Source organism: Ovis canadensis, chromosome 5 (genome assembly GCF_042477335.2).
Source record: "Ovis canadensis isolate MfBH-ARS-UI-01 breed Bighorn chromosome 5, ARS-UI_OviCan_v2, whole genome shotgun sequence".
NCBI lineage: Eukaryota > Metazoa > Chordata > Mammalia > Artiodactyla > Bovidae > Ovis > Ovis canadensis.
The window spans coordinates 44318888-44463066 of NC_091249.1; the positions used below are offsets into that span (position 1 = coordinate 44318888).

Below are 144179 nucleotides of genomic sequence, written 5' to 3' on the forward strand. Positions count from 1 at the left end.
TTATAACCATCATTAGTAGCTCAACCCTTTCAATAAGCTCCCTTTGAACTAAAAAGTCATACCAAAGTCTGTCAAGAACCTTACTATTAAGGTGAAACTATCGATGATTAAAATTTTATTGTCTGCCCCCCGCCAAATCCTTACAATGGTAACAGACTATAGAAACAGCCATGTTTTATGAACAGGAGTCTTCAGTGACAGAGCTTCCCAGGTGGCGCTAGTGGTAAAGAACTCACCTGCCAGTGCAGGAGATGTAAGAGACGCGGGTTCGATCCCTGGGTGGGGAAGACACCCTGAAGGCGGGCACGGCAACCCACTCCAGTATTCTTGCCTAGAAAATCCCTTGAACAGAGGAGCCTGGCAAGCTACAATCTGTAGGTTTGCAAAGAGTCGGACCTGACTGAAGCAACTGAGCATGGTGACAGGAAAGCAAGGTCCTTCCCAAGGGCTCAGGTTTATATACAAGTTTTCTCGTTCCTCCGATGCTACCCTGACTCCTCCTATTCTTGTTTGCATGAGAACAATGAGACCATAGATAATTGAAATTAGTTCTGCCTTAATGACTCGATGGGCGTGAGTCTGAGTGAACTCCGGGAGTTGGTGATGGACAGGGAGGCCCGGTGTGCTGCGATTCATGGGGTCGCAAAGAGTCAGACACGACTGAGCGAATCAACTGAACTGAACTGAACTGAACGGTGGGTTAACAAGCTGAACAACTTGAGATGCCCACACTAGGTGAGAGAAGAGCCTCTATCGCCACCTGCTGGGCTCCATGGTTTGTATCAGCCTACCCAGTCCCACCACTTAGTCCCTGATAACAAATCTCTAGCTTCTGGCTTCTTTTCCATATGCCCTCTGACGTTTGTCAATCTCTCTGTTTCAGTTTGGATGGAACATTGTTATGAAAAATAAATAAAAACTTCAGCTTTCAGCATCAACTACTCTTTCAGTTCAGTTCAGTCGCTCAGTCGCGTCGGACTCATTGCGACCCCATGAATTGCAGCACGCCAGGCCTCCCTGTCCATCACCAACTCCCAGAGTTCACTCAGACTCATGTCCATCGAGTCGGTGATGCAAGGATAATAACTAACCACGTTTCCACAGCACTCAGTTTCTTCCAAGAGCTTTTCATTAAATCTAACTGAAAACACTTCCCAGGATGCAATTTAAAGGGATTATTAACTACATGCCTTGATTAGCCTCTGCATATAAGATAAATAAGCAGGGTGAGCTGGAATCAGGATTGCCGGGAGAAATATCAATAACCTCAGATATGCAGATGACACCACCCTTATGGCAGAAAGGGAAGAGGAACTAAAAAGCCTCTTGATCAAAGTGAAAGAGGAGAGTGAAAAAGTTGGCTTAAAGCTCAACATTCAGAAAACGAAGATCATGGCATCTGGTCCCATCACTTCATGGCAAATAGATGGGAAAACAGTGGAGGCAGCGTCAGACTTTATCGTTTTGGGCTCCAAAATCATTGCAGATGGTGATTGCAGCCATGAAATTAAAAGATGCTTACTCCTTGGAAGGAAAGTTATGACCAACCTAGATAGCATATTCAAAAGCAGAGACATTACTTTGCTGACTAAGGTCCGTCTAGTCAAGGCTATGGTTTTTCCAGTGGTCATGTATGGATGTAGGAGTTGGACTGTGAAGAAGGCTGAGTGCCAAAGAATTGATGCTTTTGACCTGTGGTGTTGGAGAAGACTCTTGAGAGTCCCTTGGACTGCAGGAGATCCAACCAATCCATTCTGAAGGAGATCAGCCCTGGGATTTCTTTGGAAGAAATGATGCTAAAGCTGAAACTCCAGTACTTTGGCCACCTCATGAGAAGAGTTGACTCATTGGAAAAGACTCTGATGCTGGGAGGGATTGGGAGCAGGAGGAAAAGGGGACAACAGAGGATGAGATGGCTGGATGGTATCACTGACTTGATGGACATGAGTCTGAGTGAACTTTGGGAGTTGGTGATGTACAGGGAGGCCTGGTGTGCTGCAGTTCATGGGGTCGCAAAGAGTCGGACATGACTGATCAACTGAACTGAACTGAACTGATTAGCCTTGGTTGGTAGAATGAATAAATTAGCTGAATAAAAATAATTTTCTTCTTGTGAATATCCTCATTTTACAAGGTGGGTATTGCTGAAGGTTTTGGTTTCCTGAAAAATATAGTGAGCTGTTACAGTGCTTTTCCAGTTGTATATTGATTTGTAATGATGTTTGGCATTTAATTTCATACAGCTTTGTGTTTTAGCTATCTGATTATAGAGAAACTATTGATGTGGACGTCTTCAGGGTCTAAATCTAAACTTTTTTTTCTGGAGCGTTTAAGAGAATAAATGTTTCAATTTAATCAGATAGATTTAAGAAAAGAACAAAAGTTCCCAGTATTTAGAAATTTTCTGAGCGTGATCTTTTGCTGTCCCCAAATTCTCCATTCCTTATGTATTCACTGCCACTCAGAGTTATCTGTAAATACATGGTTGGGAAAATGAAGATGCCAAGGCATTCACAAATTAGTAGAAAAGACGCAAAATGATTGTTACTGCTGAAACAAATTAGCAAGAGTGGGTGAATGGAATTCAGGACTGAAGATTTATAATTTTTAAACACAAACTATATAGTGTTCCTGAATGGAAAGAGTCCATATTGTAAAAATTCTAATTCTTCCTAAAAATTTTATTAATTTGGTTCAATACAGATCAATATTCTAGCAGAATTATTTGTTATTTGACATGCTTGATTCTAGAATTCATCTAAAAAAATAGGTAAGAAAAGTCAATTAAAAAATACCTTTTCCATATAATATAAATATGTACTCTAAAGATAAAGCATGTAAAACATGTGATAATGTTTCAGAGATAGGAAAACAGATCAACAGAACACTAATCTGTTTGATATGTGAAAACTTCAGCGAAGAAAAAAAAGTTAGATCTTGACTATGCACCATATGTGCGTATGTGACTGGTGAAGCAAGTAAAGTCTGACGCTATAAAAACCAGTGTTGTATAGGAACCCAAAATGTTAGGTCCATGAATCAAGCTAAATTGGAAGTGGTCATACAGGATATGGCAAGAGTGAACATCAACATTTTAGGAATCAGTGAACTAAAATGGACTGGAACAGGCGAATTTAACTCAGGTATATATACTACTGTAGGCAAGAACCCCTTAGAAGAAATGGAGCCCTCATAGTCTACAAGAGTTCAAAATGCAGCACATGGGTGCAATCTCAAAAAAGACAGAATGCTCTTTGTTTCTAAGGCAAACTATTCAACATCACAGTGATCCAGGTCTATGCCCTGACCAGTAATGCTGAAGAAGCTGAACAGTTCTATAAAGACCTACAAAACCTTCTAGAACTAACACCCCCAAAAGATGTCCTTTTCATCATAGGGGATGGGAATGCAAAAGTAGAAAGTCAAGAGATACCTGGAGTAACAGGCAAGTTTGGCCTTGAAGTACAAAATGAAGCAGGGCAAAGGCTAACAGAGTTTTGCCAAGAGAACCCACTGGTCATAGCAAACACCCTCTTCCAACAACACAAGAGAAGGCTCTATACATGGACAACACTGGATGGTCAACACTGAAATCAGATTGATTATATTCTTTGCAGTCAAAGATGGAGAAACTCTATGTAGTCAGCAATAACAAGATAAGGAGCTGACTATGGCTCAGATCATGAACTCTCTATTGCAAAATGCAGACTCAAATTGAAGAAAGCAGGGAAAACCACTGGACCATTCAGGTATGACCTAAATCAAATCCCTTATGATTATACAGTGGAAGTGACAAATAGATTCAAGGGACTAGATCTGACAGAGTGCCTGAAGAACTATGGACGGAGGTTTGCAATATTGTACAGGAGGTAGTGATCAAAACCATCCCCCAAAAGAAGAAATACAAAAAGGTAAAATGGAGGTCTAAGGAAAGTAGCTGAGGAAAGAAGAGAAGCTAAAGGCAAAGGAGAAAAAGAAAGATACACCCATCTGAATGCAGAGTTCCAAAGACAGCAAGGAGAGGTAAGAAAGCCTTCCTAAGAGATCAGCGCAAAGAAACAGAGGAAAACAATAAAATGGGAAAGACTAGAGATCTCTTCAAGAAAATTAGAGATAGCAAGGGAACATTTCATGTAAAGATGGGTACAATAAAGGACAGAAACGGTATGGACCTAACAGAAGAAAAAGATATTATAAAGAGGCAGCAAGAAAATACAAAAGAATGATACAGAAAAGATCTTAATGACCCAGATAACCACGATGGTGTGATCACTCACCTAGAGCCAGACATTTTGGAGTGTGAAGTCAAGTGGGCCTTAGGAAACATCGTTACAAACAAAGCTAGTGAAGGTGATAGAATTCCAGCTGAGCTGTTTCAAATCCTAAAAGATACTGCTGTTTAAGTGCACACTCAATGTGCCAGCAAATTTGGAAAACTTAGCAGTAGCCACAGGACTGGAAAAGGTCAGTTTTCATTCCAATCCCCAAAAAAGGCAATGCCAAAGAAAGCTCAAACTACTGCACAATTGCACTCATCTCACACACTAGTAAAGTAATGCTCAAAATTCTCCAACCCAGGCTCCAACAGTACATGAACCAAAAACTTCCAGATGTACAAGCTGGATTTAGAAAAGGCAGAGGAACTAGAGATCAAATTGCCAACATCCACTGGATCATAGAAAAGGCAGGAGAATTCCAGAAAAACATCTATTTCTGTTTCATTGACTATGCTAAAGCCTTTGACTGTGTGGATCATAATAAACTGTGGAAAATTCATCAAGAGATGGGAATACCAGACCACCTTACCTGCCTTGTGAGAAACCTGTATGCAGGTCAACAAGCAACAGTTACAACCAGACATGGATCAATAGACTGGTTCCAAATTGGGAAAGGAGTACATCAGGGTATATATTGTCACCTTGCTAATTTAACTTATATGCAGAGTACATCATGTGAAATGCTGGACTGCATGAAGCATAAGCTGGAATCAAGATTGCAGGGATAACATCAGATATGCAGATGACACCACCCTTATGGCAGAAAGTGTGAGGAACTGAAGAGCCTTTTGATGAAGCTGAAAGAAGAGAGTGAAAAAGTTGGCTTAAAATTCAACATTCAAAAAACTAAGATCATGGCATCTGGTCCCATCATTTCATGGCAAATAGATGGGGAAATAATGGAAACAGTGAGAGACTTTACTTTCTTGGGCTCCACAATCACTGCAGATTGTTGCTGCAGCCATGAAAATAAAAGTGCTTGCTCCTTGGAAGAAAAGCTATGACCGATCTAGGCAGCATGTTAAAAAGCAGAGACATTACTTTGCCGACAAAAATCTGTCTTGTCAAAGCTATGGTTCTTTCCAGTAGTCATGTATGGATGTGAGAGTTGGACTATAAAGAAAGATGAGCACCAAAGAATTGATGCTTTTGAACTGTGGTGTTGGAGAAGACTCTTGAGAGTCCCTTGGATTGCAAGGAGATCCAACCAGTCCATCCTAAAGGAAATCAGTCCTGAATATTCAATGGAAGGACTGATGCTGAAGCTGAAGCTCTAATACTTTGGCCACCTGATGTGAAGAACTGACTCACTGGAAAAGACCCCGATGCTGGGAAAGATTGAAGGCAGGAGGAAAAGGGGACGACAGAGGATGAGATGGTTGGATAGCATCACCGACTCAATGGACATGAGTTTGAGCAAGCTCTGGGAGTTGGTGATGGATAGGTGAGCCTGGCATACTGTAGTCCATTGGGTCGCAAGGAGTTGGACACAACTGAGAGACTGAACTGAACCGATGCAACATACAGCTATAAAATTTCAGAGGAATTAAAGGCTAAATGTAGAAACTGGAAATTGTTGGAAGAAATGTAAGAAGCCATAGAGTCTTGGCAACGGAAAAGGCTCTTGAAATTACACATCATACTCAGAAAATGTAAGTGAGCAGGACCCTGTGGGGCCTTCCCAGAACAAAAAGCCCACCTACCACCTCTGTTCCATGCCCTCTGCCTGCCTTTTTTGTCTGCAGAAAAATGTTAGTCGAAGGATACATTTAATCATAGAAGCAAGAACATGCAGAAAGTAAAACTGTCAAACAAGACCCTTAATAAAAGTTGAGCCGTTAAACAAAGTCAAGGACCTTTAGTTCCTTCTCAAGATCTACAGATAACATCCTGACCCAGGGGTCCTTGAACTGTTTTGCAGATCCTGAAACCTTCACCAAGTGGAAGAAGTTAACTTTATGCTGCCCACAAGCATGTAGACCCCAGACCAGTTAGAACCAGAAGCTTGATGATGTTGACTCTCAATTGCCTCACCACCAACCAGTGAAAAGAATGTCCATGAGCTGATCACACACCCCACAATACCCTCCCTCACCCTGTCTTAAAAACCTTTCCCTGAAAGCCTCTAGTGAGTTCAGGTCTATTAAACACTAGTTGCCCTGGACTCCTTGTTTGATACCCTCCAATAAACTCTGCACTTTTCTTCACTACAGCCCACTGTCAGTACATTGGCCTCACTGTACTTGTGCAAATGGACCCAGGTTTGGTTTGGATTTAATAATATAAGCACGCAGGAAAGGTCTAACCTACTTCACCACACTCAGATGTTTAACTGGCTCTCAGGCTCCTAAAAAGACATCTTTCCTCCAGATACAGCATTGCCTACAGTGGGATTTAAGGAAAGTCCACAAATCTCACTTACTGCACACCTTATGCTACAGGCTAGCAAGGAAACAACTGTGTGCCAAGTACACCCAAACCTAAGTAAGGCCCCGCATGCTCTAAGTAGACCCACTTTCCAGACCCACAGAACAAGAGGGGCTCCCAAAACAGTAACTTCAGACACCCCAACTTCATTAGAACTGTGGCCCATCTCTCCCCAAAAGATCACTAGCACTAATCTCATTGGGAATTACACCCCTGTTTACTTTCAACACCACCAGAAATTCAAGCTTCCCAGGGCATCAGGGAAAACTCAGCCACAGGCAGATCCCTAGTCTTACTTAATCCAAACTTCCACATCCTCCCCCACACCTCCAGCTGTACAAGTTACAGAGCCTAATGTGAAAAGAAAATGGGGATTCCTGTTCAAAAATTAGTAAGAATTTCCTGTTGGTAACAAGGCATTAAATTAAGCCTAAGTGTTAGTCACTAGTTGTGTTTAACTCTTTGAGACGCCATGGACTGTAGCCTGCCAGGCTCCTCTGTTCATGAAATTCTCCAGGCAAAGATACTGGATTGGGTAGCCATTTCCTCCTCCAGACGATCTTCTTGATCCCAGGGATTGAACCTGGGTCTCCTGCCCTACGGGTGGATTCTTTAACATCTTAGCCACTAGGGAAGCATGTAGCTGCTAAGTCGCTTCCGTCGTGTCCGACTCTGTGCAACCCCATAGATGGCAGCCCACCAGGCTCCCCGGTCCCTGGGATTCTCCAGGCAAAAACACTGGAGTGGGTTGCCATTGCCTTCTCCAATGCAGGAAAGTGAAAAGTGAAAGTGAAGTCGCTCAGCCATGTCCGACTCTTAGCGACCCCATGGACTGCAGCCTACCAGGCTCCTCCGCCCATGGGATTTTCCAGGCAAGAGTACTGGAGTGGGGTGCCATTGCCTTCTCCGAGGGAAGCATGGGGGCCTTCTAAGTGTTGGGCTCCACATGATATATAGCCTGTGTTCCTTATTCCAAACACCTTCTGTATTGCCTAATACTGTTATCAGCAATTTATCTGTATTTACCTGTAGCCCCAAATTTCCTCTCTAAACATTCAAAAGAACTTGCTTATTCTAACTAAATCTAGGCTGTCCCCTGAGGACACTGTCAGGCCCTCATGTCCCGCATACAAGTGCTGGGGGTGGGGTACCTGTCATCTGCACTCACTACTGCTTTTGCTTTTTAGAACTTCCTCTTCCTTCTTCAAAAATCCATTTCTTTCAATCCCACGTCATCCATCTATACCACCTGGGTATCTATGAAACTCCCCCTTATCCAGACAGATGCTCAAGAAACGTGTGTTGAGAAAGTTCATACATGACTTGTACAATCATTTGAAAAAAATAAACTGGGTAGAATACAAATTCGACTTGCCAGCTGCATAGTCAGAATCTATATACTTTAAGCAAAGTGCCTCTTTGGCCCGAATCACTAACGGTGTGTAGATATTTGCATTCTATATTCTAAATTTTGTCAGAAAATAGACCAAAACATAGCCTGTTAGGTATCTATAGCCTAAATATCAATGATTGTTCCTTTAAGAAGCTGGGAGGGAGAGGAGATGAAGGAGTCATGTGATAGGACTTCACGGATAAATTCATGTTTCTTGTCAGAGATTGCTGCTAGGATAAACAGAAAGCCGGACCCTGTCCCTGCCATGTGGTGCTCGGGTCTGCGCGGTGAGGGCGCTTCTGCTCATGGCTTCCCAATGCTGCCCTCTTCTGGCAGAGCGTGCTCACTGCTAGAGCTGTGCGAGATGAGGCCCCTCAGGGACAGAAGGGGAACTGGGAGCCAGAGACACTGATACTGCGAGAGAAACAAAGGGGGGAAACGGCAAGGTGGGAAAACAGGAAAGGCAGATCTATACCCCTCCTCGCCTTTGTGTTCACTCGCCTCCTCTTTCCTCTGTATATCATCTTGTCCAGTGCCCTCCTGAACAAAAACAGACAGATGGTACATTTCTTCTGGTTTGCTTTGACAGGGAAGCCAGGCATAGTGCGGAGCACGGGGTCACAAAGAGCCAGACACAGCTTGGTGACCGAACAGCAACAAGAACCTCAAGTTGCGGGTTGGGAAGAATGAACCCATGGCCATCCTGGTCTCTGCCTTGTCATCACCCCTCACATTTCTTGCACAAAATCCCTGCCCCTCGTGCGCACTCACCTCTTCCTCTGACTTGCTGTCCACTCTTGGTCTTCTAGAGAACCCCCAGGCACCGCAGGTCTGCTCTTGAACCCACCCACCACACTGGCCTGCCACGTTTGCCCATCTATAAATAAGGTCTCCATCTAACCCTCCGTGCAAATGGTTCACCACCTTCTGGATCTGGGTTCTTCATCTCTGGAAAATACCCCATTGGAGACAGAAGTTGGGCTGGAAGCATGTTAAAAAAAAAAAAAAAAAGAAAGAAAGAAAAAGAGAAATAGCCGCTTTATCCAGAACACATTACTCAACCACGAACTTTGATAACTTCTTTTATGATCAGTCCCACAGTCTAAAGGCTCTTTGTCTTCCCCATGGTCACAATCCCTATCAACATAAAGGATCTAAGGGCATTGTAAATCAACTATACTCCAATATAAAATAAAAAATGTTGAAAACATAAAAGATTTAGAACTTTCACCCGTGTTTCACTTGGAAAATGCTGATATTAGTATTACACAGAGTGTGTATCACTGAGGTCACTTACACCTGGAGGTGACCACCACAGGCTCAGGCCGACAGCCAAAGGGCTATAGCCAAAGGGACGCAAGCGTTAGCACGTCTGTGCTGTCCTAGGTTGCTCAGTTGTGTCCAGCTCTTTGTGACCGCATGGATAAAAGCCTGCCAGACTCCTCTACCCACAGGAATCAACAGAGGGCATACTGGTGTCTGGAAAACAGATTAAGGCAAAGTAACATGCCTTATCAAGTTATCAGGAAGATCCTGTGGCCACACCCCAGGCAGTGACAAAGAAAACTAATTAGGGTAGAAAACAAACAAACATATCCAACTCTACCATTCTCGGAGTAGACCACAGTTTGGGAGCTTCTTCCCTGGGGTGTCCTTTAGTGCCCCCAGCTGCCTCCACTTGTTCATCCTTCCAGCTCTGAATCCTCTCTGCTGTGAGGTCTTCATAATGATGCCTGTCCTCCCATCTGCTTCGGCTGCAGGAGTCAGAGCCTGTGTACCTCCCGTCACTGTACCATGCAGTCTTTCACGTTGTTTGCTGATGCTATGTGCTGTGCTTAGTTGCTCAGTCATGTCCGACTCTTTGCAACCCCATGAACTGCAGCCCGCCAGGCTCCTCTGTCCGCAGGGATTCTCCAAGCAAGAATACTGGAGTGGGTTGCCATGCCTTCCTCCAGGGGATCTTCCCAACCAAGGGATCACACCCAGGTCTCCCGCATTGCAGGAGGATTCTTTACCATCTGAGCTACCAGGGAAGCCCAAGAATACTGGAGTGGGTAGCCTATCCCTTCTCCAGGGGAAATTCTCGACCCAGGAATTGAACCAGGGTCTCCCGCACTGCAGGCAGATTCTTTACCAGCTAAGCTATCCAGGAATCCCTTGCTGATGCTATATTGAAGCATACTTAACCATATACCCATGTTCCCTGGCCTTTTGGGGTTGCTTGCCCCTTTGCTACCTGAATAACCAGGCTCTGAAGTCACTATTAAATGATGTCAGGCATCCCAGCCCTCTTCTCTGGTGATTTTAGTGTTAAAGGAGACTACACACCTGTCTTGGCTGTTGCTTGCCATCTGTGGCTCCTTACTGCTCCCTGGATGCTACTTGAGGCTTCATGGTTGTCCATGTGTAGACACTGGCTCCTCTTTTACTTCACAACTCTACCCAGCACCCCAGCACAGCTGAGGTGAGACAAAGTGAAGCCTTCAAGATAACATACAGAATTAGACTGCAGGAAAGGGACATTTCAAATTCAGCAGCAGTGATCACTGCACCTAAGTCCCCCAGCCTTGTCTCCATGTAGGGTGACCCCTACCTGCAGTCTGGCAGAGGGGTTGCTATGGTTCAGAACTCCCAACAGGTGGGAGTTCCTTTCAACCTAGTTTTGAGCCCCAAATTCCAATTTGTTTCTTTTTGTCAAGGAGAATGAAAAATCAGAGTACTCAATAATACTTCAAGTTTGAGTTCTGTCCACCGTAAAAATGGCATTCACATGCTTTAGCAAAATTTTCTTTGCCCCAACTACCCATATGAGACTAATCTTTTCATATCAAGAGTGCCTTTTAAATTGTTTTCTCAAATATTAAAAAAAAAACAATATTTTCTTCAAATATTAAATGATGCTGCTATTTCTGGTCTGTGAAAATGGCTATAATGTTTTAAGTTTTATCTTTTTTTTTTTTTTGGCCTTATTTACCAACCTTGTCTGCCTTGATGGTAAGAACAACTTCTTGTCGTGCAATTTCAGCCCAAATACTGTCAGTTTCCCACAAGAGGGAATGTGGTTCCCTAACAAGAAGCCAGGAAGAGATTTATGCTTGAGCTCATGACAGAAACTCCTAATTACTCCCCCCCAGTCCTGGTCACTCTTCCTCCTGCTGTGCAGTGAGAACGCAGTGTCCAGACCTCCTCGCACTTAGATGCAGCCATGTGGCTGAGATTCAGATGATGAGGATTTCTTCCAGGCTGATTGGGTAACTCCTTTCTCCTTATGTGCGTGTTTGCAGGTTAAGTTGCTTCACTCATGCCAACTCTTTGCAACCCTATGGACCTGCCAGGCTCCTCTGTCCCTGGAACTCTCCGGGCAAGAATAATGGAGTGGATTGCCATGCCCTCCTCTAGGGGATCTTCCCTACCCAGGGATTGAACTAGGGTCCCTTATGTTTCCTGCATTGGTAGGCAGGTTCTGCACCACCTGGGAAGCCCCTTTCTCGCCATGGCTGAGCTGAAAAGAGAGGACTTCCCACTGCGACTTGTATGTCACATGTTGAAAGTGGCAGAGATTTCATCAGCCTGGGATCCTGAATGATGTCATGAAGGAGGGACACCCCATTAAACTGCTCACTTGCCCAGGGCTTTTTGCAAAGCAAGAAATAAACTTGTCTTATTACAGCTGCTAGAATATTTTGGTCTGTTTGTTACAGCACTTAGCCTACCTTAATACCAGCTGTAAGCAGAAATCTAATTAGAGGTGCCTCTACTCAGATGTGGAGTTAACAGAGGTCTGTGTGGTTGGGAAGGGTCATTATGGGTCAAGGAGCAGCCCGCCCAATCCCCATGCCCTTTTGACTTCCATTCCAACATTTTGTCTAAAATTTCACCACATGGATTTCATTACTTTGGATAAAGACACACTTCTAGGAAATGTCTTTTAAAATAACCATGTCATCTGAAGGAGACAGCACATTAAACCATCAGCCGCCGTGAATCCCTTAGTGTGGATGACTTTCTCAAGTTTCTTTCCAGTGAAATACCTGGTGAAAAGTCGAGAAGGGGCTACGGGAGAGGAATGTGGAAGGGTAGACTGGGAGAAATGGAGGGGTATCTGGAGGGTGGAGCACCTGGGTTTCTTTTCTCTAGGAGAAACAGAAGTCTCGGCAGTCGTGGGTGGAAGATTAGACAGTAAGATCCAGGAGAAAACTTGAAAGGATTAGGAGGAAAGAGTTCAAGATGTTCCAAGATAGGACATGAAGGCACTTAAGGCAAACATCTTGCTTGACAATTTGCCTGATGCCGGTCCTCGAATCAGGTACTTAGAGCACATTTCTTTGACGGTTCAGCCTGCTCTTAAGATCTGCCCATGGCCTCTCAGAAAAGTCCCAGTAAAGATCATAAGAGAATGTTGAGATTTAAGCCATACCTGCACTTTTAGCATTCGAACATTTTGACTGTTCTTCAGTTAGTACCTTATTTAGAGATTCCCGTAACTATAAACTTCTATCATTTCAGATTATACAATTATTTTCTTTTCATGTTCATGGAAAGGACGAGGTCATAGGGTCATTGGCATGAAAAGTCAGTTGCCAAATAATTCAACTGCATTTGTCCATTTATTATTTTTTGAACAAGTGTGTACATATACCAGAGTCACTTATGATTTAAAATATTAACAGAACATTAAAAATTGGCATCCAGACTTTGAGCATGTTGTGAAATAGCTGTGTATTTCAGGAGTGACAAATCTTGGAGCCAGTTTTCGCTGGGCTCTCTGACCCTACTGGCTTTGGTTACAGTGCCCTCTCACTAATGCAAGTAGTGGAGATGGCCAGTGTCCCATATGAATTTAAGGACTCTACTTCTCAATAGGAGGTTTGGCCTTTTAATCCACATACAGTAACACCTTGTTTTAGTGTGCTTCGCCTATTTTACTTCTCAGATATTGCCTTTTTGTTTTGTTGTGCAAGTTAAGAGCCTGTGTCAAGCAAGGCTATTGCTGCCATCTTTCCAACAGCGTTTGCTCACTTTGTGTCTCTGTGTCGTGTTTTGGTAATTTTTGCAATATTTCAAACCTTTAAAAATTATTATTATATTTGTTATAGTGATCTGTGGCCAGTGATCTTTGATGTTTTTATTGTAATTGTTTTGGCATTTGGGTATTTTAAAAATACCGAACACGTACATTGCTTTTTTAGATATACTACAACTGTACACTTATAGACTACAATGTAAACAAATTTTTCTATGCATAAAAAAACAAAAAAATTCTATAATGTGCTTTATTGTGATAGTCACTTTATTGTGGTGGTCTGGAACCAAATGCACAATATCTCTGCAGTCTCCCTTCAGATGTTTCTATTAGCTGTCTGTTGCTGCCATTATAGATTACAAACAATGTATTCAGCCGCACACATTTATTTTCTTACATTTTTGTAGGTCAGATGTTCCACCCTGGACTCACCAGATAAAAACACATTGTTGGTGGGGCTGTGTTTCTTGCTGAAGGCTCCAGGGGAGAAAGTGTCCCCTTGCTCATTCAGGTTGTTGGCAGAATCCAGTTCCTGTGGTTATAGGACGGAGGTTCCAGTTTCTTTGCTGGCTGCCTGCTGGGGCTACCCTTAACTTGGAGAAGCTTCTCTCTGGTCACTGCACATAGCTCCCCACATCTCAGAACAGGCCACAGGGTACGGGATACTTCTTATGCTGTCATCTCTTATCCTCTTTCTTTCTTATCCTACTATTAATGACATGATAATATTGGGCCCATCCAGATAATCCGAGATACTCTCCCCATGACGACGTGCATAACCTTAACTACATCTGCAAAGGTAACATAGCGTGTAAGGTAGTATATTCTTAAGTTTGGAGGACTAGGGGCCAACATCTTTGGGGCCATTACTTTGCTGAAAACATACTCAGTTAAGTATCACCTGAAAAACATTGGTCTATAGCTGATGAGTGTGAATCAATGATGGGACCTAGCCCTCATGATGTCTAGGCCAGGTTTCACTTGTTCACTGTAGTTGCTTTATAGCCATGTGGGTTTAATCTCATATTTCCAGAAGTAGAATTAAAAGGCATCAGAGGCACTCTGGAATCTTGTGTTCCCAGCACCTCTCCCCATCACATATCCAAAAGAACAGTAGTTGAAACAAAGACCATTCGGATTCAATCTTAGCAGGTTTTCAGCTCAGTGTACCTGGGTGTGGAGGATAGAAGACTTCATTATACTTTTCCCTGCAAGTGTTATCTATTGAATATTTTCATAACAAAAACTTAAAATAACTAAGCATAAAACGGTACCCTCCTATGCTAAATTAGCAGTGCTTTTCCTGGTGTAATTCTCTCTGCCCAGTTTGACCCCCGCTGGAACCTCACCTGCTCCTCATATGTGCTGCTTCTTCCAAGTGCAGGAAAACCTCATTTCCATCTCTGGCCACAGTACTCACAGAGAGCGGGCAGGGCCAGCAGAAACAGGCACGGCCTCTCATGTGGGCCAGACAGAGAGTCAGGAGGGAAGTAATAAATGATAAAGGAGGGTGGACCATCGCCAGAGCAAGGGAAGGGCCCCCTCAGGGTTGAGGAAGGAAAGGGCTGAACTTCCTGTCCTGGCCTGGTATGGGATTAAAGCCATATGAGTTGGTTTAGATGGGGTGTAAAGAAGAAACACTGCTAATGTCAGAAGCAGAGAAGTCCGGAGAAACCAAGTGCCGTTTTCAGGCTTTTAGGAGAAGGAAGACTTTGGATATTTGCCCTCTTTCCCTTGCCTGCTCACAAATGGGTCTGCCTGTCAGTCACAGCTTCTTTTTCTGAGACTCAGGCCAATATTCCCCAGGCTGATGTCATCTGGGGGCTTCCTTGGAGATACTGGGACCCCACTGGGAAATACTTCCAAGGTTGCCTGAAGAGGAGGTCCCACAATGGAGCTCTAACAGATCTCCATGTTTACTCACTGGAGGATCATAGCCTCCTCCAAACCCCTTATTAGGACAGGCTTGTTCCATCTCCAGGGTTCCCTTCTGATAATACATGCCCTGCACCACTAATGTGGGTTCAATGTGCAAGTAAGCATCAAGAAATCTTGGAATTCTTCCCATAATCTCAACTAGAGGGGAATTCAATTAGAGATTGTGCCACACCAGTTGCCAGAGCTGAAAGGGAACTGTGTTGTTACTGATGTCCAGAATACCATTACATCCCAGCATCCCAGACCAATAACTGCCTGAGCCAGTGTAAGAGCTCCAAGGACCTTCATCTAGTATCTGCTCTTCATCAGCAAGGAGACTGTCTATGGGAACCATTTCAAGGTTCAAATTCACAGCTCACGGATGTGCCAACCATTGTTAAAGAGATCATTTCTCTTTGAGTGCAAGTATCTGCACAGCTGTCAATGAGTTGAGGGAAGGGCAGATGGCAAAGAGCAGATGAACTCTTTCCCAGTGATGGCGAGACTTCAATGTGACTTGGTGAAAGACGGGAACCCTTGGATTGATGTCAACTTTCTCCACATTTAATACCCTGCAACATTTGCAGGGCAGCTCAGGTGGAGCAGGTGGAAACCCCTCGGTCAGCACTTTAATGTTCCTCAAGCTTTTCCTTGCGGGAGTAGTGCCTCCTATAAGAGCTCATTTCTTTCAACCACTTCAAGAACTCAGATTTAATAATCCCTACAGATGAGGTAGTTTTGTTTTTCCCAAGCTTTGAAAGCAAAGGGCCCAAGAACCTTTATGACCCCAATGGCCATTCATTTTAAAGTTGAGGCCAGAACTCTTCCTTTATTTCCCTTACCATCTGACTTCTGAACATTATTAGTAGAACGCAGAAGTGGCTTTTGGAATACAATGCAATTCAAACTATACTCTGAATTCGGCAAACTGTTTTCACCTCGGTTTAAGATAAATCCAGACTAGCAGCTGAACTGCAAACATCCTAATTCCCTTAGTTCCTAAACATTGTACAAAACTTTCTCCATGTATCAGATCATTTGTGTTGGAACAGTCAGTCTCATTAATGGCGGCATGCGGCACACAAATGGCAATGGATGAGATTTTGGGTTTGCAAGTCTAGCAGTCTCAAGTCTGCTTCCTGACTCCAACCCCTTAACTCAAGCTCAGTGTGACCTTGAGTTGGCTATTTTAGTCCAAGTATCAGTTTTCTCATGTGTAAAATAAGGATTATATCTATTTGAAGGATTGCTGTGAGATTTATATAAAGTGATATACAGAAAGCACTAGACACATTGCCTGATCCACAGTACATGCTCTACATATTAGATGTTATTGTCATTTTTGTTAACAAAATAAAAGAACTAAAGCATCAACTACAAGTCATTGAAGGGTCTCTTTTACAAGATGTTAATCTTTTGGGGGATATCTAAAAGACTTAAAAAAATAGTTTATCTCTTGCTTCCTTCAGAATAGGCAGGAATAACAGAAAAATTAGCACAATTTTCCTAATCTAGCCTTTTACAATAGGCAGATGTATGACCAAATTATTAGGTCAAATGAATTTGCTTGTATAATTTGGAATTCACTGCGCTGTTTAAGGTCATGAATGCAAGGTTTGCAGGAACCTGGTGGATCCGGAATGGCCCTGAAATTCAGCCATTAAATGAACAAAGAGATCAAGCAAAACTGCTGGGAGTCCAGGCAAGGCAGCACTGCCCGGGGGAGCAGAATTTCCTGGGCAGAGCCCCTCCCTGGCACTGGCCTCCTCCCAGGAGAGCCCCGCCTCTCTAAATACACATTCAAGGACTCAAATCCAGAGCAGCTGCACAAGCCACTTTCTGTGTATGGACCCTGGGTGGAGAGGCACGGAACTTGCTGGCAGGCTTTTTAGACCTCAACAATAAAGCACCTATGAGGCCCGAGGAGGGCAGAGGAAAGGAATTCTCGCTGGACTTCTTCGCTAGGTGGAGGGAGCCGGTTTCCACAAGGTGATGAATCACACCCAGCGATCTCCCAGCATACGAGGCTGGTGTTGATCCTGAATCTTCCTTGTAGCATTTCTCACCGAGGGAGTAAGAGTACTATACGGTTCTGGTGTTTTAAGCCCTTAGCTCTTTTTTGATATATCTCTCCTGTTGAACAGTTTTGTACAGAAAAGAATTCCAGTCACTGAGTCGATTAGAAAACATTTCCCTGGATCAGAAAAAGCAGGGAGGGGCACGTTACTTCAGAAAGCACAGGGATGGGAGGGAAGCCAGTTTTTCTCGGGACTGAAGAGTTGCCTGAAGTCACCCACCACTAAAATAATAGTCCTAAGCGGTGAGGTTCAGAATCTTGTTCGGGGAAAACAGACCAGATGAAAAAATGGCAACAGCTGGCTCGGAGATTTCCTGGAGATGAAAATGCCAGCTCTGAAGAGGCGCGGCCACGTGTCATTCTGTCCGAGCACCGTTTCTCATGAGAGGCCCGCGGCGTGTCTGGGCACACGCACGCAGCTGCTTGTTAAGAGCGGTGACACAGCGGTCAAGGCAGGCCACCAGAGCACTGAGCTGGGCGTCCTGTGCTCATGGCCTTTGGTCAATTCCAGTTCTTCTTCCCCAACTCCACCCCCACTTTTACTCCTTTCCACCATAACCCAACTCCTTCCCAGGGATTTAATGCCTCTAACTCTTTCGTAGGGAGAAAGGGCTTTACTTGGCGACTTTTGGTTTACAGGATCGTTGGTGAACAATCAGTCTGTCTGGCAGGAAGGTACGCCCACAAATATTACAGGGAACCAACTGGCTCTGGGCGCTTGTCCAAGCAGCTTCGTTTAAGGCATCGAGATCATAGAAACCCTTGGCTGAAAAGTTAAAGAAAAACAGAGGGCAAAAAAATAAAAAAAGAACAAAGAAAGAAAAGAAAAAGAAAATGGGAAAATGGATCAGTTTTCATTCTGGAGAACCATACTCTCCTTTTTATGGAAAGTATTTTCAGGAAATACCTGTTGACTGAGGCTTTTAAACAAATTATATTACTTTTGCCAAAAAAAAAAAAAGTGCTGCTCAGTCTTTTAAGGGCTGAGAACTGTTAGCTCTGAATCAGAGGTTTTTCAGTCCTTGAATTTTGAAAAGGGGAAGACATTGTTTTATGTGTTGTGATATGCATTCTTCACTAATTATTAACATCTTTGTTTATGCATTATTATCTTGCAAATATAACTTTTGGCTTTCTTTCAGTTGACTCCATAAGCTTTCAAAAGAAAAAGAACATGTCTCTATCTTCCTCTTCTGTAATCTTTCAGAATGTTTTTTGAGGCCACAACTGACAGTGAGAGTGAATTTAAGACAAATTATATCCCCAAAATTTATCATTTCTTTATGGCCATAAAGTCAGAGATTCTTTAAGTAATTAAAGTGAAGAATGCAAACAGGATAGTTAAGCTGACAAAAAGAAGTGTCCTTAAGAAAGCAACAAAGACAGCTGAGAGATGTAAAATCTCCATTGACAGAGCATAGGAAAAAGGGCATATGGGTTTATTTTAGAGAAACAGTGTGGGATTTAACTTTAATAAAACTTATTTAAATAGAATGGCTTTGGTACACTAAATTGACTATGTCTTAGAATTTCCCCAAAAAAGCACCCCCTCAAATGTAGCCAGGCACTCAAAAATATATCACATAGCTTTTAAAAAATTAATTTCACAGCATATATTTTTTTCATTAAAGCCCAGGCAATTCTCATATGATTTTTGTATCTAGTGGTTCATAAAAATGTAGCCAATGTTAGATTCTTTAACAAGTCTACTAATGTTCTTTTTCTTTTTATCCTCCATGGGAAATTAAACTCTAGCACAATAGAACCATCTAGTATTTCTCCCTTGGATAAAGGAAGTGTCACTATATATGCAGGATATGAATGTATATTTTGAGTGCTTTAAACCAGTTAAAAAAAGAATGGTACTGACTTTCTCCTTACTCATGAGTTTTAATATGGGCTCAAAAATTCCCAAGTATTCATGGAGAGTTGAAGATGAGTCATTACATTTCTAAAAGTTTTAGTGCCTTTACTTTGGAGTGGGAATTCTCTTCACCCAGAGAGGAAGGGCACCCTCAGAAAGAACAGCTACATGGAGCCAAGAGGAAATTGCAATTATAGGAAAGTGCAATTATAGGACCTGGCTTTTCCATTTGTAGCCAATCAAGAGATTGGTGAACTCCCCCAGGGCTTTCAAACCAGTAGTTTCTCTTCTCTCCTATAATTGTGATAACTCTGCTCAAGCAGAGAAAGTGATAGAGATCAGGAGTGAAGGAAACAGATTTTTTATCAGTTGAGAAATGATGGGAAGCAAGTCTCAAAGAGGTAAACAATCTCTTTGTGAGCAAATGCTCTAATTTCAATAGATAGATATTTTCATCTCGAGCTCTTTTCCGAGCATGCAGAGTTCTCCTTTTGGCAAGGACTTTGAGTAGTTGAGTTCTGGTAGCCTAGAACTTTATCACGACAATCTAGATTCCACTCTGGGAGCTATTAGAAAACTCTCTTTGGGTCACATGTCTAACGAGTGCTCTGAGATAATTGGTGTAAATGGCTTCCAAGGTACCTTCTGGATATGTAAATCTATGATTCTCTTACATAAAGATAATCAATTAACTGAATGATACTTCTCTTAAAACCAAGAATGGTTTTCCTTTGAGAGGAATCATGGGATCAACTGATAAAATGACAATGGTAGGCGATGACTAAGTCTGAGCTGGCATGGCAAATTCTCTGAACTTCTTCATTCTCACCCTGAATAAGTAAGTATAGGGCTCTGTAATGAGGCCCCACATGACAGTTTATGAAGTTCAGGTTTCATATGGCCTGTGCAGTGCTTTACAAAGTATTCACTGCAAAATTTTAAAAATCTGGACATTTCATATAGAAGTCAAGATTTCCAATTTCTTTTGTATTATTGAAAGATACATCACAGTGAAGTTAAGGCTAAGTTTCTTAAGAATAACACCAGCTGGAATTGGGTAGCAGCCGTGTCCTTTGGAGAGAGGCAGTGCTCTCAGTTCCCCATGATTCCCACCTTCCCCTTTTCCACACATGGACAAATGTGCTCAATTGTGGAATCTGACCAGTGGACCTTGTAAGCATTTCACTTTGGAACCCCTGATCTTTGAACACTAAAACACATTCATATTTGAAACCATGTTTCTAGATGTCCCCAGAGGTTAAGCTTCTCATTTTTACAGTATTGTGTTTGATAATATATGAATATAACTTTTGGGAAATAGAGCAGTTTTTAGTGAGTCCCTCTCCTTGCGCAGTTTGCCAGGATATAGCGTCTTTGTGTCTCAGCATCTGAAAACAACACTTTGGTCAGGCATTTCGGAACTGTTTTTTCTATTGGCCACTGTTTTGTGGCCAAGACAGTAAATGTTGCTGATGTCAGTTGCTTGAGCAAGTAATAAAAGAATAGCTCTGCTCTTTTAAGTTTAGAGAGAAAAGTCTTCCGTTATACAATCAAGTCTTTTAAAACTTACCAGTAATGGTCCTGACTTCTGGTTTCTTTGGTTCTGGTCTCCTTAGCTCTTTAGGCAACAAGTTGTTTTCATTGTGCCATTTTTTCAGACATTGTGGCTCATGAATGGCAATCGATTTTGTTCCATATTCACGACCACAAATATAGCAAACAACTGTTGGTGGGCGTCTTATCATTGTTGGCTGCAAGTAATACAAAATGCCTGTTAGCAGGTTTTGAAATTATACCTTTACATTATACTACATTTAAATTAGCTAGAAAAATCAATACATTTTTAAAAATCTAAACATTTTGGTGAGATTAACCTTTTTAGCAGTTGAGATAAAAATATACTGTCTGAGTGATTGAGGTGGGGGTGAAGATGTTGCTTTGGGAGGAGAATAGGAAATGAAGAACTAGCCAGAATTTTACATATTGGTACTTTATAAAAGGTATTTTCTCATTGAATAAATACTGATTAATTGTCTTCTGACTATTCTCCATGCTGGGAGAACACAAAGATAAATCAGGTATGAATCGTCTTCTCAGTACATCAATATGCCTGAGAAATAAAGTAATAAATGTCCTTACAGGCACAGAGAGACTTTTTAACAGACACTGTTGTAGCCTCTCTCTCATTCCTTTATGTAAAATGCTTCTGCTGCACCTGTGATTCTCTGCCTTTTTTGATCTGGCACAGACTTCACGTAGAGACAGGACAACTAATCAATTACAGATGGGAGATGGTGGATAAAGACCCAGCTTGCCCACTTAGGCTGTTTCCTCCAGAAGTCCTCAGTGGGACTGCACCACAGTTACTCATTAACACACTTCCTTCTCTTCCCTGTTTCTTCTTTCATTACTTGACTGGGGTTTCTGGGATCACCTGCCCTCTTAACCTTTGTTTCTGGAAGAGCCAAATCTAAGGAAGATTTACGTATGTAACCCAATAGGGAGTTTCTGCTTCTGTCTAGGATATAGAACATTACAAGAAACACTTCTCCCACCTCAACAATGAAAACAAATCAGAAATTTTTGAGCCATTGGATACTCAAAATTTCAAGGTAAACTAATGAACCAAAAAACACTGCCTCAGTTTAAGGGTGGATCAGCAGAAACAAAACAAAACCTCCCACACTCCAACTTTACAGGAATTAGAAACAACAGTCGGTCTGCCACAGAAATAAGGGCAGGACAGCTGTATGAGCTCTTCTGATGTGCAGCATCCAGGTACCATCTATATTAACTTTCCCACCCACTGGGTCTTACACCTAGCAATGGGGTGACAGTACAACACCAGAGAGAGGCAGGAGCATTGAGAGAAACCCTCACCAATTCGGGAACATAGGGCTGCCTAACTGTGATGGTAAAGCTAGAGAATTAGGCCATGTACTAATCCTAGATAAAAGCATACTATACAGATATATCAAAAAAGACATATAGGTGACACATATGTGTGTGTATTTTTGTACATATATATGACAAAATTGCTTTGGACCATGGCCTCTGTAAAGGAAAATAATAAAAGAATATGGAATTTATATTCTCTTTAGTATAAAGTCAGAGTAAACAAGAACACAAATTATAGGGACTAAAATTGGAAATAGATTGTCATAGAATTCTTAGATATTTTTCTTAATTTTTTAAACATAGAATGTAACGTGCTAAAGATGCATGTTTTAGTGTCTATGCAACTGCTGCTGCTGCTAAGTCGCTTTAGTCGTGTCCGACTCTGTGCGACCCCATAGACGGCAGCCCATCAGGCTCCCCTGTCCCTGGGATTCTCCAGGCAAGAACACTGGAGTGGGTCGCCATTTCCTTCTCCAGTGCATGAAAGTGAAAAGCGAAAGTGAACTCGCTCGGTCGTGTCCAACTCTTTGTGACCCCATGGACTGCAGCCTACCAGGTTCCTCCACCCGTGGGATTTAATAACCACTAAAGTACAAAATCATGCTAAGAGGCATAAGTAAAAAAGTCAATGAGAAGAGAGAATTTTTTTTTTAAGGATTAATGGGTTAACCATGATCCAAACAAAGATAAGAAGAGAGGAACAGAGGATCTAAAAATAAAAAAAAAAAAGGAAAGAAAAATGGCAGAAAGAACAAACATGATTAAAACTCCAAAGTGGTAGATTTTATTCTCTCTCTATATATATACATACACACATACATATATCAATAACTGGGGTAAATATAAATGGATCAAAGGACATAGGTAAAAGGCATGGGTTGACCGACAAGATAAAACACAGCAACACTCGATTATATGTTGTTTATGAGAAACATATTTTATAAACATAAAGACACAAACAGATTCCAAGTAAAAGGAAGGGAAATTTTTTCATATAAACACTAAGCCAATGAAAATAGTATGACTATATTATTAAAATGCATTAAACTCAGAGTTGGGAAATGTTGGAAATCTTCTTCCAGTTGTGAAGATCAGGAAAAGCTTTAAGGAGGTAGCATCTGAAGAATGAGCAAAATTTAGATCATAAGGACTGGGAAGGGGCTTCCCTAGTGGTACAGCATATAGGGGTCTGCCTACCAAAGCAAGGGATACAGGTTTGAACTCTGGTCCAGGAAGATTCCACATGCTGTGAAGCAGCGAGGCTCACGTGCCACATGTACTGAGTCTGTGCTCTGGAGCCCATGAGCTGCAACTACTGAGCGCTTATGCTGCAACAGTGGAGCCTGCGTGCCTAAAGCCTATGCTCCACAGCAAGAAAAGGGTCGGCAACAAGGACCCTGTACACTGCAGCAGAGAGTAGCCGCAGCTCGCCACAACTAGAGAAAGCCTGGGCAGCAACAAGGAGCCAGTGCAACCAAAAATAAATAAATACAAGTTGAAAAGACTGGAAAGGATGGAGAAAACTTTTGGATCCATGCATGAGCAAAGCCCCATGGACAGGAATCTGGAGGTGATTACAGAGAATTGTGAATAATTCAGTTTGCCTGATCCTCAGTCTAGCACTGAGAACTAGAACCAAACAAGTAGGCTACAGCCATGCTGTGAACAACTTTGAATGCTATGCGAAGATCTGGATTTCGTTTTGTAAGTGATAGGAAGCAGAGAGGCAGGGAAATAGCCTGTAACTTCAATTCAGGAAAGTTTGTGTGGCTGTAAAGTGTCTCAGAGAACGAGCAGGGCAGCATATCTATGAGAGCTTGAGCATTCATTGCTCTGTGAAGTGAAAGTTGCTCAGTCATGTCTGACTCTTTGTGACCCCATGGAATACTCCATGGAATTCTCCAGGCCAGAATACTGGCTTGGGTAGCCTGTTTGCTTCTTCAGGGGATCTCCCCAACCCAGGGATTGAACCCAGGTCTCCCGCATTGCAGGTGGATTCTTTACCAACTGATCCACCAGGGAAGCCCAAGTAAATCATGGGTCCAAGAAAACACCAATGTTTTAGTCTAGATGATAGGCAAGATGGTGATGTCAGTTACAGAAAGGGAGAAATTGGAAAAGACAGGTTGGGGAAGGAGAGAAAAGAGATTCTGTCTTGGAACTGTTGAGTTTGACATATTAGTGGAATTTAAACACGAATAAGCCCAGCCAAAATAAGAAACAGAAGCCTATACTTCGGGATTAGTGGGATTCAGAGCTTTTTGCACAGAGAAGAGGTTTAAAACCATAAAAATTCCAGAAGAGGAATATGTAGAGAGTAAGTAGAGAAAAATTCCTGGGAGAATATCTACAATAAGGAGATTGAGCAGGGGAAATTGAAGCCTAAAGAGATAAAGGTTCAAGTTCAAAGTTAAAGAAACAAGGCTTGGAGACAAAAGACTCCATTCACAATTCTGGAAACACTTCTGGTTCCAGAAAGTTGGTATTATTGAATCTGTCAAGTGCTCCAGGAGGTAATGGGTGGTTGAGGAAGGCAGTTAAATGTGGTGGCCAGTAGGTTATGAGCCAGTGACTTTTGATAATTTAGTTCCAATGGGGTGATAAAGAATAAAAACTAAACTGTTAGGAGTTAAAGATTAGGTCAAGAAGAAAAGCACATGTTCAAAAGGTTTGCAGAAAAGATATTTGAGAAAGAAGTAGAGTTAAAGATCAGCTTTGTCGTTGTTGCTGTTGTTAGGATAGGAGTATTTGGAGAGGAGAGCAAGAAACTGTGGTCCTAAGAGAAAAGAGATAATCAACAGAAAAAGCCTCTGAAGAGGTAGGAGGAGATGGGATCAAGGGTGTGGAGATGGGAAAGGGAAAAAGGAAGAAAAATAAAATAGATGGATTTAGAGAAAGGTTATTGTAGAGAAGGGAGGCACTGGTGGAGCTAATATAAAATGAATGTAGTCTTCTAAGTATGAGGCGAAGTAATCTTCAGAGATTCCAATCCTGGGAAATAGGACAGTGAAAAATGCTGGGAATTAAGCACTGTGGGAAATGTTATAGTGACTCAGTTAGGGAAGAATACTCACTGAATAATGGAAAAGGCCCAGTTAAGTTGAGTTGCAAGAAATTTCGGTGAAATTAAATGACTTTTTGCAATCTTTCTCAAGAAGCCCTGGGTGGCATGAAAGCAGAACCAAATTAAGTTGGTGGTGTGGTCTCCATTGGGGAAATAAAATATGGTAAAGTGTGTGCGTGTTTTAGAATCAGCTTGCTTTTAACAAGACTGTTGGGGGTTACACCTGCAGTGGAAAAAGCACAGGGCGAGGTCAGCATCAGAAGGAAACACGTTTATATTTCTGGATGCCCGAGCAGAAATAACAGATTTGAGATGGGTAAATCTGCAGTGAGTACAGACCAAGCGAAATGGACAGTGGAGTTACTTCCTGGATGATCCGAGTCGTTAAGAAAGCACATTTTTGAGGAAAAATATTTTTATTTTATCTTTCTATACTGACCTATGTGAATATACTATGTTCATCAAAATAATAAAATAGTTCTTTATCTTTCCCTCTTATTGGCCATGTAGCAAAGCCTAACACTTGAAAAGTGACTTTAAAAATATTAGGGGAATTCAAGACCTAAGAGAAAGAATAAAGCAGAAAAAACAGCCAAAACTTCCTTACTATTTGTATATATTTACTTGAAAGACAAATGCAGGTTTTTTAACTTTCAAAATGAGAGTTATTCTTTTGACTTTGAGAATAATGAATTTATTAAAATTACATATGTAAAGTACGAACCTTAACCAAGCATGTAAGCAAAATAAATGGTATGGGTCATAAACGAAGACATTCATGTCACATTGTCATAAGATTTCTCCTGGTAGGAAAAATTAAAAGAAAACAGGCAGACACAGAGGCTAGAAGACATGCACAAAATAACTTACAGGGATGTGGGAGAAAATTAATACCATAACAAGGCTAAGATGTCCTGTATTGTATTTTCCAAAGCCTGCCCCATGCTCTATATTTGTAGTTGAACTGCAGTTGAACTTGCAACATACTCCGTATTCTTAAGTTTCGAGCGTTTTACTCTTAAAGCCATGCTCCAGGGAAGTGCAAGCAACCCAGACACACAGCTGAAGAGAAAAATCCATCCCCATGGGTCTGAATGGAGATAAGAGAACCTCTTACGGTTCATTAATTTCACAACTGTCAGTCTGAAATTTCAGAGAAAGCTGAAAAATCAGCTTGTGGTTACTGCCGCTGCCCTATTTGCCAAGATTTTACTCTTCAACCTCTTTATACTTTCAGACAGAAGTCGATGTGTGGGGGATTGAGAAGAGAGGAAGAAGAGACCAAATTACAGGTGGAAAGAGTAGAGGCCCCTTCTTGGCTAGTGTGCTACTGTGACTGGCATAGCTGAGCGAGGCAAGGGTGTGGGAAGGTGCGCCCAGGGGGCTTGTATACATGGGTACTGCCAGGGCCAGCCAACTCTAGGAAGTGTAATGAAAGGGGGGAGTGTGGCAAAGAGGAAGCCAAGCTGTCTAAATTTTCTGCAGAACAAAGGCTTAGATTAACAGTTTTCCTGTGAACATCGTATTTTGGGGATAAGGCATGATTTTTTAAAAAGTTAATCTCTGAATCGACCTGAATCGGTGAATCTGCTATGAACTGTTTTAGGGGGGGCAACTACTGATAAACGCCCCTGCACAGCAAGTTTATTAGGGCTCACTGCATTTTGTTCTTCTTGTTTCAGTGTCCTGGGAAAGTCTATTTAGGTTGGATGTAGCCAGAGGCAATTGAACACTTCAGGGGAAGTTTTCATATGTGTATATTTCTTTCAACTAACTTTCATATGTTTTTAATCATTTTGCTGGCCACTATTGGAATTATTATTCTATTTTCCATGCAGCATTTTTTTTTTCTCTTTAGTTAATGTCTTTTCTCTGTCGGGAATGCCTCATGTTCCATCTTTTAAGCCAAGACTATGCAATGCAAAGGGAAGTGGACATTTAACAGCTTTCCTCCTGATCAGTGTAGATGACCTGTCATCCATCCATTTGTTTTTAGTTTGCAATATCACCGTTGAGTCAAAAGGGAAAGAATAAGGATCTAGAAGAGAGCGGTTTAGTGGATAACCTTGAGAGGTGTTGATAGAAGAGGAATGGACGTAGTTCCAGAAAACCTAGACTAGAATACCTATTCCAAATCATTTCAAATAGTTTTCAATGACCTCCCTAAGTGTTCAGGCAGAAAGAAAACCACAGTGAACCACACAACTAAATAGCTAATAGAGCTTATAAAAGGACATATGATAACTGGTCAGAAGGAAAAAATAGTCCTAACATTAAATAGTATTGCATGAACCTTAATGAAAGAGATATTAAAAACTGAAGCAGAAGTTATTATTGAGGATTTCCAGGTGGCACAGTGGTAAAGAGTCCGTCTGCCAATGCAGGAGATGCAAGCGATGCTGGTTTGATCCCTGGGTTGGGAAGACCCCTTGGGGTAGGAAATGGCAACCCACTCTAGTATTCTCACCTGGGAAATTCCATGGACAGAGGAGCCTGGCGGGCTACAGTCCAGGGGGTTGCAAAGAGTTGGACATGACTGAGTATACAGCACACACACAAATGTATTACTAGCAGTTTTACAGAGGATCAGAAACGCTCTACACTTGGTCATTTCTTATATTAATCACACAGTAAATACTAAGTAGTAATAAGTGAAATTATAGTTGTGTGGTGTTATTTATAGGAAAGTTAGGAGAACGTTCCCCAATGATGTAACTTGGGGGAGATTTGTTGTGAAATATCAATTAGTAACATATATGGAGCCATTAGCCCCTTTGAAAATCTAGTGGTGGAATGGCCATCTCCCCAGAAATCGTACATGCATGGAGAACCATGGATATGACTTAGAATGACAGGTGGACTCCCTAAAGCGCATCCATTAGTCCCATGAAGGGAACTGTCGGGCCTTTAGTCAGAGCCAAACTTTCCCTTTCAAATAGATGCTCCTTTGTGCAAGGCATCATTTGGCGCCATTTAAATGCCTCAAAAAGTACTGAGTGGAAGCCTGCAAGAACTTGCGAAATATACCACCTCTGGCTTTAGGAAGATCTTAAGTTCTGCTTTGTGTAAAACAGTCCCTAATGTACCCGTTGTCTTGACTAATATTAACAGTGTCCTCTTTTTACTCTCTGAAATGTCCCTGTTTGGTCAATAAACTACACAGACACTTTGGAAAAACATCAATTCATAAAATATAAGCAATCAAGAGATGAAACCAAAACAGCAAAAATAAACGTAGAAATATTGAAACTGTGAAACCATGTGGAGAAATATGAATTTATAAGACTGGCAGTGAATCCATTTAAACACAGAACTAAGGTAAAATGACTATAGAAATTATGGTTAGAAAAGAGAATAGAAAAGCAACATGTCTTGACAATAATACCTTACAAAAATTGATGAGGGAGGGAGAGGTGAAAGGAGGCTAATGATACTAGATTCTCTGACTTTCATGGCAAACAGTCAATTAAATCAGTGTAACATTAAAATATGGAGTGAAAACTGAAAACAAATTCTTTAATAATTTATCTTTGTTTTTTAATGTTGGTGGGTCCTTTAAAAACTAACACTCTTTTAGTGAAGAAAGATTTTTCTGAAGTTCAGCAATGAACTTCAGCCAAATGAAGTTTCATTTGGCTCTTATTGTTGAATTCAAGTAAAATTACATATAGTATCTTCATCAATAATAACTTTGATAAGATGATCTCACTTCAATGAAAATATGCATGTCAATATGTTACTTACATAGAGAGATGTCTGGAATGATATTCACTAAGGTCAACCTAAATTGTGGGTAATTTTTATGCTAATTTTATACTTTTATAACAGCTTGAATTTTTATAATGAACTTGTGTCATTTTTATAATAATAATAAAACAATAAAAAATATCAACTTCAGAGTCAAAACTTAGGCAGAGTTTAGGTAATAAAATCAGTTCTAAAAGGAAAAATCAAGTGGAGTCCAAATTACTTTCTGAAATGACTGATGAGGATGATATTTAAGGTGTTGTATATAATACAGTTTAGTAATAGAACCAATTAGTAATTGACATTAAAATTAACATTAGGAATGAATACAGCTTTGCATAGAATAAAATCAATATACAATGCAAAATAAAAATATTGACTATCTTAATTCACATTATTCCAATAATGCATCTTATTTTGTCAATCGTTTATAGTTGAATATATTAGTTAAATGCTTGCATGATGCAACTTAACTGAAATCCTAGAATTCAGTTACAAAGGCCTGGAGAAATAATCTGAACACAAGATTTAGCACAAGTCTGTTTCTACCATAACATAAGACAGCTCTTCCTGATAGTTTTATTGTATTCAGACTTGTTTCCCTGGCTTGCTTGCATTCACCAAAGAATGAATTCACAAATAACTGGATGAGACTTGTAGGGTATGAGCCATCTTACGTTGAAAAGTGGCAGCCAAAAAGTTGGTTTGGGGGATGCATGGGCTGAACCATTCCTTGGGGCCTATGTTGCTGGCTGTGGCTGGACTGAGAAATCATTGTCTAACATTCAGCCTCCCAAATGCTTCCCCACCCTGTGCCTCTAAAAGGTCACAGGTATAATTATCTACCTGCTACCGGGGAACAAAGGAAGCTTCCCACATTTGCACATTGGAAGGCTGCAGTTAGCTGGATTTATTTGCTGTCATTGAAGTATCTGGCTTGCTGGTTTGGGAGAGGCTATTTTAGTGGGGCTGGGCCAAAGCAGCCATATCGAAATGTAGAGATGTCTTTATTACCAAATATGTATGTAAATAAAATGCCTGGCTCTTTCCCCCAAGTGACACGTTTCACACATTACTTAGAAACAAATACTACTGCAAGTTTAATGGTCCTTTTTCCCCCTTTTAGATTGCATGATAACATCCCTGTAACAACACAGCCTCATGCCCTGTGTTCATTTGTGGACACTGATTAACCGGAGTCAAAAAGAGATCAGGGAAACTAGAAGTGTGGGAATGTCCTGAAAAGGAAACAGTCCTTGTGCCCTGAACCACCACTTTGAGTCAAATAGGAAAAAGTGCCCCACCTTAAGACACTCTCAAACCATCTTAGTTGTGATCATTAATCTGTAATGAGGCAAATCACTAGATATAATATTTTAAAGTGGTGACCATGGGAAAGCACACACAGGACAATCCTTGCCCTCCTGTCTCAGGACATGGCCTAGAATCGGCCCTGTCTGTTGGTGTGCACTTTGTATCTCTGATGGAGTGTGACTGGTCATGAGCACCGTATGGTCACTTCTGCACACATCTGGGTTGAATCATAGACATATCAACTTCATGAAAGCCAATAAAGCAATTGTTCTAAATATTGATATTGAAGTTGCACTGTGAGCTGAAAGAAACCAGAGACCTCTGCTGGAAACACGGAGGAGACTCAGTCAGCAGATGAGACTGCCACTAGCTGGAAATGCGCTGGGAGGAAAGGGCCGCAACTCAGGAGGGGGTTCAAGTGTAGCCCAGACGCTGCTGTTCAGGAAGAACACTGATTACAGGCCAGGAGCCAGGCACTGTGCTAGGGACAGAATTAGAACTAGCCGTAACGGTGGGAATGATTGCACTTAAATTCACCACTTTTATTTGGGAAATATTTTTAATGTTTTTCCTAAGCTCTTTGCCTGAGGCAGTAAGTCAGGTTGACAGACCCCTAACTGGGGTGCACAGAGCCCATTCCCCTTGAAATTAGTCAAGAAACAAGGGAATAAAGGGACTTGCTGTGTGGAGCAAGCCTTCTTGACCTCTCTGCCCATTGATATGTTTGAACTCACACTGATTAGTTCTGATGATTGTTCTCCAGATGGGAACCTCTCTAGGATCCTGGACTTTATTGTGGTCCTTAAAAATTTTAGAAGCTTTGGATCCCAGATATCTGACCCACAAGAAAGGCCTCACTGTTCTAGAGTCTCCCATAGGTGACCCAGATGGTGTTTGGCAGCTGGCGTGAGTTACCCTCAGCCCTGGCATGAAGCCTGTGTGCCTGGTCCCTGGGCTCAACTACTACACAACTCTGTGGGTCATGTCATGGGTCCTTTGTGACCAGGCTGTCCTCTTTACAGCATCTCACCCAGGCTACACCATAGAACTACCTCCTCTCTGCTTCATATTCTGGATTTCAGACTGTAGACTGATGGACTCAGCACAATTTCAGCCAGTGGACATTCATGTTTTATTTGACTGGCATGATGCTCTTAGAAGTTTCAAATGTGAATATCCCTAGGTGGGACTTACTGTCATGGATACTGTACTCTCCACCACTCCCTATGGCCCTACATGCAGCTGCCAAACCCCAAAAGCATATGAGCCTGTGACTGAGCAGCCTACTTTTCCCACTCTCTCTTCAACTTTGTTGCTGTTCACTCACTCAGTCGTGTCCAGCTCTTTGTGACCCCATGGACTGCAGCACGCCAGGCTTCCCTGTCGTTCACCCATCTCCAGGGTGTGCTCAAACTCATGTCCATTGAGTCAGTGATGCCATCCAACCATCTCAGCCTCTGTCGCCCCATTCTCCTCCTGCCTTCAGTCTTTCCCAGCACCAGAGTCTTTTCCAATGAGTCGGCTCTTTGCATCAGGTGGCCAGAGTATTGGAGCTTTAGCTTCAGCATCAGTCCTTTCAGTGAATATTCAGGGTGCCCCACTTATCTCAACAAAAGGTATTTGCTTATATTTAATTTCTAAGAAATGAGCTAAACTTAGTTAATTTGCATGAATGTGCCAGTGGCTAGACATGGGTTGCTTCGTGTCTAGAAGATCTTTGCATTTCAGCTGGGATTTCCTATGGAATCAGTGCTTTGAGTCAAAGGAATGAACCTGTGGCTCTGGAATTTAAGAAGCAGGGCAGGCACTTTAGAAAACAAGTAGGCAGCAATATATTAGTGATTGTCACACTGAAGTGTCCCTGCTCTCTTTGATTATAAGCATGTAGGCAATTTGAACAGAACTTGACAGGAGTCTAGAAACCTATCCTTAGGCAAAAGAAGCCCCTCTATGAAGGGAGGAGAGTCCAAGAGCACAAGAGCACCCAGTAACTGTGCACAACACTCAAATCATTTGCTTGCTGGAGGATTTTTTGCTTCCCTCACTTCTAGCTGGAACCCAGGTTGTCTAAAGCAGGGACCACCCTGCCAAGGCCTGAGGGAATCATTCTGTGACTGTGTAGCTTTTGAATGGGTGTCATTCCATTCACAGTGTTCCTCTTTCTGCTTGACAAAATGAACATAAAGAATTTGGGCCATAGCTTCTGTTTTCGATTTTCCACACTCCTTATCCCTTCTATGAGGCCAAATAATTGAAATGTTTGTGGTGAGCGCACAAGACGTATCATAGCATGCAGTAAGGTCAGATGGGGAAATAAGAGGGAGAGTTTTTCTTCCCTACACTTGAGGGAAAAAGAGCAAAACCTCTTAGAGATTCTCGTGTAAGACATGGGGAACAAAAGTATGGCGACCAAGGGAGGATGAGGGGTTGGGATGGACTGGGAGACTGAGACTGGCATTTATGCACTGCTGTGTATAAAAAGCTAACTGAGGACAGATCGTGCCGCAGAGGGACCTCTGCTCAACGTTCTGTGGTGAACTAAAGGGGAAGGAAGCCCAAGGAAGAGGGGATGTATGTATGTATATAGCTGACTCGCTTTGCTGTACAGCAGAAATTGACACAATATTGTAAAGCAGCTATGCTTGCTTGAGGGGGCTCAGTTGCTCAGTAGTGTCTGACTCTCTGCAGCCCCATGCAAGGGAGCCCACCAAGCTCCTCTGTCCACGGGATTCTCCAGGCAAGAATACTAGAGTGTGTTACCACGCCCCACTCCAGGGGATTGTCCCATTCCAGGGATAGAATCTGCAACTCTTGTGTCTCCTGCATTGGCAGGTGGATTCTTTACCAGTAGTGCCACTGGGAAAGGAACCATACTCCAAAATAAAATAGAAAGAAATCCTTGTGTATATTCCAATAATGAAAATGTCCAACCAAGAGGCAGCTAACAATTACGAGGCGCTTTCTAAGTGCCAGTCCCTGTAGTAAGCACTTAAGATGATTTATCTTAATACTTCTGACAATAACCCTCTGGATAAAATGCAGTATTCCCATTTTACAAACCAGGAGACTGAGGTATGAGCTGTTAGTAAATGGTAAAGTTGCTTTTCACCCAGACATTAGGTCTTCAGGCTGCCTGCACTGCCGCTGTGAAGGAAAGAGGGATGTACTGACATGTGGCTGTTTGTCAGACATGATCCCGGGTTCTTCGCAGGTATTCTCATGTTTAACTCTCTGACTGTGTAGATCACAATAAACTGTTTGATATTCTTAAAGAGATGGGAATACCAGACCACCTGACCTGCCTCTTGAGAAATCTGTATGCAGGTCAGGAAGCAACAGTTAGAACTGGGCATGGAACAACAGACTGGTTCCAAATAGGAAAAGGAGTACATCAAGGCTGTATATTGTCACCCTGCTCTCCAGTACTCTTGCTTGGAAAATGCCATGGATGGAGGGGCCTGGTGGGCTGCAGTCCATGGGGTCACTGGGAGTCAGACACAACTGAGCGACTTCAATTTCACTTTTCACTTTCATGTACTGGAGAAGGAAATGGCAACCCACTCCAGTGTTCTTGCCTGGAGAATCCCAGGGATGGGGGAGCCTGGTGGGCTGCCCCGTCTATGGGGTCGCACAGAGTTGGACACGACTGAAGCAGCAGCAGCAGGAGAGTACATCATGAGAAACGCTGGGCTGGAAGAAGCGCAAGCTGGAATCAAGATTGCCGGGAGAAATATCAATAACCTCAGATATGCAGGTGACACCACGCTTATGGAAGAAAGTGAAGAACTTAAAGAGCCTCTTGATGAAAGCGAAAGAGGAGAGTGAAAAAGTTGGCTTGAAGCTCAACATTCAGAAAACTAAGATCATGGCATCCATTCCCATCACTTCATTGCAAATAGATGGGGAAACAGTGGAAACAGTGTCAGACTTTATTTTTCTGGGCTCCAAAGTCACTGCAGATGGTGACTGCAGCCATGAAATTAAACTCCTTGGAAGGAAAGTTATGACCAACCTAGAGAGCATATTAAAAAGCAGAGACATTACTTTGTCAACAAAGGTACATCTAGTCAAGGCTATGGTTTTTCCAGTAGTCATGTATAGATGTAAGAGTTGGACTATAAAGAATGCTGAGCGCTGAAGATTTGATGCTTTTGAACTGTGGTGTTGAAGAAGACTCTTGAGAGTCCACTGGACTGCAAGGAGATCCAACCAGTCCATCCTAAAGGAGATCAGTCCTGGGTGTTCATTGGAAGGACTGATGCTGAAGCTGAAATTCCAATACTTTTGCCACCTGATGCGAAGAGCTGACTCATTTGAAAAGACCCTGATGCTGGGAAAGATTGAGGGCAGGAGGAGAAGGGGATGACAGAGGATGAGATGGTTGGATCGCATCACTGACTCAAATGGACATGGGTTTGGGTGGAGTCTGGGAGTTGGTAATAGACAAGGAGGCCTGGTGTGCTATGGTTTATGGGGTCACGAAGAGTCAGACATAACTGAGTGACTGAACTGAACTGAACTGAATCTCTTGCTGCGAGGAACTGAGGCAGGGAGAAATCATTTGTTCATAGATATGTGATTCTGAGGCAGGGAGGAATCATCCGTCCACAGACATGTGATTTCACTGTGCATTTGTCTTCTGATTCCAGGTCTGCTTGATTTCAGCAGTTTCTAGAAACATGAGGGGGAAGGTCATCTGTGGTCGGCTGAATATCATGCTCTGCCTTATGGGTTCACAGAGTCAGCCATTGCATGGGATTTGAGAGAAATCCACAAAACTCCTACTTCTGCTCTCTGGACTGCCTCAAAATCTCATTCCTTTGGATTAAACTGCTTTCTCCCCAGATCCTCTTTCAAAATGCAAATAGACCTATGAGAGTTTTCTATGAAGAATTTTATCATACTTCCCCAACCCCCTTCCAATAATATCAAGGGATGGGGGTAGTGAAGGGTAGAAGGGGATGCTGAAAGTGATGAAAGGGAAAGGAGATCCAGGTGACCCAAAGCTGTTCCCAAAGTCAGAACTTTGCCTGCAGCCATTTAAAACAATTTGAAGCAAACTGACTGAGCTTGAAAGTGTATAAACAAGTTTCCATTCCCCCAGGCATGTCCTACATATGCAGAAAGAGTATCAATAGCATTTTAATATATAGGAGCAACTGTGTAGTTCAGTCTCAAACCTCAACAATTGCAGTTTGATTGTCTCAAAACCACTGGTATTTCACGTTTACTTCTAGTGTTTTCAAACAATTCTACCCAAATGTCACATCTGGAAGGATCGTTGTTTGAAATTAAATTGTTTTTGGAAATCACTGGATGCCACGTAAAGGAATTTTCCAATCCAGCCTGTCTATTGGCCAACTATTAAAGAGTCTGCTACATGTGATCTGGGGCTTTGTTTTGCTCCTTTCAACAATAAGAAAGACTTGGCCGTTCATTTGGAAATGCTGTTAACATTAGAGGATTTTCATGTACCTGATTTTTAAAAACAAACTATTGGTATTTTGAATATATGCTTGGCATTTTAGTTATTTACTTGCTAGTCCTGAGATAACAAAGGCTGAAAAATAAAAGTCAAAGAATGAAATCCAAATGAAAGCTTCTGTTTATGAAAGGAATACAGTTTCTTAGCTAAAGTTTTTTCCTTTTCTTTTTTCTTTTCACATTTGAGATTTTTTTTTTTTTTTTCCCTTCCTGATCCCGTGGAAAGCTATTGGCTGGAAAGTGAGGTGTTTTTGGTATGGATTCAACCTCTTGGCAAATTCTGGTAAGAACAACTTTCCCTGAAGAAAATGGGTGTGGCCCTGGCATGTGGTTCCCATGCTCTTCAGTTTGGCTCCAGGCCTGACCTTCATATTCAGATAGCTTCCGGGTCACGGGTAAAATGAAGCAATGGGGGAAGACAGGAAAAACCTAATAACTGGGGCAGGCACTCAGTTTTTCCAGCTTCTAGAGAGAAAAAAAAGGACAGCAAGGGGCACTATCTGACCTGGAACATGGGAGCAGGGCCTGCTTTGTCTACAGCTTGTATACTCGAGGGCCCCCAGCCCTGGGAAAGGCCCAGGAAAGAAGTTTTTCAATGAAAAGAAGAAAGATATCATCTTGGGTATAAGACAGAAAGGATTCTATCCTTAAGAAACAATTTTGTTACTTGTTTGTTGTCTTCTCCTTTCTTATCAGAGTTTTTGATTCCAATCTTTCCCTTTCCTCTCTCTCTCTTCCCTCAACCTCTGATTTCCTGAAGCTTTAGTTTGGGACAAGTGATCTCTCTCTGTTTTTACCTTCTCTGCTTAAACAAAGGTAGATGTGAAAGCTGCTTAGGGACTTTTAATGACAGTATCATGGCATCAGAGCTGATCCTTGGAGTAGGATTATTGGAAAATCATTGAGACCCTTCTTCAATTTGCAAGACCTCTTTTTCCCTATAGGGCTTCCCTGGTAGCTTAGTGGTAAAGAATCTGCCTGCCAGTGCAAGAGACACAGGTTTGATACCTAGGTCGGGAAAATGCCCTGGAGAAGGAGATGGCAACCCACTCCAGTAACTCTTGCCTGGGAAATCCCATGGACAGAAGAGCGTGGCAGGCTATAGTCCATGAGGTCACAAAAGGGTCAGACATGACTTAGTGACTAAACAATAAAGCTTCTCTGCCTATAAGACCCTCAGAGAGGTAAATATGTGAAAGAGGCAATGGAATGTAAGAAGGATATAAGTTACATAATAAAAAGGGAAAGTAAAAGAATTAGCCTTATATCAAATTCTGTCAATGATCTCGCTCTTCATAAAGTTGCACTTGTCCTCACAGCTAGCAGTGCGGGCCTGTTCATAGGACAATTGCCTCCATTTCAATGGAACTTTTTCAAGGTTGTGTCACACTGCTTTTGGTGGAGTTCTAAGAATTTGGGGAGAGATTTTAATTGTTGACCTTGGAATGTGGATTTCTAAGAACTATGTATATCCGTTCAGTCATTACATAAAGGTTTCTTAAGCATCTATCACTAGAAAATGTGGATGTGTGTGTTTGGGACTGGAAGAAGGGAGATGAGGGTAACATGGAGAGGAGGCTTAGGAAGGCGCATGAAATCGTTTAAGCTAGATAAATTCCTTGAGAGTACAGCATATTGTAGTTCTGTTCATTTTAGGCTTGAAATAATATTTGAACTTGTAATATGTATCCTCTCCTTTCACAGAGGTTACAATCAGTATTTTTCTTTTCAGAGAAGCAGAAAGACACATACTGGAGCAGAAAGGCAGGACCATCTATTGTTGCTTTCATCTTTGGGCTCTGAGAGAGGTAGCTATATCTATTATGGTCTCTCTCTCTATGGATATATGATATATAATTATAATTTGAGCTTACTTTTAGAAATGAATATGTTTGGCAGAAACCAAAACAATTCTATAAAGCAATTATCCTTCAATTAAAAAATAAATAAAATAAAAAATAAAATTAAATTTTAAAAATGAATATGTTAAGAGTATAATTTGTATAGGTGAGTATTGTTTTCAAATTTCTATGTCAGGAAGCTATATATCAATTTCATTGATGATGCTGTTGCTCTAAAATGTGTAACTCTCACCCTCAACACATATTTCACACACGCTATATACACACACGAGTCCTTTGGTTTGGCTTTGAGAGCCATCAGTGCAGAAGTGAATGGTCTTGTTACCTTAAAGTTGTGCTTAGTTCACCTGAGAGCCGTGGGATCCTAGAATGCTGCCCTGATATGCAGGCATGGTTGGCACCAAGAAAAGATGAAGAAATGGTATGTGGAGCTGGATATTAGTGGCCCAGCTGGCAGCATCATCAAGGGGTGGTTTGTGAGGTTGAGCCTAGTTTTCATGACATCAGCACTGATGAGTCTGAGTAGGTGAACTAGGGCCACTGAAGATGAATATATGAGTAGGAACCACCAGAAGGATCACACTGAACTTTTTCCTACCACTTCCAAAGAGTTCTAAGTCATTCTTGTGTTTAGGAACCAGAGGCAAATGGTTCTAGGAGCCTTAGTCTTGATTTCAGAAACTTAGTTTAACCGAAGGCATGAACAGACAAAGGACTAAGAAAACCCTTAAGATTCACTTTTCTCTCTCTCTTTACACATCTCTCCTCCTCATCTGATAGTCCTGATAAGCCTACCTGGTATTTCACTGAGAAAATATAAGCTTACATACTGTAGCTTTGCCTTCACTTGCATTCAACCTGCTCCTGAAATAGAGAAACATCCCCTGGTACTAAACCCCTCCACTTCACAGGACAGAACCCCAGCCCTGGTTCCTGTTTCTCCTTCAGGTTTTACATTTGCTTGTATCACCTCTCCTGCTTTTTTTTTAACCTTCCTCTCTCTACTGGCTCCTGATCCAAAATAATCAAATATATTCTACAAGCTCCCATCTTTTAAGGGAGCCTCTCTTAACCGAAAGTCTCTATTTCTAGCCTACCTATTATTTCTCTCCCGATCTCTAAGCCAAATTTCTCAAAACACATCCAATATCACCCATACACTCTGCAGCCCCCATCATGACTGAATGTGTTCTCTCCAAGTTTGTCAAACTAAATCCACATGGCCAAATCAAATAGATTTTCTGGCATTCACCTTGCTCCATCCTTCATCCCACCTCTGTGCATTGCGTACTGTTCCCCAGACCCTTATTCTCCACATTTTCTCCTGTCAACAGTGCTCAGGGCACCAAACTCTCAAGTCATTTATCCAGCATTTCCAGTCAGTCATTCTCCAACTCCTTCTTCTCTAACCTCTAAATACTGTAATGCTTCAGGGTCAGTCCTGGGCTGATTTTTCAAGTCCTACACTCATTCTGATGACTTTAAATATATATTAACAATGCACAAATATATATCCCAGCCCACTTCCTCTTTTGAGATTCAAACTTATATATTCAGCCTGACTTATCTAGTTAGATGTCTCACAAGCATTTTTTTTTTTGCCAGAAATTTTATTTTTTATTTGGGAAGAAAATAATAAAGTCTTATAGTTACAAATGGCCATAACAAAGAATGATTCTCAATGAATGATAGAGATATAGTATAAATAGATCTCTATCTCCTTGCACTGTCTTAAGATATTATCGTGGCTCAAATCTTCCTCTATCAATGTCTGTTAGTTGTGTGTTTAATAACTTAAGACATATACATTCATCACAAATAAAACTGTCTTTCTACCCCTCACTGGTTACACATTATGCTCTGTGCTTACCCAATCCCGCCCACTCTAGAACTTTCACCATTCTTTCAGACCTACTTAAAGTGTCTCACAAGAGTTGTGAACTCAGTCATGTCCAGAATGGAAAAATTGGTCTTCATCACAACAGCCTATCTGTTTCTCAAGGTTTTCCCATCTTAGAAAGTGAAACAACTGGTACAGTTGCTCAATTTAGAAATCTGGGAGTCATCCTCAACCCTCTTCCTTACTCCTCCACATCCCAACTATTACCAGGTTCTGCCCACTGTCCCTTTTTTCCTATCTCTGATACCAACACCCTAGGCTAGGCTATCATCCACTTTCACCTGGATTCCTGCAACAGCCAAATAGGGTGTCCCTATGTCCACTGGGCAGCTGTGCTGTTTCCACAGCTTTACCATGTGTGCCTGCCCCTTCCTTCATTTGACTCTACTTGTGGATTTTTCAGTTCCATTTTAAGATCTTTCTTACCGCAAGGCCTTCGCACAGAATGTCTCCTCCTCCTGTACTTCCATTCCCCTGACATCCTCTTGGCTAATGTTTTCACACCTTCCATGTCTCAGCTGAAATGTCACTTCCTCCCAGAGGTTTTCTCTAACCAAGCACCTGAATGTCCACCTCCCACCATTAGACACTGTCACATTACAACTTGAAATTTTATATTTATTTTTATTTAAATTTCATATCATTTCCTCCATAGGGCTAAAAACTCCATGAGATCAAGAACTGTGTCTTTTTAATGATTCTACATTTAGTACTTAGTCCAAAGCAAGTAAGTGAAGTCACTCAGTCATGTCCAGTTCTTTGTGACCCCATGGACTGTAGCCAGGCTCCTCTGTCCATGGAATTTTCCAGGCAAGAGTACTAGAGTGGATTGCCATTGCCTTCTCCAGGGGATCTTCCTGACCCAGGGATCAAACCCAGGTCTCTCACATTGCAGGCAGGTGCTTTACCATCTGAGCCACCATGGAAGCTCAAGAATGTCTAACAAGAATGATCTGTTGAATGAACAAACTTTTGTCCTCTTAACCCTGCTTAACTAACACTCAGCCTGGCACCATAGCCCTACCCTTTTTGTATGACACGTATGCTTCTCTCTTTGAAGTGAAGTGAAGTTGCTCAGTCGTATCCGACTCTTTGCGACCCCATAGACTGCAGCCTGCCAGGCTCCTCTGTCCATGGGATCTTCTAGGCAATAGTACTGGAGTGGATTGCCATTTCCCTCTCCAGGGAATCTTCCCAACCCAGGGCTCGAACCTGGGTCTCCCGCATTGTAGACAGACACTTTACCGTCTGAGCCACCTTGGGTCTCTGGAGTTAGACACATCTGGCTCTGACACCCTCTGTGTGACTCTAGGTTAGGTGCTTAGCCTCAGTTTTTCTACCTGGAAAGTAGGGAGATGTATCTGTCTTATAGTAATATTATGAAGACTAAAATGAGGACATGGACATAAATCCCTGGCCATAGATGCATTCAGTACAGGTCATCTCCCTGTATCGCAGGCCTCCTAATAAGCTCCAAACACTTTTTACCTGGGTTGGGAAGTTGGCACCCACTCCAGTGTTCTTGCCTGGAAAATTCCATGGACAGAGGAACCTGGCAGGCTACAGTCCACGGGGTCACCAAGAGTTGGACACTACTGAGCAACTAAGCACACAGCACAAGCACTTTTTACTTCATACACACACACACACACACACACACACATCTTAACAGTGTTCCAAGACGTGAACCCATCCACTCTGCCCTTCTGAGTCTTTCTGAGTCTCTGATTGTCACTTTCTAACTAAGAGGTTTGCCTTTGGAGAATGAGATACTTAGCGATGGAACAGCACTGATGATATTAAACCAAAGACACAACGGTAGTCCTAAACAAATGGAATTTGTATTATAAGGGCACATTCTCAAATATATTTGGCGGTAACACAAAGAGAAAGGCAGTAAATAATATTTTTGAGTGTAGAAGGCATTACTCTAAAAGAAAACACCAGATGGCAGCAGCAGATGCTAGAGATGTGTCTGATGGGATTGTAGCTCAGCCCTCTAGGATGCTAAGGACAGCTTAAAACTACATTCAGAGACACAAACCTTTGTTAAAAAAAGAAAAAGACAGATTTCCCTGAAGAAAAAGAATGCCTATTTTATAACATAGTATCAGATTTTTAGAAACAGTGTTTCACATGTTATCATCAAAATACTAAGAAAATAACCCCAAGCGTTATGTAACTAATAAAAGGTAGTTAAACAAAGCCTTCATTCTGGTTTGTAGTTATATTTAATTAACTGTCAATCTGTGTTTCAGTTAGCCAGAAAGGCCTTAAGTCAAAGACTGAAACACTATCAGCTTATGGAAAAGGGCAAACTTTTCCCCAAATATTAAAGACAAATATTAAAATGTGTTCACTCATATTAAAATAGGGGTCAAGAGTGACCTCCATTCTCGCACTTCCAGCACCACTTAGGACACTGCTTGCTAAAATAGAAATCAAAGGATCACATTAAGCTCCAAATTAAACTTTAAACTGATAATCTCTAGTTTCCCACATTATGCATCTAATTTCATCTGCAAGTAACATGACTTTTAAAATCTTGCTAAACTGGATATTGCTTGCTCAGGCTTTCCTTCTTCTAGAGGGAAAAGGGGGAGTGCGATGCTGCTCTGATACCACATAACAGCAGAGCAAACCCTTTTAAATGAAAATCCGCTTTGTGGATGTCATTCCTCTTTCATACTGCACGGTGTCTCTCACAATGTCACTGTGAAATCAGAGAGAGTGAATTCAGTCTTAGATTTTGGATGACAAGCAATGGGACAAGTTCAAACCCATTCCGTGGTGAGAGGCAAAGCAGAGCTGGCGCAGAATGCACATTGATGACTTGGGTTGGGGGGTTTGTCTTAGGGATCTCGGCGTTTTCTTTGTTTAGATTTGACTGAAGGGTAACAGGAGCATTTGTCATCAGAGAACCGAGCCAGTCTACGCAGGAGGAACACTCTGAGCGGAGGGTAACTCACTCTGCCAGCGAAACAGTCATTGTTGCCCAACTGCAGGGAATTATTTCCAAGTTCTGTGGTCATAATTCTGAAAATGTTTTTCTTACCTGAGTTCACTATGAGATTGAGCCCCCTGAAAACACTGGGCAAGATCGCTGATTCTAACATGAATTCAGATCAAGGATTCTAGGGGGAAATTGTTCTAACTGGCATAAGGAAAAAGGAAGCAAACATCTGAACTGAAAAAACCACGCGTGTGTCTCACAGTCAGCCAAAAGTCGGCCGCCACAGGCAGATGAAATTCTGAAATCCAATAATGCACAGGGCGTTTTCTTTATGGAAATGAACGATTCACTGCACTATCTAAATCTTACATAATACAAAGAAAAGAAAAACAGCAATAACAGAGTCCAATAACAACCACAACAGAAAACTACGTTCCCCAGGAGAGGCTTTCTGCTGAAAGTGCAACGCAGTGGCAAATGTCTTTTCAAGGGAAGGAATAAAGTCTGTTGGTTCAAGAGGTCTTATTCCTCTTGGAAGCCTAGGAGTTTTCTCCATTTTAATGAACCCTAGCTTGCTCCAGATCTGGCAGCTGAAGGGACCCTAGGTTGGATGACCTTACTATGCCCTCCACTAAAGCCTGTGTGGTCCCCAAACAGGCCAAGGCACATCTGACGGTGGTGGGTGCCAGTTTCTCACTGACATGTGCCTTTTCAGGTTAGGAGCAGAGTTGGCTGTGCTCTGACATAGCTGTCGTGTCCTCCTGATGCCCTTGTTTTGACGGACTCCCTCTGATCTAAACGTGAAAGTCACTGACAGCCATCACTGGCCTCCTGTCCTGACAGTCTCCTCTCCAGATGACTCAGTGAGTCAGGAGGTGTCCTCCTGTGGAGCTGGGGGCCCAGGCCAGCCTCTTTTAGCAGTTGTGACTGAGTGAGAACATGCTATGCTCAGCCTGCTGGCTCCACTCTGGGGAGCACAGAGTCTGTGTTACAACAACAAGCATGAGCATTCTGACCACGCTCATCCCTGTCTCAAGTTCTGTAATGAGGACATTTAAAGAAAATGCATACAATCAGGAAACAGTGCTGAATGTCAGAACACTAACCGGAGCTCTTGATTTGTGGCTCTAAGACATGGATTCTTTTGCTTGCTGAATCCAGACCCCACATGTTTTGGAAGAAAAGCAACAGCCAAAAGATGAGAAAAACAGTTCGTGTTTATGAGACCAGCCTGAAGCCCATGCCACACTTACGAGTTTGGGTTTTCATTCGGCAAAGAAACTATCTGTTCTTTCTTCAAGTTCATCGGAAAATATGCCCATTAGTCTGACTCTTCGGCTTTAGGATCATTGTTTTGGAATCTTCCAAGCCAGCAAGTGAAAGATCATTTCATTTTAAACATGGAAGTTTGGAAAAAGCACCTGACATTTGCCCAAGTAATACAATAAAAAAATAAAAAAGTAATGAAGAACAACTGGATTAAAAATAAAGGATGTCTTCCCACCCCCCAATCAGTCTGGTTTAACTGTTTACAATAGCTTGGGTTACCTTAGTTTCCTGAAAATAGTTCACTTAAAGAACCCCTACAGGTGGGGCCTTTCAAGCAGCAAGTCGTAGAGAAAAGACCTTGACAGCCTCCTATTTCTCATGATTTGATGTTCTGTAAAGTGTGACACGTGGCAAGACAGCCACTTCCCTTGCTTCATGGCAGAATGGAGCACATGGACCTCACCTTATCTTGCAGGTAGCCATCCTCAAAAGCAAACTTCCCCAATCCTGGTTGATGATGAAATTTCAGGTCAAGACCCAGTGACACTTCACTATATAGGCTGGGGACCCCTAGGGTCATGCTTATTTACAACTGCCCAAATCAGGGGTCACAGCCTGGTGTCTGACCCAAACATGGGGTCCAGAGCAGCAGCAGGAACTGAGTATTTCCCAGATCCATGAACACACCTAGTTGACTCTCGGTTTGAGTAGGAGTTACTTCCCCATAGACTATAGCCATGTAAGCATTAAAAGAAAGCATGCTGCACTGTAGAGCATGTTCAGTTCTGCAAGTGCTCCGGTGTTTAATTACTGCTAAAGTCATCTGGGGTTTTTGACACAGATTCTATTTTAGAACGATAAACTCACCATCACCCAGTGTTGCCAAAAGTGAATTCCTAAGGTAGACTACTAAAATAAACCAGTAATAAATATTGGCAGTTGGAATGGGAATGATATCTCTGTAATGTAGACACAGCATTACTGACTCATTTTCAAATGCCAGTCTCTCCCAAGGATTATTGGTATGAGGGATTCAGAGAAGAAAGAAGTCCATCTCTCTTTTAGGCAGCAGAATGAAAGAGGACCAGGGACCCACTGGGCAAGGATGTTTTTATATCTGCTGTGCCAATGGAGGTATAGCCCCGGAGTCCAATAGGGGGTCAACTTAGGTTTCACTGAGGCAGAAATGGGCACTGAAGGAAAACCATCCTAGGGGATGAGGGAGCTGATTCCAGGGGCATTTTTCTCTCATTCCCCTGGAGGTAGAATGTACCCCCAGGCCTACCCGATGCATATCATGTGGCACAAATTACCTTATCAGTCACAGGGGGTGCTGCCGGGTTCCTCTGAGACTTGGAATTAGTGGACTCTTTCAGGCCACCTCTACTCCCTAATGTCAGATCCTGAGCTTTTGGCCCACTAGGTTGACCTTTACAACTTCTCTTGTGTACTGGAAGGCGGTCAGGGGCAAAGGTCTGACTACAGTTTGGGCAGGACATGAGCTGGCCTTGACGTGGCCTTGTGTGGTTGGGCTGTCCAGTGAGAAGGGGCTGAGGCTTCTGTGGGAGTGGCTGGCGGAACTCCCTGGGGAGTCGGTCATTTTCTACTTTCCACTTTTCCAGGCATTTGGGCTCATGGATAGGAAGGGACAGGGTACCAAATTCCCTCCCACAGATGTAGCAGATGACAGTCCTTGGTCGGGTTGTGATGCCACTGGAAGCTTTGAGACCGGCAAGATCATCAGATCTGTCCAGGCTTGGTGCCCTGGGCCCCTCAACCTTCTGCTTGCAGCTTCTCTGATGAACAAGAAGCCGGTCTGGCAAGAATGTGCGGCTGCAGAACTCACATGGCAGCAGCTGAGCCTGGGAACTCTGGAAGGCTGCCTCATTCACTGCCTGAAGACTGTAGGACCCACTTCCGTTGAGAGGAGGTGGTTTGGAAGGTTCTGGCCTCCTCAGGTGCTTGGGCAACTTGCTGTTTTCAACACGCCACTTCTCTAGGCACTGGGGTTCATGAATGCCAAGGGATTGGGACCCAAATTCTCGGCCACATATATAGCACACCCGGAACCTGGGTCTGCGGGATGGGATCACGGGGGGCCTGGGCTGGCTTTCAGACATAATCCTCCTACTGGACTGCTTTGAGAGAATTACAGTTCCAGGTCTGTTTTTCCGAGGGTTTGTCTTTATTTTTTCACCCTGACTGTCACGTTCTATTTCTGGCAAGAAGCTAGAATGGGACTCACCAAATAGAACAGCTTGGTTTATAAGAAAGGTGGGCTCTTTGGAATGGTGGAAAGACTGTTGCAATGCGGAAACCCTTTTCTCCTCTTCTTTTTCCATTAACAAAGAAGGCTTTCTCTAAGGCTTGCTCTGATTTCAGGCCAGACGCATTTTGGGCTTCTGCTTAGAGTGAAGGTTAGTCAGGTTGGCTGTCTTGGGGTTCCACATCGTAGCCAGTACCTTAGACCCAAAGACTGTGACTCAGAGCTTCATTGCAGGGCAGCAGTCTGGAATGCTGGAAAGTCCCCATAAAACCTCAGATGGCTCCAAGATCTGCAGGGGAAATATAAATCAAGAAGTTATTGCATACACACACATTCATACACACACATTCACGTGAACACACACACACACATATTTTAAGTTGATAAAGAACGGTGATTTTTTTGACTGAGCATCCTCTTCGGCTATCATAATAACTGCACATAGGATTTGTTCAGTAAATGTTCAAAAAAATATGAAAAACATTTCTGTTATGAACTGCACTGTTGCCGCATCAAACAAAGGCAGTGTTCATTCGATACTGCAAAGGAAGATGGACAATTACTGCACATCTCAACACATATGGTATGAACCAAGAAGCATGGTGGTGAGGTCATGCAGCAGAGAACCGAGGCTTCTGAAAACTAGATTAATGAAACTGCGGATCAAGTACAAAAGACCTTCCATTACCTTAGGGGTTCTTTTTAGTGCCATGGATCCCTTTGTCAGTTCTTTGAAGCCTATGGACCTCTTCCCAGAATAATAATTTTTAAAGAAAAATAGAAAATTCTTACTAGTACAAGTGAAACTAATTTTATTGAAATAATTTATCAAATATTTTTAGTTGTGATTTCTCTTTTACTTGAACTATAGTCACAGGCCAGACTTTTTGAGTGTCCATGAGCCTAAGGTTAAGAACCAGCAGAAGTAATTAAAGCTTGAACAGGTAGATTATCAGGAAGCCTTCAGAGTGAGTTAAGCTTCTTATAACCTACCAGGTATCCACGCTTCTTTATTATGGGACTGGAGTATTAATAAATTATGGCTGTAATTGTTAAGCCAAGAATGCAACCTTGGGCTCTATTCTTCCTGGTGGTCTATCTGTACAGCTTCCCTGGGATGAAGATGCTCAGACTTCAGTTGATGTTTCTTTAACAGATGTTGTATTTATGTTCTTGTTTTATGCAGATATATCTTCTTATAGACATCAGTCTACCTGTCACACTATCTTTTTTTAAAATAAAAACATGGCCAACAATTTTCCTAAACTAGAAGAAAGGACTGATAAGATCTCATTACAGTCAGAAGCCAAAGGAGTTTTTACCTTGGGGAAAGGCATGAGTCAGTTTTATCCCGGTCTACAACCTAGTTCAAGAAAGATTATCTTCAAAAGTCTTAGGACCTTCTTCATTTCCTGAAGGATGACCTCACTCTGGATTAGGGGTTCTTTAGCATTGGCTCCCATTCACAGAGGGAGCGGCACCTGATCTGAGGCTAGATCCTACAGCCATTGGCAGGCACTTGAGTTCAAGCACACCAAGGACAGCTGTGCTGGTTATATCAGAACACTGTTCAGGCACTGCGGCTGAGAAGGGACAAAAAGTTGTGAGATCTGCACTCAGTTCCTGCATTTTGGTGCCAAGAAAAGTGTGAATCTTTGCAATCAAGGCTATCAAATCAGCTCTGGCACAGAAAAGGAAGTTATTCTTCATTTTGACAGATCCTAAGACAGTGATATGAACACATGTGACAAAAGAATGTGCTGGCCCCAAACAGAATGACCAACACAGAAAATGAGGCTTGAAGAAACAAAATTTATCACTTGATTATCACCATCCAAAAGAGAAAGTGGCTCTAGAGAACACAAAGAACCCAGTAAAATTATTTCATTAGATTTTAAACAGCACATGGGTAAAATAATCCCCCAAACCACTCTGCTTTGTTGGTTCTGATTTCTTATTAACCAAGGATTTCCTGTTTTAGTTTCCCATTTTCCTTGTTACCAAGAAGTTGCACATAGCAAAAGTATTTAAGGAGACCAATAAGAAAAATTACTGCAATCAAATAAACTAAACTTGTGAAACTTCCCTAAACTTGCTTACAATCTTCCCTCTTCACCATGCTGCTCCCCGCAGATGAAAATTCTGAGAAAGACCCATGACTTGCCCCAATAATTCATCCATCTCTTTTATGTTAAAGATAACTAATATTTATTTAATGTTAACTATGCATCTGACGTTGCACTAATTTTTACGTACATAATTATAGTTAATTCTCAAATGATTATCAGATAGGTATTATTATTTTAATTTTTACAAATGAATAAACTATGACTCAGAAAAGACAAGTAACTTGCCCAAGACAGTCAGTTTCTAAATGACAGAACTGGGAATCAATTCCAGCTCTCTTTGGCTCCAGTCCTTGACTCTTTCCATTATTCATTCTGTCTAAAATTCCACCGACAGAGCTTCTTAAGTTTTTATCCCTATTTTAATGTACAATTCATATGCCCCATGGGTTTATGAAGGTAACTAAGCTCTCACCCGCTTTTATGCTCCCCTTTAGAAGAAGGAAGGGGTGAGAGGGAGGAGGGGAATAGGGCACAGAAGAAGAGAAATCTTTGAGATGGAAAAAGCAGGTGAGAAATCAGGGTTACTGAAGACAGCGTTTCTCCTTAAAGCAACAGGGATCATTTTATTTTGCTGTGAATGGTTTTCTAGAAGTTATTCTCTGTATGATGTGCAAAACATACCCTTTCCTGATCTCCCCAGTATCCTTAAGAAAAATCTGTAGTACTAGCTGCAGATGGTGGGTGAGGGGAATTGGGGTGCAATAGTGGGTGCAGAGTGAAAGTGAAAGCTGCCCAAAGAGGTCAGACTGGCATCCAGTCTGCAGCCCTGTCGCTACTTTGATTAGGAATGGATCTTTATGCATGCAGGCGTTCATGCCTTTTCTCTGCAGCAAAAAATGACAAAGAATCATAAAATTCCCATTGAATCTTCATCTTTTCTTTTTTAATCATCCTCATTCCTCCTTCAATGTCCTCCTGAAAATTGTCTTATTGTCATTAAAGGTATCGATGTATGGACAATGAGGTAGCTAGGACCAAGTGACACCTGGGGAGACTGAGGTGTTTACTAGAAAAATTTATGATATTTCTGCCAACGAGTCTGCTAAAGCAATGTGACAAAGCACAGCAGGGTCAGTTGCTCTATCCTATAAGTTCTAAAAGTGAAAGTGCTAGAAAATACTAACTACAAATACTTAACTCACTTAAGAATTTGGCCTCTCACCCAGACACGTTGTAAAGCAACGTTGCTAGTTTATAAAGAGAACCACTTTGCAAAGCCAGCCAGTTTCACCCCAAGCATTCATGGAGAAATATTCACTCCAATTGGCCTGAATTATTCATTTTGACCATATTTGCACATAGGCCATTTAAAGAATGTCTTGGAAGGCATCATGTTTTATCAATATGATGCCATTTTTCCATGCCCTTTGGACTTCATGGGAAGGGAGAGACAAACTCACGAGGATGAATATAATAACCATGAAAATCCAAAAGCTATCTTAGCATTAGGGGGCATTTTTTTAAAAGAGAGGGGAAAGAACTCAAGTAGAAGTATGTGGTCTTCTAAAAAATAATTTAGTTCTTTGAAACAAAACAAATGTGTGATACATGACCCCTTCTCCGCCAGTATAGAATCCAAATCCTTTAAATGGACAAATGAATAAAAATGAATAAATAAGAAAGGTAGACTTGGGTTTTATGCTGCCTCTGAGAAAAATTATTAAATAGAGAAAGTTTGTCTTCAGTGTCCTCCATCGACCCCATTCAGTAGCCTCCCCTGCTCAGTACCCTCATATACACTCTACTCTTCTTACTGATGAAATCTTGCTTTCAAAAAAGAGCTGATACACTAAGGCTTACAATTGATGAGGTAATATCCCTCCCAGAGTCTGGTAGAGACAGCTAGTTTCCTATTAATAGTTATTCTGCCCAAACTCCCTCAAGTTAATAGAGCCCCACTTTCTAGCTGGCACATGATTTCCTAGCCAAAAGTCTACAGGCTTCTTTGTAGCTAGTGGAAGTATTGTGTGGCACTTGTAAAAACTCTTCTTGAAAAGTAGGGGACCAACCTACTCCTCTTCTCTTCCTGCATACTGATGACTGATGGCTGGAGCTCCAGCAGCCATCTTGGGGCAGATTGTATGCATGTAACACTTAACAGACAGAGTAGAGAAATGGATGAATCTGGGTCCTTGAAAATGCTACAGCCATCTTACAAACTCTGGAGGGACTTCCTTGGGCCTTACTTACATAAGAGAAATAAATGTTTTTTTTGTTTTTGTTTTTTTTGTGTGTGTGTATTTTAGTTAGTTAACATGGAGGTAGGCACAAAATGAATTAAAACAGTGATATGTCAAATTTCAAGATCTTTTTTTGATGAGAAAAAAAATTAAAGGGTTTATAGGGCAAAATTGACTTATTAAGAATATCAGTTCAGTTCAGTTCAGTTCAGTCGCTCAGTTGTCTCCTACTCTTTGTGACTTCATGAATTGCAGCACGCCAGGCCTCCCTGTCCATCACCAACTCCCGGAGTTCACTCAGACTCACGTCCATCGAGTTGGTGATACCATCCAGCCATCTCATTCTCTGTCGTCCCCTTCTCCTCCTGCCCCCAATCCCTTCCAGCATCAGAGTCTTTTCCAATGAGTCAACTCTTCGCATGAGGTGGCCAGAGTACTGGAGTTTCAGCTTCAGCATCATTCCTTCCAATGAACGCTTCAGCATCATTCCTTTCAATGAACACACAGGACTGATCTCCTTTAGAATGGACTGGTTGGAACTCCTTGCAGTCCAAGGGACTCTCAAGAGTCTTCTCCAACACACAGTTCAAAAGCATCAATTCTTCGGCACTCAGCTTTCCTCACAGTCCAACTCACACCCATACATGACTACTGGAAAAACCATAGCCTTGACTAGATGGGACTTTGTTGGCAAAGTAATGTCTTTGCTTTTGAATATGCCATCTAGGTTGGTCATAACTTTCCTTCTAAGGAGAAAGCGTCTTTTAATTTCATGGCTGCAATCACCATCTGCAGTGATTTTGGAGCCCAGAAAAATAAAGTCTGACACTGTTTCCACTATTTCCGCATCTATTTCCCATGAAGTGATGGGACCAGATGCCACGATCTTCATTTTCTGAATGTTGAGCTTTAAGCCAACTTTTTCACCCTCATCTTTCATTTTCATCAAGAGGCTTTTTAGTTCCTCTTCACTTTCTGCCATAAGAGTGGTGCCATCTGCGTATCTGAGGTTATTGATATTTCTCCTGGCAATCTTGATTTCAGCTTGTGCTTCTTCCAGCCCAGCATTTCTCATGATGTACTCTGCATAGAAGTTAAATAAGCAGGGTGACAATATACAGCTCTGATGTACTCCTTTTCCTATTTGGAACCAGTCTGTTGTTCCATGTCCAGTTCTAACTGTTGCTTCCTGATATGCACACAGGTTTCTCAAGAGGCAGGTCTGGTGGTCTGGCATTCCCATCTCGTTCAGAATTTTCCACAGTTTATTGTGATCCACACAGTCAAAGGCTTTGGCATAGTCAATAAAGCAGAAAGAGATGTTTTTCTGGAACTCTCTTGCTTTTCTGATGATCCAGCAGATGTTGGCCATTTGATCTCTGGTTCCTCTGCCTTTTCTAAAACCAGTTTGAACATCTGGAAGTTCACAGTTCACGTATTGCTAAAGCCTGGCTTGGAGAATTTTGAGCATTACTTTACTAGTGTGTGAGATGCGTGCAATTGTGCAGTAGTTTGAGCATTCTTTGGCATTGCCTTTCTTTGGGATTGGAATGAAAACTGACCTTTTCCAGTCCTCTGGCCACTGCTGAGTTTTCCAAACTTGCTGGCATATTGAGTGCAGCACTTTCACAGCATCATCTTTCAGGATTTGAAATAGCTCAACTGGAATGCCATCACCTCCACTAGCTTTGTTCGTAGTGATGCTTTCTAAGGCCCACTTGACTTCACGTTCCAGGATGTCTGGTTCTAGATTAGTGATCACACCATCGTGATTATCTGGGTTGTGAAGATCTTTTTCGTACAGTTCTTCCATGTATTCTTGCCACCTCTTCTTAATATCTTCTGCTTCTGTTAGGTCCAGACCATTTCTGTCCTTTATTGAGCCCATCTTTGCATGAAATGTTCCCTTGGTATCTCTAATTTTCTTGAAGAGATCTTTAGTCTTTCCCATTCTGTTGTTTTCCTCTATTTCTTTGCATTGATCACTGAGGAAGGCTTTCTTATCTCTTCTTGCTATTCTTTGGAACTCTGCATTCAGATGCTTATATCTTTCCTTTCTCCTTTGCTTTTCTCTTCTCTTCTATTCACAGCTATTTGTAAGGCCTCCCCAGACAGCCAATTTGCTTTTTTGCATTTCTTTTCCATGGGGATAGTCTTGATCCCTGTCTCCTGTACAATGTCATGAACCTCATTCCATAGTTCATCAGGCACTCTGTCTATCAGATCTAGTCCCTTAAATCTATTTCTCACTTCCACTGTATAATCATAAGGGATTTGATTTAGATCATACCTGAATGGTCTAGAGGGTTTCCCTACTTTCTTCAATTTAAGTCTGAATTTGGTAATAAGGAGTTCATGATCTGAGCCACAGTCAGCTCCCAGTCTGACTAAGTATATTAAGTATATACTTTACCCTAAAAATCAGAAATGAAAAAACTTGGAACTGTAAATACTGAGCCAATGATTTTTTATGAAACTGATTCACAATACTTCCTTTTTCAGAATTATTTTTTTAGAAAAAAAAGTAATGACATTTACCTCAGGAGAATAGAACCTTATTTTCCCCATGAGCTTTTGAAAGATTGAGAAGGCATCTTGCTGTGCCAGTTGTTAATGCACTGTCTCTGTATTCCATACTCTCTCTTCTACATCCAGCTTTGTGATGCTGGCACTGGGACACTGCTCGCCCCGTTTCTGCTTAGCCAGCCAGCTCTGCATTATGATTTACTAATACCAGTACTGGAGGGAAAAGGTGAGGTTAGAGGAGAGAGAAGACTTGCATCTTCTTAAAGGGTTTCCTGTCTGCTTTTGGTTCCTGTATCACCCCAGCAATACTTCTTTATCCCCGCAAAAGCAGTTCTTTCCTGAAGCAGCACCTGAAACCAGTTTACAGTTTTTCCAGTATTTGCAAATCAAACTGAATTTCCCCTCCCCCTCCAGGCAGCACCATCAGCCAGACTGTTCTTCCTCTTTGGAAACAAGATTTTTGGCTCCCTAAGGCGTTTCTTCTAAATTTCTAAGTCCTAATAATTTAAACCTCTTCCCTCTGTCCTTCAGCATTTGGAATGGTAGGTAGCTGCTGCTTACCTTCTATAGCAGTGCTTTTTTATTTTTTTTAACTCTGCTAGATACCTAGGTAACAACTTCATTCCTGGTCAACAATTCTTTATATTAGGTTCTCTCTGTTTAAATAGCTAGTATGGTTTCTGTTTCTTGACTGATACAACTACTCTTAGAATATAAGTAATAAAAATCTGTGACATTCAAGCTGCATATTAGCTTACTATTGAAATAAATATAAACTAATCATTTCATAGTGTCTCAGAAACCATGATGCTTAATATTCAACTCTCAACTCATTCAGACCACTGAAAACATACCTTTACAATGTTTACACAACCACTAGCTTGCAAAAGCTGGAAAATGTTGTTCCTCCATTTGTGATCAACTGAATAAAATCAGTTTTATTCTGCCATTTGAAGCATATTTGTGTTTTTCTTAAGTTTATATTATACTTTTCCTCCACTGACTACCTAGCCATGAGGCCCCCACTGCCACAGAGGGAGTTATAGAGTATATCAATCCCGTTCATAGATCAAGGATGACTGAGAAGTGTTGAGGGCAGATCAATAACCTGTCAGTCTGGCTGGTTCCCTACACTTCCTTCTGGATGAAGCACCTGGGCCAGTGGCATTTGCAGTTCCCAGTAATTTTGATGTATGTGGACAGAAAAGCAACTGGGAACTGGGGGTGGTATGGTTTGGGAAAGACAGGAGCAGTGTCTGAAAGGCAAAAAATGGAAACACTTTCAGAAAAGCCATTTAGTCTGAGGCACGATTTTGATGGAATCTGGCTGTCCATATTGATATTCCCAGGCTGATTTTGAATAATTAATGAAACATTTCCCCTTCCTTGTCTCTCCTTCACTATGAAGAACGTTAAACCAAGATATAAGTTCTTTCACTTTTATTCCATCTAATTGTCAGGTGTGGACATATTAGTCTATGGTGTTTGGAAAGCTATGAAAACCAAAAAAGGGAGAAATGCATTCTTTATGCCTCTAAATAGAAACTTCTGCAAAGACATTTTATGTTAAGGCTCATAATACCACCCCATGAAAGCTACTGTTAGACCAAGCCTGCAATTTTCACTCTATATTGAGTATTCAAATCACAGAGTACTCAAGAGTCATAAACGCCACACAGGTATGACCATGTAATTGCAATATTGACATTTGGAGTGGTGGAGAACTAGTTATGGAAACCACCAGGACAGTTGCATTAGAGGCGTATAATGTACAGAAATTCAAAGGCTAGACAAAGAAAGTGGGAGAGTCAGGCCACTGAATAACAAACAAATCTACATAACATTATTTTCTGACACCTAGGATAGTTCTATTCCAATAAAATAACTATTCCAATAGTTTTTTTCAAGACTTTAAAGAAATAGTTCATAGGCCAGATATGGCTTACAGATATGCTCTTTTTGGCCTGGATAGAGTTTAAAATGTTTGAGCTAGTTGCCATTATTTTAAAATTTACAAATGTCACACAAAATTGTGACTTGGAGTTTCTTTTGAAAAAGTAGAAGATCTGGCCTAGAGGCCGTCTTCCAGTGTGGCAACATTGCTGGGATATGTAATAACATTGAAACTGTAGATCAGACAGCCAAGCTTTACTCTTGGAAAGTTGCTCATCAGCCCCTTGTTCAATTCACAATTCATGCTTGATTCTCAGATTGATTTGAGTTTGTGACCTTTTGTGAGTCTCACTTTAAAATGTCCCTTTCCTCCATTTTTCTTCTCAATTGAATATTTGAAAATCACTTTGAGGATCACTTGCTCTCAGAAAACTGAGAACCCAGTTGAAGTCTTTTCTAATGGAGATAATTACTAAAAACATGATATGTTTATTGGTAAAATTTCAGAAGGGAAATTCCCTAGTAAAAATTGAGTCAGGATGAAATACTTAGTTCAAGGAGGTAGGGAAATATCCAGGGCAAAAAAGAAAGAATCAGTGACCTGAGAATGAATTTTCATACATTATTAAAGGGCCATAGGAAATGATGAACCTAGTTTCATAAAGAAACAAAAAAATCAAGAAGCCTGTGTTTAGATCAACCACAGGGGAGATGTTAAAAAAAGGAAAAAAAAAAAAGGAAAAAGAAAAACACAAACAGGCAAGAAATGTGTATGTGGAGAACATCTGAATTTCTTGCAAACATTCCCACAACTGTTTAGTTATTCATTGATATAATAAGAGCTACTCTTCTGCTTTAGACAACAGCCCCTGATTTACCATTAAATGATTCCCCAGATGAAGAATGTTGGATATCTTAAGTTATTAGATACAGAAAGAATCAGTCAAGAAGAAGAACCATAAGTAAGCTACTAATAATAAAGACTATTGTTGCCTTTCCAAGATTTGGGCTGGAAATACTTCCTAAGAGACTTATACTTCCTTGTAGGGATTTTAGAATTTGATGACTTTTTTCTTTCTGCCAAGTTGACCACTGCATCAAGTACCATCTACGCTAGTTTAAACTGAAAATGTATAAGAACAGCACAGTAATTCCTTCTCAATAAAGAATGATATATTCAATAACCATTAAGTGTTTAAATTTGATGTTTTGATAAAAACGGGGGTGGGGGGGCGGAACTACAGATACCCTTGTTTTAGTATTAAATTTTAGACACAATTACAAATGGATTCATTGTTTACTAGTTCCCAGGAACTGCCTTCACACTCTTGATTTACTGTCTCAGAGGACTAACTCAGTGCAGTATCTTTGGCAAAGACTTCCAAGCCACAGAGTGTTAGTGTCAGAAGTACAGTCACTAGACTAGTGCCTCCAGGTTGAAACACAATGAAGAATACAGCTGCCCTTGATGGGATGTTCCTGGCCGAGACAGATTGGCGTAAGACAGATGGGCCTCACAGTATCCTGGAGGAAACTTTTTTAACCACATCACCCTCTTACCCTCCAAAAGCCTCAAAGTTGTGCCTTAGCTCTACCCACCTCCAGGAGGTCAGTGCCTCCCAAAGCCTGGCTAGTGCTTAAATTGATCATCATTACCGTTCATTACAGACATCAACACCCTTTGTTAATAATGCTCTCTCCACCCAAAGCTGTTTCTGAGGAAAGTCACTGGGAAGGAAGTCAAAAACAGGGCAGAGCCCATAAGGCAGGCTGAGTTTCTGCTATGTGTGATGAATGTGCTTCTATTTTCTGATACGTGTAGCATGTCTTCTCTGGAGGTGACTCTGGAGACTGGGTCATTTAGGTACATCCACCAGCTGAAGACTGTTTCTGAATAGGGGCTTTTTGTTGCTCTGCTCCCTGCATCGCTCATCCTCCTATGTATAAAGAAGTCATTAAAAAGCTATTGTTATTCATTCGACATCTCTGAGTTTTGTGAACAAGAAACTCTTTCACAGATCAGATTATTTGAGCTTGTTGATGGTTAGAATCCTCCACTCCAACCTCTTATTGCCCAGGAAATATTACCAAGCCTATCCCTGGCTGGAGAAAACCACTAAAAAGAGATGCTGGTGTCTATGAGAAATGTGTTCCTTCTCCGTGTCCCCAGAGCCCAGGCAAAACATAAAATGTGGTTGACAGCTCTTTACTTGCAAACGTTCTTAGCTTGTAGTTTAAATATTTTGCGGTTTCAAGTTTACTGAGAGCCTCCTTCCACCCCACGCCCAATAACTATGAAATAGCAAGGAAGTCAGTGAGAGTATCAACTGCTTTGTTCTCTTTTCCTTTAGTAAACAAAAAGAATTTTAAGTATTTTAAGTTACACCTAGCATGGAAAGATTGGAATATTTGATTAAAATAATTCAATTTAAAATCAACTCTTTGAATGCTATTTTCTCCTCTTTCTTGTGTTTCTAGTGGGCTTTTTCTCCTCCCATTGCCTGCGCTCTCTTGCTCTTTGTTTCATTATTTCAAATATTGGTCTGTCTCCACGTAAGTCTAGAAAAACAACCCAACGGCATTAAGGACAAGGTGCTATCTGCAAGGGAGTGAAGGATGTGGCATCCTGTGGTTGACCCCACTGCTAATTTGCTCTAGAGGGGTAAGACAACACAGACTGGCTCAACACTAGTAAAGCATGTCTTACATTTCAACTCCACTATATTCTGGAGAAAACAGGATGAGAAGTGATAGGCCCCGCCTAATCATATGAGTTCTCAAAAGTGGAGAACCTATCCATCTGGTGACAGAGATGGGACAAAGGAAGGAAAAGGGGATGCAAGGAGCCATTGCTGATGCAATAGCGGAGGACTGGGGCTGTGTGCAAGCAATGTGGGTGGCTCTAGAAACGGGAGAGGGCAAGGAAACAAGCACAGGGTCTCAGAAGGGACAATGTCTGCTGGCAACTTGATTTTACCCCAGGGTACCCATGTTGGGCTTCTGACCTATAAAATGATAAGATAATGAGCTGGGTTTCTTTAAAGCTGCTTATTTTATGGTATTTGCTATAGCTGTAATAGAAGACTAAAACACCCCGAGAGAAAGATATCAGCACTGTGAATGCAGCCTTCTGAAAACTATTGCTCAACTAAGTTTTGGCCATCCTATGACCCAGAATCTTAATAGTCAGCTCAGGGTCACACCCAGCTTTAGTCTCCACTGGAAATACCACCAGAATGACTCCTTTCCAGGGGCCTTGCTGAGAAGCCCCAGTCAGCTCTCTATAATGAGAATTATAGTACAATTCATTCTAGAGTAACAAAGCATAAATATTCACATAACATTACAGAGTGGGTTCAAGGATCTCTGTCTACCTCTTATGAGAACCCTCAACCGGTGTGACTAAAGAAATAATCCTTCAGATTTTGCATTCTCTTCAGTGTGATCTGTCTTTTCTGACCACAAGTCAAGCTTGCTCTTCCCTGTCCTCTTTGACTGTATTCTTTGTTTTGATATATGCATATTTGCAACTGGTAGTTCAGTTAAGTTCAGTTCAGTTGTTCAGTTGTGTCCGACTCTTTGCAACCCATGAACCACAGCACAACAGGCATCCCTGTCCATCACCAACTGTGGGAGTATACCCAAACCCATGTCCATTGAGTTGGTGATGCCATCCAACCATCTCGTCCTCTGTCGTCCCCTTCTCCTCCTGCCCTCAATCTTTCCCAGCATCAGGGTCTTTTCAAATGAGTCAGCTCCTCGTATCAGGTAGCTAAAGTATTGGAGTTTCAGCTTCAGCATCAGTCCCTCCAATGAACACCCAGGACTGATCTCCTTTAGGATGGACTGGTTGGATCTCCTTGCAGTCCAAGGGACTCTCAAGACTCTTCTCCAGAAAAAAGAAAAAAAAAAAGACTCTTCTCCAACACCACAGTTCAAAAGCATCAATTCTTCGACACTCAGTTTTCTTTATAGTCCAACTCTCACATCCATACATGACCACTTGGAAAACCATAGCCTTGACTAGACGCACCTGTGTTGACAAAGTAATGTCTCTGCTTTTTAGCATGCTTTCTAGGTTGATCATAACTTTTCTTCCAAGGAGTAAGCGTCTTTTAATTTCATGGCTGCACTCACCATCTGCAGTGATTTTGGAGCCCCTCAAAATAAAGTTAGCCACTGTTTCCACTGTTTCCCCATCTATTTCCCATGAAGCGATGGGACTGGATGCTACGATCTTCGTTTTCTGAATGTTGAGCTTTAAGCCAACTTTTTCGCTCTCCTCTTTCACTTTCATCAAGAGGCTCTTTAGTTCTTCTTCACTTTCTTCTATAAGGGTGGTGTCATCTGCATATCTGACGTTATTGATATTTCTCCCAGCAATCTTGATTCCAGCTTATGCTTCCTCCAGCCCAGTGTTCAGAAACCTGATTTTAATACATTCTGCTCCAGGTTAACTGACTACATTTCTTGTCAAAGTGCCACATGCATAAGCTTTCACTTCAAATCATGAAAAAGCCTTGTAACTAATCTCAAGTATGCTGAGATTTGTTCCCAGTGTACCTTCCCAATTATCTATATCAATTATTCACCATTCTTTTTCCTTTCTCATTTCACCCACACCTATCTTACCACGCACATGCACACACATACAACCACTCACATCCATCTACAAACTCATACATACACATCCATTTACATACCCATATTTATCTATACACTTACAGCCACACACCCATACACCTTCACAATAACATGCATCCACTCACACCTATCCACACACACCCATGTACCCATTCACTTACATCCATTCACTTACATCCATACAATCACTGACACCCATGTACACCTACCCATTCACTTACATCCATACTCATACCACATCTAACAATTCATACATCTATCTATGCACTCACCCCACACCCATCCACTCACAGTCATGTACATGCCCACACCTATCCATTTACTGTCCTCAATCCTAAAGGAAATCAACTCCAAACATTCATTGGAAGGACTGATGCTAAAGCTGAAGCTCCAATACTTTGGTCACCTGATACAAAGAGTTGACTTGTTGGAAAAGACCCTGATGCTGGGAAAGTTAGAAGACAAAAGGGGAAGGAGGCAGCAGAGGATGAGATGGTTGGATGGTATCAACAACTCAATGGACATAAATTTGAGCCAACTGTGGGAGATAGCAAAGATCAAGGCAGCCTAGCATGCTGCAGTCCATGGGGTTGCAAAGAATCAGACATGACTTAGAGACTGAACAACAACAAGAATGTTGATTTCCTTATAGGAAATTTTATATTTTCCTATAACATGTATAACATACAATTGAAAAAAGATCACAAGTGAAGAAATGTTGAGAACATTTAACATTTAACATTTGGAGACTAGGGAAAGGAAGTTCTTTGGTTTCCTAACAGGATCCATTACAGAATTTACTCTAAAAGCACACTTTTAGTAGGAAAATAGATCCCTCTGATTTACAAAATGTACTTTAAACCTAACTTCTTGAGACTATGTATACTACACACTGCCAAACTTGTCTATTCCTTCCAATTCTGAATTTCTGTTTAATGTTGCTTCAAACAGTTGCCACCATGTCCCATCTTATGTTGCTAGTAGCTGACATATGTCTAAACATTTTTGCCGAAAATCTTGACAAATACTTCTGCTATAAAATTCTGCTGCATTTAGACAGAGCTTCAAGAATGAAAGAATTTAGGGTGGGATGATTTGGGAGAATGGCATTGAAACATGTATACTATCATGTAAGAAATGAAGTGCCAGTCTATGTTCGATACAGGATACAGGATGCTTGGGGCTGGTGCATGGGGATGATCCAGAGAGATGATATGGGGTGGGAGGTGGGAGGGGGATTCAGGATTGGGAGCTTGTATACACCCATGGTGGATTCATGTCAACATATGGCAAAACCAATACAGTATTGTAAAGTAAAATGAAGTAAAAAAAAATAGATTAAAAAAATCAATAAATATGGGCATTGTTTTCAAAAAAAAAAAAAGAAAGAAAGAAAGAAAGAATTTATCTCTAGCAGTATCTTCCCTCTAAATGCTGAATTAATTCCCACTCCTCTTTCTGCGTGTGATAGGCTCAGGTTATGCAGATATTAATCAAGGTTTCACTTACACATCTGGGAAACAAAGTTCAAGTTCAAGCAAATTCTGAAATACACTGGTACAGTCTAATTTGCTGAGTAAGAGCAGAAAAAGTAACTCAGCCAAGAATTCAGTAATACTCTCTTAGTTTCCACTTTAAAGTACTTTTGCAACAAATTTAGGTCTATTTTAAACACTGGCTCCAAAATGTCTATCAGCTATGGAATCTTGGGATATGTAACTTCTCTATGCCTCAGTTTCACTTACATTTTGGAGGAATGATTGATACCTTGCAGAATTATTGTGAGGATTAAAAGTAAGATAAAATGCTTAGCACCGAGTCTGGTAGGGGACAAATATGATATCATAATTGTTACTATATGGTTTTAATAGGTCTTCTTTCCCATATTTTCAATAATAACACTGCAGGCTTAAAAATGTAATTAGGTGACTATAGATTTTTAAAATTATTCTTCCTGTTTAAAAATAGTCTGAGGAAGTCCTAAGTTTTTATTATGTTGCTAATTCAAAGGACATTTTATTCATATTTCATTAAAAGACATTCCAACCTGTAGTCCTAAAAAGGAAAAAAAAAATACTGAAAAATTTTGAGAAATATGACTACATTTTCTAAAGTTATCAGATCAAAGCAGTATGAAATATTTCAATTATAGTGCTTGTCATACTGATAGCCCCTGCTAAAGAAACCTGCCCCTTCTCCTCTGGACCAATGGCCCTGGATAGTCATGTTCTGTAGCATATTATTCAACTCCCAATCCCCAAGCTGATTGTATCAGAGCTTGGGCACTGGACAAACCTATCCATCATAGGCTCATCAGCAGTAGTCTATGACATGGCTGGACATGAACAGATGAACTGATTTAATCACAGTTAGTCTCTGGGGAAGGATAACAGCAATGGCTGCTAAGGCAGAAAAGAAAATAAGAAAGAGTTGTGAAGCTGGAGAACAGAAGCATGAAACATCACAGAAAATAAATTATGCTTAAGAAGAATATGTAGAAGAGCTAAATGTTTCTCTAAAGAAGACATATACAGATGCCAAAAGTTACATGAAAAGGTGCTCTACATCAGTAATTGCTAGAGAAATGTAAATCAAAACTACAGGGAGATAGCACCTCACACCAGTAAGAATGGCCATCATCAAAAAGACTACAAATAGTAAAAGCTGAAGAGCATGTAGAGAAAGGGGAACCCTCCTACACTGTTGGTAGGGATATAAACTAGCACATCCACTGTGGAGAACAGTATGGAGGATCTCTAACAAAATAAAAATAGAGTTACATATGATCCTGCAATGGGCTTCCCAGCTGGCACCAGTGGCAAAGAATCTGCCTTTACAGATCCTGCCAATGCAGGAGACATGGGTTCTATCCTTGGGTCAGAAAGATCCCCTGGGGAAGACAATGGCAACCCCCTCCAGTTTTCTTGCCTGGAGAATCCCGTGGACAGAGGAGCCTGATGAGCTATGGTCCAGAGGGTTGTAAAGAGTTGGACACAATTGAAGCACCTTATCACACACACATGAATGATCCTGCAATACCAGTCCCAGAGAAAACTCTAATATGAAAAGATATATGCACCCCAATGTTCACAGCAGCAATATTTACAATAGCAAGCAACCGAAATGTCCATGGACAGAGGAATGGATAAAGAAGATGTGGACTATATATACAATGGAATATCAGTCAAAAAAAATGAAATAATGTCATTTATAGCAACATGGACGGACCTAGAGATTACCATACAAAGTAGAGTAAGTCAGATAAAGACAAATATCATATGATGTAACTTATATATGGAATCTTTAAAAATGATACAAATGAAACTTTACAAAACAGAAAGAGATCCACAGATATAGAAAACAAACTTATGGTTACCAAAGGGAAAAATAGGGGGAGGGGAGTGGCAGATAAAGTAGGAATCTGGGATTAACAGATACATACTACTCTATATAAAATAAACAATAAGGATATACTGTATGGCATAGGAAACTATATTCAATGTCTCATAATAACTATAATGGAAAAGTATCTGAAAAAGAATACATGTATGTATTAACACACACACACACACACACAAATCACCTTGCTGCACACCTGAAATTAACACAACTATTGTAATACAACTGTAAATCAACTACATTTCAATTTTTAAAGATTAAAATAAAGACGAAAAAGACAGAAAAGGGGGAGATGGAATGACTGTGGGTGAAACAGGGTAGAGCACGGGAACAGGCTAATGACGGATCACTCAGGTGAGCAACTGTGAGGGGCTGCCACTGCCACCTGAGTGCAGAAGACGTACGATATTCTTTAGTCTTTATGTCTTGCAGTACGTCTGGAAAATATGTGTACTCCTGGAACTTTATGATAATTTTACTGGAGAATGGAAGAATCCTCTGTCACAATATCCCAAAGAAGAAATGAGAGATTATGTTCAGATATGACTAAAGTATAACGAGAAAGCAGGCCATCTCACAAGTGGGAAAGTAGTGACCAGTCAGGGTTGCAGAGTTTGACTGTGGATAGGGCTCTTTCTTCATCTCTCCTAAAAAGGAAAACAGGGTGAGGCTTTAGTTCTACTCAGAAAGAGGCCTACTATAGGGCTGAATAGAGGCCTAGTATAGGGCTGTAGGGTGATTGCAGCCATGAAATTAGAAGACGGTTACTCCTTGGAAGGAAAGTTATGACCAACCTAGATAGCATATTAAAAAGCAGAGACATTACTTTGTCAACAAAGGTCCGTCTAGTCAAGGCTATGGTTTTTCCAGTGGTCATGTATGGATGTGAGAGTTGGACTGTGAAGAAAGCTGAGCGCTGAAGAATTGATGCTTTTGAACTGTTGTGTTGGAGAAGAGTCTTGAGAGTCCCTTGGACTGCAAGGAGATCCAACCAGTCCATCCTAAAGGAGATTAGTCCTGGGTATTCATTGGAAGGACTGATGTTGAAGCTGAAGCTCCAATACTTTGGCCACCTGACGCAAAGAGCTAACTCATTTGAAAAGACCCTGATGGTTGAAAAGATTGAGGGCAGGAGGAGAAGGGGACGACAGAGGATGAGATGGTTGGATGGCATCACTGACTCAATGGACATGGGTTTCAGTAGACTTCGGCAGTTGATGATGGACAGGGAGGCTTGGCGTGCTGTGGTTCATGGGGTTGCAAAGAGTCACACAACTGAGCGACTGAACTGAACTGAACTGATAGGGCTGAAAAGCCAATGGGGATATTATCTGACTGTTAATGCTGAATAATCAGCAGAAATAAAAAAGAATTTGGTTGAGAAACTCTTTTGACTTTCCTCTATAATTCTGAAGCTTTTATAAAAATTACCTACTAATTATTTTGGTGTTTGGCCTGGAGAACAGAACCCACTCAACTCTTTGGCTAGGAATTTCTCTGGAACAGGTAGTTCTTGCCCTTCGTGAGGCCTGGTTGTTTGAGTCCCCTGTGTTTCCATGCACATGTAGCCTTATAATAAATGCCCTGTCTAAGTACACTTGAGTCCACTAAGAAGGCCTGGGTGGAGTTGGATTTATTTAATCATTCATTCAGCCCAGAATTCTGCCTCTGGCAGAAGAGCCTAGAACAGATATTTTGTGATATAATTTTTGAGTTCCCATTACCACAACCACAGTTAGACATATTTTTAAATAATCCGATCCTTCCATCTATGAGTTAACTAACAGACTACTACAATACATTTACTTCATCTATATACCAGTTAGGATTGTGTGTTGTGAATCTGAGTCAGTTGAACTGAGGTGGGCAAATCTACAGCCTGTTACACAGAGTGAAATATTATAAGTCAGAAAAAGATAAACAAATATTGTATATTAACACATATATATAGAATCTAGGGAGAAGGCAATGGCACCCCACTCCAGTACTCTTGCCTGGAAAATCCCATGGATGGAGGAGCCTGGTAGGCTGTAGTCCATGGGGTCGCTGAGAGTTGGACACGACTCAGTGACTTCACTTTCAATTTTCACTCTCATGCATTGGAGAAGGAAATGGCAACCCACTCCAGTGTTCTTGCCTGGAGAATCCCAGGGATGGAGGAGCCTGGTTGGCTGCTGTCTATGGGGTCGCACAGAGTTGGACACGACTGAAGCAACTTAGCAGCAGCAGCAGCAGCATAGAATCTAGGGATTTACCTGGTGGCTCAGATGGTAAAGAATCAGCCTGCAATGAGGGAAACCTGGGTTCAATCCTTGGGCTGTGAAGATCCCCTGGAGGAAGGCATGGCAACCCAGTATTTCTGCCTGGAGAATCGCCATGGATAGAGAAGCCTGGCAGATTACAGTCCATGCGATCACAAAGAGTCAGACATGACTGAGTGACTAAGAATACGACATACAGAATCTAGAAAGATGGTACTGATGAACCTATTTGCAGGGCAGGAATAGAGACGCAGACATAGAGAACTGACTTGTGGATACAGTGAGGGAAGAAGAAGGTGGGATGAATTGAGAGAGCAGCAATGAAATATGCTGCTGCTGCTGCTAAGTCGCTTCAGTCGTGTCCGACTCTGTGCCACCCCATAGACAGCAGCCCACCAGGCTCCCCTGTCCCTGGGATTCTCCAGGCAAGAACACTGGAGTGGGTTGCCATTTCCTTCTCCAATGCATGAAAGTGAAAAGTGAAAGTGAAGTCACTCAGTTGCGTCCGACTGCAGCCTACCAGGCTCCTCCATCCATGGGATTTTCCAGGCAAGAGTATTGGAGTGGGTTGTAAAACTGACAGCTAGTGGGAAGTTGCTATATAACACAGGAAGTGCAGTCTGGTGCTCTGTGACAACCTAAAGGGGTGGGATGGGGTGGAGGTGGGAGGGAGGTTCAAGGTAGGTGGGGATGTATGTATACTTATGGCTGATTCACATTGTTGTACAGCAGAAACCAACACAACATTGTAAAGCAATTATCCTCCAATTAAAAGTAAATTAGAAAAAAAGGATTGTGTATCACTTTTAATAAAAAGACTCCTATTCTAGTCACTTAAAGAAACAGAGGCATAACTTTTTACCTAAGTGAGAAGGTTTTTTTGAAAAAAACAATTAGATTCTCAATAATACCAAGGCTTCAGTGATAGTCTTAGCCTTTCCTTCATGGATGCAACTACTACACTATTATGATGACATTATTTGCATTATATGATTCTAAATACTATCTTCATATAGGACAGATGGACCATTCCTAGGGTGTGTTATTATTCTGGACCCTAGGGTGGAAAGGTACAGATGAGATGCACTTAGTCCTTATTTGCTTTCAGTGGGCTTTATAAATTTCTTGGTTTTACTTTTTCTGTTTCATTGTTCTTTTCTCCCTGTAGCCTCCTGAAGCTTCCACTTAACTGTTGTAGTTGTTTGTTCATAGTTTTTCACTTTTCTGATTTTTTGAATCTTATAATACCACAATTATGTGCGAAGATAAAATAGGCTGAAATATCTCAAGACATTATGAAATCAGTATTTGAAAATGTATAGATTTTAAATCTGTTTTGTAAATATCATGTGGAAGGATGACACAATTTCAGACTACAGATTTTTCTCTATTGGTTAATTATAACATTCCAGTCACAAAATTAAGACTAACACTAAAAGTTATTAAATTGTTGGTGAATCACATTACCTGTTTTATTTAGACACACAATGGATAGTGTCCATTTCAGTAATTACAGCTAGAACAGTTTTCTTGTGCTACTTATCAGTAAGTTTTTCCTGGGAGTCTCTGTTGAAAAGTTTATTTGGAAACTTTTTGTTACTCATAAACACCCCAACAGCTAAACTAATTAAACTCCACTTGACTCAGTATTCGACATAGGAAAGAGGCTAACTGAAGAGGAAAATGTGGTCTTAATTTTTGCTGACTGAAATGCCATGTGTTTCATATATACTATGGTTTACTTGGAACTGAACAGATAGAGCAGTCCAAGATTTATCATTATTTTAATATTGCACAATCATTTGGTATTTTTGAGAGGAAATGCCACAAAGTGATTCAAATAATGTAAAAACTAATTTCTTACTACACATTTTGAAAAGAGCTACAATATAAATAATTTTTCACAAACTAAATATATGTATTTCCATCCTTTCAGTGAATATATACACTTGGCAAGAGGCTGGAATCTTATTAGCTGTATTTATCATAACTACTTTGAGCATTCTCTTTCTAACTGCTCACACACACATACACACATCCCCCTCTATACATTTTCCTTCATATCCCTTCTAGGTGAAGAGAACAGTCTGATAACCCTTGTCATAATCTTCACTTGACAATGAATCCGTGCCAGGATTCCAGTCCATGTAGCACGTTAATTGGTAATGATGTGCTGGATTGTAACTAGGTCAGATGATACTAATAAGAACAACAGTTGGCTAAACATTGAATTCTGAGTCTTTCTCCAACCATGGGTTTCTTCTATTTCCATTCCTCACTACTTTCACTTTGTACATTTCACAGTAATTTTACTGAGATAACCTTTGACCACATCTTTTGACCTGGGAGAGGGCCTACTAGTGGTGAAGGGAGGGGAAATGATCATGAGGAAACCTTCCTTTGCCCCAGCTCTCCAACTAACTTCTTGATCTTCTTGTGGGCTTGTATGGGAGATGTGAGGTTGGGAAAGGAGAACAAGAGAAAAGGTAAAAGGAACTAGTAGACACTCTAAATATTCATCTGCAATGCGTGAGACCTGGGTTCAATCTCTGGATCGGGAAGATACCCTGGAGGAGGGCATGGCAACCCACTCCAGTATTCTTGCCTGGATAGAGGAGCCTTGAGGGCTACAGTCCACGGCGTCGCAAAGAGTTGGACACGACTGAACAATCAAGCATGGATACTCTAAAAATAGATTTAGCATTTTTTTTATCCCCATATAAGTGCCTTTTAATAATTCCACAGAAAAGTAAACATCTCATTTTACACCAGTCACCTTATATTTTCTTTCTGCTCACTTTCTCCTCTCCTGTCCTCTGTTTCTGTGTGTGTTAGTATCTCTCCTTTCCCTATTCTTTCACTCCTGTCTCCGTGCTTCTAGTGATGCTGGATAACCTCATGATCCTATATTAATTCACATACAAACATTCTTCGCCTCTGTCTCTAATATAGCCAGTTATCCCATTTGGATGCTTTGCGCACTCTCTCAAGTTTACTGCCTTGCAGGTAAATGGATGCACCTTGCTGTCCACATGCTCTTTCAGGCACAGCAGGAGAAAAATCACTCCTACCGTCTAATCCTTCTTTTTCAGAGCAGACATAGTCACCTACTAAAGTTATAAAACAAATCCTCAACCTCCCCTGACTAAACGCACCATGGTTGTGGTGCTATTCTCAAAATAAAGGCCAAACGCATGAACTTCTATAACCTAAATGAAGTTGCTCAGTCGTGTCCGACTCTTTGCAACCCCATGGACAGTAGCCTACCAGGCTCTGCCGTCCATGGGATTTTCCAGGCAAGAATACTGGAGTGGGCTGCCATTTCCTTCTCCAGAGGATCTTCCCAACCCAGGGATTGAACCTGGGTCTCCTGCATTGCAGACAGATGCTTTACCCTCTGAGCCACCAGGGAAGCCCCTGTGCCTCCCTAAGCCTCTGCTTTGGGCTCCCTTAACTCTCTCCTATCTGTACTGTGTTGCATCCTTGTTCACCCCTTGGTTCCTCAAATAAACCAAACTCATTCTTGCTCTGGAGAAGGCAAAGGCAACCCACTCCAGTACTCTTGCCTGGAAAATCCCATGGATGGAGGAGCCTGGTGGGCTGCAGTCCATGGGGTCACGAAGAATTGGACACGACTGAACGACTTCACTTTCACTTTTCAGTTTCCACTTTCATGCAGTAGAGAAGGAAATGGCAACTCACTCCAGTGTTCTTGCTTGGAGAATCCCAGGGTCGGGGGAGCTTGGTGGGCAGCCGTCTATGGGGTCGCACAGAATCGGACACGACAGAAGCGACCTAGCAGGAGCAGCATTCTTGCTCCAGGTTAGGGAAGAGATTGAAAAGGAGCTTTGCACATGCTCTTGCTACTGCCTAGAATCTCCCCCCAGCTCTTTGGGTAGCTTTCTTATTTTATTTTCCAGATTTCTGTTGAAATGTCAACTCCAATAGACAGACCCTTCCTGACTACTCTTTCTCAAGTAATTTCTTTGTCTCTTCCTAAAACACACACACACACACACACACACACACAGAAACACACACAGGCACAGAGACACTCATGCACCTACACAGACGCATGTGCACACATGTGCATACACATGAACATACCCATGTATGCACATCATACAGGCACATGAACACACACACGTACATGTGTACCACTGCCACCACCACTATCATAGTTACGTGCAGTTATGACAGTGCTATTTATTTTCTGCACAGCTCTTATAGCATATATTATCATCGTTTGTTTGTTTACATGTGCGGTATGGGTTTCCTTTACTTGAATGTAACCTCCACGAACATTAGGATCTTATTTGCTCTTTGCATAGTCACATCCCAAGCAACTAGTCCAGTGCCGAGCCCATTGCAGGCACTGACACAAAACTGCTGCATGTTGAATGAGCCGAGTAAGATTAGCTGGATTTTAAACAGATTTTGAAAACAAAAATCAAGCCCATTAATTAAACAGAAGAATAAAAACAGAAAAGGACTTTTGTAGAGAAAGGATTAAAAGCTACTCTTGTGGTATTTTCTCAAGTATTAGGGATATCTGAGCATCTAACCCTTGTTTAATCTTTCTAATAATACTAACTGAAGGGATTAGTATTTTGCAGCAATCTTTTTGGATCTAACTCCTAGAGTAATGAAAATTTTAAAAAAGTAAACAAACAAGGCCTAATGAAACTTAAAAGCTTTTGTACAGCAAAAGAAACCATAAACAAAATGAAAAGACAACCAACAGAATGGGAGAAAATATTTGCAAAGAAAGCGAATGACAAGGGATTAATCTCCAAAATATACAAATAGCTCATGCAGCTCAATATTAATAAAACAAACAATCTAATCACAGAAGGGCTGATCTAAATATAAATTTCTCTAAAGAAGACATACAGGTGGCCAGAAAAGCACATGAAAGGATGCTCAACATTACTAATTATAGGAGAAATGCAAGTTAAACCTGCAGTGAGCTATCACCTCACACTGATCAGAATGGCTATCATCAAAAAGTCTACAAACAATAAATGCTGGAGAGGGTGTGGAGGGAACCCACACACTCTGTTGATGGGAATGTAAACTGGCACAACCACTAGGGAGAACAGTGTGGAGGTTTCTTAAAAACTAAAACCAGAACCACCGTATGATTTGTCAGTCCCACTCCTGGGTATACATCTGGAGAAAACAATGCTTTGGAAAAATACTTCCACCCCAATGTTCATAGCAGCACTATTAACAATAGCCAAGACATGCAAGCAATCTATTAATAAATGTGTATCAACAGATGAATGGATAAAGAAGATGTGATGCATATATACAATGGAATATTATCCAGTCATAAAAAAGAATGAAACAATGCCATTTGCAGCAACGTGAACAAACCTAGAGAGTGTAATACTAAGTGACAGACAAAAAAGGACAAATATCATATGATATCATTCATATGTGGAATCTAATTGTTAAAAATGATACCAATGAACTTATTTATAAAACAGGGTCACAGATTTTGAAAACAAACTTACGGTTACCATAGGGGAAATGTGAGGACTGGGGGAGGAATAAATCAGGAGCTTTGGGCTAATATACTATTTATAAAATATATAACCAACAAGGATGTACTGTATAGCACAGGGAACGCTACTCAATATTCTGTAATAACCTATAAGGGTAAAGAAACTATAAAAGAAGGAAGATGTGTATAATTGAATCACTTTACTGTACACCTGAAACTAGCACAATGTTGTAAATCAACTATATTTCAATAACTTTTTAAAGGAATTTTCATTCTGGACTTAGAAGTGTCACTATAGTCAGTCACTTGTATCTTCAGATTTTGAATCTGCAGAATCAACCAACATCAGATCAAAAATATTTTTTGAAAGTCCAGAAAGTTCTAGAAAAACGTAACTCGAATTTGCCATACACTGGCAACTATTTACATAGCATTTAGTTTGTATTAGGTATTACGAGCAATCCAGAGAGGATTTAAAAGTATACTGGAGAATGTGTGTAGGTCATAGGCAAATACTATACCATTTTGTATAAGAGACTTGAGGAGCCACAGATTTTGGTTTCAACAGGAAGTCCTGGACCCAACTGCCCAAGGATCTGGAGGCAGGATTGCCTGTATACCAAATCCAATAGAAATGAGAATCCAGCCAAGGACTGTGTACTGAACCAAGCCCTAAACCTCATGGTAAAGACTATTCAACAAGAAATGAGCCACCTGCATCTATGGCACAAAGCTCCTCCCAGGAATAGAGCTAGGCAAGCACATCCGAGGTGGCTTTATGACTAGGTAGACACATGCATTGGGTGCCGTAGGACTAGGAAGAAAACTGAAGAAGAAACAAAGCTAGGTTTTCCTTAACTGAGCTTATTCATATATTGTTTCTTTTGACCACATGCATTCTGAATGCAGATGACTTTCAAAGCTTAATTCTCCTTGGAAGTCCTATTTTCTTTGAAGATAGCCCCACAGTACCGGGCACTCAGAGGAAGAACAGTTTCAAGGCCACAGTTCTTTATACGTCAATATACAATTTTGCAAAGTATTTCATTAGAATTCCTTGAAGATTAGAACAAGGGTTGACAATCTAGGGCTCCCTGGTCAAACCTGGCCAGCTGTCCATCTTTTTATTTATTTTTTGTAAATAAGGTTTTACTGGAACAGAGCCATGCTTGTTTATTGGTGTATTTGTTTTGATTGCTTTTGTCTTACCACTGCAGAGCAGACAGACTATAAGGTCTAAATTATTTATTATATGGCCATTTATAGGAAAAGTTTCCTAACCTCTGAATTAGAGCACACAAACGAGAAAACTCCATTTTAACAGTGAAACATCCAATTATTCATCAATGTGAATTTACAAAATAGCACTTGGTACAACCACAATCCTACCAAGTTTTGTTTGCGAGAACTCCACGGGCCTTCCTTTAGAATTCTCTGAAATAAGTGTTTGGTTGCACTGTACTCCAGACATTCTATTTGCAGTTGTCATCACTTTTAAGCTGCTAACAATGTGCCTCCTTCACATTTCCCTTCCTGTTGCTCCAACACTATGTGTGCATCCTGCTGTACTTGTACACTGTGATTTAGAAAAGGTTTCTCTACGTCTTTAAGACTCCGCAGGAATCTCCTCTGCTGCCTCAGGAAGGGTGCTCTGGAATTGCTCACATTCTTCACCACTTACAACTTATCTCTTGAACTGCAAAACTCCTAAAAATGTTTCATTTACCAGGAAGTTTGGGGAAATTTTTTAAAATAATAATATTAGAATAAAACAATATTCATTTAAATTATATAAATCCAGAGAAGAAATGGTCATATTAAACTCCAATTTCTGAACACATTTCTCTTAGAAATAATAGATAAGATTCAACTTCTAAAACAGGTTGGAAAATTCAAATGGACAGAAGGGATAGTTTACATTCTCGGGCTTAAAAGAAATGGATGTTTTATGACAGGGATAGCAAACTTGAAAAGCCTGAGGAAGTATTTTTCTTTAGTAAACTTCTGAGTGCTGACAATTTTCTGTAAATTCATAGGAATGCGTAAAAACATTCTATCCAATGTTTATTTTATCAGGCACAGGTTTTTTCTCTGTAATTGTGAGATATATGCTGTTAAACAGGCAAGAGAGTAGAGATTATAAGCATTGTTTCCTTGTAGAAATTATGAACAAAGAAATATTTTCCTCCCCTCTTTCCTTGTCTAGAACAGTGTCTGAAAAACAGTAGACAATAAATTATTGAATGAATGAATGAATGAATGAAAATTAAGTTCAAGCCACATTTTGTATAAATGGGTTTGAAAAATGCATCCCTTTTACTGGGATTATCAGTCTTGATTAAATTTATAACCATATATTTTTGGTTTTTGCTTACCACAGAATAGCTTAAGATCAGATTACTGTCTAGGAGGAGATTTGGAAAACATAAAAGACAGAATGCCCAACCTGATTTAAACTCTTATGCATGGTTCCACTGGCAAACGGTCATGGAAGCACTCAACCTGTATATCTGTTTTGAAGTTGGACACGGCTGAGCGATGAACACTCATACACACAAGCCAAGATAACTGGCTTATTAAAAATTAATGATGCCAACAGAGACATCAGTGCAACTATAATCCTATCAAGTTTTGTTTAGATTGATGTAATGGAATAGAATCCAGAAATAAATGGTCGATTCACATATGTGGTCAATTCATATTGACAAAGACGCCAAGATAATTCAATAAAGATAGGAAAATCTTTTAAACAAATAATGGTGGAACAACTGGATTCATGTAGCAGAGAAATTAGTATCAACCATCTACTGTCACCAAACGCAGACATGAACTCAAGGTGAATCACAGAACTACATATAAAAACTAAAACTATAAAGCTTCTAGAAGAAAGTATAGGGAAATGCTTTATGATCTCAATATGTGTAAGGTTTCTTAGACAAAGAAACCAAATGGCACTAAACATAAAAGAATTTAAAATTTTACTTCATGTAAATTAGAAACATCTATCCGTTAAAAAATGTCATTAAGAAAACTAAAAGATAAGCCACAGATTGGGAAGAATTTTTTGCAATGCATATATATTTAACACCTATGTGGCAAGCAACCCATCATGGGTTGCCAAAGACGGGCAAAAGCTTTGACTAGACTGTTCACAACAGAAAATGTATAAAATATCAATAAGCTCATGAAAAATTGTAAATTAAACTAAAAAACTTAATTTGCATTTTCCTGTTATTAGAATGGCTAAACATTTTTAAATTGTCAATACCAAGTGTTACGATGTGAAAAGAACAGAAACTCTCATATATGCCTGATGGGAGTATGAAATATTACAATCACTCTGTAGAACCTTTGGGCAGTTTCTCATAAAGTCAAATCTATATCTACCTGATAACATGGATATATATTCCTAAATAATTACAAATGACATAAACACACATTAACAGGTGAATGGATACACCATCTATGATGCTTTCATATAATAGAATATTACTCCACAATAACAATGAACAAATCACACACAATGACATAGATCTCTTTCAAAAAATATTATGCCAAATAAAAGGTCATATGCAAAAGAGAATATATGAATTATTTCATTTATATAAAATTCTAAACAGGTAAAGCTAATCTGTAGGCGACAGAAAGTAGATCAGTGATGACTTTGTGGCTGGGTGGGCAGAGAATGAACTACAAAGGTTAATGGACATGTTCTTATATTTTATCACTGGTGGTAAAATGGATAAAATCATTCACCAAAACTCATTAAACTGTGTACTTAAAATGAGTGCATTTTATTGTATGTGAATTATATATCAATGAAGATGATATAAAAAGAAAAAACACTTAAACGGGACAAGAAATATGAATAGATACTTAACAAAAAACAGATACAAATCTCTAACAAGCTCGTGTAAAAATGCTTAACTAGTTGATGTATGGCAAAACCAATACAGTATTGTAAAGTAAAAAAAAAATAAAATTAGAAAAAAAATGCTTAACTAATTTTTAGTCATGAAGGAAATACAAATTATAACCACAATGCCATATCATTTCATGTTCCTTATAAAGTTAAGCATACATCTACCCTATCATCCATCAATTTTAGTTCTAGGTCTGAACCCAAGATAAATGAAAACACATGTCCACCAAAAGACTTGTGCAAGAATGTTTTGAGCAGCTTTAGTCATAGGAGCCCCAACCTGGAAACAAACCAAATATCAATTAATAAGAAAATAAACAGCTGTGTAATAATTCCATAATGCTATAATACTCATCTATACAAGGAATTGAACTGCTTATATACATAGCAATAGGAACAGTCTCAGAAACATTCTTCTGAGCCAACGAAGTCAGATACAAGAATATACACTGAATGATTCTACTCATATAGAACTCATGAACAGCCAAATTATTCTCATAGTAATAGAAATAAGAACTGTGGTTGCCTATGGAAGGGGGATTGACTGGAAGGCCTGTGAGGAAACGTTCTGAGCGATATAATTCTGATAAATGTTAAAAATATATTTTATCAACTTTTCTTTGAAGAAAATTTTAAACATCACCCCCTTAAGTGGAATTTGATTCTTTTAGTAATTAAAACATTTAATTCATAGTTCACATTATTGCCAAAATCATCCAGTGAAGTAAAACCGTATTTGTTCATTTGTTTAGTAGTACTTGAGGGTTATTTTTTTTTTTTGAGGGTTATTTTTTTAACTTAAGAATGGATTACTTTTCTTTGGATTCCTTTTCTATAGCAAGCAAATATCAATACATAGTGGTGAGAAGGAAGTGGAAGACATTAAGGTCATTATTGCTAGTTGAAAGGTAAGATTTGAGACTGATTAGCGACCAGACAACAGAGAAAGAACACACCTTCTGGGAGCCTCACCTTGAAATACTCGTTCTTTATTTTTCTATTTCGGCTTTTGTCGTGGCTTGCTGAATCCCTTGGTGGGGTAGATGGTGGAATCAGGAGAAGAATAGCTGGGAGCTCCAGAATTCACATCCCCTCTTGCAGGAATTCTTTTAGGAGGTGAGGCTGGCTGCCGGGAGCAGGAACCCCTGCCTTTGTCGCCTGGATGTATCCTGGCAACCTGTCAACAAAACGAACAGGACTGAGCTCTATAGTAACAGATTGGAAACTCCAAAACAAGGGGAGAAGAAACTCAGAAACAGATGGAAAAATAGGTATGGACCTCAGCTTTCTTTGAAGTTGACTTTGGGAGTTTTACCAGTGGACTAAGCATCACAAAAAGGGATGCAGACTGATTTAGGCCATTCTTGGCAATGGAATGGAGAAACATTTCTTTTTTCCTAAAGAAGAAAAAAAAATTACCAATTATTCTACTGATCTTTTCTAGAATGTTTAAGAATAGGAGACCTTGACCTCGTCTAAAAGGAAATGGATATTCTCCATGGTTCTCAAAGGGTGTGTTGGTCTGAAATATAACAAAAATGCAAGAGGTAGAAGATAATTATTTTCTAATGTGTCTTAAGATATAGAAACCATTGCTAAAAACTAAGGTCAACATTTAAAAATGTCTCTAAAATATTTTTTAAAACCCTACATTTAAAAATACTCTGAGATATTAAGCTAATCATGGTACAATTCTGAGAAATTATTATTTTCTAATTCTGTAAACATTAAAAACTCAAAGGTGTAACAGTTTACTGCTGCTGCTGCTGCTAAGTCACTTCAGTCGTGTCCGACTCTGTGCGACCCCATAGACGGCAGCCCACCGGGCTCCCCTGTCACTGGGATTCTCTAGGCAAGAATACTGGAGTGGATTGCCATTTACTAACCTAGGAAAAAGTCCATAATATGGTTCTAAATGAAAAAGAGAAGCTACAAAGCAGAATAAATATGATCATTAAACTCTGTGTATGTGTGTATGCACACGTCTACATACATGTGCTTAAAGAACATATACTAGGATGTTAACAGCAGTTATCACTGGATGATGAACTTAAGAAACATTGTATTAAATGTTCCTTAGGGCTAGGAATTAGGGAGAAAATTCTAACCTTCTAGATTCCAAAATCCTACTCTTCACCCCCAGATAACTGAATTGGGATATACAGGTAATGCACAGGACTATTAATTCTATTGAAATAACTTCAGACCACACAGTCTAAAGACCTCACTGGATAATGAAGTTTCATATTCTAACACTAGATAATGCTCTAGAGAGGAGCAGATATGTCCTCAACAGAGACTTTAAGATATCTCAATTATACTATCACATATTTGGATGCTTTTCTCCCAATACCATTCAAAAGATACCATACGTAGATGATAAAGCATACCTAAAAAAACTAAACAGCTGCTATGACAGTGACTAAATTATTGAGATGGGGAAAGAAAACTTGGTCTTACATTTGGCTTCTTACAAACTTGTAGGTCCCTAGTTAACGTATTTCTTACTTTATACAAACTGCATGCCTTCTTGGCCCTATTGTGAGCTAAATGAGATATTTCTCATTTAGCCCAATAAGTAAACACCACCCCAAGTGCACACACAGTATTCAGTCCAGTGGCCAGCTATTTGAGCCAGATGGCAGAAGAACAAATAGGAAATGCTGGCATGCGACAGGACAACCCCGGGAAAACACCAGGAGAGCAGATATTTCCATGCTAAAATAGGGCAAAGAGTTCTTTATCTGGACGGGAGGGACTGCTCTCAGGAGGCCCGAGAACAACAGCTCTGTGGCAGTGGGCACATGAGTTAGCTGGGTCACTGACAGTGCAGTCACAGCCCTCCCTTCCCTTAGTGGGGCTGCTGAGTGGCCAGCTGCTTTTCTGCATTCGTTGGAGATGCTTCGGAAAGTGACTGGAGAGGAACCTTCGTATTCTCCCCAGTTCTGGGCCCACTTGAAATTCTTCGGTTTTGTAGTTTCAGCTTAAATTGAACTTCCTGGTGTTCAAATTTATTTCATCTTGGCTAAATAGGCCTTCCTGGGTATCTCTCTTTCTCTTTTCCCTCTCTAACTTTTAAAGGAACAAAAACTCTGAAGCAGCTTATTTTTTTAAAAATCAAGCTCAAAAGCTATCTTGGACACCACACAGCTTTACAACACAATCTTTTGATGATTTAAGTGTAAATGAAGCAGAAACATATGGATTCCATTTCCCATAAATCATACACAGTCCTCAAAAAATCAAGGGAGAATGTGCTCAGCACAATGTATTCTGTTTGGTTGAACCCAAAACATCTGAAGAATACTTGGAGGCTGATAGATCCAAAATACTTATCCATCTCTATTTATAACCTTGGGAGTGGGGGAAGCCCTTGATTCATGGCGACAGTTAAACTGCTCACATGTGCTAAGTGGGCAACCAGAAACCAGTGCAAGCTTAAAGATAATGGTGTTATCCTTCTCCTGTTCCCACTCCAGACATTCAAGTCGACCTCAGATCAATAATACTGAAGCCCTTATTTAAACAGAGCTAGTCAAGTCAGGTATTGCTTGAGCTTTCCTCGCCTAAAACAACTGCAAGTTATTTCAAGCTATTGACGTACAGTCAAGTTCGTGTCGCTGTAGGATGATGCCAACCTCCACCAATAATCCAGAACTGACCCCTTGTGGCAACAGCCCCACCACAAGGAATTCTGGATTACTTTCCCCTCATAAAACCACAGCTGTTGCGCCTCCGTAAGCCGCCCCCACTTTTTTTTTTTCATTAAAAGGATAAATCACGGTGATTTTATAGACGAAGAGAAACGTTCCTTGCTGGTATCTCTGACTGTCTCTTGATTGATGCAAAGCCCAAATCTTAACTCTGAAAGTTACTGATAGTCCTTTTGAGTTTATTTAAATTGGGCAAGGGCCACATGCTGTGTGGAAGAATTTTTTTTTTTTTTTTTTAACAGCAGCAGCAAGAACTCAAACAGGATGTTTGTGAAGTTTCACAAAATAGGTAAACTGGGCATCATGTCCTCTTCTAGCCAGTTACTGTCTGTCTTCTTCTACCCCTTGCCTTACTGCTTAACTCAGAAACAGCCAGCACCAAACCACCCGACATCAGTTGTCTCAAAACCTTCAAGAACGCTGCAGCAGGAGGCATTGGCAGCCCTTTTTTTTTTTTTTTTTTTTAACAGATGAGGAAACTGGGCTTCCAGGCTTTCCTGGGCTTTCCCCTAATTGCAAGGCTAACCCAAAGCAAATCTGGGATTGAAATGTGTGTCTTTCTCTTACTCAGCAGCTCTCCTTCCTCTGCCTCCTGCACAGCCTCTCTGCTAGATGGCCACACAGAACAGTCTGACCTCAAAAGAGACAGTCATTTTTCAAGATATGGCTTTTGTCACAAGAAAAGTCTTTATGTAAAGTAAATTTGAAAATGTCTAAATTTAAACCATTGCAAAATTTGTCCTGTAGTAGATTAGAAAGAAAGGGGGAAGATAGACTTTAAATATAGACTTTGAAAACTTAAAAAAAAAATTTAAAAATGTGGTGTATGTGATGGTATCCTAACCCAACAGATCTGATAACCCTACCCTCCCTCAGGACTCTTTGCCCAGGGCAGTATTTCTCAACACTTTGGAAATTTATTATTATTATTGCTCCCCCTCCAAGTATTTTTGGCTTTCTTGGTGGCTCAGATGGTAAAGAATCTGCCACATTGTGGGAGACCTGGGTTCGATCACTGGGTTGGAAAGATTCCCCAGAAAAGGGAATGGCTACCCACTCCAGTATTCTTGCCTGGAGAGTTCCATGGACAGAGGAGCCTGGCAGGCTACAGTCCATGGGGTCATAAAAGTCAGACAAGACTGAGTGACTAACACTTTCACTTTCCAAATATTTTTATATATTTTTTTCCTAATTCTCCTGGATTTCATCACCATCACATTTTAATACCATAGATATGCCTTATATCTGATTATGTATTGCAGCCCTTTGGTGGCCTACAAACCAATGTATTATCTAAGATTACATCACCCTCCAAGCCAATTTTTACTGCCCCTTGGGGGAATACATGCCTGGGAGACATTCATCCAAAGAGCTGACAGTGTTGGCCTCAGATAATCTATCGGCAGGCTGATGCACAGAAAAACTGACCAGGAGACCACGGAAACCATGGAAACCCTTCCTAAATTACCAGAACTAAGAAGCACAGTAAATTGCCCCTAACTGTGTTCAAGAGAAAAAAGGACTTGTTTGAAAAGGGGCAATAAACACACCATATTTTCTATGCATCTGAGTGGCTTTTTCAGAGAACTAGAACTCTTAGAGCTCAAGTGGGCTGTAAAATAGCATCCAGCTCAGCCAACCGTCTCCAAGCAAGAAGATATTATTGGTCTATTTTAAATTGATGAGGCATCTAAGCTGAGGACATTAAGTTATTTGTTTATGGGCCACAGATTGAAATTCAGACTCCAATAAAAAATTAGTCAAAGGACTCCCCTGCTTTATCTCTGACACAGTGAAAACATTGGCAGGGCAAAGAGAAGGGTTTCTTTCTTTTGATCCCCTTTCCTAAGGGCAGAGGATATTTCTTCAACATTGATATCTAGTATTCCACCAATAATAAAATATTTTGTATATACTGTGCTGTAAAACCTCCTTGTTTCAAGGGCCTGAGATTCTAGCTGTGAGTCTGGAGGACTCATCACAGCTCTGGCCCTCCAGGAGTCCTGGCTCAGCTCCCCACCCTGCTACTCCACCTTCTTCCCAACAGCCACCAAGCCAGGTCTGAAACACAGTACTTCGAATTGCAGGCACTCAGTCAACATTCACCCACTAAACTGGGCACACACCTTTTTTGTTATGAGAGATAACAGTGACCAGTTTGGCTGAAGATGACAAGAAGTTACAAGATGTTAAGTCCAGATTAATATTCAAAGTTTTCTACTTAATATAATGTAAACATTTTGAAATAAGTTTGCCTTTCCAGAGAACTGGCAGAAGTCCAAATCCATAGGGCATGTGAATGATAAATGTTTAATAAATACTTAATCATTAGTTTATTACCCACAGATTTCTGAAGCTGGTTTAAATTAGAGTGTTCCCGGTCCATAACAGTCTAATGTTTTACCTTTTCACGTGTATTTTATGAAGGGCATCTTAGCCTCTTAATTGAAAACAGTAAATTATAAGGGGATTCCTCTAACTCTTTCCACAGGTCTCCAGGGGGTGCATGTTTCTTCTCTGAAATTTTGCTCCCCTGGTTGGTGTCTCCTCTCTAGCTCATCTAATTTCTTCTGTTCTTCTGGCTTCTTGCCCTCCACTGTCAGAGTCTCAGGTGTCCTCTGTCTTAAAAACATTGAGAGAATAGCAATGAAACATATACATTACAATATGTAAAATAGATGACCAGTGCGAGTTTGATACATAAAGCAGGGCACCCAAAGCTGGTGGTCTGGGACAACCTAGAGGGGTAAGATGGGGAGAGATGTGGGAGTGGGGTTCAGGATCGGTGGGGGGGGGGGGACAAACGTATACCTGTGGCTGATTCACGTTGGTATATGGCAAGAAACCATCACAATATTGTAAAGTAATTATTCTATTAAAATAAATTAATTAAAAGAAACAAATCTATGTTGTGGGCACCTACCTTCTTCTTGATAAAGAGGAGTCTAAGCCACTGCCCCCATTCTCCTCATATCTCCTTTCATTTTAAACACTTTCTCTAGCCTATCGTCTAGTTCCTACCCTCTTTTCTCACTGGAGCATCATCTTAGAACATCATGAGTGCCATCCTGATCAACTCATCTAGAAGGGTTCCTTGGTTCCCATCGCCCACAGTGACTTTGAAGCACTTAACACTGCCACCCTCCCACCTCTCTCAACCATCCCATTGAGAGTACAAATTCCTCAGACTGACTTCAAGACCTGAAAACTATAAATATAATCCATCCACTCAGAGTTCAAAACCTAAGTGACAGCCTCTAGATTCTGATGTGGATGCTGTTGGTCACCAGTCTGATTGACTGGGGAGAGAGATGGCAGCTGGTTGGCAGGGAGCACTGTATTCTGAATCCTAGAAAGAAAGAATGAAAGAAAGAAGAGAGATGACTCTTGGAATTTTCTGTCTTTCCTTATTCCCTGCTTTCCTGCTGAGCTTCACCAAGATAGAAACTTGGTTACAGTAAAAACACGTGAGAGCTTTACCTAAGAGTTGGTCAATATCAGCAAGACCAAGTTTGTTTGTCTTGTCAAGGCTCTCCCTGAATTCTGAAAGCCTTAAGTGAACTCTTGAGGCAACCATGTCCCCACTGCCCTAGCGAGCTTCCTAATGAAGCTGGATTGAAGACACAAAGGAGGGAATGTCAGAAAAAGACAGTATTGTTCAGACACCCACCCTAGTCTGACTCTGTACAAACCAAAATGAAACTTGATTGGAAGATAATCGTCTGAATCAGTAGTGTTCAACTTGTGGCGATTACTAAATGTCTACCCCCAGAGACACTACATTTGGCAATGTCTAGTTATTTACTGGTTGTTGCATATGGATTTGGGGTGCTGCTACCAGCATCTAGTGGGTACAGGCTAGGGATGCTGCTAAAAATCTTACAACACACAACAACAGCCCTCCACAGCGAAGAATGATCTAGTTCAAAAAGTTGATAGTGCCGAGGTTGAGGCTTGTGCTCTAGACTCTCCATGTGTTCAAATAAGGATGCTTTCTTTCCAGAAGAGCCGGTGTTAATGGATCTTTCCAGATTCATGGTGCATAACTAAGGGATTACATTACAAATGAAGCAGCAGGCATGGAGATTTTAAGCAGCTGAGTCATATTTCTATGGCCAAGTGAGGACACCTTTAAAATGTGAATGTAAGTCTGGCCTGACGGGCTTTGAAGCTTAGGCTCTTTTCCACATCCTCTGGCCCAAGTTAGGCGGCAGACATTCAGTCTTACATGACTAAGGGTGAAATCACTTCTGCCATTCAAAAACCAGATAGAGAAAGTGCAGGGCCAGAGAGATGAGCTGAGTCTTCCCTGGTGAAAGCTGTAATGGAATTAGAGTGGGCAAGAATAAAGCTAGGAGATGTCTAAAGCGTGGGCAAGCAAAGACCCTGAGGGATGAGTATAGAGCCCAGTTACAGGAAACTAATAAAACACCATCAACTGGGCTGGTCAAAGGCAGACACACCACCGTTTGCTCCTAGATAAAGAAAAGACAGACAGAGGCTCTTGTGAAGTCATAATTCCAGTTAGGCGACCGTGGTCTTAAGCCATTATGCCCATGAACATGCGGTTTTATACTACCCTTTGGGCTACGAGACAGTTTGCCCTCTAGTCCCCCACAGTGTCCACCCAATAAGAAGCAATTTCTCCCTTCCCCTCTTACTTCCTGAATGCTCCTTCTCAGAGCAGCTGCTCAGTATATAACCACTGAATTTTGAACTTCATGGCTAGCAAGATACGGCTTTTGATTCACATTGGTATTATTAACTACATATGTTATCTCTCTCCACTGTCAGACTCAGATGAAGCTTTTTATTTCCTATAATTGTGGAGTCCCTGATTTAACAAATATTAACTATGTCTCTAGTTTAAACTCTTTTTATTGTTCTGTCGCTAAGGTGTGTCCAACTCTTTGAGACCCCATGGACTGCAGCATGCCAGGCTTCCCTGTCCCTCACTATCTCCCAGACCCAAGTTCATGTCCATTGAATCTGTGATGCTAACAAACCATCTGAACTCTAGTCCTTTTCTAACACTTCAGTTTAGAAAAGAGGCTTCTCAGGTCTGGAGGGAGAAAATCATCCACCTAGTTTAATGAAGAGTCAAACACACACATTCATACGTATTCTTTCCTCACTCTGTCTTTGGATACTATTATTCATTTTCTTAAAGGGGTATATAGATATGCATATATATAAAATTTTTAAATGAAGAAAGGGTATACACACACAAAATATATTTTCCCCACCCCTGAACTCCCCAGGTTCCCATTTCAGGACCTCCCGCAGCAGCAACCTCTGTTACCAGTTTCTCGTGCATTCTTTCAGAACGTCTGTGCATTTACAGAAGTACGCTTAGGCATGCATACCACCTTCTGACCTGCAGGCTGGTGTCCTTCCCATTCCTCCCATGGCCGCTGCAGCTTCTATTGCTCAAGACCCGCTGTGACAAAACAGATGACACATTTGTCCTGTGGAAGGAAAACTTGGTGACTCAGACACAAATTGTTCCACACACCTTTCATCCTCATTACCAGGTAATTCTGCCAAGGTCGAGTGGTGACATTCTGATTTACTACTAAGCAGACTGACTACAACTCACATTTGACGAGAATCTGAAATTCAAATACCAAAAAGAAAAAAAATATATATTTCCTTAAGGTTTCCAGTTTCGTAATCAAACTTGCTTTTTTTTGCTTTATTGAAAATATTATTTTCCTCTTGGTTCAATGAACACAGTCTATCTGAAGGAATGAAAACAAGACTTCCCCTGAACCTCCAATTAATCATCAAATCTTAAATTTAAGATCCAATTTCACCCCATTCCTAAAATCTCTATTTAGTGGCTCAGAGAGCAGGGACGAAGGAGCCTCACTGTTTTCACTGGCAAAATGAGGCTGAGCCAAATCCAGGCTCCAGGTATGAAATACAAATTTGGCTGGCTGTAGATGTGCCATTTACTAGAACCTGTATTCGAATAAATCAAGGATACATTTCTCTTGGCTCTTATAGAGAGCCTTTCAAATGGTGACTCCAGCCCTCCTAAGGATTTTGTCCAGATCGCCTGAAAGTGAACAATTTTCACAAGTTTGTTTTGGCATCCACAGCATAAATTTTTATTGAAAGTCACAGTTGTTTTAGTGGGCACCACAGTCTCCCAAGAGACCTCTATTGGGGCCTCCCAGCCAATTAGATGAGAACTATGTGCACCTAAAACATGCCAAGTGTTGTAAGGACTGACCTGCCCTCCAACTCCTTGCTCGTCAGTACACGACCACTGACTCGTTTGTACTTTGCATTTAAGGACATGCTCTTGAGTGTGTCTGCAGCATTTCTGAAATCAAGCAGCCATCTCCATAATGAAGATTCCCCTTTTTTTTTTCTTCAAAGGTTTCTGTTTCTCTGGAGTTACACCCAGTTTATTCTATCATATCAAACAGGTAAGGCAATAGGAGAATGGGTTCACTAGGAATATACATTTTCCATGGAATGAAACAAAATAAAGATGTGCTTGGGAAGGAAAGGAATGTAGCCCAACCCGATTCTCAAAATGTCCTTTAAATAACCAGTGGGGGAAGATCACGGATTTAGGAGGCTTCAAAAGAGTATGTAGAGGTATTTTGAGACAAAAAAGGACATCTTTCATTTCTATACTACCATACATAAATCATCACATAATCACTAGGAAGGCAAACCAAAATGGGCTGAAATTTGAGTTTACAAGGTCCTTGTCCCATGATTGAGAGGTCTTCCACATTTTTCCTTTATTACTTTTTCTATGGGCCATTTTATCCTTGTGTTTTATTACTTGGAATGATGGGAAAACTTAGAATTTTACTTTATGAAATAATTAAGAAGAGTTAGATTATTAATGGGTCAACACTGAAACAGCACAATTCTCATTAAAAAAATTAAACTAAAATCCTCTAAGCCATCTTTTTCATATTTATAAACAGCTTTCTTAACAAATTTTCATTAAGGCCAGAAAACTAATATAGCAAAGAAGAAAAGTACATGAAATAAATTTTATTAGCTTCTCTCAGTGAAAAAAAAGTCTCATGCCAACCAGAAGAGAAAAGAAACCTGCTATTTTACAATTTTTCACCTTCCCTTCAATTATGCTAGCTTTAATATTTTTCCCTTGAATTCCCATGGGTTATACAGAACTTTTAAACCTCAAGAATAAAAACAAGAAGCCTTTTCAAAATCACATGGGTAAAGTCTCAACTTGCTGTTAAAAATACTACCGAGGAGGCCAGTGCTTCCTTCTCTGGGAAGGTTTCATGGGTTACATGAACTCAGAGAGCCACCGTGAGTCACACTGAATGAAAAGAGGGTGTGGCATTCTGCATCACCACTTCTCCAGAGAAATATTATGGCAGATTGTAGGAGCAATGCCCCCAAAAGTTATTCCCTGTTTCATTTCCCCTTTCCTTTTTCCCACTAAAGAGGCTTAAAAAAGGAAGATTACTTTCCCATCCTCCCTTCCACCTGGGGATAGCTATATCACCAAGTTCTGGTAAAATGACATTAGAAAAAGTTGATAAAGGGCAGTGCTGCTAAAACTTTACTACGGGTAAGAATTACCTGGGGATCTTGGTAAAATGCAGAATCCAAATCAGTAATCAGGGTGGTACCTGGAATGTTACACTTTAAGTTCCAGGTGATGAACCATGTGTCATGTGAGAACCACAGTTTGGGTAACAAGGTGTTCGAGGACATCTCGCAAGGACTTTCCTCCTTGATTTGGAGAGAGGTGTGCAAAGAGAAAGCTACTTCCTGTCCTTCCCTTCAGCTTCCTGCTTTGAATAAAATTGAAGGAGGAAGTAGGTGTGGGGCTGTATGAGCTATCGGATATCCAAGAGGGATGGAATTCCACAAACAGAGCCGTGCAAAGTAGAAGAATGGAAACTGTCCAGGTATTGTTAATTATTTTCTTTGTCTCCATTTAACTCCAACTCAATTTTAGTTCAGAATCTTTTTATATCCACAACATCCTTGTCAATACAGTCAAAAAAACTCCTCAAGCTTGAAAAGTATTTGTAGGTGAGTGCTGAAGCTGAAACTCCAGTACTTTGGCCACCTCATGCGAAGAGTTGACTCATTGGAAAAGACCCTGATGCTGGGAGGGATTGGGGGCAGGAGGAGAAGGGGACGACAGAGGATGAGATGGCTGGATGGAATCACTGACTCAATGGACATGAGTTTGGGTAAACTCCGGGAGTTGGTAATGGACAGGGAGGCCTGGCATGCTGCGATTCATGGGGTCGCAAAGAGTCGGACACGACTGAGCGACTGAACTGAACTGAACGGAACTGACACATCTTGGGCTTAATCAATGATCACCTTAAGATAAATGTGGAGGATGGCAGGCTGAGTCTATAAATCACTGTATTCAAAAGGGCCTAAGGAGACTCTCAGGAAAGAAATTACCTGAAGAGAAGAAGCAATCTTTTAGATGTATTGGTTTGTTTGGGGGTACTCAGTGCCAGGACAGAGAGGATAAGGATGATTTTAAGCATAACCCTATTTATGTCTGTAACTGTGGTCTAGCCACCATGATCTCATACTTGAGCTCAAGACAAAGAGGACTGTAATAGAAAAAATGAAGAAGAAAAAAAAAAAAAACTAATGCAAACAGTATTTTTGAGAGTTTATGGCATTGCTCTAAGACGTTAGAAGTTTACATGACAATGTGAGGGGTCATTTGTATTAACTGCAAGAGTCAGAGCTTTGGTTTAGGTGGCATCGTCATTGGCTTATGACACTGCCATCTTGGCTCAGCAGTTGGTGTACAATAAAAACAGCTCCACTGTGCATCGTTACAAGAGCGGCTGCTGTGTTCATTGCCATAGTGATTTGGGGCTAAAGAGAAGACCACAGATGGCACACTACAATCAAAAGATGTGGCTGCAGACTACTTGGGAAGCATTTGAAGGCTACTAGCATTTCCACACGAAGGCAATGGCACCCCACTCCAGTACTCTTGCCTGGAAAATCCCATGGACGGAGGAGCCTGGTAGGCTGCAGTCCATGGGGTCACGAAGAGTCGGACACGACAGAGTGACTTCACTTTCATGCATTGGAGAAGGAAATGGCAACCCACTCCAGTGTTCTTGCCTGGAGAATCCCAGGGACAGGGGAGCCTGGTGGGCTGCTGTCTATGGGGTCGCACAGAGTCAGACACAACTGACGTGACTTAGCAGCAGCAGCAGCAGCATTTCCACAAAGCAGGTAACATGTACCTAGAAAAAAGTGATTTGTAGTTGTCTGTTTTCCTCTTGCTATGATTATGAAAGTTAATTCTTCATTCAATACTGCTCAGAATTCCACATTTCCCAATGGCTATTGTATGGATATGGTTCAAAGCATGCCTGTTTGATTCCATCTTCCACCGGCTACTGCTCCCATCTGAAAGAGATGTACACCACTTTCATTCCCATTCTACTGCCCAAAGTGAGTTATAGCTTCAAGGAGAACAAGGAATGAAAATAACCACCATGTTCCTAGAAGGAGGAGAATCAGAATATAACAGTCAAATGACTGCCACAGTACTTAAACAGTGAATTACAGATGTCATATAATAGGAGTAGAGAAATTAGTGATGCTTGTTATAAGCAAGTAAAAATTAAATTACTCCACCTAATTTTGGAGCTAACAATTGCATTATTACTCTCCTCACCTAGCACAACTCTGCATGACTCCCTAAGCACAGGTTGTGCCTACTAACTTATGACCTAACAGCCAAACGGTATTTTGATTTCCTTTATTTTCCTTTAGGAAGCCATGATTCTTTTGGTCTACATTACATTGGAAAATTGGCCATGCAACAAAAAAGGTCTCATATCTGATGTTTAAAATAAGTTACATTTCAGAAGTATTTCCAACTTTCCTCTTGAATGGTTACAGTGGACAAGGTTCAGACTAGGAAAATTTGTGAATGGGGTATGATTTGGAGCCATTTCGTTATTGTTTGGGGATATACTTTCTTTCTACTCTCTATTCCTGCATTCCAAGTCTTCTACAAGTCTACAATTCACACTTAAGTTTTCAGTTTTCTAAAGAGACACCCTTATTAGGAACTGTTCCAATCATTCACAATCAAAATTTGACTCTACTGTGACCCATTTCTTTAGTGACACACATCTTTGCTAATCAATATGAAAAAAATAATTTATTATAAAGTGTTTATGGTCAAAGGGAACAGAATATGTGACCCTTTACACTAGAAAATTTACAAATTAACATGGGCTTTCAATATGTGAAGCCAAAGGAAAGAGAAGCACTAGGAATTTCAGTGTTTAGGAAAAGAATTATGGCATAATTTGTTGAATAGAGCTTCCCTTGAGGGTTTCCCTCAACTCACTCCATCGACCTTGAAATGATACTAAAAACATAAATAATATCTTTTTCATTCTCCTGCTACTAAAATAACCTAAATGATACCATCTGATGCTGGCAAGTGTGCAGTATAACGGGCCCTCTAATACAATGCTTTGTATCAGAATAGGATGACTTTGGCTGGAAAGGAAACTTGGATTATCAACTCAACAGATACTTCAAGGTTTAAATCTGATTGCTAATGAATGTTAAGCAAAATGCAAAAGAAGCATTCAAATATTCCTACACGTGAGCCCTTCTTCAGGCACACTGCTTTCTTTCAGTGAGTTGTTCACCACATTCCCTTGCTTTTGTGGGTTTTCACATGTCATTCGTAGTGCTTGAAGTCTATCACCCGCTTTCTCTATCCCACCTGACATTTTTGCTGACTGGGTCTGTATTCTTTATTTAAATGTTACTTCTTCTAGGAAGCCGTATAAGGCTCTGGAATGAGAGGACTGAACCTCATCTATGTGTTTTTATAGTATGTCTGTGTCCCTGTCAAAGCACTGTCTCCTCTATAGATCTGTCTGCAGCATACATAATAAAGAAAGCTTTATTAGGACATGGGGGGGTGTCTCTCTAATGTGTCAGGAATAGTACTTGACATACTGTTCAAAAAGGATATTTTGAGTAAATTAATGTATTTAAATTGCAGAAAATGATCTCTTCCTAATACACTGATTGGTTGTACCCATGCCTGATATTAGGGCTTCAACATTTAACTATTGTAGTAAATCAGTAATAAATAGAGACAGATACACTCTTTAGATACAGACTTAGGCAAATTAATAGTCTAGGAATAGATAAATAATACCCCATTAGGTTAAGCAAAATATTTAAAAAGGTATAAGCTCAAAGATGCTCTTAAGATCCTTGTTTATCAAAATTAAAAATCAGATTTATTTCATATGGTCACCAATAGGGGATTATTTAAATAATTATAGTGTGACCTTGAATGGAATATTATACAGCCACTGAAATGATGATTATAAAAGACAGGTTTGAGAAGACTATGTCATAACATGGAAAAGCCTCATGATAAAGTGTTAAATGATTATAAATTAAGACACTAAATTGTTATGGACATTATTATTATAGCTATGTGAAAACATGCATGGGCAAATAAGTAGATTAATGATTGCATTAAAGTGGTGGATTGTAGGCAAATGCTATATTTTCCTTCAGTTCATATTTTAATTCACATGACTATGTTACTTTTATAACTAAACTAAATAATAAAGATATTTGTGACTTTCACAGCAAATCAATATACATAATGGGTGACAAAATAACAGTTTGACTGATCATTGTGATTCAAAGTTTGAAAGACAAGATGCTAATGATGGAAATTAATACTGACTGGAAAAATGTAGAGAGTTTACTTAGTTTGACAAATTAAAAGAAAATAAATTCCAAATTTGATAACAGATGTTCCTGTGGCAGAACTTTTTACCCAGTAGAATGAAGGCAGCTGCCTTGCTCACCAAGCAGGGAGGAAGGCACAGCTGGCAGGAGGCAATGCTAATCATAACAGGAAGTGCTCGTGTATAATTCTTGTCTGATCTTTGTTAAGTAGAAATGCTAAATTTTTGCATGAAACAACTGAACAGCTGGGCACCAAAAGCAGAAGAAATGGACAGGTAGAGCAAGCAAATAGCTAGACAAGCGAATAGCTAGTGTTTCAGAGAGGAAGTATCATGTCAGTCTCTGGCTCATAAGTAAATGGTTTTCTTGTAGAGAGAAGTGTTCACAGCATCTATTAAGTGCGTACTCAAATCACTCTATCACAAAACAAAGCCATCTGTTTAAAATTAACATTTGCAATAAACATTTTAAAGAAAAGACTATAGAAGGCATATATACTCGAAAATGAAATCTGCACTCTTGGGATAAGTAATACTTCCTTCAAAAGAACTGCAGTGCTCCAGAGCTTATTCTTTATACCAAAAGAAATAACAATTAGATACACAGTGTTAACAGAGGCATATTTAGTTATCTGAGAGGAAAGTCTATTAAGCTGGGAATCAAACACATGATTCCACTGTTTAGTATGCCAAACTTCCTTAGATGCAACTGACAAAAGAAAAAACATATAACTGGAGTGTATTCTAAAAATTAGAAACACAAATTGCACATCTTAAAGGCATGACTTAGATATATTACACTGTTTGGCTACCCTAAGAAGCTATTTGTTAGGAACTTCAACACAGAATCACGATTTATCAATTTATATTTGGACACTAGCACTGAATGGATATATAAGCATTTTTTAAAGGGATGTATTTAAGAGAGCAAGACTGGGGCAATAGAATCATAAGGCTTAAATTGATGGCTTTTTTCACCTTTTCCAGTATTTTTATGGCTAGGTTTCATGCACATGGACACAGACCATATTAGATACTTAGCAAGTGGAAAGAAAAAAAATCCTGTTTTTTATATTCCTGTTTTTTAAACTATTCCTGTTTTTAAATATCTGTATTGAGAAACACTTTAATAAGTCTGTCCAGTTCTGAAATGGTGGCCTCTTGCTCAATGTTGAATGATTGGGAGCTGTGGTATCCAATTTAATAACCATTATAATAGACACATGTAGCTGTTGAATGTTAATGTAAATTAATTAAAATTAAATGTAGTATTTAATTCAAGTGCTCAGTAGGCACTTGTGACTAACAGATTGTATGGCACAGATTATAGAATGTTTCCATCACCAGGGTTGGATAGTGCTGATTTAGGGGAAGTTTGAGAGAGAAACTATTCTATAGGAATATTAGATTTGAGGGACCAGGAAATTTCTAAAGAAGGGACAAGGAGATCTGAAGAGTGGGAGTGGAAGCTGCAGTGTGGGAGAGGCAAGGTCCTTATTCGAAAAGAGGTCCTGTTGGCTATTGTCTGGAGTATTTTTACAAATACAGCTAACATTCAGTATTAAGTACTCCTCTTCATCCCATCCTTACCCTTTGTTCCAAATCTTCAGGAAATTCTCTGCCCTGTACCCCCATCTCTAGCAGTATTATTTAGGGGAAGATAAGTTAGTGTCACAGAGTTAAGGTGAAATGAAAAAGTGGAGATTAGAAATTCAATAGAGGTAGGAACTTAAGATGGAGAAGGCAATGGCACTCCACTCCAGTACTCTTGCCTGGAAAATCCCATGGACGGAGGAGCCTGGTAGGCTGCAGTCCATGGGGTTGCTGAGAGTTGGACACGACAGAGTGACTTCACTTTAACTTTTCACTTTCATGCACTGGAGAAGAGAATGGCAACCCACTCCAGTGTTCTTGCCTGGAGAATCCCAGGGATGGTGGAGCCTGGTGGGCTGCCGTTTATGGGGTTGCACAGAGTCGGACACGACTGAAGCGACTTAGCAGCAGCAGCAGCAGGAACTTAAGAAGACAGGGGGAAAAAAAAAGACATTCCCTTCCTCCTCTTATTCCAAACTATCCCCAAGTAAGAACGCTTAGAGTGGGGCTTCTATCAACTTTTATTGAAACTAATCAAAGGAAAGCTAATCCCAGCTGACCCTAGAATTACTTCAGTTTGCCAAATGACACAGGTTATAACACATGTGTGAAAAAAATCATAAACTATCATTGTTCATCTTTATTTTCTAAGACAATAAGCCTTTTCTTAGTCAATAAGAGGGCTAAAACAAAAGAATCCCAATGCATTTTTATCCATTTATCCAGCTGAGAAAGGCTTACGTTAAAAAGATATAAAAATACCTTTTTTTTTTGAGGTGGGAATTCCTTGCTTTTTGATGAGGGGTCAACTTTGGAAACTTCCTCTTAGCTTTATTCTGTCTGTCTACTCTTTGCTACCAGCTTTAGAAACATTAAGAATAGAAAGGGCCTTCGTGCAGGGCCTACTTTCTGGGTGATGTTCCAACTCAGAAATAAAATAAGGCTTATGTCATGAGGTTTCTGGGTTGCCAACACCAGAAAGTCCGCTAGCTTTTGGGTTGGGTGCAAGAGTGACTGACTGTTCTTTTGTTTTTCAAAAACCAATAACATCCACCATATTAAACAGGAATTTGATGTTTATTTGTGGATTTTTAAAAAAAGTCTTTTGGTCAGCCCTGCAAATAATGCAGACTTCCAAAATTAAAGGAATACCAAAATAACTGTGGTATTTCCTCAGTTGAACAGAATGGTTTCTTCAGAGCAGATTTGCTGCATAAACACTAAACATTTTCTTTCCCTCCAGTAACATCTGTGAACAAGTTTACCACTTGGGAAAATGAAGGACTAATAACTACATCCAGACATGGGCGGGTACAGGTGCTTCCACACAGTTCCACAAACACATCCCAGTTCCGACAAGAGGGCTATTTCTGACTGACCTCTTCCCTTTTAGACTTCAGTCACACTGTGTGTTTGGCCTGGGAAAAAGATGACCTGCTGGCAGGGTTGTCAGCAGCATCATCTAAAGGGACTGGTGTTTTACTGGCACAGTGCATTCCCTGAACATATTGACTCTCTGAACAGAGGACAACAGCCCAGCAATTTATTAAAAGCAATTGTGTGTTTCTTAGGTCTAGCCAAACATTTGGTGCATGTTATACAACCCTCCAAGACCAAACTTCAGTCATACTTCTTTCAAGAAAAGCTTCCCCAAGTATCCCAGATTTTGATGAACTTCTGATTCCCCACGGCAACCACTGTCTGGAAGGTTCAGTGGACACTTAACTATGCACCGCCTTAGAAGAGGTTACCTCTTCCACTTTTAATAAAAAGTTATTTAAAATTTTTATTCTATTTAATTTCTCTCATTTAGAACTTCATAATCTTTACTGGCAAAGTTAGATTTTTACATTTATTTGTTTGCTAAATAATTCTAGTATGATAGGTTGTACCTAACAGGTCTTAATACATTTTTGTTGATTTTTTACCATAATAATGCATCAAATATATATATATATATATATATATATATATATACACACAGACACATGAGATTATGCCATAATTGAAATAGTGAACATGTCATCACTTCTTTTTTTTTTTTAGTTTTTTATTTTTTTAATTTAAAAATCTTTAATTCTTACATGCATTCCCAAACATGAACCCCCTTCCCACCTCCCTCCCCATAACATCTCTCTGGGTCATCCCCATGCACCAGCCCCAAGCATGCTGTATCCAGCGTCAGACATAGACTGGCAATTCGATTCTTACATGATAGTATACATGTTAGAATGCCATTCTCCCAAATCATCCCACTCTCTCCCTCTCCCTCTGAGTCCAAAAGTCCGTTATACACATCTGTGTCTTTTTTCCTGTCTTGCATACAGGGTCGTCATTGCCATCTTTCTAAATTCCATATATATGTGTTAGTATACTGTATTGGTGTTTTTCTTTCTGGCTTACTTCACTCTGTATAATCGGCTCCAGTGTCATCCATCTCATCAGAACTGATTCAAATGAATTCTTTTTTACGGCTGAGTAATACTCCATTGTGTATATGTACCACAGCTTTCTTATCCATTCATCTGCTGATGGACATCTAGGTTGTTTCCATGTCCTGGCTATTATAAACAGTGCTGCGATGAACATTGGGGTACATGTGTCTCTTTCAATTCTGGTTTCCTCGGTGTGTATGCCCAGCAGTGGGATTGATGGGTCATAAGGTAGTTCTATTTGCAATTTTTTAAGGAATCTCCACACTGTTCTCCCTAGTGGCTGTACTAGTTTGCATTCCCACCAACAGTGTAGGAGGGTTCCCTTTTCTCCACACCCTCTCCAGCATTTATTGCTTGCAGATTTTTGGATCGCAGCCATTCTGACTGGTGTGAAGTGGTACCTCATTGTGGTTTTGATTTGCATTTCTCTAATAATGAGTGATGTTGAGCATCTTTTCATGTGTTTGTTAGCCATCCGTATGTCTTCTTTGGAGAAATGTCTATTTAGTTCTTTGGCCCATTTTTTGATTGGGTCGTTTATTTCTCTGGAATTGAGCTGCATAAGTTGCTTGTATATTTTTGAGATTAGTTGTTTGTCAGTTGCTTCATTTGCTATTATTTTCTCCCATTCAGAAGGCTGTCCTTATCAAGCTACCAGCCATATTTTTCACAGAACTAGAACAAATAATTTCAAGATTTGTATGGAAATACAAAAAACCTGGAATTGCCAAAGCAATCTTGAGAAATAAGAATGGAACTGGAGGAATCAACTTGCCTGACTTCAGGCTCTACTACAAAGCCACAGTCATCAAGACAGTATGGTACTGGCACAAAGACAGACATATAGATCAATGGAACAAAATAGAAAGCCCAGAGTTAAATCCACACACATATGGACACCTTATCTTTGACAAAGGAGGCAAGAATATACAATGGAGTAAAGACAACCTCTTTAACAAGTGGTGCTGGGAAAACTGGTCAACCACTTGTAAAAGAATGAAACTAGATCACTTTCTAACACTGCACACAAAATAAACTCAAAATCGATTAAAGATCTAAATGTAAGACCAGAAACTATAAAACTCCTAGAGGAGAACATAGGCAAAACACTCTCCGACATAAATCACAGCAGGATCCTCTATGATCCACCTCCCAGAATTCTGGAAATAAAAGCAAAAATGAACAAATGGGATCTAATTAAAATTAAAAGCTTCTGCACAACAAAGGAAAATATAAGCAAGGTGAAAAGACATGTCATCACTTCTAATAATTTCCTTGTCCCCTTTGTATGGTTCCCTCCTGCCCCCCACTCAACCTGAATTACCATCCCCAGACAACCAGTGCTAATCTTCTGATACTATGGTCTTCATTTTCTGAAATTTTATGTAAATGGAATCATATAGAACATATGCTCTTCTGTTTACCTTCTTTCATTCAACAGGACAATTTTGAGATTCATTCATGTTGTGTGTTCACAAATGGCTCAGTTTTTTAAATTGCTGAGTAGTATTCCATTCCATGGATACACCAAATTTTGTTCATCTACTCATGTTTCACAGATATTTGGGTTGTTTCCAGTTTTTTTAAACCATTACAAATAAAGCTGCTATGAATGTTTATCTATTTATCTGTAAGTCTTTGTAAATGTCTAAAGCAGAGAAGTCGGATTATAATTGGTGTGCATTTAACTTTTTAAGGGACTGCCAAATTGCTTTCTAAAGCAGTTGTAACATTTTATATAGCAGAGAGCAAGATATGAGTGTTTAAGGTCCTCTACATCCTTGCCAACCCATTATATGATTAGTCCCGTAATTCCAGCTTCTCTAATAAGGGTATAGTTGTAGCTTGTATTTGTGGTGTTGCTTGCATTTCCTAATGACTAAGGATTTTTAACATCTGTTCAGGTGCTCATTTGCTATTCATAGGTATTTTTAGTGAAGAGTCTTAAAATATTTTCCAAGTTAAAATTTTTGACTGTTCTAATTTTTGAGAGTTCCTTATACAATTTGCATACAAGCCCTTTATCAGATATATGATTTACAAACAGCTTTCCTCATCTCTGACTTGTCTTAATTCTCAGAAGTTTTAATTTTGATAGAGTCCAATTTATCATTTTTGTGTATGTGTGTGGGTCCTGCTTTTGTTATTGTACTTATGATCTCTGCATAAACCAAGGCAAAACACACACACACTTTTATCCTGTGCTTTCTTCTGGAAATTTTACAGTTTTAGATTCTCTATTTGAGTTCATTTTTGTATGTGGTGTGAGATATGGGTTGAAATTTGTCTGCACAGGAATAGCCATTTGTTCTAGAACCACCTGTGCAAAAGACATCCTTTCATCACCCAGTTGCCTTTGCATATTATTGAAAATCAATTGACCATATACTTGTGGGTCTGTTTCTGGACTTTGTACTCACTTACATTGGTAAACTAGGTGATCTTTAAAGCAGTATCATATTGCCTTGCTTTCTGTAGCTTTAGAAGTCTTCAAATCAGGTAGTGTTTGATCTCTTGACTTGTTCTATTTTTTCAAAATTGTTGTGACTATATTATCTTTTTTTCATTTCTACTTGAGTTTTAGAATCAGCTTGTCAATTTCTGCAAAACAGCCTGTTGAGGTTTTTTTGTTTTGTTTTCTGGATTGAGCTGAACATATAGATCAATTGCAGAGAATTAACACCTTAACAATATCTTAACATCTTCTAACCTATGAACAAGCAATGTTTCCTCATTAATTTCAGTTCAGTTTAGTCACTCAGTCGTATCTGACTCTGTAACCCCGTGGACTACAGCACGCCAGGCTTCCCAGTCCATCACCAACTCTTGGAATTTGCTCAAATCCATGTCCATCAAGTTGGTGATGCCATCCAACCAACTCATCCTCTGTCGTCCCCTTCTCCTCCTGCCTTCATCATTCCCAGCATCAGGGTCTTTTCCAGTGAATCAGTTATTTGCATCAGGGGGCCAAAGTATTGGAGTTTCAGCTTCAGCATTAATTTAGGTCCTCTAATTTCATTCAACACTGTTTTATAGTTTCCAGTGAATGGAACTTGCATATATGTTGTTAGATTTACCCCTAAGTATCTCATATTATCTAAGGATATTAGAAATAATATTGTTTCTTACTTTCAGTTGCTGACTGATTGTTGCTAGCAAAGAAATACAGCTGATTTCTGTCTACTGATTCAGAATCCTACAGCCTTGTTAAACTCACTTATTAGCTCTTGAACTTTTTTGTGCATTCCAATAAATCTTCTACAAAGATAATCATGTTGTCTGTGAATGTAGTTTCCTTCATTCCTTTCCAAACTGGATGCTTTTGTTTTTTCCTGCTTCATTGAATCAGCTGGATGTTCTAGTACACTGGTGAATAGACATGGTGAGAGTAGACTTCCTTCTCCTGTTGCTGATCTTTGAAAATTCAGTAGTTCACTATTAAGATATTAGCTATGGTTTTTGTTTTCTAATAGATACCCTTTCTCAGGTTGAATAAGTCTCCTTCTCTACCTGCCTGCTGAAGTTTTGGAGACTTGTTTGCTTTTAACCAGGAATGGATGCTGAATTTTGTAAATGATTTTTCTGTGTCTACTGACCTGATGCTGAAGCTGAAACTCCAATACTTTGGCCACCTGTTGTGAAGAACTGACTCACTGGAAAAGACCCTGATGCTGGGAAAGATTGAAGGCAGGAGGAGAAGGGGACGACAGAGGATGAGATGGTTGGATGGCATCACTGACTCGATGGACCTGAGTTTAAGTAAACTCTGGGAGTTGGTGATGGACAGGGAAGCCTGGCATGCTGCAGTCCATGGGGTCGCACAGAGGTGGACACGACTGAGCGACTGAACTGAACTGACCTGATCATATGTTGCTTGCTTTGTAGTTATATTTATTTTAATATTTCTCTGCCTTCTTTAGAATTAAATATTTGTATGGTTCCAATTTAATCTTTTTTTGCTTATATTTATAACTTTTGCTTTGATCTTTTAGTGGTTTCAGGTTTACAGCATAACACCTTTACTTATCACAGTCTGTCAAGTGATATTATACTACTTTGTATGTAATTTAATAACACTAAAATAATATACTTCTTTTTTCCCCAGGGACTTTATACTATGGCTTTCATACATTTTTCTTACACATACATTATTTTAAAAATAATGCTCATTATCTTGTAAATAAATTCAAATCATAAGAAAAAAATCATATATTAAGATTTGTTCATATATACTTGCATCTTTTTGGTGCTCTTCTTTTGTGTATTCTATATTTCCACTACTGTTATTTTCTTTCTGAGAGGCTTCCTTTAAATTTTTATATTATGTAGGGCTATTGGTGAGGAGGGCATGGCAATCCACTCCAGTATCGTTGCCTGGAGAATCCCAGGGACAGAGGAGCCTGGTGAGTTACATATCTGTATGAATGTTTATATCTGTATGTTTCCTTTATATCTGTGCTTTAATGGGTAAAGGAGACCAAGAAGAGATTATTAAAGCTACTCTGTGCTTTACACTTGGAAGAGATGCATGAGGTTAGTATGGCAGGGTGAGGGGGGCATGCTGAGAATCAAGGGTAAATAATGTTACCCTTTTTTCGCAGTCTTTGAACTAGAAAGCTTATGTGAGTTGTATTTCTTTCATAATCAATGGGCTGGATCAGATTTGGATATATCCTTCTTTTTGGAGTTTTTATTACTCAATTTTCCGTCTCCCTTTAGTTCACCCAGGAACCCAGCTTCCCAGAGGTCTTTGATTGCTATTCCTTGGATAAGAACATGGAATGTCTTTGGGAAGGTAAGTACCCAGACAGAAACAACAGGGATGGAAGAAGGCAGGGGGTAATATTTTACCTGGGAAGAATAAGCATTTAAAAAATACTACCTAATATATTTTTTTTCTCACAGTAGTCCAGTTTTTCACCTTCCACTATTGCCCTTGAGCAATTAAAGCTAGACCCAGAGTTTTACTGTCCCATAGAAGGAGTAATAGATAGGTATTCCCTAGACCAACAATGCCATTGCTCAGATTTGAGTATGAAAACAGACTGTTTTGACTCCTTTGTGAAATCCAGACTTCACTGAAACAAAGTCTTTAAAAAAACAGATTCTAAACTTCCTTTTATATATCAAGAACAAAACATGAGGGTCTGAGAATATTTATTGCAAGCCACAGTAAAGAGAAGAATGAAGATAATTGTAAAGGAAGATTCCATCCAACAGAAATAAGAAAAGATTCTTCTAATTTCTACGGAGTGGAGCCTAGAAGGATGGGTGTTGGGCAAGTGGTCATATGCAAGAATATCTAGCTCCTCTCTCGGGGTCAATATCCCTGGGGTGAGAGGAACGTTAGTCACTCAGTCATGTCCTGACTCTTTGCAGCCCCATGAACTATAACCTGCCAGGCTCCTCTGTCCATGGGATTCTCCAGGGAAGAATACTGGAGTTAGTTGCCATTCCCTTCTCCAGGGGATCTTCTTGATCCAGGGATCAAACTTGGGTCTCCTGCATTACAGGCAGATTCTTTACCATCTGAAACACCAGGGAAGCCCCAGGGTGAGAGGAGGGAAGATATCAAATAGGTTGAGGGATACTTCAAAAGCATGGGAGCTAGTGGTCTATGTTTATAAAATGAGACAGCAAAATCCCATATCCAGTTTGGTGTTGGAGCAACAGGGCTCATATGGGCAGAATAGCAATGGCTAAGTGAGGGGTCTTGAGCTGTCCTACAGAATCCTGTATCCTACAGTCAGGCATGGCGAAGCAGTCAAAGGTCCTGGAGCTTTCTGGTGGGACACTCATGTATAGGACCAATAGACCAAGGAGGCCTAGAGCATAGGGTCATTGTACACAAAGGCAGTGGCTAAATCTATGATCACTGACCTGTGAATGCCAGCACAATACTACAGAATCAGTCTAGATAAGACCAGCCACAACTCACCAGGCACCAGTGCACAGCCCTCACAGGCTCAAGGCAAAATGAGGGCATCTCATTAAAGGCTAGAGAGAAAGAAACTGCCTTCCTCCAAAGCTCTAAGGCTGCTAGAGCTTCCCCTAATACCTGAACACCAGTTTGAGCAGAAAGAAAGGGAGTGAAAACCTTGAAAATAATAAATCAGAATTTATAATCTTCAAAATAAATTTGAATTTTAAGAGAACAACTTGCCTTTCATTAGAAAGTATGATTATTTGTTTGCCATCAACAGAAACAGGGTTTCTGAGGCAGGATGAGATCTGTTTTCGAAAATAAAGATATTACAATTTGTTGCAGATTTGAATCTTGGTGTATAGATTTCAACCACTCCCCTCACTGCACTACACATTCCTAAGTTTTAGCAGTCACTCCTAATGCAGAATTATGCAGAGAGAGAGCTCCAGGGTGATACAGATGCCTGCAGTCTCCCTGGGTCAGACTTATTCCCTTCTCTGAGCAAATGATGCTCTGCCTTCTGCACAAGAAGAATCTCCTGGAACAAGTAGACACAGATGGTGAGGCTTTGTTGAATCAGTTCACCTTCTTACACCTTCACATAAGGGAGAGGACAAGAGAATTAGAGACTTGTTCTATTTTTCAAACATGAAAGGATAAATGAAAGAGAAACCCTAAGAAAGTTTATACAAGTCTTTCATACCACTGTTAGTCTTATAAAGTAGTGCTATTTATTCACTTAAAAATATTAATTGACCACCTCTGCGTATACATGAGCAGCGCAGAGGGCTCTAGGGTTATCTGTGGTGACTGAATATATATTCAGTCAAAATCTTGGTGAGGGAAACAGACAATTATCAACTCTGTGCTGGATTTAGCTATATTTTCCTGTTTTGGGGAACAAGGTATACAGCATGCCTCATTAAAATTTTGCTAAACTTTTGCTTTCTAATAAAAAATACTATTTATAAGAATAATGTAATTTTATATTCCGATTATCTTATTTTTTATATTGAAGTATATTTGACTTACAATATTATACTAGTTTCAGGTGTACAGCATAGTGATAAAATACTTTCACAGATTATACTCTATTTAAAATTATTACAAAATAATGGCTATATGTCCCTGTGCTGTACAATGTATTCTCGTTGCTTATTTATTTTGCACATAGCAGTTTGTATCTCTTAATCCCCTCCCCCTACTGTGCCCCTCCCCCTTCCTCTCCCCACAGTAGCCACTAGCTTGTTATTTGTATCTGTATGTTTGTTTTGTTGTATTAATTTTTTTCAGATTCCACATGTAAGTGGTAACATACAGTATTTGTCCTTCTCTGTCTGACATTTCACTCAGTATAATATGCTCTGCGCTGTGTTCAGCCACTCAGTCATGTCCAACTCTTTGAGATCCCATGAACTGTAGCCCTCCGGGCTCCTCTGTCCACGGAGATTCTCCAAGCATGAATACTGAAATTGGTTGGCATGCCCTCCTCCAGGGAATCTTTCCATCCCAGGGATCAAACCCAGGTCTCCCACATTGCAAGTGGATTCTGTACTATTTGAGCCACCAGGGAGGCCCATAATATGCTCTAGGTCCATCTATATTGTTACAAACGGCAAACTTCATTCTTTTTATGGCTGAATAATATTTCATTGTATGTATGTGTCTGTATGTCTACACACACATATGCACTACTCCATTGTATATATGTATGTGTATACATATACGTGTATGTGTCACCACCTTACCCATTCATTTGTTGAAATACACTTAAAGTTGCTTCCATATTACGGCAATTGCAAATAATGCTGCTATGATCATTAGGATATATGTACCTTTTTCATTTTCTTCAGATATATACCAAGGAATGAAATTACTCAGTCATATGGTAGTTCTATTTTTAGTTTCTCGAGGAACCTGCAGATTGTTTTCCACAGTGGCTGCACCAATTTACATTCCAGCAACAGTGTGCCAGGATTCCCTTTCCTTCACATCCTCGCCAACATGTAAGTTGTTTATAGCCTTTTTGATGATAGCCATTCTGACAGGTATGAGGTGATACGTCATCGTGGTTTTGATCTGCATTTCTCTGATGATTAGTGATGTTGAACATCTTTCCATATGCCTGTAAACCATCTTATATTTTCTTTGGAAAAATGTCCATTCAGGTCTCCTGCCCATTTTTAATCAAGCTGTTCATATTTTGATGCTGAGTTATATAAACTTTTTATATATTTTGGACATTAACCCCTCATTGGCCATAGTACTGAGTATTCTTTAAATTTATTGATTTCTATAAATAGTTTATTATCACAGTGTGATAGTTGAATAAGATAAATGAATTAGTTTTTGGAACTGGTTTAAAATATTAATTATAGAATGCTACAGTCCAAAAAAAAAAAAAACTTTCAGCTGGGTGGGAGGCTACTGTCAGGTCTGGGATTTGCTTTTGCTCTACTTACAAACTAATAAATTAGCCTGTTACTGTTTCATGGATTCTGGCTGAAGACACAAGACTCTTTGATTAGAAACACAGACTCTATTACTCATGGAACAGCAAGGAGTATGAGTGTCAGCATATTTACCAATCCCTGGGTTTCCCTTGTCCCCAAAGCCCATCAGCATATAACCAATATGCTCAGACTGATCTGATGCACACGGTGGGTTTGGATCACAGCTAAACTACACTGACCTTGAGGAATTGACTGCTTTTTGAACAAACAGTAAGCAAGCCTATTCTTTACCTGGGGAAATATACTTACCTCTTCTCACAGAAGAGATCAAAAGTCTAATTATATCTTAGACTAGAACTAGGTTAGATGACATTTCTGGTCACTCCCAACTCTGATATGTTTGTTTCTCTAATTGAAAATTGGGCTTTTCTGTTAAAGTCATTCAGTTCAGTTCAGTTGCTCAGTCATGTCTGACTCTTTGTGACTCCATGGAGTGCAGCACACCAGGCTTCCCTGTCCATCACCAAGTCCCGGAGCTTGCTCAAACTCATGTACATTGAGTTGGTGATGCCATCCAACCATCTCATTCTCTGTCGTCCCCTTCTCCTGCCTCAATCTTTCCCAGCAGCAGGGTCTTTTCCAATGAGTCAGTTCTTTGCATCAGGTGGCCAAAGTATTGGAGTTTCAGCTTTAGCATCAGTCCTTCCAGTGAACATTCAGGACTGATTTCCTTTAGAGTGGACTGGTTGGATCTCCTTGCAGTCCAAGGGACTCTCAAGTGTTTTCTCCAACACCACAGTTCAAAAGCATCAGTTCTTTGGTACTCAGCTTTCCTTATAGTCCAACTCTCATATCCATACATGACTACTGGAAAAACCAAAGCTTTGACTAGACAGACCTTTGTTGGCAAAGTAATGCCTCTGCTTTTTGATATGCTGTTTAGGGTGACCATAACTTTTCTTCCAAGGAGCAAGCATCTTTTAATTTCAAGGCTGCAGTCACCATCTGCAGTGATTTTGGAGCCCCCAAAATAAAGCCTCTCACTGTTTGCACTGTTTCCCCATGTATTTGCCATGAAGTGATGGGACCAGATGCCATGATCTTAGTTTTCTGAATGCTGAGTTTTAAGCCGATTTTTTCACTCTCCTCTTTCAGTTTCATCAAGAGGCTCTTTAGTTCTTCACTTTCTGCCATAAGGGTGGTGTCATCTGCATATCTGAGGTCATTGATATTCTCCCAGAAATCTTGATTCCAGCGTGTGTTTCCTCCAGCCCAGAGTTTCTCATGATGTACTCTGCATATAAGTTAAATAAGCAGGGTGACAATATACAGCCTTGATGTACACCTTTCCCTATTTGGAACCAGTCTGTTGTTCCATGTCCAGTTCTAACTGTTGCTTCTTGACCGGCATACAGATTTCTCAGGATGCAGGTCAGGTGGTCTGGTATTCCCATCTCTTTAAGAAAGTTAAAGTCATTAGGCCGAAGAATTCCTACTTCAATCACAATTTTTAAACAGATAAATAGGATTCTTGGTGGCTTCATATTAAAGAATCTGCCTGCCAAGGCAGGAGACATGGGTTTGATCCCTGGGTTGGGAAGATACCTGGAGAAGGGAATGGCTACCACTCTAGTATTCTTGCGTGGGAAATCCCATGGACAGAGGAGCCTGGAAGGCTACAGTCCATGGGGATGTGAAGAGTCAGACACGAACGGGCGACTAAACAACAGCAATAGAAGATAAAATTTTTCAGTAATATGTTTCACACAATTTCTCATTCTGAGACTCCCCCCCACCCACCACATTTTCTGTGTGTGTGCTTAGACACTCAGTCATGCCCAACTCTTTCTGAGCCAGCCAGGCTCCTCTATCCATGGGGATTCTCCAGGCAAGAATGCTGGAGTGGGTTGCCATGCCCTCCTCCAGGGGATCTTCCCTACCCAGGGATCGAACCCAGGTCTCCCACATTGCAGGAGGATTTTTTTTTTCTTTTTTTACAGTCTGAGCCACCAGGGAAAACTCTGTGCATTCTACCTGATGCCAAAAACTGAAAGTAAAACTCAGTGATTTCATAGCTCTTTAGGTTTAACACTCAGTGACATTGGGCTGCCCCCTTTCCCTGAGGTTTGATGCTTCTAGGGCTTACACAAAGGCTGCTGTTGCAGGAGTGAGCCCGGGAGGGGAGGAGGGTGTTCATTTCCTCACCTGCTTAGGCTCGAGGCTGCCTTCCTGTTTCACACATCATCCCTGTCATGTGCCATCAGTTCATACGCAGGATTCCCTGGGATTGATGGTGAAGTCATGAGAAAAAGAGAAGAGCACAGCGGGTAATAAAAGTGTTATTTTCCCATACAAGCCTAATTAATATTGTTTGATGGTCAAAGGTACTAGGGTGAGTGAGGGAAAGAAGACTCTGACTCCTGTAAGGTTGAGAGTCACTTTTCTTAAGATTTCTTTCCCCATATAGGAAACCCAGCATGGAGTTCATGTATAATTGCACATTGTTGTTTAGTTCCTAAGTCATGTCTGTCTCTTTCGCAGCCCATGAACTGCAGACTGTCAGGCTCCTCTGTCCAGGAGATTTTCCAGGCAAGAATACTGAGTGGGTTGCCATTCCCTTCTCCAGGGGGATCTTCCCAACCCAGGCATCAAACCCATGTCTCCTGCCTTGGCAGGCGGATTCTTTTCCGCTGAGCCACCAGGGAAGCATAGTTGCACAAACCATGTTTCATAGAAAAACTGGTCTAGAGAAAGAATAAACTTCTGCAAGTTACCCGCAGTGACCAGGAGAGGGCACTTAGCACAAGTGAATGAAATAATTCTGCCAACACCTGGTTTTAAAAGTTCCTCTTTGACTCTACCATCTGTACCTAACAAGTCAGTTTATTTCATGTGTCCGTGGCAAACTCTATTTGATCTAAGGATAATTGCAATTATGCCTTCTTCTTGATGAGAGTCCCCAAATTTATAATACCCCAGGTGGCTGGGATACTCATTTTTCCGTAGAAGACACAGAAACAAGTTCATGTGGATATGAAAACATGTCAAAGGAAGGGGTCTACTTTTGTAGAGAATTTCTTAAAATGAAGACTTTATAGGAACCGAAATGTGAGCAATTTTTTCAGAAGGAGGAAAACATATACTTATTGAAACCCTGTAAGGAAAGACTTCTGATATATTCTCTTTCGGTTCAGATTTTGAGCCCAAAGAATTCACCTTTGAAGACACCAAAACAAGGGAAAGAATACTATCCTATCATAAAACAAAATGAAACACTGTTTCCTGAGGGGGGAAAAAGACTTGAATTCTATGTATTTACTTGTAGGCTACCATAGACAAACAACAATAAATTGGCCAACCACGCTCTTCAGGCATATAATTTTCTTTCTTCCCAAAGTGGACACTCCCTGGGAAAATACAAATAACGTCTAATTTCAAAATCCTTCAACACAAAAGGAAAGTAGGCCACCTTGACCAGAGCACAAAATATTCTTTTCCAAGAGGACTTGAATGAGTACCTCATTATCCAAGGAAAAAACACATACCAAGATATTTTTAATACTTTGTTTTATTTCATTTTCAAATACTTTTTATAGCCATGGAAAAATATTGATGAATTTATTTTTCCAAAACAAAGCCATTATATGTCTTTTAATTTTAGCCTGAAAGTGGCTCCTCATCACAAATATTTTAGAAATAATAACACTGGCTGAGAGTAGTTGGGAGATTTGCTCATGGACATACAGTGTTTCCAAATTTGGGGTAATATTTCCACCCATGAGACACTAATTTTCATACTATAAAGTTGCCTAGAAATTTCAAACTGTTTCTGTCCTACTAGAAATAAAGAAATGTTTATAATCCAAAGCGATTATGGTTTAATTTACATTTAGTAACTGTAACCAATTTCAGTTTGGGAACCTAATTCTTTCTGAGTCAGAGGAAGTCCATTTTGCTCTTGATTGACAATTCACTCCCCATGTCTTTAATAATAATAAACTATACCATTACTGAGCAAAATACTTTGCCATTATCCTTGCAACTACCTTCTAAGATAGTATTTACTATCCCCATTTTACAAAAGAAAAGACAGAGGGAGCTCAGAGATGTTGTTTAGTTGCTCAGTCCTGTCTGATTCTTTCCGAACTATGGACTGAAGCTCATGAACCTCCTCTGCTCATGGGATTCTCCAGGCAAGAATACTGGAGTGGGTTGCCATTTTTTCTCCAGGGGCTCTTCACCACACAGGGATTGAACTCGTTTGGCAGGTGGGTTCTTTACCACTGAACCCCCTCAGAGGTGTCCCTAAATATAGAGCCTTAGAGGCAGAGGCAGAACTGGTGCAATGGTGTCGACTCCTAACCCTTGCTGTCTCTACCATGCCTCATTTTTCTTTTTTTTTTAAATTTTTTAAATTTTAAAATCTTTAATTCTTACATGCATTCCCAAACATGACCCCCCCCTCCCACCTCCCTCCCCACAACATCTCTCTGGGTCATCCCCATGCACCAGCCCCAAGCATGCTGCACCCTACGTCAGACATGGACTGTCGATTCAATTCTTACATGATAGTATACATGTTAGAATTCCCATTCTCCCAAATCATCCCACCCTCTCCCTCTCCCTCTGAGTCCAAAAGTCCGTTATACACATCTGTGTCTTTTTTCCTGTCTTGCATACAGGGTCGTCATTGCCATCTTCCTAAATTCCATATATATGTGTTAGTATACTGTAATGGTGTTTTTCTTTCTGGCTTACTTCACTCTGTATAATTGGCCAAATTGAAACACAAATGTCATTTTCGCTTACTAGCAACACTGACTACTTTCTTGACTTTTTTATTTTTCAATTTTTGGCAGAAAGGGGTTATGCGGTGAAATAATTTTGTATTGCATCTGGCAAGAATCCAAAAAGTACTAAGAATTCTTCCTATAAAAAGTATACCTCTATTACTAGGCTAAAAACATGCTGCTACATATATTTTCTAAGAGATCTTGTTATTAATCAATATCAAAGCGCTTTGTCGACTTATTTATTTCATTGTAAGCTAGGGTTAAAATCTTGTTGTTGGATATAATACTTAATGTTCTAACAATCAAGTTCTTGAAACAACAATATACAGTAATCTGAATAAAAGTATAGATTTCAGAAGGATACTCTGATGCTGGGAGGGATTGGGGGCAGGAGGAGAAGGGAACGGCAGAGGATGAGATGGCTGGATGGCATCACTGACTCGATGGATGTGAGTTTGAGTGAACTCTGGGAGTTGGTGATGGACAGGGAGGCCTGGTGTGCTGCAATTCATGCGGTCGCAGAGAGTCGGACATGACTGAGTGACTTGAACTGAACTGAACTGAAGCAGATTCTCTCAAATATCCTGCATGCACTCACATTCAGAGACTCACACATTTTTTTAAAATCACTTTCACATACTTTGCCAAGTTTCAACTAGGTGATATAACAGGCTTTAGAAAATCAAGGGCTTCTTTTTAAAAGATCAGGTACATAGAACCTCAGAAGGGCATACAATCCTTTAACGTAGCTGTCATCTTCCTGACAGCCATCAGCATCAAAGCAACAGGCAAGGTTTTCCACGTGGTCACTGGTAGCCTAAGCCATTCCTTGGCAGGAGTGCTCAAGACCAGCTGAGCTTTGGGGAAAATACCCAGAAGATAGGTTTCTGGGAGCCCTAAGTCATCTCAGACTAACCCCTGTGCCTGGTTCTGTCCCTTTCGCATGGATTGTAGCCGAGAGACCTGTAACCTGATCCGTGTGTTGAAAGAGCCTGCATACAAGGCTGCTGTGTGTGTCACAGTGCTAGTGTGCCCAAGCAGAGGCATGACCCAGCCTTCCCTGAATGTTTCCCTGCCTCCTTGTGGACCCTGGATTAGGTCCTGGTATTTCAGCCGGAGATGGTGCAGGAGCCTAGCTGGTGGGAACTTGCATTCCCCCTCTGGCCAGGAAGTCCACTTGTTCTCTCCAGTGACTACCCCAGTGTCTTAAGGGAAGGAATCTACCACATTCTGTGCCACTCACACCCCAGCTCTGTCCTCTATACTGGGGTTGCTTGTGGGGTGGAAAAGAGAGAGAGCTGCCTGTGGGGAGACATGCCCAGCGAGGACTCGGCCCAAGACACCTGAGTGGCAGGGCTTCCTCAGTCCTCTCATCCCGCTTGCTCACCTCTGAGACCTATGACTTCTGAAGCCCCAACCACTACCTTCAGCCTTCACCCCTGCTGTCAGTCAGCATCAAATGTCCATCAGTAGAGCTGTTTCAACCCCAGCTTCTGTATTTACTCCCTGTGACAATGGAAATGACTTTGCCTCTTGGCTGAGCTTCATACTTTATGCAATATAGAAGTGAGATGTAGCATCGTATAAGTTTAAGTTATATAACAGAGCAAATCAGTACAAATAATAAATTAATTAATAATAAGAGAATAATAAAGCTCGACTCTGAGGAAGCAGCTTGAAAGGCACTGATAAATTACTGGACTGTGAGAGACACAAGGCAGACAGAACTCTTAAATTATTATCTTCTCAAGAAAGCAACACTGTATATTTGTTGAAATGGGAAGTTTTTTTTTTTTAATCTAGAAAGGAAAGGAAAGTGGGAGTCCTAATCTCACTCTTTACACCAAAAAGTCCACCATGTTTTAAAATGCAGCAATAGAAACTATAAGTGAACTGAAAACAAGATTCTGCCTCGAATAACAGTTTTGTAAACAAATACCGAGGGATTTCCTGGTGGCTCGGACGGTAAGAGTCTGCCTGCAATGCGGGAGACCTGGGTTTGATCCCTGGGTCAGAAAGATCCTCTGGAGAAGGAAATGGCAACCCACTCCAGTATTCTTGTGTGGAAAATCCCATGGATGGAGGAGCCCTGCAGGCTATGTCCATGGGGTCGTAAAGAGTCAGACACGACTGAGCAACTTCACCTCAAACAAATGAGGATAGTATTTGTAACAGAACAAAATAAAGCTTATTTCATGAATCTATAATTAACTAGCATAAATCAAAATGAAAGGATTAACAACTCAGGAGATAAAGGATATGAACACTTACGACTGGAATTATGTTTCTTTTAGACTTCAGATGTTCAAAATCACCTATAATAAAAGAAAAGCAAATTAGGACTTCCCTGGTGCACAGTGGATAAGAATTTGCCTGCCAGTGCAAGGGACATAGGTTTGATCCCTGGTCCAGAAAGATTCCACATGCTACAAAGCAACTAAGCCCATTGGGCACAACTACCAAAGACTGCAGGCTCCAGAGCCTGTGCTCCGCAGCAAGAGCAGCTATCGCAAGGAGAAGCCTGCACACCGCATCAAAGAGCAGCCCCTACTTCCTGCAACTAGAGAAAGCCTGCACCCAGCAATGGAGACTCAGTGCAACCAGAAATAAAATTAATAGTTTAAAACAAGAAAGGCAAACTAAACCTATAAGGAAAATAAGAATTTCCACTTATCAGGTTGATAAAGATCAAAATGATAAAACCCTGAGTTGAGCAGGATAGTACAAGAAAATAAGTGCTTTCATACATGGCTGATAGTAATAAAACCCGAAATTATACTTTTGGAAGGCAATTTGGCAGTAACTAACAAATTAAAAGCATGCATATCCTTTTATTAAAAAAATTCTCTTTTTAGGACTATATCCTGCATATATAATCCAATATGAGCAAAAAGCTTTCTATACAAGGGTATTTATTCATTGCAGCATTTTTTTTAAGTTGGAAAGAACTTAAAGATGTATAAGTAAGGCTAGTTACACAAATAAAGCTCTATATGACAATAAACACTATATAGATAGCAGCAGGGCTTCCCTGATAGCTGTTGGTAAAGAATCCACCTGCAATGCAGGAGACCCTGGTTCAATTCCTGGGTTGGGAAGATCCACTGGAGAAGGGATAGGCTACCCACTCCAATATTCTTGGGCTTCCCTTGTGGCTCAACTGATAAAGAATCCTCCTGCAATGTGGGAGACCTGGGTTCAATCCTTGGGTTGGGAAGATCCCTTGGAGAAAGGATACCCATTCCAGTATTCTGGCCTGGAGAATTCCTTGGACTGTATAGTCCATGGGGGATGCAAAGAGTCAGACAGGACTAAGTGACTTTCACTTTCAGATAAGAGCAAAATCAACAAGACCACACTATTTTACAGATATGTAAAGTTGCCAAAACTGTCAGATGGATATATTTTTAAAAAAGCATAAAATAATCTTATGCTACTATCTTTTTGTGTTTTTAGGATAAATAGTTGTGTATGCTTGTATATATGTGTACACATACACAGGGGGAGGAGGGCATGGCAACCCACTATATTCTTGCCTGGAGAATTCCAGGGACAGAGGAGCCTGGGGGGTGGGGGTTGGGGGGGGCTACAGTCCATGGGGTCGCATGGAGTTGGACACGACTAAAGCCAACTGAGCACACATCCATATGTAAGGGATTAAATGAGAAACTGGTACAATAACAGACACCCCAAGAAAACTGGTATTTGAGGGGCAGGGGTGAGAGGGAAATTTACTTTTTACTATATATTCCTTAATTGTACCTTTTAAATGTTATAGTATATGCATAATTTGTTTACTTCATTTTCTTTAAGAGTAGGGGCTTTATGGTCAAACAGCTCTATATGAAGTCCCATTTCTACCACTATAGACAGATTACTTAATCTCTCATCATCTTTACAATGAAGATAATTCCCTAAGTAGAAAACATTTGCCATTTTTAAACGGGCAAATTTTAAACAATGGTAATTATTTGTTTGTGGTGGATTTTTAGGCTTTATGATGGGGCAGTAGCTTCCTAGATGACATGACGATTGTTTTGCTACCCAGATTTCCTTTCCCTTCCTCTGGCAATCATATTCAGATATTCCTTTGGAGAACTACCACCTGCCCACTTCTCAAACCATTTGCTTTGAGTGGACCTGATGCTTGACACTGAGGGTTGACGTTTAACTTAGAGCTGGCCACAGAGATCTTTGTATCCCTAAATGTATAAGGCAGAAGCAACAGTTTGGCAAAACTGATACCAGCATACCATGAAGAGGGATATTCCTAGTTGTACCTCTTCCTGCCCAGACCCATATATACACTACTCACTGGTTGAAAACAGATTCCATGCTCTCTGTGGTCTCCCACTCACAAGGAACTGACTTCTACCTAGCATCGTAAGTGCTGTCTTCAATATGTCATTTCATTTTTTGACGAGGCTGGCTGCTTTTGTGCAATGAAGTACACAGTAAGAACTACAAACCTTGTGAGAATCAGCACCTTTCTTTACTTCTAGCAATATTTTTCAGTGTTTTGCAGTACAACATATTTGCCTTTCATGTGTGTCTTTGTAATTGGGTCCTGGCAGGATCAGATTCTACGTATAGGTCCAAAAGAAATGCTTTAAGTAGGATGAAACATGAGGCAAATCAGTATCCCTAGGTTAGATGACAACGTCACTGAAAGTCACCGTGGCTTTTTAAAGAAAAGGAAAGACTAGAACACAGGATAGAAGGGGCTATCTTTGCTCTCAACAAAAGGTCAATGGGCTTAGTTTTGCTGTAAACAGAATTATCCAAATCCTTCGCAGGATCACCTCTCCAAATTCCAAAATCTTACTTTTTCCCAAGATATGCATTTTCACATAAGAAACCTAAGTCTTTGAATTCATCTATGTTGTCATTTAACAAGCTATAGGGTCAGACTCTGGTTTCTCGCTACCAACAGCCACAAGAAAGAAGATTCTTAATAATGCTAAAAGTCTTCTGGTTTTCTAACCACATTGAGTGGATAATTTGAAGCACTGAGTTTTTCATTTTTCTTCTTAATCTCTCTAGCACAACATGCAGCAGCCAGTTTACACCTATTCATCAACTCTTCATACTGTGGCACCTTATCACTCAGTTAACAAAGCCATGTTTCCTATAGATACCTCAAGCCAGGTGAATACAGGTAACAAATTAAGTAACTATTTTACCACCAGCCACCATAGGTTATTATTATTCCATTATTTAATGGTAGGTCAATTCTCACATCCTTCAAACCTAACCCAGTGCCTCAAACATTATCATCAGTCAGAATTCAGACAGAGATAACAGAAAACATTCTATTTCAACCAGGAAGTCACAAATCTGGGAATTAGGTAGTTATAGAATCATTTAAATTCTGACAGAATATGGTCCACTGGAGAAGGGAATGGCAAGCCACTTCAGTATTCTTGCCTTGAGAACCCCATGAACAGTAGGAAAAGGCAATATGATAGGATACCAAAAGAGGAACTCCCCAGGTCATTAGGTGCACAATATGCTACTGGAGATCAGAGAAGAAATAACTACAGAAAGAACGGGATGAAGCCAAAGCAAAAACAATACCCAGATGTGGATGTGACTGGTGATAGAAGCAAGGTCCGATGCTGTAAACAGCAATATTGCATAGGAACCTGGAATGTCAGGTCCATGAATCAAGGCAAATTGGAAGTGGTCAAACAAGAGATGGCAAGGGTGAACGTCAACATTCTAGGAATCAGCAAACTAAAATGGACTGGAATGGATGAATTTAATTCAGATGACCATTGCATCTACTACTGTGGGCAGGAATCCCTCAGAAGAAATAGAGTAGCCATCATGGTCAACAAAAGAGTCTGAAATGCAGTACTTGGATGCAATCTCAAAAATGGCAGAATGATCTCTGTTTATCTCCAAGGCAAACCATTCAATATCACAGTTATCCAAGTCTATGCCCCAACCAGTAATGCTGAAGAAAATGAAGTTGAACGGTTTTATGAAGACCTACAAGACCTTTTAGAACTAACACCCCCAAAAGATGTCCTTTTCATTATAGGGGACTGGAATGCAAAAGTAGGAAGTCAAGAAACACCCGGAGTAACAGGCAAATTTGGCCTTGGAATGAGGAATGAAGCAGGGCAAAGACTAATAGAGTTTTGCCAAGAAAATGCACTGGTCATAGCAAACACCCTCTTCCAACAACACAGGAGAAGACTCTACACATGGACATCACCAGATGGTCAACACCGAAATCACACTGATTATATTCTATGCAGCCAAAGATGGAGAAGCTATATACAGTCAACAAAAACAAGACCAGGAGCTGACTGTGGCTCAGATCATGAACTCCTAATTACCAAAATCAGACTTAAATTGAAGAAAGTAGGGAAAACTGCTAGACCATTCAGGTATGACCTAAATCCAATCCCTTATGATTATACAGTGGAAGTGAGAAATAGATTTAAGGGACTAGATCTGATAGATGGAGTGCCTGATGAACTATGGACGGAGGTTCATGACATTGTGCAGGAGACAGGGATCAAGACCATCCCCATGGAAAAGAAATGCAAAAAAGCAAAATGGCTGTCTGGGGAGGCCTTACAAATAGCTGTGAAGAGAGGCGAAAAGCAAAGGAGAAAAGGAAAGATATAGGCATCTGAATGCAGAGTTCCAAAGAATACTAAGAAGAGATAAGAAAGCCTTCTTCAGTGATCAATGCAAAGAAACAGAGGAAAACAACAGATTGGGAAAGACTAGAGATCTCTTCAAAAATTAGAGATACCAAGGGAACATTTCATGCAAAGATGGGCTCAATAGGACAGAAATGGTATGGACCTAACAGAAGCAGAAGATATTAAGAAGAGGTGGCAAGAATACATGGAAGAACTGTACGAAAAAGATCTTCATGACCCAGATAATCATGATGATGTGATCACTGATCTAGAGCCAGACATCCTGGAATGTGAAGTCAAGTGGGCCTTAGAAAGCATCACTACGAACAAAGCTAGTGGAGGTGATGGAATTCCAATTGAGCTATTTCAAATCCTGAAAGATGATGCTGTGAAAGTGCTGCACTCAATATGCCAGCAAATTTGGAAAACTCAGCAGTGGCCACAGGACTGGAAAAGGTCAGTTTTCATTCCAATCCCAAAGAAAGGCAATGCCAAAGAATGCTCAAACTACTGCACAATTGCACTCATCTCACATGCTAGTAAAGTAATGCTCAAAATTCTCCAAGCCAGACCTCAGCAATACATGAACTGTGAACTCCCTGATGTTCAAGGTGGATTTAGAAAAGGCAGAGGAACCAGAGCTCAAATTGCCAACATCTGCTGGATCATGGAAAAAGCAAGAGAGTTCCAGAAAAACATCTATTTCTGCTTTACTGACTATGCCAAAGCCTTTGACTGTGTGGATCACAATAACTGAAAAATTCTGAGAGAGATGGGAATACCAGACCACCTGACCTGCCTCTTGAGAAATCTGTTTGCAGGTCAGGAAGCAACACTTAGAACTGGACATGGAACAACAGACTGGTTCCAAATAGGAAAAGGAGTACATCAAGGCTATATATTGTCACCCTGCTTATTTAACTTATATGCAGAGTACATCATGAGAAACGCTGGACTGGAAGAAACACAAGCTGGAATCAAGATTGCCAGGAGAAATATCAATCACCTCAGATATGCAGATGACACCACCCTTATGGCAGAAAGTGAAGAGGAGCTAAAAAGCCTCTTGATGAAAGTGAAAGAGGAGAGCGAAAAAGTCGGCTTTAAGCTCAACATTCAGAAATTGAAGATCATGGCATCTGGTCCCATCACTTCATGGGAAATAGATGGGGAAACAGTGGAAACAATGTCAGACTTTATTTTTTTGGGCTCCAGAATCACTGCAGATGGTGACTGCAGCCATGAAATTAAAAGACGCTTACTCCTTGGAAGAAAAGTTATGACCAACCTAGATAGCGTATTCAAAAGCAGAGACATTACTTTGCCGACTAATGTCCGTCTAGTCAAGGCTATGGTTTTTCCTGTGGTCATGTATGGATGTGAGAGTTGGACTGTGAAGAAGGTTGAGAGCTGAAGAATTGATGCTTTTGAACTGTGGTGTTGGAGAAGACTCTTGAGAGTCCCTTGGACTGCAAGGAGATCCAACCAGTCCATTCTGAAGGAGATCAACCCTGGGATTTCTTTGGAAGGAATGATGCTAAAGCTGAAACTCCAGTACTTTGGCCATTTCATGAGAAGAGTTGACTAATTGGAAAAAACTCTGATGCTGGGAGGGATTGGGGGCAGGAGGAGAAGGGGACAACAGAGGATGAGATGGCTGGATGGCATCACGGACTCGATGGACGTGAGTCTGAGTGAACTCCGGGAGATGGAGATGAACAGGGAGGCCTGGTGTGCTGTGATTCATGGGGTCGCAAAGAGTCGGACATGACTGAGCGACTGAACTGAACTGAACTGGATTCTAGAAACAGTTTCAGACTTATCCTGGCCCACTACAGGAGCTGTTACCTTGACCATGTTTAGGGAAGCTGGAAATCTGGAAGCTGTCCCTGGAACTATTGCCCTGGGAACACTTACCTTAGCTGTAATCCAGGGATATGGAAAATGGAGCTGTCAGCTCTAGAGCCAGCCTGTACCTCCTCAGCACCGCACTATACCCTGGCCCTGCAGAGCTACTGAATAGATCTTGGGACTTTTCTTAAAGCAGGGAATCCTAACTGCTGAGCAATTATGCTTACCAGCAAGGGCAGCAGAAACTGAAGAAGGGGAACCGCTGCCTCACTTAAGTTTCTATTTTGTGCCTCCCATCTGATCTCAGAGCCTAATCCTTCAACCCTGGCTTCAACAGAGTCTGAGAGGTAGAGATTTTAGCTTTCTCACTCCTGCCATTCAGGAAGTCACATGAGGCGGACCACATCCCCATAAAGTCCTGAAGCAAATTCTAACAAGCTTGAAACAGATGACCTCACTTATTCTTGGATTTGTAATAAATGTGGTTCTTGGATGCATCATATTTACCAAATGTTAATGAGCTACATTCTGAGCCTAAAATCACTTAGGCAGAGTGTTTTTCCCAGCTAACCTCCAATGAGTTGGGACTATACTACTTGAACTTCCTTCCCTCATGTGGTCAGGGGTTGAATTCTAAGCAATGCAAACTAACTTCGAGGGATTTGTGAACTGAAAGGTTCTATAAATATCTTATTATGTTTAAATTTGTTTAAAGAAGTTCTGGGGTAAAGTTTCATATGTATCCGTGGAAGGGGTAGGGAAACATTTCAGATACTATAGGTATAACGGAGGAATATTGTCTCCTTGAGTAGCTTTTTTGTTTCTTAGAAAATTCAGTGATCTTTTTATTTACATTAACTGACAGAGAAGGCAAATTATATCCTGATAAGGTACAGTAGTCTTCTAAAATAAAGACTATTAAAATGACTTGTGTGCAAGGGGAAAACAATGAGTGAGAACCCTGAGCACACAGACATTCCTAAGCAGCAGATGTGTGTGTGTGTGCTAGTCACTCAGTCGTGTACGGCTCTTTGCGGCCCAAGGACTGTAGCCCGCCAGGCTCCTCTGTCCATGGGATCCTCCAGGCAAAAATACTGGAGTGGGCTGCCATGCTCTGCTCCAGGGGATCTTCCCGACCCAGGGATCGACCTCGAATCTCTTACTTCTCCTGCATTGGCAGGCGGGTTCTTTATCTCTAGGGCCACCTGGGAAACCCATACAACAGTAGGCCTACGGCAAACAGAACCTCACGTGTGCAAAGTCTCAGATGAGATCTGCACAGCCACCTTATGATTTAGTGGTTTTAACACATGGACAAATCAAAGAGTAGAACAATTTTATACTATGTAACTGTTCATGCTAATGGTTTGAGGTTTAAAAGCAAAAATGAACTGTGTACAAATATGTTCAACTGAAATAAAATGCTTTTATTTATATTCTAAGTTTCCATAAATTTGCTCCACACATTGTCAACTTGGATACAACAACATGGAAATTCAGTTTCTACTCAAATTCAGTGAAAGAAGAATGTAAGAATCCAGCCCTGGACCTCATGGCTGGGAACTGAGCGTTCTGTGTTGCTTGGCTGAGCAGTGGGGCAGTTGTCCTCTGGTTCCTGTTTTGCTCTAGTTCCTCATACTTTGTGGTTGTTTCCAGTCAATGTGTGCTCTGAAATAGAGGAACCCACCCTTCTTAACATGACCTAAGTGTGGCCTTTTTACTTATATATCCAAAAAGAGTAGAATTTAATAAATGGTTTATGAGTGTGGTATAAAAAACAAAAAAGGGAAGAAGAGTGGGAAAAAGGATGCAATCTGTTAAAAGAAGAACCAGTACCCTAGGTTACTGAAATTCAGTGTTAGCTTTGAAGAAAACATACACCATGTATTTCTTGGATCTCCTGTGTGAATCCATCGATAAATCTCTTCTTCCAGCATATGGGCTTGAACTAACCCACCAACTTTCCAACAGACTAATGCCTCCACCCAGCTACTCATTCCAGAGTTATAGTTATTGAGTCAAATGCCTTGGCCATTCTAAGAAAATTCCACAAGTAACAATTACTGTACTTGGCAGGAAGCCTGGTAATACCCAGCTAGAACTCTTTTTTGCGTGTTGTTGATTTTAAAATACATTTTTAAAATATTTTTCAGATTTATGGCTGCTTAGGAAAGTGTGTTATCAAAATATAAAGTGAACAAAGAGCTGAAAAGAAGTAACTTAGGTTAATAAACACATAATGATAGTCCAAATATACAATCTAATCATAACCTAAATATAATTGAATCCTTGTCCCCAGATGGCCTATTCTCAAGTAGTAAATAAAAGCAGTTGGAATCTGTGCTAAGTCTCTTGGTGGAGGAAAAATGCCTGAAAACGGATGGTGTTCTTAATATAAGCCACATGACTTTACTTTTTTTTCATTTTGGATAGTTTTCTTGTTCCTCTTCTCTTTACAATCTTCAACTCAGTCCCTTAACATGGTCCTCCCATTTCTACTCTTTCTCTCTCATCCTCTTCCTTCCAGAGGAGCAATCCGCCTATCAGTCCCTTATTACCAATAGCTTTAGCTGCCTACAGACACTTTCCCTACTACATGCAGCCCTCTGTCAAGTTTATTCCCACCCTAGGCTTCGATTGCTTTTCTCCTAAGAACTATCTCATTACTAAAATTCTGCATATAAAATGAGATCCAGCTAGTAGCATTTTTTTCTTCTTGGGAGAAAACAAAGGGGTGAGAGAGGTGATTGATACTTGCAAAGTAATTCTATTCCTCTGTTACTCTTCCCCAGAAGATCATAACCAAAGGGAGAATGCCATGTGTGTTTGTACAACTCACCACCACCACTCGTATTCCAAAATGCTTTTCTCCTTCTTCAGTATGGTCAGACATGCTTTCCATCAGGCACTCTGAAAAGTGTACCATACCTGTGTCTATCTAACTTTCTTCTAAGGAAATGGATCAGCATTAGGATTTTAATGCCTACCTACTTGGCAATCCACTCCAGTACTCTTGCCTAGAAAATTCCATGGATGGAGGAGCCTGGTGGGCTACAGTCCATGGGGGTCACAAAGAGTCGGACACGACTGAGTGACTTCACGACAATGACGACTCTCCTGGCATCCTTGTTTTCATAACAAGAGGATGAAGGTAACTTCACAGAATTCCTCCCATTACCTAGGCAGCTGACTATTAGATGACATGCACAAACATAACTGAGGAACGATGGGACCATGCTGAATAATCAGAGTTTGGGGACATCAGAAGCAGTCTAGAAAAAATTTCCTCCTGTCTTGGGTACTATAAAATGTAGGGAGTTAGCTGAAAAAAATCATACTGGAGTTAAATAAAGGGGGACACTTCCCACCTCAGCACTCCTTTGGCAAAACAGGTGCTACTCAGGGTCAGAAATCTCACTGTAGCTCATCGCACTTCAAGAGGCTGAGTCAGTCTTGCTCCATCCCTTCCTCTTCAAGTATTCTGCAGATCTTGGGTTTGGGGTTCACTCATCTGCAATTCTCCTGCAGGGCAGTTTCATTCATCAGTTGGTCCACCTCAGTACTGTTTAGCTTCACTAGCCACAAAAATTTGAGGAGATTCTGGGGCACTAAAATAAAGTTAAAGCTTATTTAAGGTTTTCTCAAGTCTAAGACTAATCATTCTTCATGATCAATCATTGCCTCAGGAACTTGATCCAGAAAATTCTCAGCCTGTATCATACTCTATTGCCCCCTAGAGGATGACTCATTTTAGTGGTTTTCTGTAGGAATGCAAAAGCAGAGGTTTTTACCCACTCATAGTTCTGAACCTGACACATGGATTCCATAAAACTCCATCCTTCCATATACTCATTCTGGAGCAGAAAGCTCACTACAAAAAGGAAAAAACTGTGTGGCTTTGAGTCCACCAGACCTATAGACAATATTTTTCTATCTCCAGGGAGGTCTACTAAAGTAGTTTTAAGTCATTTGCTAACCACACCTAAAATTCCACTTCTTGGGTTCCTGGTGAGACACCTCCCATGAATTTCTCAAATTCCTAGTAGCAAGTAGCCTGTATCAGTAAATCCAGAAACTGATTTCAAGTCTCTCCACGGAAGCCATATTCAGAGGACATGAGGTTTGGGGACTAGAAGTAGAGACACTAAACTAATAAGCACATGTTTGCAATCTACACCCTCCCCCCCTCCCCACCGCCTTTTAGGAATTATAACCAAAAACAGAGAAAAATTCCAAGAAATTGAGAGTCTGTTGAGAACAGATTATAAATCAAGCTCATAGATACCTGCAGTACAATTCTGCATAAATCGAGTCCTAATTTTAAAACATCCAGTTCTCCAAATTGACATTTTCGCTTCATGACATTTCATTGGTTTTTAGTATTATTCTAAAACCCACTGGCACTTGTTCTCAGACCATTCTCTCCTTTATATCTATTCTGTTAATAGTTTGGTAGACATGGGGTAAGTGTTCAGTTCTAGCAATTATTATACTCTAGGCTCAAAATCACAAAAAGTAGTCCTTAACTCAATGTAACTCAAATGTAACTCATACCAGCCCACCAGGATGTCAATTCAATAAACAATGGTCAATCATCCTAATACTAATTAAGCAATTAGAAACTTCACTCAGTCTCCAAGGAAAATGCCAAAATAGAGAGCACATACTTAAGACAGTTTTCTTTAAAAAAAAAAAAAAAAGTCTTCAGACCTCACATTTAGTCTCAATATCTAGCCAATGTGACATAAACATTGAATATTTAAGATATATCTCCATTCTCTTACAAAGTGCTATAGAGCCATGCAGAAATTAAGTTGGAGTACCATCATTATTGGCTTTATTGACTACACCAAAGCCTTTGACTGTGTGGATCACAATAAACTGTGGAAAATTCTGAAACAGATGGGAATACCAGACCACCTGACCTGCCTCTTGAGAAACCTGTATGCAGGTCAGGAAGCAACAGTTAGAACTGAACATGGAACAGACTGGTTCCAGATAGGAAAAGGAGTACGTCAAGGCTGTATACTATCACCCTGCTTATTTAACTTATATGCAGAGTACATCTTGAGAAATGCTGGGATAGAGAAAGCACAAGCTGGAATCAAGATTGCTGGGAGAAATAAATATCAACAACCTCAGAAACACAGATGACACCACCCTTATGGCAGAAAGTGAAGAAGAACTAAAGAGCCTCCTATGAAAGTGAAAGAGGAGAGTGAAAAATTTGGCTTAAAGCTCAACATTCAGAAAACTAAGATCATGGCATTCATTCCCATCACTTCATGACAAATAGATGGAGAAACAGTGGCTGACTTTATTTTTTGGGCTCCAAAATCACTGCAGATGGTGACTGCAGCCATAAAATTAAAAGATGCTTACTCCTTGAAAGGAAAGTTATGACCAAACTAGACAGCATATTTAAAAATAGACATTACTTTGTCAACAAAGGTCCGTCTAGTCAAGGCTATGGTTTTTCCAGTAGTCATGTATGGATGTGAGAGTTGGACTGTGAAGAAAGCTGAGCGCCGAAGAATTGATGCTTTTGAACTGTGGTGTTGGAGAAGACTCTTGAGAGTCCCTTGGACTGCAAGGAGAACCAATCAGTCCATCCTAAAGGAGATCAGTCCTGATGGACTTATGTTGAAGCTGAAACTCCAATACTTTGGCCACCTGATGCAAACAGCTGACTCATTTGAAAAGACCCTGATGCTGGGAAAGATTGAGGGCAGGAGGAGAAGGGGACAGCCGATAGAGGATGAGATGGTTGAATGGCATCACCAACTAAATGGACATGAGTTTGGGTAAACTCCAGGAGTTGGTGTTTGACAGGGAGGACTGGTGTGCTGTGGTTCATGGGGTTGCAAAGAGTCAGACACAACTGAGCGGCTAAACTGAACTAAACCATCATGAAGGATGTACCTTTTGTGAAAGATGATTAAATATAATGAAATCAATGTGAAATACGATTAAATATAATGCAGTATATTTAGCAGTAGTTTATTACTGGTTCCCTAATATCACATGCAAAAAAATATGCTATTTACTTCCAGAAATAATCAATTTGATAATATCCATTTATACATAAGGGAATGAGTAAACTGTGCTAATTTTCTCACTAATCACTTATACAACTAACTCTTAGTACAGCTGATTAATAGTATAGAGCTATAGCATAGTAAAAATGTATTGATAAATAAAACAGTAACTTCTGTTTCTTTGTTCTTTGTTCCTATATCTAGTTGCAGGGAATATTTTTTCTTTTGTGAAAGTAAGGCTGTAATGGAGACACTTAGAGAAAAGACTATTTGACTGTATAGATAAGTGTCAATATAAGCAAAGTGTGCTATAGTAATTTGTGAATTTCCTCTGTGGTTTGCTTAAAAAAATCACTAAATGATCATTTACAGCAGCATATAAAATTATTACTATTTGGATTGCAGCTGGAGTTCCTCTTAGCTGGAACCCTGTTATTTCTAAGAACAAGTCAGAATTTTTAAGAACTCTATTTCAATGCTCATGCACGCATTCTGCCACATTAACCTTGTAATTTAGTGTTGCTACTGCTAAGTCACTTCAGTCGTGTCCGACTCTGTGCAACCCCATAGACGGCAGCCCACCAGGCTCCACTGTCCCTGGGATTCTCCAGGCAAGAACACTGGAGTGGGTTGCCACTTCCTTCTGCAGTGCACGAAAGTAAAAAATAAAAGTGAAGTCGCTCAGTTGTGTACAACTCGTAGCGACCCCATGGACTGCAGCCCACCAGGCTTCTCCGTCCACAGGATTTACCAGGCAAGAGTACTGGAGTGGGGTGCCATTGCCTTCTTCAAATTTAGTGTTAGATCACCTTAAAGTATTTCTTCTCATCTCATTCACAGTTCACTATGCATTCATTGTTGAGATGCCCAAATACCATTCTCAACAAAAGACAGCTCATAAAAACCAGAGTCCTAAGAAAATGTGAATAACTGCTCAGTTAAGTGAATTATTCACAAATGAAAATTTATATGGGATAACTCTAAAACTATTTAGTCTACTATAAAACTACTTTGTTTACAATTATGTTACCCTTACCCTGTTAAAATTAAGAAACAAGTAGATTTTGGTACATGAAATGTGAGGGCCTGACTAAAGCCAGTTTGGTGTGGTCAAGTATTAGGCAAGATTCCCCATTCACCTCCGCCAAGACCTTGTCATTTTAGCAAGATTAAGGTTCCAACTGCTTAGGCCCAAGACCTCTCTGGAGCAGACGCTCTGCTATTCTGGTTAAGTTAAGCCCATTTCTCTCCCAAGTGAATAAATACTTAAGTTCCCATGCTGAGACAGCTCAAGTGACTTTTCATTTGGCACACTGATTCCAAGAGTCTAATACATGTTTGTCGAAACCATGTTAAGTTAGGACAAAGTATTTTCATTATTACTACTTAATAATTTGTATTGAGAACAGATATTGTACTTTGTCCAGACATAATACCTAAAGGAAGCCATCATTCCTACAGATACAAATAAACAAACTGGATAAATACATTATTGATTCAACTTATATCCTTACAGAAACTATAGTTCAATTGAGAAGACAGACATTGAACACATAATTATGGATGAGGCTAGTTTTTTTAAAAAGTATAGTATATTATGTATGTGCAAAGAAGGAGTTGACCTTGTCTTGGGGGTTAAAGGAAAGTCTCCAGAAAGAAATCTGCACTGAAGCTTGAAGAATGAGATAAAGTTGGCTAGCTAAAGATTAGAGGAAATAGTGATTCATGCAAAAAAGACTCTGATGGGAGAGGGTATGACAGTTACGTCTGGAAACTGCGATAAATAGTAGCAAAACAAAGGAGGCAGAAGTGTGGAGAAGTGGAGGCGGTGGTGGCATTGAACCTGTAGGGGCTGGCAACAGCAGAGTCCATTAGGCCATAGCAGGGCTCTACTTTATTCTAAGGGAAGTGCGATTCTCCTAACTTGTTTTGATGACAGGAATGACATGGTCGTGTGTGTGCTTGTAAAAAGAATCATCCTTGCAGCAGTATGGAATATGTGAGGGTGAGCATGGGTGAATATGGGGAATCTGGCTAGAAGGTTATTGCCCAAGAGAGAGGTAAGTGGTAACTTTGTCAGGGTGTTTGAAATGGAGATGGGGAGAAGCAGAAATGTTAAAGGAGGTCCAATGGACCATATTTTAATATGGGTTGTATGTTAGCGTAAAGGATAGGGTGACTTGAGGGGTGACACCCCTGGTTTTTGGACTAGCCAGCTGAAGTTATAGCTACTAAGATAAAGAAGGATCAAGAAAAATAATCAGTTTTGGACATGTTTGCTATATATTAAATATATTGGACCATACCCTGGATATGTTCCAGTGTCTCCTGGTGTATAGTCTATGAGAATGTGAATAGAATTTGTATCCTGCTGTTGTGTGAAAAATATATAAATCTTAACTATGTTGAATTGGTTCATAGTGCTTTTCAGGTCTACTATCTCCTTCTACTTTTCTATCTATTCATTCTATTAATTTTTGAGAGTTTGATATTGAAATTCCAACTAAAAATCTTAATTTATCTACTTAAAAAATTGCAAATATAGTGGAACTATATGTAACTGTATTTTACAAGTCTTCTGTAAATGTATTACAAACTTTCATAATTAAAAAAAAGATAAACAGAAAAAGAATTGGACTGTATAAATATGGATTATTAACACTGACTTTAAAATATTTCCCTTACATCCATGATTAAACAAACAACTTTCATATATATAAATGCTGCTCCTGATTCCTCTTATGTAAATATTTTACTGATTCTGTGATGGGTGACATTTATTTCAGGAGTAAATAAAATACATCATGCTTCCATTTTGCTTTTTTATTTTGATTCCTTATGAATCACCATAATTATTTGAGAAGTATTAATATTTTATATTAATTAGTAAGTAAAATTTTGATATTATCTGATTATCTTCAATATTATAAATATATGAAATGAATTATTCATGTTTTTTTCAATAGTTTTTTTTATGGTCAAATTGTTTTCCCCAATACACTGATTCAGTCACAGATAGAATAAAGTATGTACCATGCATGTTTCTGAGACAAAGGTACAGTTGGTACAGATACAGATACAAAGGTATCTCTACGAGGGAGCCCAGGTGAAAACAGAATAACCCTTCAGCTGATCCAATGGATTGTGAAATAATACTGTGTGTATCATTTGAGACAACAGGTTTTGGGATGATCTGTTATACAGCAATAGTTAACAGACATGGTACTATTTTTTCATTACCTACCTTCTAAAACTGTCCATATATAATCATTCCTTGTGATCATATAGAATCATTCTTTTTCCTTCCCTTCTTGGCATCCATCAGATTTCTTTGGCAGTCTCTTATTTCCCTCTTTAAATCTCAATTAAAAAAAAAGTTTTTAAGAGGTTATAAAGTCAGTTTATAAAGTCAATTGTGTTTCTATAAACTAGCACTAAACAACAAGAGAATTAAGTTTAAATATTTCCATTCATGAGGGCTTCCCTGGTGGCTCAGATGGTAAAGAATCTGCCTGCAATACAGGAAGCCCAGGTTCAATCCCTGGGTTAGGAAGATCCCATGGGGAAGGGAATGACTACCCACTTCAGTATTCTTGCCTAGAGAATTCCATGGACAGAGGAGCCTGGCAGGCTACATCAAAAAGAGTTGGACATGACTGAGCAACTAACATTTATAAATAATCTCAAAACACATAAAATACTCATCAATAAATTGAACAAATGAGATGCATGTTTTCTCCATTGAACGTTACAAAACGCTGCTGAAAGATATTAAAGACCTGAGTAAGTGGAGTGTATACCATGTTCATGGATTGGAAGATTCATCCGTTAAAGTATAAATTGTCTCTGTACTGATATACAGATTCAAAGCAGCTTCCAACAGGTTTTCAGGTAGAAATTGTCAGGCTGTTTCTAAAATGTATATGGAAATGCAAAAAATAAAAAATAGTCAAAATATTTTTGAAGGACTTTCACTATCTGATTTCAAGACCGACTATAAAGTAATAGGGCTTCCCTGATAGCTCAGTTGGGAAAGAATCCACCTGCAATGCAGGAGAACCTGGTTTGACTCCTGGGTGGGGAAGATCCACTGGAGAAGGATAGGCTATCCACTCCAGTATTCTTGTGCTTCCCCTGTGGCTCAGCTGGTAAAGAATCTGTCTGCAATGTGGGAGACCTGGGTTTGATCCCTGGCTTGGGAAGACCCCCTGGAGAAGGGAAAGGCTACCTGCTCCGGTATTCTGGCCTGGAGAATCCCATGGACTGTATAGTCCATGGTGTCACAAAGGGATGACCACGATGAGAAACTTTCATTTTCACTATGAAATAATAATCAAGACAATGTGGTAATGACATGAGAATAAACGTGTCAGTAAAAAGGAATATGAAGTCCAGAAATAGATCTGAATACATACGCCAACTGATTTTTGGTAGAGATACCAAGTAGTGTCTTGGAGAAATAGTCTTTTCAACAAATTTTGCTGAATCAACTGGATATCCATGTGAAAAAAACCTCAACTCCTGCCTTAACTATACCCAAAGTATTTTTAAGTGGACTGCAGACTAAACATAAAGTTAAAATTAGAAAGTTTCTAGAAAAAAAGAGGAACAAAATTTTATCAGTTTGAATTAGAAAAAGATTTCTTAGACAAGATGCAGAATGAAAATAAATTGATCAAATGGATTTTATCAAAATTACAAAACCTGTTCTTCAAAAGACATTAAGAAAATGAAAAGGTAAACCCATGGATGAGGAAAATATTTTTAATGCATATGTCTCACTTAAGTCTTGTTTCCAGAATGTACTAAAAATTCATATTCCTTAATAAGAATATAAGGAAAAAAACTGGGCAAAAAATTGAGTATTTATTTCACAAGTGTGCAGCACACAGAAAACTAGCATATGAAAGTAATGCTCAAAATCGTAAGTCATTAAAGAGATGCAAATTAAAATTACCATGAAATACCTAATGGCTAAAATGGAAAAAGACTGAAATATCAGGGGTTGGCAAAGATGTAGAACAATGGGATCTCTGTATGCAGCTGCTGTGAATGTAAAATAGTATTCTTTGTAGCCAAAGATGGAGAAGCTCTATACAGTCAGCAAAAATGAGACAGGGAGCTGACTGTGGCTCCAATCATGAACTCCTTATTGCCAAATTCAGACTTAAAATGAAGAAAGTAGGGAAATCACTAGACCATTCAGGTATGACCTAAATCAAACCCTTTATGATTATACAGTGGAAGTGACAAATAGATTCAAGGGGTTAGATCTGATAGACAGAGTGCCTGAAGAACTATGGAAGAAGGTTTGTGATATTGTACAGGAGGCAGTGATCAAGACCAAGGAGAAGAAATGCAGAAAGGCAAAATAGTTGTTTGAGGAGGCCTTACAAATAGCTCTGAAAATAAGAGAAGGAAAGGCAAAGGAGAAAAGGAGACATGCCCATTTGAATGCAGAGCTCTGAAGAATAGCAAGGAGAGATAAGAAAGCCTTAGTGATCAGTGCAAAGAAATAGGAGGAAAACAATAGAATGGAAAAGGCTAGAGATTTCTTCAATAAAATTAGAGATACCAAGGGAACATATCATGCAAAGATGGGCACAATAAAGGATAGAAGTGGTATGGACCTAACAGAAGCAGAAGATATTAAGAAGAGGTGGCAAGAGTACACAGAAGAATTATACAAAAAAGATCTTCATGATCCAGATAACCACAATGGTGTGATCACTCACCTAGAGCCAGACATCCTGGAATGCGAAGTCAAGTGGGCCTTAGGAGGCATCACTACAAACAAAGCCAGAGGAGGTGATGGAATTTCAGTTGAGTTATTTCAGATCCTAAAAGATGATGGTGTGAAAGTGCTGCACTCAATATGCCAGCAAATCTGAAAAACTCAGCAGTGGCCACAGGACTGGAAAAGGTCAGTTTTCATTCCAATTCCAAAGAAAGGCAATGCCAAAGAATGCTCAAACTACTGCATAATCGCACTCATCTCACATGCTAACAAAGCAATGCTCAAAATTCTTCAACGCAGGCTTCAACAGTGTATGAACCATGAACTTCCAGATGTTCAAGCTGGATTTAGAAAAGGCAGAAGAACCAGAGATCAAATTGTGAACATCTGCTGGATCATCGAAAAAGCAAGAGTTCCAGAAAAACATCTCTTTCTGCTTTATTGACTATGCCAAAGCCTTTGACTATGTGGATCACAATAAACTGTGGAAAATTCTTCAAGAGATGGGAAAACCGGACCACCTGACCTGCCTCTTGAGAAATCTGTATGCAGGTCAAGAAGCAACAGTTAGAATTGGACATGGAACAGACTGGTTCCAAATAGGGAAAGGTGTACGTCAAGGCTGTATAGTGTCACTCTGCTTATTTAACTTATATGCAGAGTACATCAAGAGAAATGCTGGGCTGGATGAAGCACAAGTTGAAATCAAGACTGCCAAGAGAAATATCAGTTATCTCAGATATGCAGATGACACCATACTTATAGCAGAAAGCAAAGAAGAACTAAAGAGCCTCTTAATGAAAGTGAAAGTGGAGAGTGAAAAAGTTGACTTAAAACTCAACATTCAGAAAACAAAGATCATGGCATCTGGTTCCATCACTTCATGGGAAATAGATGGGGAAACAATGGAAACAGTGAAGAGACTTTATTATTTTGGGCTCCAAAAAAACTGCAGATGGTGACTGCAGCCATGAAATTAAAAGACGTTTACTCCTTAGAAGAAAAGTTATGACCAACCTAGACAGCATACTAAAAAGCAGAGACATTACTTTGCCAACAAAGATCTGACTAGTTGAAGCTTTGGTTTTTCCAGTAGTCATGTATGGATGTGAGAGTAGGACTATCAAGAAAGCTAAGCACTGAAGAATTGATCCTTTTGAACTGTGGTGTTGGCAAAAGACTCTTGAGAATCCCTTGGACTGCAAGGAGATCCAACCAGTCCATCCTGAAGGAAATCAGCCCTGAATGTTCACTGGAAGGACTAATGCTGAAGCTGAAACTCCAATACTTTGACCACTTGATGCGAAGAACTGACTCATTGGAAAAGACCCTGATCCTGGGAAATATTGAAGGCGGGAAGAGAAGGGGACAATAGAAGATGAGATGTTTGGATGGCATCACCGACTCAATGGACATGAGTTTGAATAAGCTCCAGGAGTTGGTGTTCAACAAGGAAGCCTGGCATATTGCAGTTCATATGGTTGGAAAGAGTCAGACACGACTGAGTAACTGAACTGAACTGAACTGAACTACTTACATGAAGATTTGACAGTTTTTATAAAACTAAACACACACCTGCAGCAGTTCTATTCATATTTACCAAAAATAAATTAAAAATACATCCACTGAATAACTTGTAGATAAATATACATGGCAGCTTTGTTTATAATAACCCCAACCTGGAAAACAAACAAATAAACAAATTATATATCCATATCATGAAACACTACTTACTATACCTCTGACTGAGCAGCACATGCATGTATCTTAGACATGCTGAGCAAAAGAACAGACACTAAAGGATATTTGCTGTACGTGTGTGTGGTATTCACTCAGTTGTGTCCGACTCTTTTGTGACCCCATGGACTATAGCCTGCCAGGCTTCTCTGTCCTTGGAATCTCCAGGCAAGAATACTGAGTGAATGGGTTGCCATTCTCTTCTCCAGGAGGGGATCTTCTCAACCCAGGGATCAAGCCCATGTCTTCCGCATTGCAGGCAGATGCTTTACCATCTGAGCCACCAGGAAAAGTAATCTAGGGGGAAAAAATCAGAACTGTGGTTTCCTGGGGCAGAGGTGCAGTGGGTTCATGGAGACTTCATGGAATGATGGAAATAATCTTGATTGCTGTGCTGATTACAAAGGCATATACATTTGTTAAAACTGTGTACTTGAAAGTTATATATCTTATTTTATGTAAATTACATCTAAATAAAGTTGATTTATTTTTCAAAGAATCTTCTTGCCTCAACATAACAAAATAGGCACTTTAAAAATTAAATAATGTCCCTTTTCCTGTGTTTAGAGAAAATGCCTTGCTGCATGATTGTTTACATACATAATTGTTTGTAACTTTTAAATTGCAATGTCCAAGTACCAAGCAATAACAATAGTTATTATCTACTTACTGCCTAAAATAAGCCGGATTCTCTGCCATATACTTACAACAATTCTGCGTAAGTCTATTATCTTATATTTGTTTTGGGAACTTGAGTTTAAAAAGAATTAATTTATCCAAGAGCTCCCTGTTAGTAAATAGTAGAGGTAACAGTTATCCAAGAACTGTCTGTCTCCATCAACCAGTTAACTTGCATGTCACACTTATCCCAAAGCCATTTACTCATAGGCATCAGCTAAATAGCCATTGCTAGTCTCCCCATTTAATTGGCCTGGCCAAAATCTCTTTGTTATGTAAATAAACTTCAGTGAGTCACTAAGCGTAATATTCCAATAATTAAAACAAAGAAAGAAAATGAAAGAGACTAATAGTTACCTTTTTTTCTACTGCATGTGGCAAGAGTAATATAGTGTTTATAACAGGATAAACCTAAGGTTCAAGAACTAGTTCTACCCAGTTTTGACTGAGCATGTTGCTTGATCAAAGTTTCAATTTTCTATCCATAAGATGGAAGTATGAATAACTAGTTCACAGGGTTGTTGTGAGGATAAAATGAGGTAATACATTTAAGCACTGTGCCAGGAACAAAGCAAGTGACAAGAAATAGAAAGGCTTATTATTAATAAGTGGACAGGTATTATCCTTTAAATAGAGTGATTAAGTTGCTTATTTTTCTTATTATTGCTCTTTTTCCTTTTATTACTTCCTTCCTCTACCAAGCATCTATTAAGCAAGCTTGAAAAGAAAGGCCCTGTGTACTCAACTCATTATTTGGTCATGAGAGATTCCTTTGTCACAGATCATTTTGAAGTCGTATACATTCATTTACTAGCTTCATTTAATTGAAGACTTTGATTTAATCAATTTATTTAATATTTTTAAGTATGTCATGGCATCATAGGCTCTTGTATTAACTATTTGCAAAAACTTATACAAACTGTTGAGAATGAAGTATAAGAGATGTCATTGGAAAAACCTGTCTTGTTCCCATCAGTAGCCCAGAGTAATGGTCAAACTATTCACTGCCATTACGTGACCTATGGGGGACAGAGTTCCCACAAACAGTATGAGCTTCCATTTTTCTCTTTTTATCTGCCACTTTCTGGAAGAGATGGCTGTGATCCATGAAATAAGTTGAAAAGCAGGAAAAGAAAATATGTAGAAGTCAAAGAACCCATGTTTACAACAATGTCATAGCGACATAACTGACTGGGCCCACTTTAAAAGATTCTCACAACTTTAATAAGAGTCATAATGTAATAGTCTTTGATTAAGGTACTATATAATCAAGAAGAAATGTGATGGCTAAATAAGCGGTATTCTAATGATATCAGAAAGAGAAAGAACAATGATTCTCAAGCAAGTATTTAGTAGATAGATTTTTACCTTTAGAACCCCATCAAGATCTTTCTTCACTTTGCCTCTACTTTGAATATCAAAATACTCTCAAGTGGTCTAACTACTGTTTCACAGGAGAGAGCAAAAAATGTAAAACTCCATTTAATTTGCATTATGTTGTCAGCAATCTGTGGTCTTAGGTCTCCTGAACACTAAATGAAGGCAATGCTCTTTGGGTTAAGTTAAAACAAGAGGAAGACAAGCTGATGGTGGAATGCAATCATAGCATGTTACAAGTAGATGGAGACACTTTAGTTAAGCATAAATGTTCTTCTGACCTCTATCCCACCATCTCAGAGGATCAAATCCAGGTAACAGTAAACAACTTTTAGAGTTCTGAGACAGTGAAAGCTGAATCCAGGAAGAGCTGAGAAGCAGCAAATAAGGTAAGACATGGACCAAAGGACACACTTCACTGTGTCAATTACAAGCAGGAATGACCCTAGTATACCTCATAGCACAAAGGACAGTTGACTCTTTGTCATTGGACAGCCCATCACGTCCAATCGAATCACTTGGACTTCACTTGTAGGCAGTTTTGCCAACTGGCTGACCCCTTATTTTTGTGGTCAATACAACCAAATTACTTTGAACTTTGATTAACTGAATTTCAAAGACTCATTCTCCTGTCATAACTTTATCCCTTCTCATTTTCCCACTTTGTTAAAGTGACTAACAATATTTACTTAATCACATATGAATATGCATTAAGACACTAGGAAAAATACTTTTCCATTCCCTGGGGTTAAGCACTTCCTCACTTCCTAGGTGGCCTGAGGGCATAAGTAACCAAACAAGATATACTTAAAATTCATTATTTCTGGGATTCTTCTAGTCTGTTTACCGACTTTTTTTTTTTTTTTCATTTCGGTCTTGACACAGAGACCAGTGTGTACTAACTGTCTACTTTTTATATTTGGGTGAGTACCTGGAAGTGGTATGTGGTAGAAGAAAAGAATGAGGTGAAGAGAACATAAGCACATTGTTAACGTCAAAACCAGCTTGCTCCTCTCCTCCATTTTACCCCAAGTAAGAAGATGTCTGGTTCAAATACTTCTGGTTCATGCTGTATTCCCTTCTAAATTACTTTCAAAAATGCACTCAGTGTCTTCATTCCCCTCTCAGTACATCTCCCTTGTGTTAGCTATGATACTGCTGCTGCTGCTGCTGCTAAGTCACTTCAGTCGTGTCCGATTCTGTGCGACCCAAGAGATGGAGATATGATACTGACCTCTTTTCTCAATCATTTCTCTTATACATCTCCAACTTCCCTCTGTCTTTGCTGATTTTATTTTCTATGATGCTTTCAAACTACATGACACCAAAGCATATATGAGCATTAGTCTATCAATGAACATTTTTATGAGCTTCCTGAGCCCCAGACTAAAGAATGCTCAACTCTATACGCTACTCAGGGTCCTTTGACGAAGGCCTAAGTATTCTGGTTTTCCACATGACTCGACTTTCCATTTATATGAATTCTCCCATACATAGGGCTTCCCTGGTGGCTCAGACAGTAGGCATCTGCCTGCAGTACAGGAGACCTGGGTTCAGTCCCTGGGTTGGGAAGATCCCCTGTAGGAGGGCATGGCGACCGACTCCAGTATTCTTGCCTGGAGAATCCCCATGGACAGAGGAGCCTGCCTGGTGGGGTGCAGTCCATGGGGTGGCAAAGAGTCGGACATGACAGAACGACTAAGCACATCCCACATATGTGAATACAGTTTACAAATATCAGAACACAGCTTTATAACAATGTTCAGTTCTTAATGGGGCAGACATTGCAGTTTAAATTTTTGACATTGATATTCTATTGATGGACCCTTGAAAAATAGCATTATTCCATCTCTCTTCCTCTTATGCTACATACTGCAGAACTGTTCACAAAAGAAGGTCTTAGGGTCAAAGTGGAATCAGTTACAGATCTTACTAAAGCTAAAAGTAAAGGTATCTTGATGTAGCTACAGTTGTTACTGATTCTTTCAGTGATGAGTAGAAGGAACTGTTGTTTCTCCAATTTTGTGAATAATAGTTTTGTGAACAGAAGGCACAATGTGTGGCTAGACTGTGTCTTGTAGCATTTGCAAATACTTTCAATCTTCCTCAATGTGCAAGCCACATATTTGTTCTCAGCTGGCTGAGTCATAAGGCAGAGAGTTTAGAGAAAGTAGAAGAGAAAGAAAATCAACTAAGCATTCATTAGGAAGTATAACAAAAGGTTTCCCCCCTGCCCCCACCAAGGCAGTGTCATGTGTGTTTACAAGAAAATAAAGTGTATACATTGCTATTCTAGTTGCTTTATTCTGACAGTTTTTTAAGTCTGTTGGAGTAAATTTGATTAAAAAAGTGAACTTCATTCAGCCATAAATTTTGATAATGAGTTAACCAACTGACATTCATTGAGAGCTCATGTGTGCAAATCACCATTACAGTATACTACACTTCACAGTATCACAAGATTCAAGAAATTTGTAAATCAAATGTATATTCAACTTCTGGTGGGAAATATGTAAAAACGGAAAATGGCCATCTCACACATTGAAAACATCTAAAGCTGCAAAGTCCAATGAAAGGAGTTATTCAATTAAATATTAATAATCATAAAGAAAAACTATAGTGAATGAAAGAGCTGATGAATGATATGTTTAGCTTGTTTTCTTCCCCCACCGCTTGAAGTGGGGGAAGTTTCAACAAAGCTCAGTCAGCCCCACTGTGCAACTGGGTAGAGGAAGTTTCCAAAAGGAAAATACAGTTGTTGTGACCAGAAAATTCCAGTGATGTGAAAGTAAATGGAATTGTATATTCACAAAAGTCAGTGGTTTTAAAAGAGGGAAAACGCTTTAGAAAGGATTTGGGTTAATCCTTGAATCCTGCATATAACTAAGTCAGGAAAAGTAAGTCAGCTGTCCAAAGATACACAGCTTTTTATGTAAATACCAGGATTGGAAGCTAGAGTATTTTATCCAAGATTCAGGAAAAAATTCCTACCCTTCCATTAAGGGCCACTCTGGTCTGCCACTCTGACAGTCTGAACTCTACGGCAGAGTTCTTCCCTCAGCACTGTGTGGTCAAACCCTCGTGGTTGTGGGCTTCTTCCCTGGGGAATGAGCTCGTCCTGGGTGAATACAGAGCATTCTTCTGATGACAGATAATTACACTCTCTCCCTTCCTGCTTCTCCTATAATTTGGCCTGTCCATCCAAATTATATACACCTGTTTCTTCTTTTTATTCCTTCTCTTAGTGAGTTTGGGGAATTGAATAGTTTTAAGTTTTGCAGTAAGTTCATAAAATGATAGACAGAGATGCCTCTAAACTTCATACAGAGGGATAGCATGGCTGACCTGCCATCCATGGGATTTGCCCTTGAACTTTTATCTTCATCATATAAGAAAGACATTTGGCAATATCAGAAAGTTTCCACCTGACACCTGTTTGTGATCAAGGATGGTGTGTGGTCAGGGTTATAGCAAATCTAGCTTGACTGAGTAACAGTCAAATCAATCACCTTGGATTCAGAATCACTAGATCTGATTAGCTAAGAGAACCATCCTACCTTCGCCTTCGTGTCAGTCAGGGCTCTTGGGTAGAAAACAATAGGAACTGACTGACCACACTCAGCCACAAAGGAATGCAGTGGAAAAATAAAAGGAAAAGCTGAAGAATCAGGTCTTTGAAGATTCTGGCCCAAAACAGCTTAAGGGGAATCTGGGTAGCAAGAACTCACAGGAACTTTCTTTACTAGCCGGAAGAGTGGGCTCCAACATTTCTGACCTTTGTGTACTTCTGCTCAAGAGGTGAATTCTACAGTGATGGTTTGATGAGCCAAGCTTGAATCTCATGTCCACCGCTTGACGTGGTGAACTTGAAGTTCTGCACTGGTATCATCAATGCAACTGGGTACGCGAAGTTTCTAAAAGGAAAACACAGTTGTTCTAACCAGAAAAAAAGTGAAGTGGATGTTGGGAAGTCAAATCAGCAGAGGTTCACGACACAACCAAAATGTGGTGGTTAAACATCAAGAGGTAGAGACCAAGAGTGATAGGTGAATATTGAAGTATACCTTGACAATGGCCCAAATAATGATGAAACCAGCAAAAAGGTTAATAAAACCTGGTTCCAAGTCTAGTTTAAATCAAGCCGCTAATTTTGATTTTTCCTTTGAAATGCTTCCAGCAATGCCCAAACCCTGAGTGGCATATGAGCCACTGGTCCACTAAACATCTCTTTCCAGTCAGTGTTACCTACCTCCTCCTCACATCCTCCTACTAATTCTCCCCTGGCCACCCTCATTCCTTTGTCTTCACCCAAATCTGAAGCCCAAGACTGTTTCTTCAGCAACCACTTTGTTTAGTTTGGAAGATCAATTAAACACCACAGGATTCTTCACTGACTTTTCAACATTTAACAAATGGTTAAGCTTTTTTTTTTTTTTTTTGATTCAAACCTCCTTATTAGACATACAAAGAGAAAGAAGCAGATGAAATGCTTATTAGAAATTGCCTTCTGAGTGCTCTCTGAGGCAGAATTTGCTCTAGTCCCCTTTGCTGAAACTTCCTGAGAAACACTGTGGAAATGAAAGATGGTTCTTCACTTCCAAAGTACAAATCAGGCCGGCATTTTGAAAGAGACAGGTTTATTCATCACTTCAGTGTTAGCTGGCTTTGCTCCCTGTAAAATTTTACTTCTGGTTATTAAAATATTCACTGTAGGAAATAAATTTGTAATCCATTTCTCATATTACCTACACACAGAAAAACAAAATTTGATATCTTGGGGTTTATTTGCTGAAGGCGCTTCCCATAAAAGCAAGGGGTGTGCATTGGGAAATGTGTCTGGTTAACTCCTTATGGATAAATTAGTCACAACCTTTCCTCCGCCCACCCCATCCCCCCTTTCCCGACTCTCGCCCCCAGCACCCTCTCCACCTCCCAACTTCCCGCCTCTCCAGGGCTGGTGACCTAATAGCATTTTTCTTCATGCATATTTTGGCGTCGCCCCACGGCCTGGCTGCCTTTGCCTGTCTGAGTCTTTTGAAATTCCTGCATGTTCGCCCCAGATTAAGCCGAGTGTGTCTCAGGATGTGTGTTCCGTTTTGTTCTTTCCCCTTAACGCTCCCTGTGCAACGTGTCTGGGGGGAGGAGGACAAGCTGGGTAGGGGAGGGGAAGGGAGGGAGGGGCAGCGGCGAGGAGCTGTCCGCCTTGCACGTTTCCAATCACATTACGTGAACAAATAGCAGAGGGGCGGCCGGGCCAGAACGGCTTGTGTAACTTTGCAAATGTGCCAGAAAGTTTAAAAATCTCTCCTCCTTCCTTCACTCCAGACACTGCCCGTTCGCCGGGGCCGCCACGCCGCTCCCCGTCGCCTTCCTGAAGGACTGAGAAAGAGAAGAGAGGAGAGTGCCACGTCTCACCAGCCGCCTTTACGGCAGAGGGTCTGCAGCCCACCCTAGGCATTGCTTGGTAGGGACTGAGATACCCGGGCGCCCAGCCCGCCTCCTCGGTTGAAGAGTTCTCCCTCCCTCACGTGACTTGAGCCCCGTTTTTTTTTTTTTCCCCCCCTCCGAGCTACGTCTTCCCGGAGTGGGGACAGTCCAGGAAAGGGAGCAATGCGCTTCGCCTGGACCGCACTCCTCGGGTCGCTGCAGCTCTGCGCACTCGTGCGCTGCGCCCCGCCGGCCGCCAGCCACCGGCAGCCCCCTCGCGAACAGGCGGCGGCTCCCGGCGCCTGGCGCCAGAAGATCCAATGGGAGAACAACGGGCAGGTGTTCAGCCTGCTGAGCCTGGGCTCGCAGTACCAGCCGCAACGGCGACGGGACCCTGGCGCCACCGCCCCGGGGGCCGCCAACGCCACCGCCCCGCAGATGCGCACACCAATCCTGCTGCTCCGCAACAACCGCACCGCGGCGGCGCGAGTGCGGACGGCCGGCCCCTCTGCAGCCGCAGCCGGCCGCCCCAGGCCCGTCGCCCGCCACTGGTTCCAAGCTGGCTACTCGACGTCTGGGGCCCACGAGGCTGGGACCTCGCGCGCTGATAACCAGACGGCACAGGGAGAGGTCCCGACGCTCAGTAACCTGCGACCGCCTAACCGCGTGGACGTGGACGGCATGGTGGGCGACGACCCGTACAACCCCTATAAGTACACCGACGACAACCCCTATTACAACTATTACGACACGTACGAAAGGCCCAGGCCTGGGAGCAGGTACCGGCCCGGATACGGCACCGGCTACTTCCAGTATGGTAAGCACCCCCAGCCTCCGCTAACCCCCGCGCACCGTCACCCCAGCTCCGCGTCTCCCCGACGTGGCTGCCTGGGCGCGGCAGGCCTTGGTCCGTGCAGATCCCATCCCTCCCCCTGCGCCAGCCGAGGCAGCCCTGGAATTTGGTGCAAACCGCGCGCCCTGGCCCCTCCTGCTTCGTTTCCACTTTACTTTGCAGCCCCGGGCGTCCCCATTCTTCTGCTACCCGCAGCCCAACACCGCAGCCCAGTTGACTTAAGGGTGAGGAGTAAGGCACTTGGAGGGACCGGAGCCAGGGTGGGGGCCGCTAAATTGTCTCACTGCTTTGCCCATCCCCTGCTGACGTTTAGGTCTTCCGGACCTGGTGCCCGATCCCTACTACATCCAGGCTTCCACATACGTGCAAAAGATGGCCATGTACAACCTGAGATGCGCTGCGGAGGAAAACTGCTTGGCCAGGTACCAACTGGGATCTCTTCGGCCTAGCTCCCCCGTCTTGGTTCCAGGGGGCTCCTCAGGTGCTTGATCCTGACCACTCTTGTTCTGTGCAGACAAGGGTTAGGAAGTGGAACGTGATCTCTCGGGCATGCTGACCTGGGTGGAAAATTAAAATATGGAAGATTTCTGTCGGTTCTGACTTTCAAACCGTGGCATAAATCAGGGAGATTAAGCAAACCCTTAGCCTGGAGAGTGGAGGTCTCCGATTCTTTTTCCAAGATCCTTAAACTTTGGAGCCAACTATTTCAAATGACGTTCTATTAAACTACTATACCGTGGAAAAAATACTGTAATGGAAGAGCTTGTTAAAACCCCCTCAAAACATCGGGGGCCACTTGGCCAGTGTGTCACCCATCCGTTGGATGTCGTTGTTTTCTTCTTTTGTTTGAAGTCACAATTAACTTAGTTGTTTTGGCATTACTTTAGCCAGAATAAGATCAGGAGCAAGAGCTTTGCTTTTGCATTAGTACTAAAATAAAATCTTAGCAGTTTGGGGAATGAAATTCCCTGAGTTTGCTGCTGGGAAACCAGCAGAGGGAGTAAAAGATGTTTTGATAAGATACACAATTTCTTTAAATGTAAAATAAGGTTATCAATAGAATTTGAATATATATTCACACAAAATATTTCACAAGACAGAAATGTTTATTTACTGTGTCAATTTCTTTCACTTCCTTTATAACTGTCAGGCTAAAAGAAGAGAAGAAATCCAAGCTCATCATTTCCATTCTACTAGAGTCTTGCATCACACACCATTGCATTCCCTATGGTAGTCTTACAGTAATGCCATTGTTTTAAAGTTACTAAATTATTTATCTTATCTGGGTATACTCTTTCAGGGTTATTTCCCCAATTTACATCTTCTTTAACTGGGTGAGGAAAAAATGTATGTAAAATGCTCTAGTCTTTTGGAACTGATAACCTCGTTGGGAGAAAAGGGCAGTGAAATCTTGGAAGGTTTTGCTTGTAGTTATATTAGTTTAGTTCGTATTCTGTGAAAATCATAATGTTTCTCTTTATAAAATCACAGCTCAGCATACAGGGCAGATGTCAGAGATTATGATCACAGGGTGCTGCTAAGATTTCCCCAGAGAGTGAAAAACCAAGGGACATCTGATTTCCTACCAAGTCGACCAAGATATTCCTGGGAATGGCACAGTTGTCACCAGTAAGTGGATGGGACTCTTGGGTACTTTTGAGTTGCTTTTTCACTTTACAGGTGATTCTTTTTATGTTTTTTAAGAGTTAACTTTTTGTTGTAGTAGGGTATAGCTGATTAACAATGTTGTGACAGTTTCAGGTAAATAGCGAAGGGACTCAGCCATACATATACATATATCTATTCTCCCCCCAAAACCCCTCCTATCCAGGCTGCCACATACTATTGAGCAGAGTTCCATGTGGTATACAATAGGTCCTTGCTGGTCATCCATTTTAAATATAGCAGTGTGTACATGACCATCCCAAACTCCCTAACTGTCCCTTCTTCTCCTGGCAACTGTAAGTTCATTTTCTAAATTACAGGTGATTCTTGATATGATAAATTCTTACACAAAGGAAGAAAATTGCTGTTATTTATACTTAGAATTTCTCTATATAACTTGACATAATCAAGGAAATCCATCTTTAGGATAATACATCAGTTACTATATATTGTTATCTTTTAAACTGGAAACTCTTTTAAGCCCAGCTTATTAAAACTGTCGATAAGATTACATCAGTTAGCTTCACTAGAATTTGGTCCCAGTGTACTACAGGTAGGGCTTTCCTGGTGGTCAGTGGTAAAGAATCTACCTGCAATGCAGGAGACTTGGGCTCAATCCCTGGGTTGTTAAGATTCCCTGGAGAAAAATGGCAACCCACTCCAGTATTCTTGCTTGGGAAATCCCATGGACAGAGGAGCCTGGTGGGTTGCAGTCCATGGGGTCGCAAAGAGCTGGGCATGTCTTAGCCACTACACCACCACCAATTCTACAGTATGACTTGGTAACTTGCTTAGGTGTTCATTGCCAGGAAATCCTGTTTTATGGTCTTAAAATTTCGACAGTTTGAGCCATTACTTTTTGTTCTCTTCTTATGTGAGAAAATGAACAGTTCAGCACCTTCACTTAAATGACATGAAAAAAAAAAAGTGAGCAACTACTTTGCTGCTGAAGTAGATTTATGAATAAAAGTTTATACTAGTTACATACGAATGGTGGATAAAACATGCTTTTATTTCTCCTTTGCATTTTAGTACTGATTCAATGTGTGAGCATACAATTTCTAAAAATTTCACAGAAACCTCCCAAGAGAAGACTGCTCTTCCCTTTTGGAATGAAGCATCAGTAGTGGCAGCCAAAGGGGATATACTAGAGGACATACGACAAGTTCCACTTAAACAAAGAGGATTTACTGTCTCTATTTAACCTTCTAAGATAAAACAGGGTGGGATAAAAAAGCACGAGACTCTAAATAAGTCTTTTTTCCCACATACCAAAGCTAAAGCCTTACCATTTTGATAGATTTTTGTCCTGGGGAAAAAAAAAATCTAGCATGGATCGAGCTTTAAGAAGCTCAACTTGATCCCAATTTTGATGCAAAACCAAATGTGGGAAGCAGTGTGCGTGTGTGTGGGGGGGGTCATCTAGAATCCTCACTGCTGTCTCCGTATGTTGCTGACTGCTGTTTCTGTGTCCTGTGGGACGTCAGACATTACCACAGCATGGATGAATTCAGCCACTATGACCTGCTTGATGCCAGCACCCAGAGGAGAGTGGCTGAGGGCCACAAGGCGAGCTTCTGTCTTGAGGACACGTCGTGTGACTACGGCTACCACAGGCGGTTTGCGTGCACTGCCCACACACAGGTAGGACGGCGACCTGGAATCAGGAGCCCACACGCTTCAGAGAGAAAGCAGCCACCTGTTTGCTTTCCTCCTGCCATCTTTGTGAAAAACTGTTTTACTCAGGGGGTCATCTAGTCCAAACGGTAAATTATTGGGAAAAGGAAAGTGATGGCTTGATGATCCAAATTACGTTTAAAAAGTATTCCATCAACACAGAAGGTCACGGTGGATACTTGCTATGTTCCACAATGAAGAGCAATAGTCTATTATCTGAAAAGATCGGAAGAGTTTCCCATTTTTGCACTCATCCTGTATTCTTTAACTCAACTGGTAAGTAACTATAGAAGAGAGATGTTTTGTCACCTGCAAAACTCTCTCTCCATCTGAGCTAAAAATAGAATGGTGGTTGGGGTTAGCAAAAGGACAGAAATAAGTTTCTTAAATAGCACTTTAAAAAATGTCTCTTTTAATCATGCAGAGAAGAGCAGAAGGACAGTTTCTTTCTCCATGCATATATATTTAAACCTACGGTATAATTGATGTCAGATGTCCTTTGGATGGATTTTTAAAAATAGTGCTGTCCTAAGCAGTTTGCATGTCTTATAATGGGAAAATGTGTGTCAGTTAAAAGCCGTGCCAGTATTTCCATAAGAAACCCTAATTTGTAAAAGGACATTATAATTTTACTCCAGCGGAAATCTTGGCAGGGAGTAGTGAATATACGTAACTCAGGGCACAGAGGATCAGCAGCTGGCATCTTGGGAAGCAAATTCCAGGGCTGTGGCAGGAAGCTTTCTGGTGACCTAAATATTATCATTCCTTCTTTCTCTGGGCTTAAAACATCATAGCAATTGGAAGGCGAAAGGTTCAGTTCCTCTCACCCTGGGGCAGCGCTTACTCTAAGAAAAAGAAGATGTAACCTCACATTACACGTATGTTTGTGTAAAGATTCCCTTTTCACCCAGTGATCCCTACGTCCCACAGCACCTGCCAGTGCAGGGTACCTTGAGTTGACTCTCTTCACTTAGAAGAGGCACTCTGAACAGCTCAATGCTCAAATATTTGAATCTAAGACTATAGGCAGCATGTGACTCCCCCAACTCCTTGGCTGGTGACCCTACTTCATTTTATGTGGTAGCTTTCTTATTAATTATCCTCCATTTTATATCCTATTTAACCACTATTCACTAGATCTTACACTGCAAATGACTAATGTATTTGTGTTTTTCACTACACTGGTTGTCTCTTGAACATGGGCTTCCTTTAAAGGGAAAAATTTTCTTCACAAAGCCTCATTGTTGACTTAGTTATATTATGGCCCTTTAAAATGTATCCAAATATAAAACTAGATATAACTTCTTTATATTTATACTCTCATATAAATTCCTGGACTTCCCTTCCCTCAGCTGGGTAAAGAATCCATATGCAATGTGAGAGATCTGGGTTCGATCTGTGAGTTGAGAAGATCCCCTGCAGAAGGGAAAGGCTACCCATTTCAGTATTCTGTCCTGGAGAATTCCATGGACTGTATAATCCATGGGGTTGCAAAGAATTTGAGTATTAAATCTATATGAAGCTAGAAATTACATTAACCTCATTCATTTATGTAATAGTTCAGTTCAGTTCAGTTCAGTCGCTCAGCCGTGTCCGACTCTTTGAGACCCCATGAATTGCAGCATGCCAGGCCTCCCTGTCCATCACCAATTCCCGGAGTTCACTCAAACTCACATCCATCGAGTTGGTGATGCCATCCAGCCATCTCATCCTCTGTCGTCCCCTTCTCCTCCTGCCCCCAATCCTTCCCAGCATCAGAGTCTTTTCCAATGAGTCAACTCTTCGCATGAGGTGGCCAAAGTACTGGAGTTTCAGTTTTAGCATCATTCCTTCCAAAGAAATCCCAGGGCTGACCTCCTTTAGAATGGAATGGTTGGATCTCTTTGCAATAGTTACGTTTGGCTAAAACCAAATAGTTAATTTATATAGTCTTGGCTGTGGTTCTACATTTTTTAGGTTTTTAAAGTTTGAATACAGGAAATGCCTGTTTGCTTACTGCCCTGAAAACCCCCCTTTTTTTGTTTGCCAGTTCAAATAATCAAAACTTATACTTAAATTCTGCCATCTGAGTAAGATAGAGTGCCAATGTCAGCATTCTTTAAAGTGCTCTTGTTCACTTGAAGGTAAGATAAGCATTATTTAAACCAGTTTTAAATAGGTATCTAATTTGGTGAATCCCTTACAGTGCCATGAAGGTGGTACTAGTAGAAGAAGTAGCAACGATAATAGCTAACACTGAGTATATACTCTGTGCCAGAATAAGAATTATGTGCTGGAAATCAGAAACTGAAAATTCTTCACAATATATTGACTACGCAGCATAAGGTTAATCAATGATTACAGGTTGGCACGGACCCGCGTGGGAAAACAGTTTTCATTGCAGTGGCACAGGTCCTTTCTGAGTCTGGCCTGTCTGTACGGTTGTGTACTGTATGAGAACACAGAGCCCCTCCGTTCTTCCCAAATCGAGGCCTAGGCAAACCAGCACTGGTCCAGCATGCTCCAGACGATTCTGCCCTCTCTCTGGTGGCCAAGGTGATCTTAAGCACCAAGCAATATTGAGTTTAAATGACTGCAGCCTATTCTTTTAAATTTACTTTGACTAGTATTAGAATGAAAATACAACAGTGAAAACTTCTGATAAAGAATCTGTGGAATCAAGAATATACCTATGGATTCCAATTTGAGCAAATTTCTCCAGACTAACTTGCTGGAGGGCAAGAACCGTATCTTAGTGGTGTTTTTCTCCTCTCAGCCACTAGAAGGCACTCATTTACTACTGAAGTGAGTATCTGAGCAAGTAGAGTTGACGTGGCATTCATCCCTTTAACACAACAACAAAATATTCAGTGATGATGTGAGAAAGATTACAGCGTGGTGGTTACAAACAGGGACCTTGGACCCCAAATGCCTAAACTCAAAACCAGCTCAGCCACTTACCAGCTATTTATTCTTGGATGATCTATTTGACCTTATACAGCCTTAGTTTCTTCATTCATAAAATGTGTTAATACTACCTTCTGCCTTGTGTAGTTGTGAGAATTAAATTTTTATATATATATAAAACATGCTTAAAATTGCTCCTGGCACATAATACATACTTCATAAGTGTTAACTATTCAAAAATGCAATAAGACTCCATCCTTAGGGAGCTTACAATCTCTAGTAGATTCATTCTTATATAGGATGATTTTAATATAGAGAATAGAAGGATAAATAGCATAAAATGTATACATAAATTGAGTATCATGGGCTTTCAGAGTATAGCAAGGTAATTTCCAAGAACAGAAATTGGAGAGAGTTCCACTGATAGGACGACATTTGAGCTAAATTGATTATTATGTGGCCTTTATTCCTGAACTGGTAATATTCAAGGATTTTGGTGGAGGCCTATTTTGTCACTTAAGATTGTATTTATCACTAGTGATTTATTACAATTTTAAGCGAGATGTACTACTACTTATATTAGTCCTGTATTTTTTTTAGCTGGAGGTGCTATAAGGCTGAGTAATATATACTTCTCAAAGGAGATGCAATATAAGTATAGTTTTATGTCAAACTCTTGTAAGTACTAAATTAAAATTTAATTTGCAAATAATAAGCATATTCTTTAGCACACTCT

The 144179-nt window shown here is 40.5% G+C and overlaps 2 protein-coding genes across 3 annotated transcripts in view; one reads left to right on the top strand and one right to left on the bottom strand.

Moving 5' to 3' along the window:
- Window positions 1-13372: 13372 nt before the first annotated feature.
- On the bottom strand, window positions 13373-75316 carry LOC138441152 (zinc finger protein 474). Its single transcript, XM_069591693.1, has 4 exons — window positions 75171-75316; window positions 44783-46024; window positions 20549-20729; window positions 13373-17880 (listed from the first exon to the last, which is right to left on the bottom strand). Exons 2-4 carry the CDS (start codon window positions 45809-45811, stop codon window positions 17729-17731), a joined length of 1362 nt encoding a protein of 453 aa, XP_069447794.1. The 5' UTR covers window positions 45812-46024; window positions 75171-75316; the 3' UTR covers window positions 13373-17728.
- Window positions 75317-135948: 60632 nt separating this feature from the next.
- The window catches only part of LOX (lysyl oxidase), a 15880-nt gene continuing 7649 nt past the window's right edge, over window positions 135949-144179 (top strand). Inside the window, exons 1-5 of one of the 2 annotated variants that reach the window (XM_069589537.1) lie at window positions 135949-136019; window positions 136261-137179; window positions 137529-137637; window positions 138707-138844; window positions 140368-140524. In XM_069589537.1, coding sequence (XP_069445638.1) covers window positions 136546-137179; window positions 137529-137637; window positions 138707-138844; window positions 140368-140524 — 1038 coding nt within the window. In that variant the 5' untranslated portion in view covers window positions 135949-136019; window positions 136261-136545. Of the gene's footprint in view, window positions 136020-136159; window positions 137180-137528; window positions 137638-138706; window positions 138845-140367; window positions 140525-144179 lie in introns of those variants that run through there. The other variant, XM_069589538.1, reaches the window with a different exon arrangement.

What these genes read in the sequence shown, in the direction of transcription:
- LOC138441152 (XM_069591693.1), bottom strand. Translation starts at nt 45,811, where the DNA reads ATGGAAAAAGAAGAGGAGAAAAGGGTTTCCGCATTGCAACAGTCTTTC. An exon ending in CACCCCCTGTGACTGATAAG is followed by an intron (nt 20,730 to 44,782) that starts GTAATTTGTGCC and finishes TATTACTTGCAG; the next exon opens with CCAACAATGATAAGACGCCC. An exon ending in AGAAGTCAGGACCATTACTG is followed by an intron (nt 17,881 to 20,548) that starts GTAAGTTTTAAA and finishes TTAACTTTTCAG; the next exon opens with CCAAGGGTTTCTATGATCTC.